At 38.2% G+C, this 144,179-nt stretch overlaps 1 protein-coding gene across 2 annotated transcripts; it reads right to left on the bottom strand.

Moving 5' to 3' along the window:
• Positions 1-47,213: 47,213 nt before the first annotated feature.
• On the bottom strand, positions 47,214-105,367 carry ANKRD50 (ankyrin repeat domain containing 50). Of its 2 annotated transcripts, XM_064285359.1 has the most exons (5): positions 105,110-105,367; positions 102,689-103,945; positions 62,504-62,733; positions 50,338-53,888; positions 47,214-48,779 (listed from the first exon to the last, which is right to left on the bottom strand). In XM_064285359.1, the coding sequence occupies exons 2-4, from the start codon at positions 103,198-103,200 to the stop codon at positions 50,341-50,343; spliced, it is 4,290 nt and encodes a 1,429-aa protein (XP_064141429.1). In that variant the 5' UTR covers positions 103,201-103,945; positions 105,110-105,367; the 3' UTR covers positions 47,214-48,779; positions 50,338-50,340. The 2 variants fall into 2 exon arrangements, with proteins under 2 accessions (XP_064141429.1, XP_003410480.1); XM_003410432.4 differs by lacking the exon at positions 105,110-105,367 and having other exon boundaries at positions 102,689-105,098.
• Positions 105,368-144,179: the final 38,812 nt, after the last annotated feature.

Below are 144,179 nucleotides of genomic sequence, written 5' to 3'. Positions count from 1 at the left end.
TTTTTTCCAGATAGTTATATTTCTTCTGTGGAAATAAGATGTTTAAATTTTAAAAATCTTTTCGGGGTCAATCACGCAAATTATATATTCCTAGGAAATAATCTATTTCATTCAGGTTTTCAAATTTATTTGAATAAATAGCTCGGAGGTGTGCGTCAGGTACAGGTTGGCCATTTCCAAGTTGAGCCCCTTAACTTTAGGGAGTGCATTTTTGGCTCTATTTTTTTGTTATTTGGTATCCACTGCCATTGGGTCATCTTGCTATTCACTTCCTGAAAGAACGTTAGCTGCTCTTCACCCCAAGACGTTCCAGAGGCACTCTTACCTGCTTACTGCAGACCTTGCCCTTTTTTTGAGTCGGCAAATCAGATCTGCCTTCTAATTTCACTGAAAATGAAGTGTGCACGTTTTGCTAGTGTTCATCTCGATACTTTTGTTGCATATTCAGGAGAGAAAAGCGAAATCGTTGTTCTAAACTCCCACATTTATATAAGAAACACGAACTATTCAACACAAGCTAACAGTTTAGTTATTTAACATATATGTTTAGCTCAATAAAATTAAGTTATTAAAGTTAAATTATTTGTAGATTCTTTCATCATTGTGGCTGCCAGGGGCTTAGTGTGTGGAAAAAGTTTGATTATAAGGGTTAACAAAAGGGGTTTCTTTGGGACTATAGAGCAGTTCCGAATCCTGGTTGTGCTGGTGGTGATAGACAAGCAGAAACAAGGTAAAGAAGTATAAACAAAATAAGAGGGCATGTGAAAGCTGGTGAAATACAAATAAACTCTATAGCTTAGCTATAATATTGTGCAAATGTCAATCTCCTAGCTTTAGTAAGCACACTATGGTTACATTATGGAGACCCGGTGGCGTAGTGGGTAAGTGCTATGGCTGCTAACCAAGAGGTGGGCAGTTCGAATCTGCCAGGCGCTCTTTGGAAACTCTGTGGTGCAGTTCTACTCTGTCCTGTAGGGCTGCTATGAGTTGCAATCCGCTGGACGGCAGTGGGTTTGGTTACATTATATATCACCATTGGGAGAGTGGGTAAAGAATACAATGGGACCCTTCACACTATTTTTGCAAGTAAAAATAAAGTTTGCTGTCACTTGAGCAGATTTTTGTTCTATTTCTAAGATTGTTTTCTTCATATAGAAACTTAGGCTTTTTTAGGTATGTAGAGATGCTTATAGATATTAAAACACTAGGAAGCTCAATAATATTGTTTAGTCTATGTATATTGAAGGTTCATGGTGTTTCATATGCGTGTGGTTGTATTTTCACATATCACGGTTCTCTTCACTTGAAAAAAAAATGGATAAAACATTACTTATAACTAGCATATACGCTGTTGGTCTCTAATGGGACAACAGAAGCAACTCTGTTCAGTAATGTGACAGGTTGAAGAAGAAACATGATTCATTCTCTTTTGAAATAATAAAACTTCACTGTGGATTCCCACGTGGGGAAAGAAGAATGTCAGAATAATCAACAAGGAAAGTAGAAACATAAACTCTTAGGGGCTGAGGCCGGATAGGAAATCACTCGGCTTGGATTTAGAAGATTTGGCATAAGATCGAGGCTAGGTTTTCTGAGTCATTCTGTTAAAGAAGGAAGTTGAACTGGGTGACCTGAGGTAATGCTTCACAAGTGTGGCTGAATTTCCAAAACTCTGGGAAGCTACTAAAGTGAACCTAATGGCCAGCTGGGTTTGGAAATCCATTGATCCAAGATAAATTTTATTATATCACAAATTATTGTTTTAAGCAAGACAACACTCATTCCAGAAATAAATGATGTTCTCAACAACTACATAATTTAAAAAGTGAGAAAGAGCATTCTTAAACTAACCCATCCATGTATTTTCAGACCTTAGAGGAATAATTATTTTGGTTTAAAAATTGCTTTTATCCGTGGAAATTTCAGATCCCCATCAAGGCTTCATTCTTAAGATTGTATTCTTAAGCGCTCGCCTTGACTGAATATAACCCAAATAATATCTGTAAGTGTAATGAAGCTGAATTTTCCTTTAGCTATTATGGAGTACCACGAGTAATTTTTATTCAAGATTTAAACAGGAGCACAGCAAAAGAAAAAAAAAAAAAAACAGAAGAAATACTTTGGATAAAGCTTCTATATGACTTTATAAGTGATAGTACATTTCTTGCTTAATAGAAATTTTATTTTCCCACAAGGTCTTTTTGCTTGAATTTCAAAATAAAGGGTTTTTTTTTGTTTTTTCCTCTCTCTTAAAAATATGTATTTTTACATTGTTTAGGTAGAATAATCTGCCTACACAGGGCTAACTGCTTTACATCTTGACTCTTACTTCCACCTGTATTACCTTATGCCTCAGCTAAAAAAAAAAAAAAAAAAAAAACCTTCAGACTTCTTTATATTTAAAACTAATGGTTACCCTTAAGCCATTGATACATTTTGAAAACAGAAACCAAGAACTGTTCCTTCAAACCTTCCTGAGAGGCACATTACATGTGAGATAGATATAGGCAGAATAGCTAGGAATCTTGCCCAGGCTTATCCACCTTCTCCCATTACAGTTCTAGGGTGTCACTCTTGGCTCAAGTCCCACATTGCATTCTCATCCCTGCCCTGTGGGAAGGGCTGGCGCCTACTGACAGAGCTTGGTTTCAGCTTTCCCAGGAAGAACCTGTGAGGTTGGGCAGAAAAGACACCCATATTATACATAGTAAGGCTCAATGGGGAAACCTTTTAAAGCATCATGGCCATAGTCTTCCGCCCTCTTACGCAGCTGCTAATCTGGGAATTAAGTATAAAGGACAGTCCATGGAGTGCCACAGACTTAGGTAACTACTCCATCACCAAGGCATGGAGTGAAGCTAATGTCCTGGTTGAATCCCAAACCGAGCTCTGCCTGGTACCCACATGCTCCTGCATCTTCTTCCTATGTATATTTATATAATGACTCAAGTTCTACCAAACACATGGAGGCACAAACTGGCAAAATGACCTCCTTCTGCTTGGTACTATAGGCTAGTCTGACCAGTACCAGCAACAAACGGCCATCAGGGTTTGAGGACACCTCTACCACCAGTGCCAGCACCACCACAACCAGCTTGCTCTCTCTGAACCTACAGAACCCCAATCTCTCAGCTAGGCAACCCTATTCTTACATCTATCCTCTGTTGTTGTTGTTAGCTGCAGTGGAGTCACCCCCATGCACAACGGAACAAAATGTTCCTGGTCCTGCACCATCCCCATGATCAGTTATGGCTGGGACTGTTATCATCACAGGGTTTTCAATGGCTGATTTTCATAAGTAGACCCCCAAGCCTTTCTTCCTAGTCCATCTTAGTCTAGAAGTTCTGCTGAAGTCTGTTCAGCAACAAAGCAATGCAAGCTTCCACTGACAGATGGATAGTGCTGCTCTTGAGGCAAGAATTCAACCACAGGACCACTACTGCCCATACTCTATCCTCTAGGCCCTTCAAATTTTAGCTCTAATGTTCTGACGTTCGTTTACTCTTCCAACATTAATTTGAATCAGACATTCATCGATCATTAATCTATTATTGTTCCTTTACTCTTCTCAACTCAACCTCTCACCTTGTTGGGAGAAAATTCTCCCTTGGGTCTCTCACATTACTGCCCATCTTGGGACAAGTTTTTTTTCTGGACTATTTTTTCAAGGATGTCTGTGTAAAAAAATAGTCTTGGAGGCAAGAGTGTTTCTAGCACAGAAGGAAGATATGTTTGCTGCTCAAAACAACAAAGACAACAGCTCTCTACAGGGTAAAGCCTGAGCAAGTTTGCTAGCAGCCCCTTTAAAAGACCGGGAATTTCCTAAGCTCAGATTCCTCACCTGTGGCAAAAAAACACAGGGTACATAGCATCTACTTGGGCCTGCCTCCATGTGATGGTTATGGTTGTGTGTCAACTTGGCTGGGCCATGATTCTCAGTGGTTTGGCAGGTATGATGTAGTTTGGCAGTCATATAATGATATGATCACTTCCTCGATGAGATTTGACAAAATATGATCACCTCCATGATGGAATCTGCTGTGAGTAGCCAATCAGTTGAAAGTGAATTTCCCTGGGGGTGTGGCCTACATCAAATATGTAAGTGGACTTTCTGGCAAGACTCATGGGCTTTTGCTTACTCTAGATCCTGCAGCTGGCTCCTGTTAATCTGACCTCCAGTTCTTGGGACTTGAGCTAGCAGCTTACCTTCGGTCTTGCCTGCCAATCTTCAGATTCATCAGTCTTCATAGCCTGTGAGCAAGAACCCTGTTCTCCAACCTGCTGATCTTGGGTTCACCAGACCCTGCTGCCATGTGAGTCAAGAGAAGACTCTATACTGGTCCACGTTCTTGGGACGTTTCAGCCTCTACAACCACGTGAGCCATTTCCTTGATATAAATCTCTCTCTCTATATATATATTTATGTGCTTTATTGGCTTTTCTTCTCTAGGGAACCTAGCCTAAGACATTTCACATTAATTACCCCATTAGAGTGTGGGAGGCAAGAGGAATCAATGGAAATATGAAGCTCCTGCTGCTTACTATGGTGTGAGTAATAAAGTCATTTGTCTCTGTTCCGGGGTGCCTCACTGCTAACTGAAAGGTTGGAGGTTCAAGTCCACCCAGAGGCCTTTCAGAAGAAAGGCCTAGTGATCTACTTCCAAAAAATCAATGATTGAATGCACTACGGAGCACATTCTACTCTAACACACGTGGGGTTGCCATGAATCATGGAGTCAACTCGACAGCAACTGGTTTCAACTGGTCTCTGATCCAGCAGATTATCATATTTTTTTTGCTGGTATCTGTAAAACTGTGACAGGCTAACCAGTGAGCTTACGTTTGGGCTTTTCCTAGCTTTTATTTTTCTTTCTTAATGGTTCCCTGATTCCCTCTAGAGAATTATGTGTTTCCCACTGGATATAATCTGCGAGAATGTAATTAGATGTTCAGTCTTCTCCTAGCTAAGGGACAGGGCATGACCCAAACTAACCTCAGTGGAATGTAAGCAGAGTGGCAAGAACAATGAAAACAATTGATACTGACTCTCATCCCAGCAGTGACTCCCTAAACAAACATTTCCTGCTACTTCTGTACACCCTCTTTCTAGAATCTATAGATACCTTGGACCCTGCCTGTGACCAGGTCTGGTCCTCACATTTCCCATGAATTGTATGAGTTTCTGATATCCCAAAAATACATTTATTTTTGCTTAAGTTCATTTCTGTTTCCTGCAACGAATGAATTCTAACATAATCAGACAGCATTCTGGGAAACCTGGTCTAGTTCCCCACAAGATTATAGTGAGTGTTGTGTGTGTGATGACTGTCTTTTTATATAGCATGGTTATCTCTCTCCACAATTTGGGGATTAGAATCAAGATACTACTAAAGATATGAATAAAAAAAGCTGAATTTCTAGATTTTGTAGATCTCCTCTCTTGTTAAAAATCTATTTCAAAGTATTCATTCTCTTAATAAATCTTTCCTGAGCACCTCTTTATACCAAGAACTGCTAAGACTATCACATTGAACAAAGAGAAAATGCCCCTGTTCTCGTGGAGCTTTGTTGTTGTTAGGTGTCATTGAGTCATTTCCAACTCATAGGAGCCATATGTACAACAGAATGAAACACTGCCAGTCATGCACCATCCTCGCACTTGTTTCTATGTTTCAGCCCATTGTTGCAGCCACTGTGCACAATAGCAGAACAGGCACAGGTTAGACATTTCCATTACAAATGGCAGAAACTGGAGGAAAAGAAGGGATATCAGGCACCAAGCAAGGCAGCAGAACACAGTACATTAGCTCTCAAAGCATGAAAATAATCCTCTGTTCCCTGAAACGATTTACACAATGGCCTTGCCCTCCAAACTCTAGGTATTGGCTATACTCTCCGGATTCTGAGTGGAGGCCCCTTGGCCCTGGGCTTCAGCTCCACTTTCCAGGCCCACTGGGACAGCAAACTTCTCCCTCGGCTTTAGGCACGCCATTCTCCTAGACCATCTGAGTGGCTACTCCACCCTTAGAAACACCAGAAGTCATGGATCCACATTTGAAAGCCCAGAGGTCACGGCCATACCTTTTGGGACTGAGGCAGCTTGGCTTCTTTTGTTCCTTGTCACTTCAGCTTCTGCTTCCTGTGTCCTCTAGGACCTCGGGCTTCATGCCTACATCTGCCCTGCTGGGACAAGTGTTCTAAAGCTCTGTAGCACCACCGATAAGTGCCTGGAGGCACCCCACTCCACCAGGAAGACTCCTGCACACAAGTACTCATCTCTTTCACTCCAGAGGTCAGCTCTAGCACCGTCTGGCGCTGGTCTCCTGGTTCTGCTTCTGCCGCTTCTCTGCTACTGCTGCTTCTCTGCTACTGCCACTTCTCTATCCATTCACAGTTTCAAAACTGCTTCCACATTTTAGTTATCTGTTAGAGCAGCACCCCACTCTCTCAGTACCAAATTCTGTGTTAGTCAACTAGTGCTGCTATAACAGAAATACCACAACTGGATGGCTTTAACAAAGAGAAGTTTATTCTCTCACAGTCTAGTAGGCCATAAGTCCAAATTCAGGCCAGCAGCTCCAGGAGAAGGCTTTCTCTGTTGACTCTTTTGGAAGGTCCTTGTCATTAATCTTCCCCCATTTAGAGGAGTTTCTCAGGCACAGGGATCCCAGGTCCAAAGGACACATTCTGCTCCCACTGCTGCTTTCTTGGTGGTATGAGATCCCCCACTTTCTGCTTGCTTCCCTTTCCTTTTATCTCTTGTAAGATAAAGAGTGGTGCAGGTCCATCAACGGATGAATGGTTAAAAAAATTATGGTATATTCACACAATGAAATACTATGCTTCGATAAAGAACAGTGACGAATCTGTGAAACATTTCATAACATGGAGGAACCTGGAAGGCATTATGCTGAATGAAATTAGTAAAATGCAAAAGGACAAATATTGTATAAGACCACTATTATAAGATCTTGAGAAATAGTATAAACTGAGAAGAACACATTCATTTGTGGTTACGAGAGGGGGGAGGGAGGGAGGGTGGAAGAGGGTTATTTACTGATTAGTTAGTAGATAAGAACTACTTTAGGTGAAGGGAAGGACAGTACTTAATACAGGGAAGCTCAGCTGAACTGGACTGGACCAAGAGCAAAGAAGTTTCCAGGATAAACTGAATGCTTCGAAGTTCAGTGGAGCAAGAGCGGGGGTTTGGGGACTATGGCTTAAGGGGACTTCTAAGTCAATTGGCAAAATAAATTCTATATGAAAACATTCTGCATCCCACTTTGAAGTGTGGCATCTGGGGTCTTAAATGCTAACAAGGTGCCATCTAAGATGCATCAATTCATCTCAACCCACCTGGATCAAAGGAGAATGAAGAACACCAAGGTCACATAACTATGAGCCCAAGAGACAGAAAGGGCCACATGAACCAGAGACTTACATCATCCTGAGACCAGAAGAACTAGATGGTGCCTGGCCACAACTGGTGACTGCCCTGACAAGGAACACAACAGAGAACCCCTGAGGGAGCAGGAGATCAGTGGGATGCAGACTCCAAATTCTCATAAAAAGACCAGACTTAATTGTCTGACTGAGACTAGAAGAATCCTGGCAGTCATGGTCCCCAAACCTTCTGTTGGCCCAAGACAGGAACCATTCCCAAAGACAACTCATCAGACATGGAAGGGACTGGACAATAGGTTGGAGAGAGATACTGAAGAAGAGTGAGCTACTTGTATCAGGTGGACACTTGAGACTGTGTTGGCATCTCCTGTCTGGAGGGGAGATGGGAGGGTACAGAGGGTTAGAAACTGGCAAACTGTCACGAAAGGAGAGACTGGAGGGAGGGAGCAGACTGACTCATTAGGGGGAGAGTAAATGGGAGTATGTAGTAAGGTATATATAGGCTTATGTGTGACTTGATTTGTAAACTTTCACCTAAAGCACAATAAAAATTATTAAAAAAAAAAAAAAGTGGTGCAGGCCACACCCCAGGGAAACTCCCTTTACATTGGATGAAGTCTGTGACTTTAGCGAGGATGTTACAGTCCCACTCTAATCCTTTTTATATAAAATTACAATCACAGAGTGGAGGACAACCACACAATATTGGGAATCATTGCCCAGACAAATCGATACACATAGTTTTGGGCACACAGTGAAATCCATAACAAATACTATTTACGATAGCCCCCCAAAGGATAAAATACTTAGGAGTAGATCTAACTAGGGATGTAAAAGACTTACACAAAGAAAACTACAAAACACTACTGCAAGAAGCCAAAAGAGACCTACCTAAGTAGAAAAACATACCATGCTCCTGGATAGGAAGACTTAACATTGTGAAAATATCAATACTACCCAAAGTGATCTATAGATATAATCCAATCCTGATTCAAATCCCAACAACATTCTTTAATGAAATGGAACAACCAATCTCCAACATTATATGGAAAAGGAAGAGGTCTTGGATAGCTAAAGCATTTTGAAGAAGAACAAAGTAGAAGGCTCACACTTCCCAGTCTCAGAACCTACTATACAGCTACGGTAGTCAGAACAGCCTGATACTGGTACAACAACAGTCACATAGACTAATGGAACAGAATTCAGAACCTAGAAGTAAATACATCCAACTACTGACAACTGATCTTCAACAAAGTGTTGAAGCCCATTAAATGGGGAAGAGATAGTCTCTTTAACAAATGATGCTGGCAAAACAGATATCCATTTGCAGAAAAATGAAACCAGATCCATGCTTCACACCATAAGCAAAAACCTACCCAAAATGAATCAAAGACTTAAAGTTAAATTTAAAAATATAAAGTTCAAAAAAAAAAATATATATATATACACATATATAAAGTTCATGGTAGAAAACATAGATACAAAGCTAAGGGCCCTAACTTATGGCACAAATAGACTATCAAGTGTAACACAAAATGCGCAAAGAGCAGAAAATAAACTGGATAACTAGAATCTCCTAAAAATTAAATACCTGTGCTCATCAAAAGAGTAAAGACAGAACCTACCAACTGGTGAAGTAAAAGGCAACACAATACAGAGGAAGTCAGCACAACATGACCAAGACAAAGGAAGACACTGAGACATTTCCAAGAATAAAGGACAACTATGATAAATGCTAGAGACCTGGTGGCACAGTGGTTAAGAGCTATGGCTGTCAACAAAAAGGTCAGCATTTTGATTTCACCAGCTGCCCTTGGAAACCTTACAGGCCAGTTTTGCTCTGTCTTATAAATCTGAATTGACTCGACAGCAATTTTTTTTTAAGGTAAATTCTATAACATACACAATTCTATGACAACAGTAATAACAAACAATAATTTATGAGCGAATACATAGGTAGATAAAACCCACTGCTGTTGAGTCAATTCCGACTCATAGAGACCCTATAGGACAGAGTAGAACTGCCCCATAGAGTTTCCAAGGAGCGCCTGGCAGATAGGTAGATAAGTATCCTAAAAAGGCACGGAAGGTCGTATAGGAGTACAGCAGCATGCATATACAGGTGTGGTTGTGGATATTTCTACATATATATTTGTATGTGTTGCAGTTATATTCACATGTATAACAGAGCACAGGCATGGAAACTCCTTGGACATATCCAAACACCTCACAAGACTGAACTACTGGGCTTGAAGGCTAAGGACCCTAGTTTTGGTGGACATTTGTGTCAATTGTTCACATAGTTTGTATAATGTTCCGCATCCTAGGATGATGAGTAGCTTCTGGAGTCTTAAAAGCTTTCGAGGGTCCATCTAAGATACAACTATTGGTATCTTCCCACGTGGAGCAAAGGACAGTGAAGAAAACCAAAAACTCAAGGAATCAATTAGTCCAAAGGACTAATGGCCCACATGAACCACAGCCTCCTCTAGCTTGAGACCAGAAGAACTAGATGGTGCCTGGCTACCACTACCAAAGGCTCTGACCAGGAACACAGTATAAGATCCTGGTTAGAATGGGTGAAAAATGTAGAAAAAAATTAAAATTCATTAAAAAAACAAAAAAATACCAACTTACTGGTTAGATAGAGACTGGAGGAACCCCTGAGACTATTGCCCTGAGATACCCTTCACACTTGGAACTGAAGCCACTCCTGGAGGCCACCTTTCAGCCAAATGATACACTGGCCTATAAAATAAACAATAACACCATGAGGAATGTGCTCCATAAAACAATCAACTACAGGAGACCAAAAGGGCAACATTTCCCCAAAAGCAAAGATGAGAAGGCAGGGAGGTGCAGGGAAACCAGATAAATGGAAACGGGGAACCCAGGGTAGACATGGGGAGAGTGCCGGCACATTGCAGGAGCTGCAACCAATGTCATGGAACAATTTGTGTAAGAATTATTGAATGGAAAACTAATTTGCTGTGTAAATTTTCACCTAAAGCACATTAAAATCCTCAAAAAAAAAAAAAAAAAAAGAATGAGAGGAGAAAAATTGGAGTCAGTGAGTACAGATAAGTCTTTTGAAGAATTTTCCGAGGGTCTTATCCAATATTGGAGTCCCTGAGTAGTGCAAACAGTTAATGAGCTCAGCTGCTAAGCCAAAGGTTTGAATTTTGTGTCCACCCAGAGGCCTGGCAATCTACTTCTGAAAAATCAGTCATTGAGAATCCTGTGGAGCACAGTTCTCCTGTCGCCGTGAGTGGTAATTGACTTGACCACAACTGGTAACTGGTAATCAAAAGTTCAGCTGAATGTCAAAGTTTTAAAAAAATAACCATTGTGGTAGAGAAAGACAGACTTGGTCCTATGGTCACTTCGGATCAGTCTTCAAAACTGGTTAGTTAATATTGCTCACACTCCCCTCTCTTCATCTCCAACACATTCTCCGCTGTTTGTTTTGTCCTGATTTGTATAGTACTTCTCACTGTTTTACAATTACCTTATTTGTTATCTAAAAAAAAAAAAAAAAATCTAGCCACTGCTTAATTATTTGTCTTCCAAATATAATGTCATTTCTTCAAGGGTAGGAGCCTGGTCTGTTCGCTCATGACCTCAGGTGCTGAGTTCATATTTTTTTTTAATAAATAAACAACTTTTAAAGTTGTGAGAATCAATTATAAAGGGTGAGCATGCATTAAGAGAAAATTTGGTTATAATTAAATTATCCAAGTAATTATGACATGAATGGTATTTTCAATCACCTCGCATGCGTATGAAAGCTGGGCAATGAATAAGGAAGACTGAAGAAGAGGTGATGCCTATGAATTTTGGTGTCGGTGGCAAATATTGAATATACCATGGGCTGCTAGAAGGATGAACAAATCTTTCTTGGAAAGAGTACAGTCAGATGTTTTTTAGAAAGTAGGACGGTGAGACTTTGTCTCAAGTACTTTGGACATGTTATCAGGAGGGGCCAGTCCCCGGAGAAGGACATCATGCTTGTAAAGTACCCATTGCCGACGAGTCGATTCTGAAAGCAGAGGTCAGCAAAAAAGAGGAAGCCCCTCAACGAGATGAACTGACACAGAGACTGCTCAAACTATAGGCTCAAACACAGGAACGATTGTGAGGAAAGCATGATGCAGGACTGGGCAGTGTTTATTCCTGTGGTACATAGGGTCGCTATGAGTTGGGACTGATTGGACCACACTTTACAACAACAACAACATGCGTGTCTTTAACCTACAATTTTTAGTTAATTCATACTACCTCAGTGGAATTCTAGAATAGATCACTCAACACAGAAATGTAGGATTTAATGTTCAGTTCCTGCCTCCAGGATATTTCTTTTTTATTCTTCAAAGTAGAGTGTTATCAAGCAGATAGCGTCTTACAATTGGTGGCAGTTTAAAATTAAGAAAATGTCTGAGTGAGGGGCTTAATGAATGGGATTATTACTTTAAAACTAATTACGAAATAGAGAACATGGATTTAAAGTTGTTATCTGAGCCCTTACGTCTGGCACATGCTACCCATCGGCGCTGAGTCAATTTTGACTCATAGTAACCCTGTATGTCTGGCCCATATGTAAGTGTATCTATGTATTTATGTGAATTTATAGGTTTATATATGTATCCCCTATTGTCATGAGTGTGTCTCTAAAGTAACAAATTTTGACAGTCACATTGTTACCATGACAAATTATACACTTTTAAGATGAATATCACAGTCTTCCTGTAAGGTAATGGCATATGAAGCCTAACTGGTGTCAATGGATAAAAATAGATAAAATTGATTTAAAACAATGAAGTAGAGCCTTTTACTTCTTTAGCTTTTAGATATTTTATGAAATAGTAAATATATGTAAGGCACTGTATGATATTAAAATTTTTCAGAAGCATTTATAAATTTGAACGTATCAGTTATAAAGTAATAATTTTACCCTCAGATGTTGCATTTGAACGATCTCCCCATTTTAAGACTTAGTAGATTCCAAAGATACATAGTAAATTCAGTTATTTTTATGTTTTTAAAACTTTTGTTCTTTACCTTGTCTAAAATAAGAGTGCCCATTGCCATCAAGTGATTCTGACTTCTAGTGACCCCACAGGACAGAGTAGAACTGCCCCATAGAGTTTCCAAGGAGCACCTGGTGGCTTCAAATTGCTGACCCTTTGGTTAGCAGATGTAGCTCTCAACCACTATGCCACCAAGGTTTCCAAACTAAGAGCAGAGGATGTAAATACTTAAGTGTGTAGGAACCTTTCATTCTATGTGTCAAGCATGTAGTAAGGACTGACAGATCAAATGTGGGTTGTGTGAATCAACCTTTGCCACTGTGCCTTCCTATTTTATGAGTCCATGACTCATGCCTTAAAGACAAATTGCTCACCTTCTTGCTCTTTACTATTAAACCTCTCTCTGTATTTGGTATAAAAGATGAGGATAATAAGAAAATTGATTTCCTAAGTCAAATTGCTATAGAAATTTTAAAGATTTTCATATATTTCTGAATATGAAAACCTAACCAGAGAGGAAGGGGATTAGACAATGGGTAAAGGGCTTTGGGAGAAAAGATCAAATATAAAAGTTATAAAATCTGCTTGCTAAGATGGTTAATTAAAAAAAATGTTTTCACCTGCTTGGGCTATAAATGTACTTTATACAGTAAATCTGTAAATGACATTTAAGCAAGTAGTAGGTAACTAAATTTTCCCTATGTCGAATTCACTTTAAAAATGATGGTGCAATGTTTAAAATATACAAAAGGTATAATTAACTAAACATTTAATACACTTGTACTAACAAAACAGTTTAAGAAATAAAATATTACCAACAGGTTGAAGCCTTCAGTGTACACATCCTGATTACAAACCTTACACCTCAACATCAATAAAGCTTACATTGTATCACTTAGAAATGCATTAAGCTGCAAATTTCAGGAACACCTATAGTATTTAAAACATTAGGGAGTTATTTATCTCACTGAATAAGAAATCTACTGGAGAGGGGGCAACTGGGCTTTTGGATGCTTCGGTCTTTTCTATCCTTTTGCTCTTGTCCATCCTTAGCATGTAAGGATGCTCACAGTCCTTGTTCACAGATGGCAGCTTTGACTCCAGGCATCTGCTACACATTCCAAGAAGGAAGAGAGTAGGAAAATAATGATCATATTTTTTTACTTTTAGAAAAGCTTTTGGTCCTTTTACAAATACTATAGCCTTTTTTATGGTCTCTTGTTCCTTGTGTTTTCAATTTCTCTATTTAAATATTTTAAACATAATTATTTTTTAACCATGTCTGATTATTCTAATTTCTTAAGCCCTTAGTAGTCTATTTCTGCTCATCATTATTTGTCTGCCTTTCGTATGTGATGGCTGTTTACTCATGTGTTTTTCAATTTTAGATTGTGATCTCATATCTGTAGGAACTTAATCATTGGGCATCCTGAGAGATGGTTTAAGATGCATTCCTACAGAAAGGATGTGTGTTTGCTTCTGTCTTACAAAATCATAGCTTGATGTTCTTCAAATTATGCAGAGAGTAGAAATTTAAATTCAAATCCAGATAAGGACACATTATATTCTTAACCAACCAGTTGCTATCCTCTGGGAGCAGTTGGAATATGACCTGGAGAACTGTTTTTCTGAGAGTCTAGCCATATTCAGGCACCTCAGTTACAACTCCCCAACTTGGGTCAGTTCCAGGTTTTGTCTCTTCATTCTCACTCCAAAGGTCTAGTATCAATTATTAGCACAATCCCCAAGAGCAACTTAGGTTTCAGGGTTTTTGTTTGTTTGTATGTTTTTGTCTTATTGATTGTTTCCACCTCTGGTTTCATATCACTACATATCTTTGTTCTTTTTTTCTTGAGTGCTCAGAGCACATAGGATTTTTCGATGGAAGTAGAAGTCTTCTTTATTAAATCTTTAAATATGTAATTTCCTTTGTCTAATAGTCTACACTGGAGAAAAAATTAAAGTTGTCAATGATTTCATTCTACTTGGATCAATTTGCAACAGCCATGCAAGTAGCAGTCAAGAAACCAAACAACATGTTGTATTGGGAAAACATGTTGCAAAAAATCTCTTCAAAGTTTTTAAAAGCAAAGATGTCACTTTGATGACTAAGGTGCTTCTGACTCAATCCATGATGCTCTTTTCAACTGCCTCATATGCATGTGAAAATTAGATAGGAAAAAAGAAGAACTGATTTATTTGAACTGTGTGTTGGCAAAGAATACTGACTATACCATGGAAAGCCAAAATAGTGAACAAATCAGTTTTAAAAGAAAAACAACTAGAATGCTCCTCAGAAGCAAGGATGGCAAGACTTTGTCTTGCTTACTTTGGACATGTCATCAGGAAAGACCAATCTCTAGAAAATCATACCACGTTTTACAAAGGAGAGGATCAGCAAAAACAATTGAAACGTTCCATTAGATGGATTGATACCATAGCCACAAACACACTAATGATCATGAAGATGACAAAGGACCAAGAAACATTTCCTTCTATTATACACAAGGTTGTTAAAAGTTGGAGCCGACTAGACAGAAGCTAAAAACAACAATAAAAATCTCTACAATTCTGTCTCCTCTCTACTCTTTGAAGGTGCCCTCACTGTAACTAACATGATTTCCAACCCACAAGGAGACAGCTAAAATGTAATAACCTCTCTTGGGAGGCTCTTCTTAATCTTCTCAACCAGATGTTAGCATACTGCTTCTCAATCTCTCCATTGTACTTTATTTGTACTCTATCAAGGCATACCTTATTCTCTCTGGTGTTATACTTATTTTTGAGTCTGCCTTTCTTCCTAGCAAATTATACACTCCTTTGGGCCAAAGACTGAGTTTTATCTAACTTTGCACTGCCTACATCTAAGAATCTAAAATGTCAATACTTAGATTTATATGTTTCATGATTCCCGGGGGATTCTGATCCAGGAGATCCGGGGTGGAGTCCAGAAACGTGTGTTTTTAACAAGCTTCTCAAGTCTACCTTCTATACGTTTGTCCAAATAATTGACTCCTTCATACAGCACAGTGGCACCAAACCACTTATATTTGCATCTGGTTCTACCATTCTGCCACTTATCTACTGTATCATCTTGAGCAAGTTAGTTAACATCTCTGTATCTCAAGTTATCCATTAAATAGAGGAATAAAAGTACTTACTTCCTTTATGTAGTTACTATGAGAATTAAATGGGTTAATGCATGAATTTTCCATAACACCTGGGATATTTGTGCAATAAATACTAGTAACTTAGCAAATAACATGTATGTCTGATACCTGGTAAGTGTTAATTTAATATTAATAAAATAGAAAACTATAAACCTTTGAGAGATATAAATAAAAACTTACAATGCTTCAAACAGAGCAACTTGAGAAAGAATGAATTTCTTTCCAGAACATATCTTTTAACGTATTAGTTTATTTCTACTCATACTATAAGTGGGTAGACCAAGGCTACTCAAACTATCGTGATATATAAATCACATCTTGTTATAATGAAATGTCTAATTCATTTGGTCTAGGGTGACTCCTGTGAGTGCATTTCTAACAAGCTCTTAGGTAATGTTAATGCTGCTGTTTAGAGGTCCATAGCTTGAGTGGCAAGGGAGTAGACAATAATTTACATGAATGTAATGACAATTTTTGGGGGGAGGGAATGACAATTACATTAATTATCAAAACCTGTGTTCATAAGATCACTTGGAGAACTTCTTAAAAGATTCTGATTTCATGGCAAGAACACTATTCATAAGTGTAATTTTGTTTTTCTAACACCCCTTCCTCCAAATTTCCTTCTTAAGTTCATCTTCTTATTTGCTCAGATTCTCACTGTCAAATAGGGAAGTATTCAGATTTAGTACTCTGAGATGCGGTCTAGGAATTTGCACTATGAATAGTCACTCCAGGAGAATCTGATACAAGTCGTCCATGAACCACTTCTAGAAAATCTCTGATTAAGAACACAAATTTATGATTAATAACATGATCTATGATTAAGAAAACAAACTGAGCTAGCCTCAGCCCAGAACCTACACACTACTGATGAGATCTTGGAAAAATTGATTAACTTCTCCAAACCTCAATTTCCTGCTGTAAAGTTGGCATAATAACTATATACACCTTTAGATTGTTGTGAGCATTCCATGCGATGATCCCGGTAAGCACAACAAATACGATGAGAAAAAAATTTTTTGCAATGATGATGTTGATCATTTTGATATACAAAGGTTCTAGAAGATTCTCCTCCCACAAATATCTCCTTCCATACTTTTTAAAAAAACTTTCAAATTTTTTTTTCAAATAGACTGCAAGTTTGAAATCCAGCCCATTGGAATCCATTTTTGTCAATAAATAGTTTTATATACCATCTTATATAAACAGTTTGGATCAAAAATTGAGCCTTATTTTCCTTTGCATCCTCTTCTCAAATGTCAATGCTTCAACAGAATTCTTGACTTTCCGGAGGTTTATTTCTCCCAATTCTCTTCCATCTGACACTTGCCCTCAGGCATTAAAGTGAAAAGGTTAATCATTCACACCTTAGTTTAAATAGATTTGATATATTCACTATAACAATGAGGAAAAGGAGAGTTTGTTTTATCTAGAGGTTAAAAAAAAAAGTTATTTTGAAGAAAGGCAGACCACACTTCAGAGATGTCCAAGGGGACGTAAAAAGATGTTGGATGCCTGAAGTTATGAGAGAAGTCCTGGTAGCACAGTGGTTAAAGAGTTCGGCTGCTAATTGAAAGGTTGGCAGTTCAAACCCACCAGCAACTCCATGGGAGAAAGATGTGGCAGCCTGCTTCTGTAAAGATTTACAGCCTTGGAAACCTGTCTTACAGGTTTGCTATGTGACAGAATCAACTCGACCGCAACGGGTTTGGTTTTCAGTTTGAAGGTATCAGAAAAAGGGAAGTTAAAAAAAAAAACAAAAAAAAAACCCATTACTGTCGAGTCGATTCTGACTCATACCAACTCTTCAGAACAGAGGAGAACTGCTCCCATGAGAGTTTCCAAGGAGCACCTGGTAGATTCGAACTGCTGGCCTTTTGGTTAGCATCTGTAACTCTTAACTACTACACTACCAGGGACATGCAGAAATTTTAAAAAGCCTGCCTCATAGATATAAAAGAAAAATCCCACTTACTGCTAAATTTGACCTATGATTCGCCTGCTCACCCTGTGTTAACTTCTTGCTGCTCTCTGAGTTCTTTGGCCAATGCTGTAAAGATGGCACAGAAAGTCAGATATTAATTCCATCCTGAAGCTCAGTTTTATTTTCCCAACTCCCACAGGGTAGCTGCTATTCATTCCACAAATATTTTTGAGTGCCCACTAATGCTGCCAATACCCATCTGTCAGTGTGTTGTACTGTGACGCTGGACGCTATGCTACCAGTATTTTAAATACCAGCAGGATCATCCATGGTGGACAAGTTTCAGTGGAATTTCCAGACTAAGATAGACTAGGAAGAAAGGTCTAATGATCTACAGCAGAACTTTGTCTGATATACCGAAAATAAACCTGTTGCCGTCGACTCATAGCGACCCTGTAGGGTAGAGTAGAATTGTCCCATAGGGTTTCCAGGGAGCAGCTGGTAGATTCCAACTGCTGACCTTCTGGTTATTTCAAGCTCTTAACCGCTGTGCTGGAAAATGAGCCCCCTAGCTTGGGAGAAACTGAAAATACAGTGGCTGCAACTATGGATTCAAGCATACCAGCGATGGTGAAGGTGGCACAGGACCAGGCAACATTTCATTCTGCTGTATATATGGTTGCCATGCAACTAACAACAACCATGTACTAGGCACTGATCTAGATCTGGGGGGCCTGGAGTTCCATTAACACTTGTGATTCCTGAGAGTCTGTGACCATCAAACAGTGGGTTATGAGCTGGCAGCCTATCACACTTGTGCAGTTTGCAGGATACATTTCCTGTCTCCTGTCAAATGTTTATATTTGATCCAATTAATCATCATAAACCCCCCAAACAGGGACTTGGATAAGTAGATAAGTTTCTGAAGATTTAACATGACTGAGGTATTTTAAGAGGTGCCTTTAAAATAAAGTTCTATAGAAAACAAAATGTTTAAAGTGAGAGAAACTTGAAGGGGATGAATAAGGTTTCATACAGTAAGGTTTAAGATAACAGAATGTATGAGATCTTGAAGAACTTTCCCCTTCAGAGACTTTCCAAGTGCTTAAAGTATCTGCGTTTAATCACTATAAGAATTTGGCTATGTTGTCATATTGAGTAAATAAGCAAAATCAGAAACTTCATAAAAAGATAAAGTCTCCAAATTTTATGAAAAAAAAAATTAGAAATAGTCTATGTCAAGTCTCATTCTTTTTAGACATGCTGGGTCTAAAATTATTTTAAGGATACTGCATTTTTGAAATTTATTTTTTAAATACCTTGGTAATATAATTTTGTTTCGGTGACTTGCCCTGGGGAATATTTACATTTTGTCCATATATTAACTCTCATAATCAAAAATTTCACTATATATTGCATCTCAGAGAAGTAGGCATGGAGCTAGTTCTACACCGATGGTCTGTTTAGTGGATATGTTGCCTGCAGAGCTACCACCCATTTGTCCTCTCATCATACCGTGGTGATTTGCATGTTGCTGGAAGCTGTGTATTTCAAGTACCACCAGGGTTACCCATAGAGGACAGACTTCAGCAGAGCTTCCAGACTGTGACAGACTAGGAAGAAGGGCCAGGGTGATCTACTTCTTAAAATTAGCCAACGAAACCCTATGGGTCATAACAGAATATTGTCATATGTAGCACTGGAAGATGAGCACCCTTGAGTGGAAGGCACTCAAAACACACAGTGGCTGCAACAATGGACTCGAGCATGCCAACGGTCTTGAAGATGATGCAATGTTTCATTCTGTTGTGTGTAGAGTCACCATAAGCTGGAGACAACTCAGTGGCAACTAACAACTATAGCAAGCCCACAGAGCACCTGCCTTTCAGTCAGAAGACCTGAGTATGAATTTTATCTCTATGTCTTACAGGTTATTCAGCCTCTGAGTTTCAGTTTTCTGTTTTTAAAAAAGTAGAGATAAAGATATCTGTTCTACCTATTTCATAAGATTGTCCTCAGGATTAAGTGAGATGGTGTATATGAAAACACTCTGAACTCTAAAAGTGCTTGGTCTTCCTTTACTCAGTTCCCAGGCCTTATCTTCCCTCTCTTCAGACTGGCCTCCTTCAGTTACCTTCTCTGGGTGAACATCATTTAACACCTTTGAATTGTTCTCAGATTAAACCAAGGAAGAAGGAAGATGTTAAGAAACACCAAGTGCCTACAACTGTTGACCACATTCAAAGGTTATGTTCCACATTGAATTCTCAAACAACCTCTATGTTTATAAGAATTCTCTCTATTTTCAGGTGAAGAAACTGAGATTCAGAAAAGTTAAATCCTTGCCTTTGGCCACATAACTAATGGTTTAGGTCCAGGTTAGTCTCCAAAACTCACATGTGTTCTTTTATTTGATCATGATTCACAAAAGTATAAACTGCATTTATGAGCAAGAAAAAAAAAAAAAAAAAGACCTAAGAAACTAATTGTATCTTAATACAAATTCTTTTTCATTTATGTATATAAATATCTTCTTATTCCTCATGGCAACTCTGTGTTGAGTTGGTATATTTCTCTTTTCTTTTTTAGTGGTGAATACCATTTCACAGTGACTCTGCATTATTTGATTAGCTGAGATCATTATGAGGGTGGTGAAGGACTAGGCAATGTTTCGTTCTGTGGTACAAGGTACATAGGGCTGCTATGAGTCAGAATGGACCTGATGGCACCTAAAAATAACAACAGATCATTAATCCATTTCTCATTTAGTTTTCATAATTTCTCCTTATATCCATTCATTTGACTAATATTCATTGAGCAATTCTATGTGCCTGGCTCTGTGCTAAGCCACAAGATGCCACAGTGATGAAAGACACTTTGTTTTTGCTCTCATGAGGCTTGTAGTCAGGATGACCACATGCCCCACTATTCTCAGGAGGCTTCCAGTTTAGACCTGTGGTCTCCACATTTATTAAAAGAACTCTCTTTTATTGTGTGATCGTTCTACTTACCATAAAATGAGCAGGTAAGCATATGTTAATATGTACATAATTATAATTTTAGTAAGTGCTATGGAAGAGATTAACATAGGACTTTCTTTAGATGGGTACAGTAGGGCATGTAATAATACCTGAAATAAAGAAGAGAACTTTGAACAAATAGTATAGCAATTAGCTGTAGAAAAAGGTCACCATTTTAAAATATGCACACAAAAAAGTTTTGTATTCAGAAATGTTAATCCTCTGAAGACGGAAAAAAGAGGACTATTTCAATCTGCAATTAATAAATCAACCAGCAGGTATGTAAATAACCTGTATTATTTAATTCCTTTTTTTACTTAATCAGAAACTGATTGACTGGTCATTTGTCTCTGCTTTTCTTCTTTCTTACAGTTGTTTAGAGCACACTGATGATGAAATATGCCCATGGTTTCTGTTCAAGTAAGTATCATATTTCTACTCTCTCTTTAAAAAGGGGCAGTTAGAATATAAATCCCTTGTGGGTAGAAGTGGTACCTCTCTTGTTTATCATTTTCTAACATAGTGACTAGTAGATAGAAAATATTCAGTAAATATTTATTGACTAAATAAATGGATTGCGCTTCTAATGGAAAATGCTGGCACTGAAATATCTGCGTTATTTCACAAAACACAATCATCCAAGATAGAGAGTAAAAGCTTTAGAATTCTAGATGAGAAAATAAATAAAATTCTCTTCATATTTAAGTAAGGACAATCTAATTATTTTCACAGTAAGTATCTGTCTTAATCTGGGTTATTTAGAGGAGTAAAAACAGTGAGGCATATATAGATGTATATAAAGAGAAATATATACTTCAAGGAAATGGCTCATGCAATTGTAGGGGCTGCCAAGTCCCAAATTCATGGGTCAGGCAACCAGCTGAAGACCTCTGCTGTGTCACGTGGTTGTAGGGGCTGAAGAACCCAAAACCTGCAGGTCAGGTAGAAGACTGGCTCATAGGTTTGTGGGGGTTGGAGAATCCAAAATCTGCAGGTCAGGCAGCAGGCCAGACACTGTTTAGGCTTTCATCCCAAGAACTGGAGGTCAGGTGACAAGAAGAGTGCAGGGTAGGGAAAGAGAGCTTTGCCAGAACATCCATTTACATACTGGAGGTAGGCCACATGCCCAAGGAAACTCCCCTTTCAACTAACTGGCTACTCACGTCAGATCACAAAATGCATGGTGATTACATAGTGTCTGCCAGACCACTGAGAATCACAGCCTATCCCAGCTGACACAGAACATTAACCATTGCAATATCCACATGATAAATTCTCGGTGTAAACTGGACACTGAAAATCATTTTTTTTTTAATTGTGCTGAAAATCATTCTTTAATTAAAAGTTTAACTGGAAAGTGAACATGATTACAATTTAATAGAATAAAGTAATAAATGTGAAACCAAACCAAATCCAGTGCCATCAAGTCAATTCCGACTCATAGAGGCCCTATAGGATGGAGTAGAACTGCCACACAGAGTTTCCAAGGAGTGCCTGGTGGATTCGAACTGCCAATCCTTTGGTTGGCAGCCGTAACACTTAGCCACTACGCCACCAGGGTTTCCAATAAATGTGAAAAGTACAAATAAATTTAAATAAAACTATATTAATAAAGAAGCCCTGGTGGCATAGTGGTTAAGAGCTCCGGCTGCTAACTAAAAGGTTGGCAGTTCAAATCCACCAACCGCTCCTTGGAAACCCTATGGGGCAGTTTTATTCTGCCCTACAGGGTGGCTATGAATCAGAACTGACTCAACGGCACCTAGCAACAACAACAATGTTAATAAAATATGATCCACAGTTTAAACAAAAAATTTTTTGGCACAAATAAAATGAGATATCAAACTCATTGCTGTTAAGTTGATTCCTACTCATAAGGCAAAATCATATTCTTCTTTGATTGGGTTTAGTTATCCTGTTTTCTTTGTTGTTAGCTGCCATCAAGTAGACTCTGGCTCATGGCAACCTCATGTACAACAAAGCAAAATGTTGTCCGGTCCTGGACCATCTGCACAATCACCATCAGGTTCCAGTCCATTACTGCTACTATAATATAGGACTGGAACATGGTGGTGATTCAGTGAGGGTGCCAATCCCTTTCACAGAGGGTTTCCCACACATTCACTGCCTCTGTACTTCACCAAACATGATATCCTCCTCTAGCGATTGATCCTTCCTGATGACATGTCCAAAGCAAGTGAGTCAGACAGTGTTCTGTTGTAATCCACAAGGTTTTCACTGGCAAATTTTTGGAAGTAAATCTCCAGGCCTTAACATATTTACGGTCTGTATTTCTCTTCTAAGATCACACTTTTTTTTTTCTTTTGATCCTTGTACATTTTTCTTTTATTCCCACTGAACCAACTGTTTCCACTTCATTTCGGCTACTACTAAAATTTACATCACATGAATTATTACCAGGTTCCGAATCAAGTGTCCATTATTACTGCACCAGTAGAACTTATGATGGATGCTCACAGAAGGGATTGGTCGGCCAGGGAAGTGATATATCTGTGATATAGAGTGGGGATGAGAGCTCACGCTTATTCTTTTTGTATCCCTGAAAAGTGCTCATTCTCCATGCTTCCTAGATTATTAAAGGACAAATGATATGTTTTCTTGACTTTAGTAGTAGATACGAAATTCTTTTTACAAGAATCAATTGAATTCAACTTAATTGTCTCCAGTACAAAGAAGTCAGGGTGGGGTATCTGCTAAAATCAATCAATCAATCACATATGTTCAAACAAATAAGTGATGAATATCTGGTTTGTTTTCCTGTTATATTGCATGCAAACTGAGGGAGTAGAACAGATGGGAAAGGAGGAATAAGAAAATACACAATTTTTTGCACTAAGAATTGGGTCCCTCTTTGAGCTTGGTTAAGCCAAGAGTATTTTTTGACAACTAGTCTAAGATGCAGATTTTAAATGTTTCTCACTACCATGCAGCTGTTTCTGAATGAAAAGAAAGTGTATTTCAAAGAAAGGTAATTGAATCTTTACTATGTACAAGTCAATTCAAAAGATTCAAAGATGAATAAGACTCAATTTCTATCTAAAAGAAGTTTTACTGTGGGAGAAAAGAGACAATCTGCTTAACATAAAGTAGTATGAGAATAAGAAAAAAACAAAAATAAAATATAGCAGTAATTTTTTTTTTAAAGTGATCTCATCTGGTTGGGAGATTGGGACAAAAATCAATGTGGTCAGAGAAATACAGCTGTGAAGGAGCACAAAGTGTTTTAGTAATTGCAAATATGCCCTTGAAGTTAAAGCAGAGTGCTTGGTGCATGTCCTTAGGGGGTGTGGTGGTAGAGGAAATGGAGGAAGAAGCAACTGTAAAAGTATGTGAAGTATCCTTTGAAGGGCTTTGTGTGTCATGCATTAACCATGGCATTATGTAAAAGAATGGAAGATCTTGAAGGTTTAGAGATAGGAATAAGCAACAATCACAGTGATGTTCTAAAAAGATAACTGATGGTCACATGAAGAAAAGACGGCTGAGGAGAAAGACTGAAGACCAGCTAAAGGACCTGTGATAAGATCAGAGTCATGCTTTAAGATAACGTATTAGCCTTCAGTTTGTAGGGTTGGAGAAGGCACAGCACAGAGGAGAGGAGTGCTGCAAGAGATGGTTTTGGGAGATCGGGTGAGGCCCTAAACTGGGATGGCGGAAATGAGCAGGGAGAACAGAATATGAAAGTAAAAATGTGGTAGTTAATGTTTATTGGTAAGAGCAATGTAAATGTGAAGATGGAGGAGAGAAAACGTGACTTCAGGATGTATTTTCTAGCCCACGTTTTAACAGAAATTATTTTAAAAAAAGATTGACTCTGAGGAGGCAGCTCTTCCCCAGTCATATTTTTGAGTGCACTCCAACCTGAGGGGCTCATCTTCCTGCACAATATCAGACAATATTCTACTGCTATTCATAAGGTTTTCAATGATCATTTTTTTTTTTTTTTTAACAAGTAGAACGTCAGGTTCTTCTTCCTAGTCTGCCTTAGTCTGGAAGCTTCACTGAAACATATCCACCATGGGTGACCCTGCTGGTATTTGAAATACTGGTGACATAATTTCCAGCATCACAGCAACATGCAAGCCACCACAATATGACAAACTCAGAGTTGACCTTAATGACATGGATTGAGTCAAGATTTCCAGACCTTCATCTGAGCAAGCTACAAACATCCATTAATAATCTGAACATGGAATGTATGAAGTATGAATCCAGGAAAATTGAAAGTTGTCAAAGATGAAATGGAATGCATAAACATTGATATCCTAAGCATTAGTGAGCTGAAATGGACTGGTATTGACCATTTTGAATCAGACAATCATATGATCTATTCTGCTGGGAATGACAAATTGAAGAGGAGTAGGTTAGCATTCATTGTCAAAAAGAACATTTCAAGATTTATCCTGAAGTACAAAGCTATCAGTTAAAGGATAATATCCATAGGTATACAAAGAAGACCAGCTAATATGACAATTATTCACTAACATCAAAGATGAAGAAATTAAAGATTTTTAATAACTTCTGCTGTCTGAAAATGATCAAACTTGCAATCAAGATGCATTGATAATTACTAGTGATTGGAGTGTGGAAGTTGGAAAATGTGGCATTGGTGATAGAAACGACACCAGAGATCCATGATAGAATTTTGGGAGACCAAAGACTTATTCATTAGAAATCCTTTTTTTCAACAACATAGATGGTGACTATACACATGGACCTTGCTGGATGGGATACACAAGAATCAAGTTGACTACATCTGTGGGAAGAGACAATGGAGAAACTCAATATCATCCATCAGAAAAGGCCAGGGGATGACTGCAGAACAGATCATCAGTTGTTCATATGTAGAAGAAAATTAGAACAAGTCCAGGAGAGCCAAAGTATGACCTTGAATATATCCCACTTGAATTCAGAAACCATCTCAAGAATAGATTTGACACTTTGAAAACTAATGATCGAAGACCAGACAAGTTGTGGTATGACCTAAAGGACATGACACAAGAAGAAAGCAAAAGGGCACTAAAAAGACAGAAAAGAAAGAAAAGACTAGAACGAATGTCAGTAGAGACTCTGAAACTTGCTTTTGAATGTAGAGTATACGTAAAGCGAAAGGAAGCAATTATCATGTTAAAGAGCTGAACAGAAGATTTCAAAGGATGGCTCCAAAAGACAAAGTAAGTATTATAATGAAATGTGCAAAGACCTGGATTTAGAAAATCAAAAGGGAAGAACATGATTAGCATTTCTCAAGCAGAAAGAACCAAAGAGAAAATTCAAGGCTTGATCCAATATTGAAGATTTCTACGGGCAAAATATTGAACTACACAGGAAGCTTCAAAAGAAGATGGAAGGAATACACAGAGACACTATTGGTCAACATTCAACCATTCCAGGAGGTAGCATATGATCAAGAACCAATGGTACTGAAAGAAGAAGTCTAAGATGCACTGAAGGCACGGACGAAAATCAAGTCTCCAGGAATTGACAGAATACCAATTGAGATGCTTCAACAAACAGATGCAGTGCTGCAGGTGCTCACCCATCTATGCCAAGAAATTTGAAAGACAGCTCCCTGGCCCACCAACTAGAAGAGGTCCATATTTCTGCCTATTCCAAAGAAAGGTGATCCAACAGAATAAGGAAATTACCGAACAATATCGTTAATACTACACACATGTAAAATTTTGCTGAAGATCATTCAAGAGCAGTTGCAGCAGTACGTTGACAGGGAACTGCCAGACATTTAAGCTGGTATTCGAGAAGTCCTGGAAGGAGGGATATCATTACTGATGTCAGAAAGATCTCGGCTGAAAGTAGAGAATATCAGAAAGATGTTTACTTGTGTTTTCTTGAATGTGCAAAGGCATTCAAGTGTGTGGATCATAACAAATTATGGATAACATTGTAAAGAACGGGAATTACAGAACACTTAATTGTGCTCATGAGGAACCTGTGCATATAGACCAAGAGGCAGTTGTTTGAAGAGAACACAAGGATACTGCATGGTTTAAAATCAGGAAAGGTGTACATCAGGGTGTTATCCTTTCACCATACTTGTTTAATGTATATGCTGAACAAATAATTCAAGAAGCTGGACTGTCTGAAGAACTTGGCATTAGGATTGAAGGAAGACTCATAAACAACCCACATTATGCAGATGACACAACCTTGCCTGTTGAAAGTGAAGAGGACTTGAAGCACTTACTGATGTAGATTAAAGACCACAGCTTTTAGAATGAATTACACCTCAATATAAAGAAAACAAAAATCTTCAAAATGGACCAATAAGCAACATCATGATAAATGGAGACAGGAATGAAGTTGTAAAGAATATCATTTTAGTTGGATCCACAATCAGTTCCCATGGAAGCAGCAGTCAAGAAATTAAATGAAGTATTGCATTGGGCAAATGTGCTCCAAAAGAACTCTTTAAAGTATCCAAAAGCAAAGATTTCACTTTGAGGACTAAGGTGAGCTGGACACAAACCACGGTATTCTTAATTGACTCATATGCCTGTGTTATGGATTGAATTTTTTCCCCCAAAAGTGAAGTGTGTGTCGACTTGGCTAGACCATGATTTCCTATATTATGTGATTGTCCATCATTTTGTGATCTAATGTGATTATCCTATGTGTTATAAATCCTAACTTCTCTGATGTTAATGAGGCAAGTTTAGAGGTAGTTATGTTAATGAGGCAGCACACAATTTACAGGATTAGGTTATATCTTGAGTCAGTCTCTTCTGAGATATAAAAGAGAGAAGGGAGCAGGGAGGAGAAGGATCTCATACCACCAAGAAAGAAGTGACAGGAGCAGAGGGTGTACTTTGGACCCAGGATCCCTGTGTTGAGAAGCTCCTGGAGCAGGGGAAGATTTATGACAAGGATGTTCCCCCAGAGCCAACATAGAGAGAAAGCCTTCCTCTGGAGCTGGCACCCTATATTTGTACTTCTATCCTCCTGAACTGTGAGAGAATAAATTTCTGTTTGTTAACGTCATCCACTGGTGGTATTTCTTTATAGCAGTAATAGATAAAAAGAAAAAAAAAAAACTTTGGTACTGGGAGTGGCGTGCTGCTATACCAGTTACCTAAAATGTGGAAGCAATTTTGAAACTGAGAATGGGTAGATGCCCCAAAATTTTAAAGTGCCTGATAGTAAAGGCCCAGATTGCTTTGAAGAGACTGTACAATTGCTGACATCAAAAACAATCCTGGTGAAGACTCAAAGGAAGTGAGGAGAGCTATAACACTGGAGACAGCACAGATGGTAAGAAGCAACAGCAGATAAATGACAGCAGCAGAACCAGGAGATCAACACGAGACAGAACAGGAGCCAACCCACGGAGCGAGAGAGCTGAGTGCCTTTGCACAGGAGGCTTCCTGGTGGAGTGGGGTGCCTCTGGGCACTTACTGGTGGAACTAGGCTTGCTGACCCATGAAGCAAGAGAGCTGAGTGCCTTCCAACTGAGGTTTACTGGCAGAGTGGGGTACTTCCCAGGCACTTATGGCTAGAGCTAAAGAGTTTTGGAACACTTGCGCAAGCAGGGTAGATGCCGGGTCAGATCAAGAGGCATGAGGTGCCAAGAGGCCAAGGAACCAGGAAGCAGAAGCTGAAGAGACAAGGATCACAGGAAGCAGAGCTGCCTCAGTCTCAAAGGGTAAGGCCACTGCCTCTGGGGTCTAAAAGAGTAGAACTATGGCCTCTGGGGTTTCGAATGGTGGGGCCACGACCTCCTAGGTTTCAAAGAGTCAGATCTTCAACAACTCGGTTCCAGAGTGTCAAGTTGCTTTTTACGAGTACCAAATGGATGGGGCCAGATATGGTGAGAAGTTGAGAAGGCAGGGCTGCCATGCCCAAGGGGCAGAAGACAGGACCTGCCAGGGTCAAAGGGGTGGGGTTGCCATTCAGATGGACCAGGAGAATGTGGCTGCCCAAAGCCAAAGGAGCAGAGTTGCCATTCCAGTAGGCCTGGAAGGTGAAGCTGAAGCCCAGGGCCAAGGGACCTCCACCAAGAATTCAGAGTGTGGTGAACATCCAAAGTAGAGCACAGGGCAACTGTCTAAATGGTCTCAGAGAAACCAGGATTATTTCAAGGCTTGAGAGCTGATGTTATGTGTTCTGCTGACTTGCTTGGTGCCTGTTATCCCTTCTTTACCTCCAATTTCTCCCATTTGTAATGGAAACATCTAGCCTGTGCCTGTTCCATCATTGTACTTTGGAAGCAGATAATTCGTATTCTAGATTTCACAGATGAAGAGGAATTTCGTCCCTGGATATTTTGGACTTGGAGTTGATTTAAGACTTTTGCTATGATATGATGGGGTGAAAGTGTTTTACATGTCACAAGGACTTGAATTTTGGGGAGCCAAAGGTGAAACGTTATGGATTGAATCGTGTCTCCCCAAAAAGTGTCAACTTGGCTAGGATATGATTTCCAGTATTGTGTTGTTGTCTTCCATTTTGTGATCTGATGTATTTATCCTATGTGTTATAAATGCTAACTTCTATAATGTCAATGAGGCAGGATTAGAGGAAGTTATGTTAATTAGGCAGGACTCAATGTACAGGATTAGGTTATATCTTGAGTCAATCTCTTTTGAGATATAAAAAAGAGTCAAGAGCATAGAGGAAAGGGAATTCATACCACCAAGAATGAAGTACCAACAGCACAGAGTGACCTTTAGATCGGGATTCCTGTGTTGAGAAGCTCCTAGGCCACGGGAAGATTGATGATAAGGATGTTCCCCCAGAGCTGACAGTGAGAGAAAGCCTTCTCCTGAAGTTGGCACCCTGTATTTGGACTTCTAGCCTTCTAAATCCTGAAAAAACAAATTTCTATTTGTTAAAGTCATCCACTTGTGTTATTTCTGTTATACTAGCCCTAGATAATTAAGATAGCTTGGAAAAGCTGGGCAATGAATAAAGAAGACACCTTTGAATTATGGTGTTGGCAGAGAATATTGAATATACCATGGACTGCGAGAAGAACAAACAAATCTGTCTTGGAAAAAGCACAGTCAGAATGCTCCTTAGAAGCTAAACGGTGAGAGTTCATCTCATGTAATTTGGACATGTTACAGGAGGGACCCATTCCTAGAGAGGGACATCATCCTTAGTAAAGTAGAAGGTCAGTGAAAAAGAGGAAGACCCTCATTGAGATGGACTGGGACAGTGGCTGCTCACATAATGGTTCAAACATAGCAAAGATTTTGAGGTGGCACAGGACCAGGCAGTGTTTCATTCTGTTTACATAGGGTTGCTGTGAGTCAGAATTGACTCAATAGGACCTAACAATAACAATAGTAGGCATTGGTTGTTTAGTGGTAGAATTTTTATCTTCCATGAGGGAGGCCTGTTCATTTCCCAGCCAGTGCACTTTATGTTCAGCCAGTGCCTGTAAGTGAAGGCTTGCATGTTGCTGTGATACTAAACAGATTTTGGCAGATCTTTGAGACTAAGATGGACTAGGAAGAAAGACCTAGAAATCTGTTTCTGTTAATCAGCCAGTGAAAGACCTATGGCCACACAATTAGATCCTCAACTGATCATGGGGGATTGCACAGGACCTGGCAGCATTTTGGTCCATTGTGCATGGGGTCAGCATAGGTTGGGAGTCTACTCCATAGCAGCTAACAACAACGATATTTGGAAAAAAGGTAAGTAAATGTTCCTTGTTAAGCCTCAGAGCCTGAGAACTTGAATTTTACGGTAGATGATCTCTTCTTGGTCTCATTTAGGATGGATACTTGTTTTTTTAATCAAAATGTTTGATTAATTATTTAAAACTGTAGTCACAAAACATTTGAGATTAAATTAAAGATCAAAGCTTTTTTTTTGTAAGTAAGAAATGGGAGTTTGGGATCTCCTGTCCTCTTTTTGTTTGTTTATTTTCTGTACCCACTCCTTGTCCACCATCACCACTAGAATGTAAGCTTCATAAAGGTAGGGACATTATCTTATCAACTGCTGTTTCTTCAGCTTGTAGCACAAAATAAGAGCTCAATAATTACTTATTACCTTCACAGAATAGTGATTGACTAGTCCTTTAAGAATGAATTGTATTTTGGGAGAAGAGAGGAGGGAAATGAAGGAAGTAAGGATGGTATTCCAAGAAGCAAGAAACAGCATATACAAAGGCTTGGAAGGATAAAAATGTTTGTGTGGAATCTATTTCCTAGAAGAGCTGAAATCTGATTTTTTCTTGACCATGGTTGGATGCACAGATGGTTAAGCACTTGGCTACTAGCTGAAAGATTGGCAGCCCAGAGGCAACTCTGAAAAAGGCCTGGAGATCTGCTTCTGAAAGGTCACAGCCTCGAAATCCCTACGGAGCAGTTCTACTCTGCACATGTGGGGTTGCCATGAGTCAGAATCGACCTGACAGCAACTAACAACAATATGGCCTTTGAAGTTTCGAAGACTGTTCTGAAGTGACTATAGGACCGTGTCTGTTCTTTTCTATCACAATGGCTGTTTTTTAAAACTTTGACATTAAACTAAACTTTCATTACATAATCTTAAACCAATTTAAGAAATTATACCTTTAAACATTTAATGGAGTTACAGGTTATATATTTTATTTGACATATTATTAATTATTACATGAAAGATCAAATTCAATTACTACATGAAAAATGAAGTTCAATGAATATTTCCTCCCAGATATAATATCAGAGCTAGGCTAGTTTTGAAATGGAAACTATTTTGAATCTATCCAAAATATCTCTAAATTTAAATATATTACACCATCTTAAGAAGCAACATAATATAGCATCTAAGAGTACAGGTTCTAGAATCAGACTGATTAGATTCTATCTTCACTTCACCACTTGCCTTATTTTTTTTTTTAATAACACTTTATTGAGTTTTTGGTGAAAGTTTACACAGCAAGTTAGGCTCCCATTTGACAATTTCCACACAAATTGTTCAGTGATGTTAGTTACATTTATCACGATGTGTCAACATTCTCTTTTAATTGTGTTCAGTTTGTTCCCTTTTCAGTACTCTAGTTTCCCTGTTTCCTTATCTTCTCGTCTTTGCTTTTGAGTAATTGTTGACGTTTAGTGTTATATTGATGGTTTTTAAGTAAGGCACTGATCTTACAGGTAATATCCTTTATGTTGTGTGACACTTCGTTATTTAGCTAAAAGGCGATCTCAGGACATAGGCTCGGTTCTAGGTTTAGGGAGTGTCTCAGGATGATAGTCTCAGGAAGCCCTCTGTTCTCTACTGTTTCAATTTGTTTGGATTTTTTTTTTTTTTAAATAAGAATTTGAATTCTGCTCCACATTATTCCCCCATTCTAACTGGGACCGACTATTCTGGCCCCCATTAGAATGGTCAGTGGTGGTGGCCAGGCACCATCTAGTTCTTCTGGTTAGATGAGGTTGTGCCTCACGTAGACTTATTTCTTCTCTGTGCTTTTGGTTACCTTCTTACTGTCTTGCTCCTGGTGAGTAGAGACCTGTTGTTGCATCTTAGATGGCCATTGACAAGAGCTTCTAAGACCCTAGATGCTGTGTGCTTCACTAGGATGCAGATCATGATTTTTGAGAACTAAGTTATGCCAATTGACTGAGTTGTCCCATGAGACTATGTTCCTGAGCCTTCAAATCCAGAAAACCCATGTTGGAAGATGTTTGTAACCTTGGACTAGTTAGCTCATCTCTTTATGTCCATGTCTATAAAATAGAAGTAATATAGGATTGTTCAAGAATTAAAACAGATAATCCATATGAGACACTTTCCGCTACACATTTCACAGTAATTAATCAAAACACGTTACCTATGATCTCAAACTGAACAAAAACTTTTAAAATTTTCCTTCAAAATATCCTGTGTGGTACTTCCGGAACACTGAAGATACTACCACTGCCAAAGCACAGAAACTTGGAATTTTTTCCTGATTACTCATTTTGCTTTTCTCACATTGTCAAATGGTGTAGTAGGCATTTCTAAGGAATTTCAAAGATTCTTTCATACTTAGTCAAATAAATTATCCAGTTTTTAGCTTTAAACCATTATAATTGTTTTCTCAGAATCTCCGTTTCCCTCTTGTTGCACGGTCCTGTCCTGAATTGTTCCATTTTAGTCAATGATTCCCATATCTCCTATATCCTATTCTATATATACCTTATTGTAGGTAATTGAAACTTCTCAATGCTTTTGATAATTAATATTTGACTTGCACCTTCACATCCTATTCTAAGTCTCTATGATATAGTCCTTCCTTATATGCAAAAAATATTTTCTTTTCTTCTTGATGGATTAATTTGTAATCTGCGAATGTTCTTGTCTAAAAGGCTGAGAGGCAGAGAAACCAGCAGAGCTTTCAGGAATCTAGTAAGGCTAGAAAAACAAAACTTGGAGTTGAAAACTCTACGGAGCATAGTTCCACTTTAGCACAGTGGGGTTGCCATGAGTTAGAGTCAACCTGACAACTGTTTCTTTTTTTAAAAAAAAATATTTATGCAGAAAACTTTATCCTTAATGGAAAAATATTGAAAGCTTTCATACTAAGATCGTGAATGAGGAAAAAAAAATTGCTGTTACCACTTATTTTGAACATTGTATTGGAGATCCTACTTTGTTCAGTAACACAAAAAAAAGTGTAGGAATTGAAAAGAAAGAAAACTGCCCTTATTTGTAGGTGATATAATTTTGCAGAAAATCTTGATAAACTTCTAGAGTTAAGAGTAAATTTAGAGTTTTGCTTCTGTTAACAACATTGAAAACCATCACATGTACCTAACAATGAGAACAACAACAACAAAAAAAGGTAAACTATAAAACTGTAGCTATTTTAGGAGGCCATCAGAGAGCCAAAGTCACAATGCAACCTACCTTGGTAAACTGAAACCAAAGAGTGCAAGCCCATCTGCAGAAAGATTGGGCACAGGAACTATTCTGTCTTTGGTAGAGAAAAGGAGAGGAGTGGCAGAAAAAAAGACAAAAACAGAAATTTTAACAAATATTTAAAGGCTGAGTTCGTGCTGATATGACACTTTAAAATCCCTGTGATCACCAGACAAAATATGAGTCCACATGTATGTACCATCTTTTATCCATAGGCCTCCACAGGATTTTCATGAGAAATATTGGGGTAGGAAACCCAAAGGAGCTCCCTCAGTGGTGGAGGCTTCAGGCAGTATTTTGCTGCCACTGAGGGAAAGACAGGAGCCCTGGTGGTACAGTGGTTAAGGACTCAGCTGCTAACCAAAAAGTCAGTAGTTCAAATCTACCAGCCCCTCTGTACAGGAAAGATGTGGCAGTCCGCTTTCATAAAGATTATAGCATTGGAAAACCTGTGGGACAGTTCTACTTTGTCCTTTAGGGTCTCTGTAAGTTGGAATCAACTCAACGGCAATGGGTGGTGGTGTGTGGTGGGAGAAAGACACAATATCTGAATCTTTCTCTCATACAAACAAAAGTTGTCCTCTCTGGAGGACAGAAAATCTCCCATCTCCAGGTCCCAGGCAAAGGTTTAGGATAGGAACAAAAGCCATCTGGTACTTACAAAGAAGGATGAAACCCACTTGTGCCCAGGGTTCTAAACTTAAACCAGATGCTAACATTGAGACAGGAGACAGGAATTCTATTATTGCCCAATAACCCCCATCATTCCAATGCAGAAATTGACTGCCCTGAGCGGTTAAGGCAGGAAAGCTGAGACATTTCCACTCCTGAAGTTTGGGAGCATAGGACCTGCCCGAGACTGAGGCTGGAGCATGAGGACTGATGGTGAGAGTATGTCTCACATACTTTGGACATGTTATCAGGAGAAGGACATCGTGCTTGATAAATTAAAGGGTCAGCAAAAAAGAGGAAGACCCTCGAGAAGATAGACTGACACAGTGGCTGCAACTGTTATGCTCAAGCATAACAATGATTGTGAGGATGGCACAGGATCAGGCGTTGTTTCATTCTGTTGTATGTAGGGTCACTATGAGTCAGAACCAACTGCACAGCATCTAACAACAACAACATGTGGAAACTGATATTTAAAACACAATTTGCAATTGCTACAAAAAACAAAATATTTAGGTATGCACTTAACAAAGCAACTAGAAGATCTATATACTGAAGATTACAAAATGCTAATGAAACAAATCAAAGACCTAAATAAATAAATAAATCACATTCAAGGTTTAGAAGCTGCAACATTAAAGATATCAGTTCTCCCAAATTGATCTATAGGTTTTTTGCAATTTCTATTAAAATCCCAGCAGGATTTTTTGTAAGCATAGAAAAGTTTATTCTAAAATTTCACTGGAAAGGTACAGGCCCTAGAATAGATAAAATAATCTTGAAAAAAAAAAATAAGGTGGGAGGAATCACTCTACCCAATATTAAGGATTAATAAGGCCTCAATAAGGCTCACTACAGGAGACCTGGTGGCACAGTGGTTAAGAGCTACTGTGAGCTACAGCTGCTAACCAAAAGGTTAGCAGTTTGAATCCACCAGCCACTCCTTGGAAACCCCATGGGGCAGTTCTACTCTGTCCTATAGGGTCACTATGAATTGGAATCGACTCGGTGGCAACAGGTTTGCTGTATACATACATACATACATACGTACATTATTTTATATATATATATATAGTTACTGGAGCCGTGGTGGTACATTGGTTAAGCACTGGGCTGCTAACCAAAAGGCTGGCAGTTCGAACCCATCAGCCACTCCACGGGAGAAATAAGTGGCAATATCTGCTGCCATAAATGTTTACAGCCTCAGAAACCATATGGGGCAGTTCTACTCTGTCATATAGGATCACTATGAGTAGGTATGGACCTGGTGGGTTTGATTTTGGTTATATAGCTACTATAATCAAGACAGTGTCATATTGTTGGAGGGATGGACACAAAGATTGATGGAACAGAATAGAGAACCCAGAAATAGGCACACACAAATATGCCCAACTGATTTTTGACAAAGGTGCAGAAGCAATTCAATGGAGGAAGAACATTCTTGCAGCAAATAATACTAGAACAATTGGACATTCAGAGGCAAAAGAATGAATCTTGACCTGTGGGGCAGTGAATTTCTACAATATGGCCCTTTCAGCCATGGTCTTTGTGATTTCCACAAAATGGTTGAGTGGAACTACACAAATGAGGTGCTTGTGGCCCACCAAGGGGATTGGACAGCCTGCTAATTATGCAAATAAGGTACATGGAACCTTTGTGAAAGTGGGACCATGCAAATAAGGTATTTGGAACCCTAACAAGGAGATTGTCAATTTTGCCATCCCACTAAGGTTTAAGGTAGCCAATCCTACAGGTGGGAAGGGGACTTCATCACCATCAAGATGAAGAGCCAGGAATGGAGCTCATCATTTGGACTCAGGGTCCCTGTGCTGAGAACCTCCAAGATCCAGGAAAGACAGAAAGCAGTAACACTGTAGGCAGCAGTGGTGTGAGATGGCAGGAACCAGGAGACCGTGGCGTGGTGGATTTCCAGGCCAATAAAAGAGAGAGTTCAGAGCCTTCCAGCTTCCTGGTGGAGTGGGGTGCCTCCAGGCACTTATCCGTGGAGCTAAAGAGCTGAAGGTGGGATGAGGTGGAGGTGTGGGGGGAGTGGATTGAGGCCAGAGGGCAAAGAAAGGAGACCTGTCCTGAAGGTGCTGAGAGGAACACTGCCAGGCCGAGAGGAGCTGAGAGAGCTGTCCTACACTGAAAAAGGAGGGATGTACTCTCCACTTTGGGGGAGTCTTCTAGGCTTCGCCTAAATCCTGATCCCAAGTTGAACCTGTTACTTCCCTAATAAACTCTGTAACTGTGGGTATTGTCTGTGAGTTCTGTGTGGCCACTGCAATGAATTATTGAACCCAGCAGAGATGTAGAGAGTACTGTGGGAGGGATGGCTGGTGTCAGAATTGGTACAAAAGGTCGGAGAGAGGAAGTATGTCTGACTCCTACCTCATAAAGATTCTCCTCACCCTCTGTTAGAAGAGGTCTGATGTCATACCATTTTTACATGACCTAAACCTCACAGTTTATACAAAAGTTAATTCAAAATGGATCACGAATTTACATGCAAAATGTAAAAACTATAAAACATTACGAAAAAAAGAGGAGAAAAATCTTCGAGATTTATGGCTAAGCAAAGATTTCTTACATTTGACACAAAAGACATAATTGGAAATAGAAAAAATTGATAAACTGGACCAAATCAAAATTAAAAGTGTTTCCCTGCCAAAGACTACGTGAAGGTGAAAAGACAATCTACACACCGTGAGAAAATATTTACAAACCACGTATCTGAGAAAGGAGGACTATTGTTGTTAGGTGCCCTCAGTCAGCTCTGACTCAGAGCAACCTTATGCATAACAGAAGGAAATGCTGCCCCACCCTGCGCCATTCTCACAATCGTTGCTCTGTTGGAGCTCCAGTGGCAGCCACTGTATCGTTTCATCTCTTCGAAGGTCTCCCTCTTTTTCACTGACCCTCTACTTTACCAAGCACAATGTCTTTCTCCAGTGACTGGGCTCTCCTGATGACATGTCCAAAGTAAGCGAGAAGTCTCACCATCCTGGCTTCCAAGGAGCATTCCGGTTGTACTTCCTCCAAGACACGTTTTTCATTCTTCTGTCAGCCCGTGGTATATTCAATATCTTCACCAACATAATCGGAATGAGTCAAATTTTTTTCTGTTTTCTTTTTCATCATCCAGCTTTCGAATGCATATGAGGATATTGTAAGGCCATGGCTTGAGTCAGGTGCATGTTAGTCATCAAAGTGACATTTTTGCTTTTTAATACTTTAAAGAGGTCTTTTGAAGCAGATTTGCCTAATACAATAGGTTGTTTGATTTTTTTGACTGTTGCTTCTGTGGGCAATGATTATTGATTCCAAAAGAATAAAATTCTTGGGAACATCAATTTCTTTGCCATTTACCATGATGTTGCTTATTGGTCTGGCTATAAGGACTTTTGTTTTCTTCATTTTCAGGCATAATCCATACTGAAGGCTATAGCCTTTGACCTTCATCAGTAAGTGCTTCAAATAGTCTTCACTTTCTTCAAGGAAGGTTGTGTCATTTGCATATCGCAGGTAGTTATTGAGCCTTCCTCCAATCCTGATGCTGCATTTTTCTTCATATAGCCCAGCTTCTAAGATTATCCGTTCAGCATATAGACTAAGTATGGTGAGAGAACACAACCCTGCTGCATATCTTTTCCAATTTTAAACCACGAAGTATCTTTTTGCTTTGTTTGAACGACTGCCTCTTGATCCACGTACAAATTCCTCATGAGCACAAGTATTATGAAAGGAGGATTTGTATCTAGAATATTTAAAGACCTATCAAAACTCAGCAATAAAAACAAAACAATCTATTTAAAAATGTGCAAAAGACACAGGCACTTTACAAAGAGTATATACAGGTGATAAACAGGCACATGACAAGATGTTCAACATCATTAAAAAAACCTACAGGCATCAAGTCATTTCTAACTCATAGTGACCCTGTAAGACAGAGCAGAGATGCCCCACAGGGTTTCCAAAGAGGGGCTGGTAGATTTGTACTGCTGGCCTTTTGGTTAGCAACCATAACTCTTAACCAGTGCACCACCGGGGCTCTTCAACTTCATCAAATCCATTACCGTCGAGTCGATTCTGACTCATAGCGACCCTACAGGACAGAGTAGAACTGCCCCGTATAGTTTCCAAGGAGCGCCTGGTGGATTTGAACTGCTGACCTTTTGGTCAGCACCACTATGCCACCAGGGTTTCCTCTCAACATCATTAGAGAAATATAAATTAAAACCATAATGAGGCATTAGTGCACATTTATCAGACTGGCTCAAATAAAAATAGTGACACCACCAAATGCTGGCAAGTATGTGGAGTAATCGGTGTACTCATACACCGCTGAGGAGAATGTAAAAAGGTACTACCACTCCTGAAAACAGTTTGGAAGTTTCTTATGAAACGAACCATGCAATTACCCGATGATCCAACAATTGCACTCTTGGACACTTATCCCAGGGAAATGAAACCTTATAAGTATTATGAGTAAAGCTAAGAACATTTGTGTACAAAAGAAACTGTACACAAATGTTCTTAGCTTTACTCATAATAGCCTGAAACTGGAAACTGCTCAGATGTCCGTCAATGCGTGAATGTTTACACAAACTGTGGTACATACATGCCATGGAATACTATCCAGGGACAGAAAGAAAAGCAACTATTGATACATGCAAGAACTTGGATAAATCTCAAGGGAAATCTGCTGAGTGGAAAAAAGCCAGTTCCAAAATATGTATTTTATGATTCCATTTATATAACATTCTTGAAATGACAAAATTATAGAAATAGAGACAAGATCAGTGGTTGCCAGGAATTAGGAATGGAAGGGCTGGGCAGGAACGAGGTAAGTGTGGTTATAAATAGGCAACACTAGGGATCCTTATGGTCGTGTAACTGTTCTGTATGTTGACTATCGTGGTAGATACAGGGACCTATGCATATGATGAAATTGTAAAGAACTAAATACGCACACACATACACACAAGAGCAAAAGTAAAACTGGGGAAATCTGAATAAGATCGGTGTATTATACATTTTTTATTATATCAATGTTAATATTCTGATTGTGATAGTGTTCTATAGTTTTGCAAGATGTTACCATGAAGGAAAACTGGATAAAGCATAGATGGGATCTCTCTGTATTATTTTTACAACTGCATGTGAGTCTACAATTATCTCAATAAAATTTTCAATGAAAAAGACTAACAATTCCAAGTATGGGTGAAAACCTGGAACAAGTGGAAATCTCATTCATTGCTGGTGAAAATTCAAAATGATACAGTAGTTTGGAAAAGGTTTTGTCAGTTTCTTATAAATTTAAGCATACATTTACCTTGCCACCCATCAATCCCACTCCAAGAAAATGAAATAATGTGTCAACACAAATAACCTAAACACAAATGCTCATAGAATACTTATTCATAATAGCAAACAACTGAAGGCAACTCAAATATTTATCAACTTGTGAATGGATAAACTATCATACAACCCTACAAGGCAATACTACTCAGCGTTAAGAAGCCACACTATCCATACATGTTACAACATGGGTCAATCTCACTAGCATATGCTACATGAAATAAGGCAGGCACAAAAGCTTACTGTATAATTCCACGCGCTGCTTATTGTATGATTCCATTTATAGGACAATCTAGAAAAAGCAAAACTATTAAGACAGAGTTCCTAGGTGGCACAAATGGCTTGTGCTCGACTTTTAACTGTTCCACCTTTTAACGTAACCTTGTGCTTGACGTGTGAACCTAGCCAGTGGCACCTTGGAAGACAGGTCCGGTGATTTGCTTCCAAGATTATGGCCCCCCCCTCCAAAAAAAAAAACCCTATGGACCAGTTCTACTTATACACATTACACTTATTACACATAGGGTAATCATGAGTCAGAATTGACTTGATCACAACAGATTTGAGGGTTTTTTTTTTGTGGGGGGAGGGGTGTTTATTAAGACAGAAATCAGATCTCAGTTGTTGCCAAAGCCTGACAATGGGGTAGGGGGTAGAGGTGTTGGTTTCCAATGAGCAAAAAGGAATTTTTTTAAATAATTTTTATTGTGCTTTAAGGGAAAGTTTACAAATCAAGTCAGTCTGTCACATATAAGCTTATATACGACTTACTCCATACTCCCACTTACTCTCCCCCTAATGAGTCAGCCCGCTCCCTCCTTCCCGTCTCTTCTTTCTTGACAATTTTGCCAGTTTCTAACCCTCTCTACCCTCCCATCTCCCCTCCAGACAGGAGATGCCAACACAGTCTCAAGTGTCTACCTGATACAAGTAGCTCACTCTTTGTCAGCATCTCTCTCCAACCCATTGTCCAGTCCCTTCCATGTCTGATGAGTTGTCTTCGGGAATGGTTCCTGTCCTGGGCCAACAGAAGGTTTGGGGACCATGACCACCGGGATTCCTCTAGTCTCAGTTAGACCATTAGGTCTGGGCTTTTTATGAGAATTTGGGGTCTGCACCCCACTGATCTCCTGCTCCCTCAGGGGTTCTCTGTTGTGCTCCCTGTCAGGGCAGTCATCGATTGTGACCGGGCACCATCTAGTTCTTCTGGTCTCAGGATGATGTAAGTCTCTGGTTCATGTGGCCCTTTCTGTCTCTTGGGCTCATAGTTATCGTGTGACCTTGGTGTTCTTCATTCTCACAAAGCAATTTTTTGTGGTGATGAAAATATTCTGTATCTTGATTGTGGCAGTGGTTACATGCTTGTTGAAACTTATCAAACTGTATGCTTAAAAAGGGTGAATTTTATTGTATGTAAATTATAAACCAAACCTACTGCTGTCAAGGCAATTCTGACTCATGGCAACCCCATGTGTTACCCAGTAGAGCTGCTTCATAGAGTTTTCTTGGCTCTTTATGGAAGCTGATCACCAGGCTTTTCTTCCATGGTAGCATTGAGTGGTTTTGAATCACCAAACTTCAGGTTGGTTACACTTCACTTTAAAAAATACTTAGCAGGACTTCTGAATGCGTGACCACTATACTGGAATACATTGTATTTCTGTATATTAGCAACAAATAGAAAATGAAATTTACATCTACACCATTTACAACAGCATCGGTAAACATCAAATTGTCCAGGACTACACCGAATAAGAGGAGCACAACATCTCTACACAAAATAACTAAAAAAATTACTAAAACTACAGAATATCTAAATAAATGAAAGATATAACAAGTTCATTGTTTGGAAGGCTCGAATTTATAAATAAGTCAATTCATCCAACCCAAACTGATCTGTAGATTTTAATGTAATCTCAATCAAAACGTCCACAAGTTTTTTGTTTTAAGTGAAAATTGAGAAACCAAATTTAAAATTTCTTTGGAAAAGCAGAGAGCTAGGAAGAGCGAAGGCAAACTTGAAGAATGGCCCAGACAGCAAATTTTTTATTTTAAAGCTAGAGTAATTAAATGGGTATGATATCGGCTCAAGGAATTTACAAAAAGACCCAGCCATGTAAAGGTACCTGGTTTATGACAAAGCCCATTGCCATTGAGTCAATTCCAATCCACAGTGACCCTACAGGACAGAGTAGAACTGGCCCATAGGGTTTCCAAAGAGCAGCTGGTGGATTCGAACTGCCGACTTCTTTGGTTAGCAGACAAATGCTTAACTTCCGTGCCACTGGGGCTCCATTTATGACAAAGACTCCACTAAAACGCAGTGGGGAGTTTATAACAGTATAAGAAATAATGCTGGATCATTTTGATATTTATATGGAAAAAACTCCTACCTCATACTCTATATGAAAATTAATCCTAGATGGACTACAGACCTAAATGTGAAAGGTAAAACAATAAAGTTATTAGAATATAATAACATAATATCATTATGACCTTGGGATAGGCAAAGATTTATGCAACAGGACACAAAAAGGTTAACTACTAAAAAAGAACGTTGTATGTGGTTTCATTAAAATCAGTAACCTCAGTTTATTATCAAAATAAACCATTCTGACAGCAAAAAGGTAATGCACAGAGTCTGAAAAGAAATGTGTGTTTTGTATTTTGTACCTTATAAAAAGGACTTATATCCAGGCTAAAATATAATTTCTACAAACTAAGAATCCCAAGGGGAAATAAAAGGCAAATTTCGTTGCAAAACAGCATATACAAATAAACTCTAATCATATGTAAAAGTGCTCAGATTAATTAGTCATCTGGGAAATTCAAACCCCAGTACACCCACTCCTGACTTATCCTGACAAAGACCAGGTCCTTATGGTCTTTGTAACAATCTGTGTTATGCCAAGCAGGATTTCCTGCCCTAGACTCCCTGGCCCCAGCCCTCCCAGCTGGGTGGTTGTGGCCTTTCTGTACCTGTGGTGGTCATGGGGTCAGAGTCTACCTGCTGGAATCTGAGTCCACGCTCTCGGCTGCTGAATGAGTGTCCTCAGCTGCCAGGCATCCCAGCTCGGGCTCCGTGGTGCGTTCCACGCGGGAAATGGGGCTACTTGCACCAGGCAGTGTGTGGTGAGTTCAGCCAGCAGGCAGCTTCTTAGAAGCAAGCATTGCCTGCCACCTGCACCCTGCTCCCAGTGCTCACTCCTCCCCCACCCATGATAGGGGAGGGGAGTAGGGCTGCCACGAGGTAGCCAGGGAGAGAAGGCACAAGCTGGAAGGAGGTGGAGCTTTGGCCGCCCCAAGGGGCTCCAGACAGGGGTTAAATACTCAGCTGTAGGCCATGATTCCCAGTATTGTGTGACTGTCCACCATTATGTCATCTGCTGTGATTTTCCATGTGTTGTAAATCCTACCTCTATGATGTTAATGAGCTAGGTTTAGAGGCAGTTATGTTAATGAGGCAGGACTCCATCTATAAGATTAGGTTCTGTCTTAAATCAACCTCTTTTGAGATATAAAATAGAGAAGCCAGCAGAGAGACTTGGGGAACCTTATACCACTAAAAAAGCAGTGTCAGGAGAAGAGCACATCCTTTGGACCTGGGGTCCTGGCACTGAGAAGCTCCTAGCCCAGTGGAAGATTGATGACAAGGACCTTTCTCTAGAGCTGACAGAGAAAGAAAGCCTTCCTCTGGAGCTGACATCCTGAATTTTGGACTTCTAGCCTACTAAACGGTGAGAGAATAAATTTGTTTGTTGAAGCCATCCATTTGTGCTATTTTGGTTACAGCAGCACTAGGTAACTAAGACAGATCTTTTACTATTGTCGTAAATGTGAAAAGTCAGATAATGAGACAGTCGATAAGTGAGGAGTATATCTACTAGTACACAGAGGAACAAAAAAAAAATAATTATACCAATTGTTGGCAAGGATGTAGAGCAATAGAAATGCTTGTTTACTGTTGGTATACAAACACGTAGGAAAACTGTTTGGCACCATCAAAGTCGACCACACACATACCGTAAGACCAAGTAATTTTACTCATATTGCTATATTAAAAATAAATGTATGCATATAGACACCAAAAGATATGTACAAAAATGTTACTGCCTGCAGTATTCTGAGAGCCCCAAACCGTACACAACTCAAATGTCCATTAGAAGTAAAAAATGGATTGAAAAAGAAAGTATGGTGTATTCACACAATGGAATATTATACAGCAACTTAAAAAACACCCAGTACTATACAGCAATGAAAAAGAGCAAACCACTGCTACGTAGCGTAGAGGCATTCCATGAACGCAAAGTTGAGAGAGGTCCTCGGTGGTACAGTTTGCCTCGACTACTAACCTAATGGTTGGCGGTTCAAACTCACCCGGTGGGGCTGTGGAGAAAGGCTTGGCACTCTGTTTCCATAAAGCTAACAGCCAAGAAAACCCTATGAAGTAGTTCTACTCTGTAACACACAGGGTCGCAATGAGTTGGAATCAACTTGACAGCCATGAGTTTTTTTGGTTTAATGTTAAGGGAAAGGAACCAGCACAAAAAGGACATACTGATTGCATTTATATGAAGTTCAAAACAGCCTATACTGATATACAATGATTAAAGTCAGAACGGTGGTTTTGTTTGTTGAGAGTAATGTCTGGAAGTGGCAAAAGAGGTTTCTGAGATGATGATGGACTACATCTTGATTAGGGTGGTGGTAAAACGGGTATGTTCAATTTGTAAAAATCTATAGAATGGTAATTTAGGATTTGTGTTTTTCCCTGTACATATATTTCAACACAAGTTTACAAGCAAAATGGGAGAGAGCAGCAGACATAGCCATTAAAAACACAGCATGAATTCTCCTGGAACACACCATTATATCAACTTCCGCGTATCTTAGACTAAAAGCTCTAAGTACACAGGGGTCTTCTAAACGCTACAAATATATTCTTCTAAGAACACAATCTCAGAATTTAGCCGGATTTTGCCAATGTGGTAATGACAGGGTGCATTTAAGAGTGTAAATCTATAGCAAGGTGTATATAAATTTTTGTATGCGAGACTGACTTGATTTGTAAACTTTCACTTAAAGCACAGTAAAAATTAAAAAAAAAAAGTGTAAATCTAAACATGCAGTGAATCTCAAATGATCCCATTTTAATATTGGATAATTTAAATTTTACCATAATAGCAACACTGGCATGCAGAAGCTATATCTTAAAAATAAGATTGGTGCATGTATTTGCTTGATGAAACTTTCCCAGAAACTCCACAAGCTAATGCTTCAGTATGTATCTCATTACTAGTAGTTGGAATTTTTCCAACTGCTAGGGCAAAAGGGTGAAAACATTTAGTCATTGCCAAATTCTCACAGTGTATTTCTTTGGACCACCAAGTAGAAAAATCCACACGTTTATTTAGCCAACCAGACTACTTAAAAATTCTTCCGTGTACACCATCTCTTTTTGCTTAAACATTTTGTTATTATGCTATTAATTTTTTTAGAATAATATTTTTATTACCCCAACAAATACATAGAGAAAATGAATAAGCAAACGGCTGAGGAACAATGCTGTAATTATAAGATTAACAGAAAATACCGGTGCCTTTTTAGAAACCTTGTTAGAGCATATATTATGCTGTTGTGTTTTGGAGAGGGAAGCAGGTCAGAAAGACGTGATTCAGGTTTACTGAGTGAATAACACACATTTTATTTAGAAAACGATCATGTTTGTAATAACCAAAAAAAAAAAAAAAAAAACAACCCCAGTGCCGTCAAGTTGATTCTGACTCATAGCAACCCTATAGGACAGAGTAGAACTGCCCCATAGAGCTTCCAAGGAGCACCTGGAGGATTCCAACTACTGACCTTTTGGTTAGCAGCCACAGATAGCTCTGAACCACTATGCCACCACAGTTTCCCATGTTTGCAATAAAACCGAAAATGTCGAATGCAAAGTGGCCATAATATTCTGACATCAAAGGAGCATATATGCACACAATTATTGAATTATTCCAATTCTCAGTTACGTAACTTGACATGTGAGATAAATTATCAATCAGGAAAAGAAAAAAAATTAAATCTGTACTGCAGCTTTAAGAAGACAGAAAGACTGATCTTTTTAACATCTTCCTTTGGACATTTTATACCTAAAGTTTTTCTTTGTAAACTGTTTCCAAATCATTTGCTTACTAATTATTTAAAATAACTTAATAACTTAAAAAAACAAACTAACATGTCATGCATGTACTACAGGTCCAAGCATAAAATTAAAACAAGATATCCTCTGTAAAGCAAATATATTTATTATGCATTTTCATATACATAGGGACTTTTGCATAATATAATACAAGGAATAAAATAAAACTTTTACAATGTGAAATTCAATGTACAGTTTAGGCTATTTACAGACCTCAAACCAAAAAAGAAAGCTTTCGTCTGCAACTACATTTGCTGAAAAGTGTAAATGGAGGACATTAAGCAAAACAAACATTTGCATAGCCAAAATAATATTGAGAAAAGTACTTACTCCTGTTTCTTAAGTAGTGAACTATTTTTAGTGAGGATTCTGGTGAGGGTAGAGACAGGGCGAGGGACAAAAGACAGGGCTATACGCTGCAGCACACACTAATGAGTTCTGGTCAATTTTCCTTCCAAGATCTTTCCTACAAACATTCAGATTTTTAATGACTATATTTTATCACTTCCCTTATTATCAACTCATGACTTTTAGGCAATGGGAAAAGATGCAAAGTTATAAAAATGTTATAAGCACATGGCATCATAGTTGTATAGAGGCAAGAGCTGATTTATAAAATTTAAACATTTTCATTTCAATAATAGCTATCTAGGAGTTTTATACCTGGGGGACTATACTTGTTCTTCTTAATGGAACAGAAGGCATTTTCAGTCACGACATTAAGTCCCCCGCAGAAACAAATAAGCAAAGCAGGGCACCTCCAGCACCCTCATCATACTTATCCCAACTGAAAGCCATTTATGACCTATTCTAAAAAATAATTTATATAAAAACATCCAGAGGAATAATTACTTTTGAAAATCACGTTTTCCCAACAGGTTCTCTTCCTACCAACTGTTTCAAGTGTATATAGTATGGATATGAAAACATTCAGCTCTTTGAAAAACACAAATCCCTTATGTAATGAGTACTATCTCTGCCCTTTGGCCACAAGGTGCATTTTTGTAACAAACAATAAAATTAAATAAATACAATTCCAATAATTCAAGGTTAATAGAAAAACTATTGGGGTTTTCAGGGTTCTCTTTCTGAAGAAAAATACACCTAACAAGAAATTAGAATTCATCTTCTACAGTGTTGTAAATGTGCTGTGTTTGAGACATGAGTAAAATTGGTTTAATAGGATGTGTTCATATTTATTAAAAGAATCACTGACACTCTTAAGGCTACTTTGCAAGAGTCTTATTAAGTGTATCTAGTAAATGTCCCATAGGGACAAGAATTCAATACTTGAAACATTCACATTCGAGTTATCAGTATTGCCATGTCACCTTAATATTGACTGAACTTATCTTCTATTCCTGATTACTACTTATATCAATGATGTAAACAAAATGGGTTTTGCTGACTTTAAAGAACAAAAACAAAAAAGCTGTACACTGAGATTCAAGCGGAATATTTGCCACAGGTACACATACCTATTTCTTTGTATAATGTTTCATATACGACATGTCCTTCATATACTAAGATGACATTACTGACCTCTGTTACTATGTCATATTATAAAGATTTTTCTGGTAGTAGCAATGGCTTTGTGCTGAATCTCCAAATTCTCTTTCTTCATTCCTCCACATCGACGGCAATGGAAAGAATAGAATTTTTTGTTTGTTTTCTAAGATTAACAGCGCTCATTCAAAGATCAAACCCACAACCTTGGTTTCTAAACAACTGTGCTAATCTTTCCAGACATACACACACCACCCACCTAACGTTAGCACCACTGGTTTAAGTGCATCCAGGAGGCCAAGGCTGCGGGTCACATGCTCAGTTGAACCAGTCAACTTTGCTTTTTTGGTCAGAGACTTCCCCCTTAACCCTGGCATTGAGCCACCCTGCACGCAACTGTCAAAAGACTAGGAAAGAGTATGTAAATAGAACAGTGCAAATCCATCACTATTATTTATCAAATCACAATAAAAAAAACACATGTGTGCTACGACGGATGGGTTAGTGGTATAATCTGTGAAGGACAGTACATATCTCATCAAGAATATTCATCCAACTAAACTATCAAAATTGATCCAACTGACTTTGAGTGGGGGCTCTTTTGGTCATGCAGTGATTTACAAAATAAAAGCCGCTGAGAGAGAAACTAGCATTAACAGTTATAATGGTCAATTACACGTTCTTTAACTGGAAGGAAGAGGGACATAGGGTCAATGAATTGTTCAGGGATCCAAAATCTACCCTCAGGTGCATCGCCTTCTGTACACACATGCAACTGAGGCATGGATTTTTCCCTGAGAATTTTCACGCCTCAGGAATGATAGTCTGTCTTCTTGGAGGTGGAGTGACAAGTGAGTGGAAGGTGAAATAGCAACCCAGTGAATGAAACAGAACTTTGTTCTGCCTGCAATCTGGCGTTTGTTTCCATTTTGGACACTTTTAGCAAAGATGAGGATTCTACTTGGAAAATCCAGATTTAAACTACTTACAGCAGCTCCCTAAAATACTAGAATTAAAAAAATTCAATAAACCATTTTTTACCTCAATATGGCATCTATATAGAAACTTATTTTTATCCAATGCAGCTGTAGTGAACATAAAACAGTTGCAAAATTTACTTTATTGAGCAACATTATTTTTAAAGATACAAGAAAACAGTCCATACACTACAACAATGCAAACGTGACTGAAACAATATGCCTAAGTTTCTTTTGCCACAAAAAGAAAAAAAAATAAATACAAAGAACACTGCCTTTTCATATAGACTTGACCATGGCACATGCACATTTATCAAATCTTAACTTAAAATACTTTACTCAAAAATTTTTTTCAGCTTTTATCAGGGAACTGTAGTATACATCTGCATTAAAAAAAAAAAGTGCTTATTCTTGTGTAGTGAATACAAAGCACACGAAATGAAATTTCTTAAGCACAGAGGGTTACGCTGAGAAGGCAGCCTTACTATTTAGGCACATGACAGTAAGTAAGGTAACTGTACTGCAGATACCAAATTCTTCATTTTTTTTTTTTTCCAGCAAATCAACAGGCATTTTATGTTTTCATCCAGTAGCTTTAAGGACCACTCCAATCATAACGTCTTCTGTTTCACAGAATAGGAAACTAATAATGCAAAAGGTAAAAAAAAAAAACAAAAAAAACACTAAATTAGTATCCATGTTATACCTCCTACATAACTACAAATAGTTTTAAGACCTTATATAATACATATGTATGTACTCATACATGTGTGTATATATACACACATGCACACACACACATGAGTATGTGTGTATACGTATATATATTTTTAGCTACATAAAGCACAAAGTAATCTTGCCTATTAGCGATTCACTATTTACCTTATGAGTCACTTTTAAAGTTTCCACAAAATGTTTAAATTCATGTTTTACTGTTTAATACATACATTTATGCTTTGCCTTTACAAAAAGTACAATCAGAATAAAATAACTTTAAAATAAATCACACTGGACAATTAACTACTTTATATGAATTATTTTTGAATTAGATTTGCCCAGTCTTCCCTAGATTCACATGAAGGGTGTTTATTATTAGAAGATACAGGGAGTTTATTTATAATAATGTTTTACCTAAAGTATATCCCCAAAGAAAAAAGCAGTACCTGTGAGAAATTTCAGTTTGCTAAAAGAAAGAGTGCAATGTTGTTAGAGGCAGAAAAATGCTTAAGTGAAATAAATATATTTGTAATATAACCTTGCAAAGATTGCTAATGGAATTTTCAGACTTATTTCGAATACAGGGAATGTGCATCTGAAAAAGGATCCATAACATAAAAACTATGTATCTAATTTTCTCATAAACTTCCTCAATATAATTAGTGATGCATTGTGTGGTGGGGAGGAGGAAAAAAAAAGTTTCCATTTAATAAGTATGAATATTTTAGGGTTTTACACTTAATTCTTTAATCTAAATATAAAAAAAAATAACAGGCTCTAAATTCCCATCTTCCGATACATCCATTTATCATTTTTCCACACCTATTCCTGGTGTGTGGAAACACTACCTGGAGGATTCTTAAAAAAGATCTGTCATAATAAAAATTACCATCTGCAGGTTAAGTCTTTGACTTCTAGGGTGGAAAGAGAGAGATTAATATTTACCAACTATCTACGAAAGTGCTGCATAATTTTATTCAAACCAAGAAGAAGAATATTACACAAATAACCCCTCCCTTTGTCACCATCAAAGACCTTTTAAGAGGGAAACGACTGAATAGGAAGTAATTCTTCATCTGAGATGATTCACGCATCCCTCACTCACTGAGAAATTTTTACCGAGAAACAGCCATAGGTCCAAACACTATTCCAAGTACAGGGTATACCAGTAAATAAAACAGATAAAATTCCCTACCCTCAGAAAGCTTACATTTTAGTTGGGGGAAGACAAATAATAAACATAATAAATAAGAAAAACATGTAAAGTACGTAAAACAAAAAGTGTTTTGTATAAAACAGAGTAGGGAAGGAGAAAAAGGAGTGCTGAGGATGAGAGAATTCAAATTTTAAGAGTGTAAGATGACACCTTGATAGCGATTAGTAGGTGAGAGATGTGGCCATGTGACTAATAGGCAAGAAAGTATTCTAAGTAGAGGGAACTAAAAAACAGAGTTTTGGTATTCTTTATGTTGATGAAGTTTTACCTTTTATAATGGCGTTTCCTTTTTGTAGTTGAAGCTAGGGTCAGAGCCCTCAATCTGAAGCTTCAGGGCTTGTTTAAGGCTTAATTCTGTCTCTGAGGAAGGATACCCTTCTAACACCTCCTGATGCCCTCTATCTTGTATCGTTCGTGGGACTGAAACTCTACCAAGAAAAACCTGGTTGCTTTGAAGATGGTAATTTGGATTTGTCATTATTCCATTTCTCTTCTTCTGTTCCCCACTTTGCTGGTGAATAAGAAACTGCTGTTGAGAGCGACCAATTTCCTGCTGATTCGCAGGTATCATAATCTTGCACTGAGAGTCCGCTGGCATTTGTTTAGATGGTACACTAGTCCCAGAGTTGGCTATGGGGCCTCTCTTATCAAACTGTGTCATTTCATATTCTAAAACCTTTGGCTGTGAAGAATTGCTCTGTTTAGCTTTTTTCCCACCAGACCCAGATTTGTTAGAATTTTCAGATTTCCCTCCTTTATTTGCTTTCGTTGACTTCAAACTGGGTTTTACTTGACTCCACTCAAACTCACTACTTGGTGAATTATGACTCTGTCCTAAGGACTGCGTTGTGGACGATGGGGAAACAACTGACTGTCGACTTCTACTACGTGGCAATGAATGCTGCTGAATTTGTTCTGTGAATGACAAGTTATGAAAGCTGTCGATTGGCACTGTTTGAGCTGTTGCTGTAGATGAAGTAGTTCTCAAAGATGAGTTTTTTGAGCTTTTCAGGGAGTTGTTCGACAATGATGACTTCTGACGATCAACTGTAGAATCTGGAGATTCTGAAGGAGAACTGAATGCATGGCCTGGCCCATTAGGTAAACCACGCAATGAAGGCTGCATATCCCCTCCACCAGTACTACCAGAGCTGTTTGATTTAATTGTTAAGGACTGCATTTTTGAAGACACCGATTGGAGAGGTTTTTGCTCCATTGTGTGAACAGGAGATGGAGAACAACCATTTAAACTAGCTGCACCATATTTTTCTAATAATTTAATTATTTGGGAATGTCCATTTTTGGCTGCAACACGCATAGCAGTGCGTCCAAATTGATCAGCATGGTTTGGATCAGCACTGTGTTCTAATAAAACCTGCACAACATCAATGTGCCCTTCCTGGGCCGCAATACAGAGCGCAGTTGCACCTTGATTACATGTATGGTCAACTATGGCACCATGCTCAATCAGAAGCTGAACCACTTTCACATGGCCTTGCCAGGCAGCAGACTGCAAAGCAGATCGCTTTTCGTTGTCTGAAGCATTGACGTCAGCATGATAGGTTATCAGAACCTGCACCATTTCCAAATGGCCTTGCCAGCAGGAAACATGAAGTGCTGTCCTTCCTTCAGCATCACTTGCTTCTACATTTGCACCATTTTCTAAAAAATACTCAGCCATTGTAAGTTGGTTTTCTAAAGCCAAAATATAAAGTGTGGGTCTACCATCAGCATCTTTGTAGTTAACATCAGCTCCATGGCTAAAAAGTAATTCAACAATGTCCCTGTGTCCTTCTAAGGCAGCTACCCGCAGTGCGTTTCTTCCATCATAACCTCTTTGATCAATGTTAGATTTACTTTCTAATAATATTTGAACACAATCATAATGACCTTCTTGTGAAGCTAATATGAAAGGTATTCTGCCATCATTATCAATCTCATTTGTTCTAGCACCTTGCTCAATAAGTGCTTCACATATTAATCTGTGACCTTCAAAAGCTGCCATGTGCAAAGGTGTCCATCCAGCATCATCTCTGTGATTTTCATCTAACCCCCTATCCAGTAGGGTACGTACCACCTCAACATTTCCTTGTGCTGAAGCTATGCTGAGGACTGTCCTACCTTCACTATCAATACTATCCACAGCTGCGCCCCAAAACAAAAGCGTGTTTACAACTGAAGCATGACCCATAGATGCTGCTGCTAAAAGGGGTGTACGGCCATTGTTGTCTGTGTGATCTACATCAGCTCCACCCTCTAGAAGCAAGTCAACCACATCAACATGTCCTTCATAGGCAGCTACCAGCAGTGGAGTCATGCCATCTTTATCACAATGATCTACTTCAGCACCTCGATCGATGAGAAGGCTAACAACTGACGCATGCCCTTTACTTGCAGGCACACAAAGTGCAGCCACAGAGAGCGCAGTCCGGCCATCGACATCCTCGTGATTTACTTCTGCTCCATGGTCCAGTAGGTGTTCCACAATCTCTCTATGTCCCATGTATGCTGCTGCTATCAAAGCAGTTCTGCCTTCATTATCAGCTTTGTTGACTTCAGCACCATGTTGCAGCAAATTCAGGACAATATCCTCATGTCCTCCCCACGCGGCTGCTCTTAAAGCTGTTCGGCTATCAGCATCTGCACAATCCACTTTTACGCCAGCATAAAGTAGGGCCGAAACGACTTCAGTATGGCCACCCCAGGCAGCAGATCTTAATGCTGTCCAACCATCTTGATCAGTATGATTAATATTTGCTCCACACCCAATCAAACAATTAACCACCTTGGTATGTCCTTGTCTAGCAGCTAGGGTGAGTGGTGTATGTCCATGAGCATCTTCTATCTCTAAGTCTGCTCCCCTAGAGACAAGTAAATTCACTACATCGAGATTGCCACTGTATGCAGCATTAGCCAGTAATGTTCTTCCATTTGAATCGCACTGATTTACTGAAGCTCCATTATCTAATAATGTCCGAATGGAATCTTCCCTTTCTAAGGCTTGTCTGACTATGCACGATGTGCGATCGTCTTCACTGTTGACGTGAGCCCCAGCTTTAACCAACAGCTGTAGAACTTCTTGTTCCTTGGGTATTAAAGTAGACAGAGAGTCTCGGACAGGTGTACCATTCCATATCATCCACAGAGCTAATTCAGCTGTTTCTAACTGTAAGTTTGAATTAATTAAGTGCAACGCAAATTCTTGTGCTTCCAGTGGTGTTAAATCCTTGGCTTGACAGGTATAACTCATAGCCAACATTCTGTGTCCTTCTGCTGCATTACATAAATATTTCTGAGTACAGTGTTTCACATCCAGAAGCCACTCTGCAAAACTATAGTGAAACAGTATTTTAGTGTTTCCTAGTCCATCAACAAGAAGTTTGGAGAGGACATCTAATTTGCGTTGAAAGTCTTCCAAGGTTAATGACATATTTTTGGTCCATACTGCATGATATAATTCCGTTATGGTCAAAGGTCGGCAGGCTGCAAGAATAACATTTAAAATAGGCTGAACCTTTGCAAATTGTTTTCTTACAAAAAGTCTTTGACACAGCCAGAGATACAGACCATTTAGAGTTCCTGGAATATCACGGATCTCTCTTAACATAATAAAATTTTCTACAACTCCATCTAGAACACGTTCTAGATAAAGAAAGCATCCACTGCTTTTAATGTGTAGTTGATTTAACATCTCTGCAGTTTCTTTTGTGAGGTGTTGTCGCAAAGCTTCTTCTTGGTCTAAACGATGAAGAATGTACTGCTGAACATCCTTGACAATATATGCCTTTCGAAGGTCATCTAAACTTATTTTTCGAAAACCTAGAGAAGAAACAAAAAAAGTAGGTGTCATCAGTTAAAAATTATTATAGAAGTTGCCAAATATTGAAAAAGAATGTCTTCAGTGTCCTGATTTTCAGGAAAAAAAATTACCAGCAAACTAATCAATTAATAATATCCATTAGTATTAAATCGAGGGAGCCCTGGTGGCACAGTGGTTAAGCTGCTAACTGAAAGGTTGATGGTTCAGTGCTAACTGAAAGGTTGGCGGTTTGAACCCACCAGCCATTCCAAAGGAGAAGGATGTGGCGGTCTACTTCCGTAAAGATCTGCAGCCTTGGAAACCCTATAGGGCAGCTCTACTTTATCCTATAGAGTCATTATGAGTTGATATTGACTCAATGGCAGTGGGTTTAGTATGTAAGTCAAACGGTTTTTCCCACCTCTGAAAAAAAAAAACATTGATAGCAGATGAACTACTTTATTTTCCTATCTACAAATGGAACTATTTCTTTTTTTTTTTTAGTGGCTCGGTGCTCCTCTCAACTGCAGTAGTAAGAGATACTAAGCATTAGACAATCTTACATATCTACGAAAGCACCTTGCTAAGATTTTCTGAACTCCCCAACGATTAGTGAAAAAAGTTGTAAGAGCTGTAACAAAATTTTTTTGTTTTTAAAGGCTGATTTTTCCATGAGTAATTTATATATTTACACTCCTACATTTGAATATACGCTAGGCTTAATTATGGGATTGAGTATTTTCATACAATTAGATCATCACCTATCACTGGGTTTAAATTATATTATTTACATACTATTAAATACTATCTCAGATTGTCAGTAAATAGCATGAACTATCTGAGATGCAACTAGGTCAAATATTATTAACGATTCTTCATTGTTATCAAAGCAACTTAATAAAATTCAAATCACTTTAAAAATATACTAGTTACAGCTATTTGAAACTCACTTTAAGTTCTTTAGAGGGAACCGTAATTTCATTTTCTGAAAGGAAGTGGTATCATGATTTTATTAGAAAATTATGCATTCATCTTACTGAAGAAAAAAACTGCTCAGTGAGTGAATTCACGTAAGAGATATAAATCTAGAAATTCAGCGCAGATTAGTTGTTTTATACTGAGCAATAATGCTTTATTCCATTAAAGAAAGCAAATATGTATCACCTACTATATGTCAGGCCCTGCATGAGAAGATCAGACTTCTAATTTTGTGATGAGAAGTTGGTGATGTATTTTGACCAAGGCAGTAAGATTGACCATATTTGCATTTTGAAAGACCATTCTAATATCACTAAAGGGAGATAAAGAAGGGCTGGAGTTAAACAAAATTAGATAGAGGCAAGACCTTTTAGAGAGATTCTGTAAAATCTAGATAAGAATAACTAAGGCCCTGAACAACTGTGGCAGTAGCAGCAGCAAGGATAAAAATAAAGTAAGGATTTGAAAGTGGTTAAGAGCTCTGCTGCTAACCAAAAGGTCATCAGTTCGAATCCACCAGCCACTCCTTGGAAACCCTAAGGGGCAGTTTTAATCTGTCCTATAGGGTCACTATGAGTTGGAATTGACTCTATGGCAACAGGTTTGGTTTTGGCTTATAATATGAGCTAGATGGAACAGGGTTGGTAATACGAGGATGGAAAGAGAAAAGCAGTCAAAGTTGATGTTAATATCTGAGTTGGCCAACAGAATGGAAAAATAGATAAATGAAAGATAAATAATAAATCTGGAGAGAAACTGATAAATTCAGTTTTGTAATACTAACTTTGAGGTGCTTAAGTGGACAAGGTGCCTCCTGGGTGGATTCAAACTGCCAACTTTCTGGTCAGTAGTTGAGTGCTTAACCATGTATGCTATGCTAATACATGCTAAAAGAGGCCTGGTGGCACAGTGATTAAAGTACTCAGCTGCTAATCAAAAGGTTGTTGGTTCAAACCCACCAACCATTCCTTGGAAGAAAGGTGTGGCAATCTGCTTCCGTAAAGATTACAACCTTGGAAACCCTATGGCGGCAGTTATGCTTTGTCCAATATGGCGGCAATGAGGTGGACAGGACTCAGCAGTGGATTTGGAGCATATGTCAGGCCTTTGGGTAGCACATACAGTTTTAAACACACATACATTCACATATATTTAAAGAAAGAGAGAGCCTCTCATAGTCTATCCTCATCAAGTCTAGGCAGAACTAAGTGGGATACTAAAATTAGAAGGAGCATAAAACTATTATGATTTTGGTATTTCGTTTGCTCTTGCATTTTTAAAAGCTAAGCAGAGAGATTATAATTTCTGGACAGAAAATCATTTTGTAAAACTAGACAATTATCCTTCAAACAACTCTGTAATTAGCAAATACCTTAAGTCTCATTTATTAAGCATTCACAAATGGAAACCCTGGTGGCGTAGTAGTTAAGTGCTATGGCTACTAACCAAAGGTTCAGCAGTTTGAATCCGCCAGACGCTCCTTGGAAACTGTATGGGGCAGTTCTACTCTGTCCTATAGGGTCGCTATGAGTTGGAATCGACTCAACGGCAGTGGGTTTGGTTTTACTTTTGATTGGATCAAATAATCTAAAATGATATATACCCTTCAGTTTTGCATAGAATAAAAAAGCTACAGATCATTTCAGTTCCTCTCCATATTTATACACTCTGTAAGTTTTTTCAATGGTATTTCACTTTATATCTAACAGGAGCTCAAATAGATCTGCCTCTGATGTATTAAATCCTCTCATGTATCTTAATGAATCAGTCCCAACTGTTGTTCCTGACATCCCAGTGAGTCAAAATCATGTGGAAAATGTTTCTGATCACACATCAAGTTAAAAAGAACATTATTTTTTTTCTATCTTGATACATTCTATTCGCCTACTTTTTATTTTCTACTTTGTTTTGGTCATACTAAAAATCTCAGTTTATCACAGATAATTTTTAATTTACCTTAAATACTCTATGTGTACACAGTTCATTATGAAATCCTTAACAGAAATATTTTCAAAAGAAAAATTTCAATTTTGAAAAAAGACACTCCTGAACTAAAAAAAAAAAAAAATTTTTTTTTTGACCTAAAAAGGGTTTAAACATGCCTAGAAACCTGTAACAATCTACATTTACCAGTGATATAAATGACTTGCCTCCAAATCTTTGTGTGTTTATATATTTATTAAAACAATTTAATTTGGAAGAGGAAAAATACTTGGCATGTTGTTAATTACAAGGTTATTCTGAAAAATAATACTATTCTACATTTATATAGCATTTTACAGTTCCTGAATTGATCTTGTACATATTTACTGATTTATATGAAAGATCATATAAGCTATCATAAAAATATCTATAATTTAAACCTAATTAACCAAGATACCATGATGGAAAACTTGAGATAATTAAGATAGAAGCTAGATTAAATCTCCACAGAAACAGGTTCAGTTTCTGAGAAGGGAATGAAAATATTCAACATTCACTGAGATCCAACCATTTTTTAAGGCAGCATTCTAAACACCTATCATACTAACTTCATTTAATGTCAAATCCATGTAAGTCTGTCTCCCTATTTAAAAAATGAGGAAGTTAAAGATCAGAAAGTTTACACAAATTGCACAGTCACATAGCTAGTAAAGGATAGGGCCAGAATTCTGATTGTTTTGTTTGACTTTGAACTTTGTTCTTTTCATTAAGATGAGAAAGGGAATAGAAAGCAATGAAGGAGAACATGTGAATTTGGTAGGGGAGAGGTAGAGACATAGGATTAATTCTAAAAGAAAATAAGTAGAGAATTTCACACACAGGAGGTACAAAATGCAAATTAAACAGTAAGCCTTCCCCAAATCTAGATACTTAATAATATGAATTTTAATAGAGGAAATTATTATGTTCACCCCAAACAGTTGTTATCTCTTTATTAAAACAGAACTAAAAATATCTATTAATCAACAATTTGAATATCTTGCATTAAAGTTATTGAAAATAATTATATTTAAAAAATTGCAACTTTTGACCAATATCCATATAATTCCCTTTCCATGAACATGCACATTTTAAATTATTGCTAACAAAGCACATTTTCATTTTTTTACTTTAGTATGAAAAGGCTAAAATGTGCAAAATTTCTAGAGAAATAAAAACATGATTTACTAAAACGTTGCCATCACTTCTCTGTTGGAGCACTTCTCCATTTTTTCAAGTATTTCTCAGCGTATGAGACTGCTTAGTGCTGGTGAGATACAATGATAGAAATGACAGGACGTGTGCCAGTGTTTACACGCTGATGCCCACTGCAATTATTTACCAACCTGGAGGGATGAGGGATATGAAAATAAAACCTACAGTATCACGAAAAGAAGAAAGCTCAGGGAATTCTGGCATGTTAGTATAATAATAAATCATGTAGTCATTAAAATAATCATTAAAAAGATAATAAATGGGCACTAAAAAGGCTTATGCAATGTTAAATTTAAAAAGCAAGAAATCAAACTGTCAGATATTATGATCTTAACTAGGTAGAACAACATACCCAGAATTTAACATGCAGTGTGAAGAATGCTTAGTTCCTACTTTATCTCTGAATGTTGCAGTATTTGTGAATGTTATTTTAAAAATCTTCCATACGAAACGTTATCTTTTATAATCAGATAAACACATACAAAAATCTTCTAAAATCTTTGAGGGTTAATGTTTTGCACAAAATGTTTTCAAACGGGCTGCTGTATTTTTCAGTCCTACAACAAGGCCCAATAGCTATTAGCCTATAATATAGCCTCATATGTAGTCAGAAGTTTGTTTGGTGCCAGTCCAAGTAATTTTCATTAAATCAACTCTAAGCTGAAGTAATGAAATGCTACTGGTCATTACAGTAAATACATAAGAAAAGGGAGAAAATCTCTTTCAAAAATATTAAGTCCTTAGATATAACTTGGTGAAACTGGTTTAGGCAATAAAAATCTTCATGTTACCACCTATGGTGATATACCCGCCAAGTCTAATTTTGAATGTAAACATCTCAATTAAACACACATACATCTTAAATAAAATATAAGCAAAAAGTAAAAAGAAATATATAGGACCCAAAATATAGGACACATACAAGAAAAACTGAGAAATCTAAGAAAAGTGAGACTAAATGAAGAAATACACCATGTTCATGGATGGAAAGAAAGCATATTTTAAATATATCAAAATTTTCCTGATTTAAAATAAAAGTTTAAACTAAACCTTAATGAGTTTTTGTTTATACCATTAAAATTAAAAAAAAAAAAATGCTATTAATCTGAAGGAATAAAGGTAAAAACATAAAATTTAGAATAATAATATGGCTAAGAAAGAGAGCTTGGAAGTAACTATATAAGAAAATTAGAAAAATTAAAGTGACACGGCATTTGCACAATAATCTACACAGCAGGCGGTTTAGAAATATATCAATAGCACACAGAAATATATCAATAGCATACATATGCACACGTCTTTAAACTTTACGCATGATAAAAACTTCACATCAGTCAGTAGAATACATTCTATATGCATAAAATAGTTAAAAGTAAAAGTAAGACTAAACAACTGTAAAGGACAATACATTAGATTACATACAACAGACTTCAAAAGAATTATTATAATTAAAAGAAGTTTAAGAAAATAGTTGCAAAGAATGATAGAATATGAAATAACCTTAATATATAATAGTGTCTTAAAACTTGATAAGAAAATCACTAGACTGGATAAAAACAAAAGCAGAGGTAATAATTCACAGAGGGAAAAAAAGACAAAATAAGCTTAAGAGGGAATGCATTCAACTGTAAACAAGAGGCGTAAATAAAATGAGATGCCATTTTTCATATATAAAATTGGCAAGGATTAAAAAAACATAATTCAGTGCTGGTGGAAATACAGAGAAACCAATATTCTCAGAAAGGAATACATCTTTCTGGAAAGCAATGTGACAATACAGACTAATAGCTGTAGAAATACTATTAAATTTTTGCCCACAGTTCCAAATCTAGAAGTCTACAGAAATCTTTTCAAAGGAGACATAGACAAATGCTTAGACACAGTCCAGCATATTTTTATGACTAACAATGTTTGAGGAAGAGGAGTAGGGTAAAGGAATCTGACCGTAATCCAGTCCTTCCTGGTTCCAAGTTTAATGTTGTCTTCACCAAGACATAGTTCAAGGAAAATGACAATTCATTTATTCATTCTCTAGCAAATAACTGAATGACAGCTTTGCTTGAAGCTCTGGTCTAGATTCTGGGCAGACATAGCAAAGGACAAGACAGGCAAAATGCCTATTCCCATGGAGGCTATATTATAATGGAGGAGACAGACAAGTAAGTAAACAAATATGAACACATTTTAAATAATAATAAGATATGAAGAAAATAAAATATGATAAAGAGAGAGTGTACAATTAGGCAGCTGGTGGTGTTTTCATTAGCTGCTTTCCAGTTGGTTCTGACTCATAGAGACCCTATGTACAATAGAACAAAACATTGCCTGGTCCTGCACCATTCTCGCAATCGTTGCCATGTTTGAGCCCAATGTTGCAGCCACTATATCCATCCATCTTGTTGAGAGTCTTCCCCTTTTTTGCTGACCCTCCACTTAAATGAGCATGACGTCCTTCTCTGTGGACTGATCCCTCCTGATCTCATGTCCACAGTAAGTGAGACAAAGTCTCACCATCCTCAGTTCGAAAAAGCATTCTGGCTACTTCTTCCAAGACAGATTTGTTCTTTCTTATGGCAGACCATGGTATATTCAATATTCTTCGCCAACACCATAATTTAAAAGTGTCAATTCTTCTTTGGTCTTCCTTGTAACACTGCAGTTCCGAGTCTAGGTTTATACAGTAAACCTTCAACATGTGTACAAGAACATGTACAAGCATGTTCACGAAGCATTTTTTGAATCAGTAAAAAACTGAAGGCAATCTAAATTCCAAGAATAAGATAATGGAAAAATAGAGATTTACTCATGGAAAGGAATACTACACAGAAGTTAAAACCAGTGAACTGAATTTAGAAGAATCCGTTGCCGTCAAGTTGATTCCAACTCATAGCGACCCTATAGGACAGAGCAGAACTGCCCCATAGAATTTCCAAGGAGAGCCTGGTGGATTTGAACTACTGACCTCTTGGTTAGCAGCCACAGCTTTAACCACTGTGCTACCAGCGTTTCCTTATAAGAACAGGGCTTAAAATAAGATTGACTAAAGAAAAGAGTATAACGATAATGGTAAGAATAATAACAGCAGCAATGTATTTACAAAGCACTTGATATGTGTTAGGCATTGCTCTAAGTGCTTCACACGTAATTTGTCATTTAATAGAGAAATCTTATGAGAAAAGTGACATTATAATCTCCATTTCATAGATGAGGAAACTGAGAAACAGAAAGTTTAAGTAAGATGCCTAAGATCACACAGCCAGTGAGTGGCTGAACTAATGGTATATGCAGTGTTTCATGTACGTTATCTATAAAAATACAGAGTATGTAAATATGAGTTGAAAGGATATAGAATTAACTAATGACACTGGTTGCCTCTAATGAGGAAGAGAAAGAAATGGGAGGACACAGAAAACCAAAAGGGGCTTCAATTTTATCTGTCCCTGGCACATTAAGTGCTACACAAGTATTTGCCATTATCATTTTAAGGAGTCCCTGGGTGGCAAAAACAGCTAACCACTGAGCAACTAACCAAGAGTCTGATGGTCTGAACCCACTCAGCTGCCTTAGAAGAAAGCTCTGACGACGTGCTTCCAAAAGGCCACACCCTTGGAAGCCCTATGGAGCGCAGTTCTACTCTGCAACACACAGAGTTCCCACGGGTTGGAATCAACTTGACCGCAACTGATTTGTGTTTTTGTTTTTTTTGGTATTATCATTTTAACCCCCACATCTTTTATCAACTACATTTTTATCAATAACAACAAAAAAGAATACTATATATGGAAACCAAAAGTGCTACCTTGATCAGCAAAGAGTCGACTGATAGAGAAAGCTGGTTACAGGAAATCATTTTAACAAATTAGTAAGTTTTCAATATTGTAAAATGCATAGAACTATTTAAAAGTGATGCAGTTAATTAACTATTATCATCCAATTGTACTATAAACTCTGTGACTCCTTTTATTTCTGATCATGTACTTTTATCCATTATATAGGCTGTTCTCTCATATTGGACGAGGGTATATTTCCAGAGATGTCCTACAGGACTGTTGACAGTCGACAGTCTCTCTTCTGCCACCGAGAAAAATGCATTAGAGTAATTATCATTGATTACCAAAAAAACATTTGTTACTCTGAAGATGTGCAGTCTAGCTGAAGGAAATCTCATAAACTGATCATGATACAGCATAACTGAAGACCCATAAATATGTAGCAGCTAACAGGGCGTGAAACACCCTTTTACTAAAGAAATTTTAGCAAAGAATCCTGAAAAAAAGTAACGTTTAGACCATCTTACAATATTCTGCGGCCTTTTTTACATGTAATTATTAAATGCAAAAGGTAAAGCTGGGAAAAGCTGGTAGAAGAAGCAGAGGCAACAATCAGACTTTGAATTGTGTACTTTCCTCTAAGAAAGACACACAAATACTAGTTAATCAATGAAAAACACTTGAGGGTGGCAGTAAGAAATGATGCTTACCGGTAAACATTTTAGTAACAGCCTTACTCTGTTTTCGGGCAGAACAGAGAAGCAATAGCCACGGTGGAAAGAATTCATGGTGACCAGCTAAAAGCTCTGCAACAGTGCCAGACAAGCTGGTAGACGTGTGTTCACCTTCAGTAACGTTACACCCTTCATCGACAGAATCAACAAGCAGATAGAGGCTTTGCTGGGGAGGCTTCATTCCCAAAAGAGGGAGCAGAACACACCTGTAAAACACACCCATAGGAACATTTTCAATGTCAATGGCTATGATGTTATGATTTATTATTCAAACATTAACCCAGTGCCGTCGAGTCAATTCCGACTCTAGGATTACTAATTACAAATACATTCTAAGAAAAAAATCCAGGTTTTAGATTTAAAATATTGTACAAGTTTCAATTCCTCACTTTAAACATTTAAATAGTTCACATTTCCAGAGAACATTTTCTACAATAAAATGTGTATATTAATAATTTAGTATAATTAAAGAGGACAATAGGAACTCAAAGGAAACTAGATTTCAATATTGTATCTCCTTCCTAGTTTTGTGAACTAACGATATAAATCTTGAATTATTTGCAAAATACACACGTCATTATGAGTAAGGCTAAAGTGTGTTGAAGAGAAGGAAAAAAAAAAAAAAAAACCCTAGGGATCAACTTTAATGAAAACAAGTTTTCTGAAACTGTATCAGGGGCTGCAGAACCTACCCCGCGGCTCCATGGGAGAAGACATGATGATGTGTTTCTAGAAAGAGTACAGCCAATAAAACCGTATGGGAGAGTTCTACTCTGTCACATGGGGTCACTATGAGTTCAAATCGACTCAACAGCACCCAACAACAACAACATAGAATTTATAAACTGTTTTATCAATTCTCTTACAAAACAATTGCACATTATACTAACTTACCACACACAAATTTTGAAAGACTGTAAAAGGATAAAACTACAGTCCTGGTCCCATTTGATACAGCTTCAAATTTCAAAGTAAAGAATAAATTATTAGGTTTATCCCATTGATTAATGCATTTCCTACATATGTAATTTATATTGCAGCTGAATATAACTTTCTCCAAATTCAAACAATGCTCATTCATTCTCAACAAATATTTACCTGATATGTGCCATGTATAGAATAAAGCACTGAACAAAATATAGTGAAGAAGACCTAATTTATCCAGTTATGAAAACCAGAAATCTACAATCCTTTCTACATGCCTCTTCTTAACTTCAATCCCATAGCCACTAGGATGCAATTCATCATTATATCCTATCGATTTCCTCTTAAAACTCCCTCAAACCCACCTCAGTCTCTAACATCCTCACCCTAGTCCAAACGACCCCCATCTCTTTCACCTGGACTACCATAACAACGTACATGCCTTCAACTGTTCCCCTCCGATGAGTTCATACTGCAGCCAGAGTAACTTCTGTCAAACGGTACTCCAGCTACACTAGTCTTCTTGCAGTGACTTTTATTAGTATGATTACACAAGGACCTTTTCATTTGTAGTTCCAAAGTCAAATCTCTTTTACATGCTTTCAAAACATCAAATATTTCTCCTTCACAGCATTATCAAATTTACAATTTTTTATTTACTTATATCTATTTCTCCTTTTAGACTGTAGCCATCATGAGAACAGAGGCTATGCCTATCAGTGTACCCTGAGAACCTAGCATAGTTCCTTGCTCACAGTACTTACTAACTACTTGTCAGTGTTGTAACCTAGAATGGAAAACAAATAACTGCAAAGCAGTGTCCTCAGCACTATGATAAAAAGTTGTAGAGTTACCAACATGGCAAATAAATGGTCACTTAATCAAGGGAAGTGGGTAAGAGAGGCAGAAGACGTCAGAAAAATATTGAAATATTAGGTGACCATGGTGAACTAGCTTTTGAAGAACCATTAAAATTCTCTAGGGAGATAAAAGGAAAGCAGGGCAATTCTGCAGAAGGAATATGCTAAGTTTGGGGAAAAGAAAATCCTCACAACTGGACCTATAAGCAACATCATGATAAACGAAGAAAACATTGAAGTTGTCAAGGATTTCATTTTACTTGGATCCACAACCAACGTTCATGGAAGCAGCAGTCAAGAAATCAAACAACATATTGCATTGGGCAAATCTGCTGCAAAAGACCTCTTTTAAGGGTTCAAAAGCAAAGATATCACTTTGAGGACTAAGGTGCACCTGACTCAAGCCACGGTAAGTTTATCTGCCTCATAGCGAAAGCTGGACAATGAATAAGGAAGACCAAAGAGAAACTGATGCATTTTAATTACGGTGTTGGAGAAGGGTACTGAATACACCATAAACTGCCAGAAGGAACAAATCTGTCTTGGAGGAAGTACAGCCATGATACTCCTTAGAAGCGAGGATGGTGAGACTTAACCTCATGTATTTTCGACATGTTATCAGGAGGGACCACCAGTCCCTGGAGGACATCATGCTTTGAAAGTAGAGGGTCAGTGAAAAAAGGAAGACCCTCAGTGAGATGGACTGACACAGTGGCTGCAACAGTGGGCTCAAACACAGTAAAGATTGTGAGAATGGCACAGGACCAGGTAGCGCTTCATTCTGTTGTACATAAGGTTGCTATCAGTTCGAACTGATTCGATGGCACCTAACAAGAAGGTTCGGAAAAATCTACCTTATTGCACATTACACATGTATTTCATCTGCTATGAACAGAAAGAAGGTTGGTGAAAAACCAGTAATAGCTTTATAGTATAATCAGTGCCACTTCAAAGATAATCACACAGTGCTATGGGAGTATACAGGACGCCAACCTAATTTTGATAGTGATGGGGTGGGAGGAAGAAGGCAGGGAAGGTAGGGACTAACGCTTTGTAAGGTAATAAGCCAGGAGAAGGAGCTAAGCCAGGAAAAAGAGCCAGAAGTAGGAAAGGACACAGTAAACAATACAAAAATCTAGTAGAGGTAATATCACATGCAAAGGCTTGGAGAAGAGAAAGACCAGTGAATCAAATGTGGAAGAAAAGAATTACACAAATAACTAAACGCTGAGCTTTGTAAGCTTTGCTACAAAATTTGGACCTTGCCCTAAGAAGGCAAAAAAACAAGAAAAGAAAATTATACACACACACATGTTTGTTGTTGTTGTGTGCCATCGAGTTGATTCTGGCTCATGGCGACCCTATTGGACAGAGTAGAACTGCCCCATAATGTTTCCTAGGCTGAAATCTTTACAGGAACAGATTGCCAGGTCTTTTTTCCTACACAGTTGCCAGTAGGTTCAAACTGCCAACCTTTCAGTTAGCAGCTGAGCACATAACCATTGTGCTACCAGGGCTCCTTATATACACATAGATAAAAAAAACCAAATCAAGCCCTTTGCTGTGGAGTTGATCCTGACTCAAAGTGACCCTATATAGGACAGAGTAGAATTGCCCCATAGAGTTTCCAGGGAGCGGCTGGTAGATTCGAACTGCCAGCCTGTTGGTTAGCAGCCAAGCTCTTAACCACTGCACCACCAGGGCTCCATATATACACATTATAACCCAAACCCACTGCTGCTGAGTTGATCCTGACTCAAAGCGACCCTATAAAATAGAGTAAAATTGCCTCATAGTGTTTCCAAGGCTGTAATCTTTAGAGAGGCAAACTGCCACATCTTTTTCCTATGGAGTGGCTGGTAGGTTTGAACCACCAACTTCTGGCTAGCAGCCCAGTGCTTAACCACTGCTTCAGCAGGGCTCCTTACATACACATAAATATTCACAGAAGGCCCTCGGTGGTACAAACAAACCTAAAGGATGGTGGTTCAAGGCCATCCAGAGGCACCTCGGAGAAAGGCCTGGTGATCTACTGAAAAACTAGCCATTAAAAACCCTATAAAGCACAGTTCTACTCTGAAATACATGGAGTCACCCTTGAGTCAGAACCAACTCAACAGCAACTGGCAGGTAGTAAATAATACATACACACCCACACACCAAATATATATATACACACACATATACACACACACAAATATAAAATATCATACACAAATATAACGTATACATATACTACACAGTTGAGCCTCAGTATTCATGGATTTCATATTGGCGAATTCACCTATTCACTAAAAATGCAGGGCTTTCGTGGTCATTTGTAGACATACACATGTACAGGGCAATAAAATACTCCCAGTTGAGCTCAAACAAGGCTGGTTCTGCCTCAGTATTACTTATAAGTAATACAGATATATATGGAGCCCTGGTGGCACAGTGGTTAAGTGTTCGGCCGCTAACCAAAAGGCCTGCAGTTTGAATTCACCAGCCGCTCCTTGGAAACCCTATGGGGCAATTCTACTCTGTCCTAGAGGGTTGCTAGGAGTCAGAATCGACTTGATGACAACAGGTTTATATATATATATATATATACACACACACACACACACACACGTACATATATATATATATATGGAAACCCTGGTGGCGTAGTGGTTGAGTGCTACGGCTGTTAACCAAAGGGTCGGCAGTTCAAATCCAACAGGCACTCCTTGGAAACTCTATGGGGCAGTTCTACTCTGTCCTATAGGGTTACTATGAGTCGGAATTGACTCGAAGGCACTGGGTTTGTTTGTTTGTTTGTTTTTTGGTTATATATATATATATATATATATATGTGTATATATATATATAACATGCACAATTTTTTTTTTTTTTTGCACACATAAGGAGTCCTTGTGTGGTGCAAGCAGTTTACATGCTCAGCTGCTAACTGAAAGACTGGAAGTTTGAGTTCACCCAGAGGCACCTTGGAAGAGAAGCCTGTCAATCTACTCCAAAAAATCAGCCATTGAAAACCCTACGGAGAAGCAGCGAGTGTTTATGATGATGGGAAATCTGGCAATGATTATGTGTGGTGGTTGCACATCACGATTAATGTAATTAATATCACTAAACCATACGCCTGAAAAATGCTGAACGGCAAATGTTGTGTTACATGTATTTTTACAATTAAAAAAAAAAAAAAGAAAACCCTGTGGAGCACGGCTCTCCTTTAACACACGTGGGGTTATTATGACTTAGAATCAACTCGATGGCAACTGTTTTCTTTATATACACTTATGTATGTACACCATTCTTGAACACTATCCCCAGAGCCACCACTGATAATTTCAATTCAGTGCCTTACATGGTTAAAGCACTTTACATGTCCGTAACTCATTCAACTGTCACACTAACTCTTTAAGGTGTGTACTATTATAACACCCACTTCCAGACGAGGAAATCAAGGCATAAGAACCTAAAGAAAAGCCAAACCCACTGCTGCCTAGTTGATTCCGACTCATACTGACCCTATATGTAATTTGCCCAATGTTACCTGTAAGTGATAAGGGATTCAAGTACAAGGTCTGGCTCCAGAACCTACATTAGGGTTATCATTCATCCTGGGTTGCCTGGGACTTTTCCAGTTTTAAGCACTGAAAATCTGAATTCTAGGAAAACCCCCACTCCCAACCCCAAAACCAAAACCCAACCAGTTGCCATACAGTCTATTCTGACTCTCCCCATACGCTGCAGAGTAGAATGTAGTCCGTAGGGTTTTCAGGGTTGTGACCTTTTAGAAGGTTGCCAGGCCTTTCTTCGAACATGCCTATGGGTGGATTCAAATCATCAATCTTTTGTTAGTAGTCAAGTACGTAGTACTTTGCACCACCCAGGTACTCTATCTCCCAATCTTAGTACTGGGCAAACTTGGGTGGCTGGTCACCCTAGTCCACTCTCATCCACTATGATCCACTGCTTATAAAGTGGTGGCAGTAAGGATAGCATAAACAGATTTGAAAGAAATTTGATGGGTGAAATTGATAGGTTTTGGTGACTAATTAATCCATCACTTTAATGTACTCTCAATTATATATCAACATGGAAAGGAAGCAGATAGAAAATTCATTATTACTTGTAAGTCATAACTACTTAAAATATATCATTTTTCAAACAGAGCATTTTAAAGTTTTAATATAGTTCTAACTGGTCTGGATATCCGCTTTTTTAGGCCAACCAAGATTAAAGAAACAAACTGGATATGGCAGTAACAGAGAAAATATTATTAGACAATAGTGATATTGTTAAAGAAAACACAAAACAGAAGAGAAACTAAAAAGCAATACACAAAAGACGCGTTCAGGAAATACACTGGAGTTTGAGAAGCATGAGAAAATACGTGGATAAGAGTCACTAATATTTCAGCACAGAGAGACACTTAAGAACATAATATGAACCAAAATCAGGAAGTGAAGGCTGTGCATTTTGGAAGTTTTTACTTAGCGAGTGTCTTAGGCTGGGTTTTCTAGAGAAGCAAAGCAGTAAAGCATATAAATATATAGAGAGATTGATTTATATCAAGGAAATGGCTCAAGTGATTGTAGAGTCTGGAATGTCCCAAGTCTGTGGATCAGGATAGAGGCTTCTTTTGATTCACGTAGCTGCAGGGGCTGGCGAACCCAAGATCGGCAAGTCAGAGAGCAAGACTCTTGCTCATAGGCTGTGAAGATCAACGAATCCCAACACTGGCATATAAGCTGATAGCTCCAGTCCCAAGAATCGGAGGCTAGATGAACAGGAGACAGCCGCAGGATCCAGAGTGAGTAAAAACGCCAGAACCTCTGCTTATATTTGGATGCAGGTTTCCCCAAGGAAACTCCCTTTCAACTGATTGGCTACTCATGGCATATTTGATCATGGGAGTGATCAAATAGAAATAGAGAATCATGGCCCAGCCAAGATGACACACAATCTTAACCATCACAGCAAGTTTTAACTGTGTTCAAACAATTTTTCAATTTAGCTTTACCTTGGGCTAGAGACACACACACAGAAAAAGCGAAAACTTCAGAAACAATAATTGCAGGTTCACAGACAGGAATTCAGAAAAACAAAATAATTCTACTCTTTGGAAACATCTTATGCTATTAACAAATGACATGATCCTATATAACAAAAATTCCAAAGAATCCACAAGAAAGGTACCGGAGCTAATAAATGAATTAAGCAAAGTTGCTGAGTACAACAGTAACATAAAAATCAGTTCGGTTCTACATACCAGTAATAAAAAATCCCCCCAATTTTTTTTTTTAAAATTCCATTTACAATAACATCTAAATAATAAAATACCTAAGAATAAATTTAACACTTCCCAACTTCAAAACTTACTACTCAAAGCTATAGTAATCAAACGTGTGGTATTAGCATAAGGATAGGCATGTAGCCCTATGTAACAGAACTGAGAAATGCAGAATTAAACCCACGCATTTATGGCCAATTGGTTTTTGACAGGGAGCCATGTCGCTTCAATGGGGAAAGAAAGGAGTTCTCAACAGCTGGTACTGAGACAACTGGACTTTCACATGTGAAATAATGAAGTTAAACCCCTACCTCTCATCACATACAAAAATTAACTCGAAATGGACCAATAATCTAACTATAAGCCAAAATCATACAATTCTCAGAAAACTTAAGTGTAAATCTTCATGATCTTGGAGTATGCAAACATTTCTTAGATGACACCAAATATACAAATAACAAGAAAACAATAAATCAGTCTTCACCAAAATTTAAAGCTTTTGTGTGTCAAAGGGCACTACCAAAAAATTCAAGGCAACCCACAGAACAGGAAAAAAAATATTTGCCAATCATATGCCTGAGAAGAGACTAGTATCCAGAATATATTAACTCTTACAACACAACACTAAAAAGACATATAACCCAATTCAAAATGGCAAAGGATGTGAACACCAAACAAGATACATAAATGGTCAATAAGCACGTGAAAAGATGTTCAACATCATTTGTCATTAGAGAAATGCAAATCAAAACCACAGTAAGATAACACTTCAAAACCCACTAGGATGGGTATTATCAGTAAAAAGGAAAATAACAAGTTGGAGAGAGTGTGAAGAAACCAGAAACCTCCTTCACTACTTGTGGGAATGCAAACTGGTGCAGTCACTAATGGAAAGCAGTTCGGCAGTTTTTCAAAAAATTAAACATAGAATTACCATTGCTGTTGGTAGGTGCCACTGAGTCAGTTCCAACTCATAGCAACCCTATGTACCACAGAACGAAACACTGCCCAGTCCTTCACCACACTTACCATAGCTTTTATGGAAACTCAGCTGAAACCTGTCCACCATGGGTGACCCTGTTGGTATTTGAATACCGGTGGCATAGCTTCCAGATCACAGCAACACGCAAGCTCCCACAGTATGACAAACTAACAGACACGTGGGGGAGAACTACCATACAACCCAGCAACTCCACACCTACCCAAAAGACTTAAAAGTGGGGACTTGTACACCAGTGTTCATTGTGGCATTATTCACAATAGCCAAAATGTAGAAACAACCCAAGAGTCCATCAACAGATGAATGCTGTTGTTGTTAGGAGCTGTCGAGTCAGTTCTGACTCATAATGACCCCACGTGCAACAGAACAAAACACTGCCAGGTCATACGCCACCCTCACAATTGTTGCCATGCTTGAGCCCACTGGTATGGCCACTGCGTCAATCCATTTCGTTGAGGGTCTTCCTCTTTTTCACTGATCGTCTACTTTATCAAGCAGGATGTCCTTCTCCAGGGACTGATCCCTCCTGATAACATGTCCAAAGTAAAGGAGACATAGTCTCACCATTCTTGCATCTAAGGAGCATTCTGGTTGTGCTTCTTCCAAGACAGACTTGTTCATTCTTTTGGCAGTCCATCGTACGTTCAATATTCTTCACCAACACAATTCAAAGGCATCAACAGATGAATGGATAAACAAAATGTGGTATACACATACAATGGAATATTACTCAGTCATAAGCAGAAATAAGATTTTAATATATGCTCAAACACGGATGGAAACCCTGGTGGCATACTGGCTAAGTGCTACCGCTGCTAACCAAATGGTCCGCAGTTTGAATCCACCGGGTGTTCCCTGGAAACTCTTAAGGGGTCACTTCTACCCTGCCCTGAAAACTTTATGCTTAGTGAAATAAGCCAGTCAAAAAAAGGGTAAATATATGATTTCAGTTATATGAAATATCTAGAATAGGCAAATTCATAGGGACAGAAAGTAGGTTAGAGGTTACCAGGGGCTGGGGTGGGAAGAGTACTTCATAATGAAAATGGAACTTGCCACTTTGGAGCAATAAAAGAAAGTTCTGGAAATAGATAAAGGTGATCGTTGCACAACATTGTGAATATAATTAATGCCATTGAATTGCATACTTAAAAATGGTTAAAATGGAAAATTCTGTGTTATATATATTTTACCAAAACAAAATAAATTTTCTTTAAAAAAAAATGTTCTCAGCCATTTTAAAACCAGAAGCCTATGTCCTGGCTTCAAATTTTTGGAGCAATTTTTGAGTCCTGACCTTACCCAGAAACTTAAAACTGAAATTCCTCAAAGCTGTCCATCTGCTATCTCCTTGTGGAAGGATGTTAAAGGCATTTCAAATTCAATGTTTAAAGCAGCATTTTCAATTTACCCCTAAAATAAATTCCTCCCTACCTATCTTTCCCATCTCAGTAAATGGCATTCCATCACCCTTTAGTTTCTTAAGCTAAAATTCTAAGATTCCTTCATGAGTTCTCCCTTTTATTCCAGCCACACTGCTCTCCTTTCAGTTCTAACACCAAGGTCTTTTCATTGAGGGTCTATGCACATGCTACTCCCTCTGCTTAGAAAGCTCCCTCAGGCAGAACTTCCTATCCTTCAGGTTTCAATGTAATTTTACTCCTGAAAGAGGCCTTCCCTGACCACTGTATCTAAAGTAGCTCTCATCATCACTATTGTTACTCATCCCAATTTTGTGTGTATGTGTGTTTATCACATTCTTAAATCAACTTACTGCTTTGTTTACTGTTTTTGCTATAAGGCTGGTAGTGAAGCTCCCCCACCTTTACACATCCCCATAATGGAGGCTACAAAAGAACAGGGAGTCTGTTCTCAGCACTCAAAGCCTTTTTAGTTAGCAGCCGAGCTCTTAACCACTGTGCCACCAAGGCTCCCCTATAATATAGGAAGCTGATTTTTGCAAAATTAGTTACAAACGTAATTCAACTGATAAAGGAAAGGTATTTTTTTTTCCCAACAAATGATGATGAATATTATAAATAATAGACAATTGGATGTCTATATGCAAAAAAGACAGGCCTTAAAACATATCTCACACCTTACACAAAAATTTACGCAAAATGATCCTAGACCTAAATACAAAATTATAAAACTCCTAGGACAACATCTTTCTGATTTTGAGTTAGATAAAAAGTTTTTATCCAACTACACCATAGGCAGGATCCATAAAAGAAGAAAAAAAAAATGGTAAATTGATTTTACCAAAATTAACTTTACAGTGTCTGCAAAAGACATTGTTAGAAAAATGAAGAAACAAGCTGTAGACTGACAGAAAATATCTGCAAAGCAAATTTTTGACAAAAGACTTGTATCCAGAATACATAAAGAACTCTCAAAATTCAACAACAAGAACACAAACAATAATTAAAATAAGAAAAAACAGAAGAAGAAGAAGAAAGGACAGAAGATCTGAATGGACACTTTAGAAGAGACAGAGGTGGCAACTAAGATGGAAATATGCTCAACATCGTTATTTAATACAGAATCACAACGTAAAACCCCAGTAAGACACCGCACATGGAGTCGTCATGAGTCAGAAATGACTGGATGGCAATTAGTTTGCTTTCTGACTTAAAGGCCTATTAGAACTGCTGAAATAAACAAAACCCTGAAAATTTCAAATGCTGGCAATGATGCAGAATAATGATGCAGCCATTTCCAAATGGTATAGCCACCTTAAGCTGGCCTGGTGGTACAATGGTTAAACACTCGGATGCTAACCAAAAGGCTGGCATTTTGAGCCCACCAGGCAGATCCACAGGACAAAGACCTGGCGACCTGCTCCTGTAAAAATTACAACCTAGGTTTCTGAAAGAGTTAAAACATACACATACCGTATGACCCAGCAATCCCATTGTTAGGTATTTACCTAAGTGAACAGAAAACTTATAAAAAAACAACCAAACCTGTTGCTGTCGAGTTGATTCTGGCTCACAATGATCCCACAGGACAGATTAGAACTGCTCCATAGGGTTTCCAAGGAGTGGCTGGTAGATTTGAACTGCTGACCTTTTGGTTAGCAGTCAAGCTCTTAATCATACAGCAGCACTAAATCTGTACATGAATATTTATAGCAGCTTTAGTCATAATCGCCCCTAAGTGGAAACAATCCCATGTCCTTCAGCTGTTGAATGGATAAACTGTGGTACATCCATACAAAAGACTACTACTCAGCCATAAAAAGAGAGGGGAAAAACAAACTATTGATTCATATAACAATATGACTGAATCTTAAACGCATTTTTTCTGAGTAAAAGATGCCAGATACAAAAGGCTATATACTGTAGGATTCCACTATGACATGCTGCAAGAAACAAAACTACAGAGGCAGAATTGAGATCAGCGGTTGCCAAGGGTTGAGGGGAGCAGGGCTTAACTACAAAAGGACAGCAAGCGGGAATTTTGGGGGTAATGGAACTGTTCTCTATCATGACCATGGTAAATGCATGGTTCCAAACACTAGTCAAAATTATAGAACTGTACTCCATGAACAGTCAGTTTTATTGTATGTAAGCTAATTTCTTTTTTTTAAATATTACTGTTAAGATGACTCTGAAAAACCAAAGACATAGCTTAGTACACACCAGGGAGTCAGAATATTCAGAATTCAGGAGACTAACTCTGTCCTTCCATATGGAACACTGAGCAAGTCATTAAACAAAGAAAGTCTTTGTTAATGAGTTATCTTCCAGTTTTCCAGTTGGTACTCTGACACTCATCCGAATAAAACAATGCTCTTAGACCATATTATTACCACTGCACTCACAGAAGCCTAGCCGGACTTAAGAGCAAAAAGCAAGCAGAGTTAAAACATGGATTTCAGTTTTGCTAGACCTGCTCAACAACTGGCACCTTACCTACTTCTCTAACCTCATCAGCCCTGCTCTTGGTTGTTTAAAGAGACCACCTCCTGTCAACCTCAGTACCTCCATATGCTGTTCCCTCTTCTGCTATTATTTTCACTCCTCTTCATGTCATAGTTCTTATTCATCCTTTATACCTCAGTTTAAATATCACTAACTCAGAGAGATCTTCCCTAACTACACTTTCCACCTTATAACCCTAACCAGGTAATACCAAACCAAAACCAAACCTGTTGCCATAGTTTATTGCAACTCATAGAGACCCTATAGGACAGGGCAGAACTGCCCCACAGGGTTTCCAAGGAGCGACTGGTGGATTTAAATTGCCAACCTTTTGGTTAGCAGGAAAACTCTTAACCACTGTGCCAGCTGGGCTCCTGCAGAAGGGCAACTATTAAAGAAAGGAGATAAGAGCCTGATCTCACCTTGGTCAGGTGAAAAATGATGTAGTGTGGCCCCAACCACAGTGAGGGTAGTGGAGATGGACAGAAATGGCTATAATTGAAATTTGATTGTTTGGCAGAACTGAAATAATCTGCTGATGGATTAAAAAAGATAGTCCTAAATCAATGTTTTCAGCAATTGCATGTATACTGCTACCATTTTGGAGAGAGTAAAAACTTTGAGAAGAGTAGATTTTAGTTTACATAAACTTACACTCCCAGAGTAGCCTTGAATGCACTCATAGCAATTTTAATCAAGCAAGTAAGAAATTCAAAAACTCCGTAAGGGAAGGAACCACCTTACATGTTATTCTCTGTCACATTTCTAGCACTTAGCACAAAGTGGATGATCTATAAATATTTATTGAATGAAGTTTTTTATTCTTGATAAACAGAAAAGTGCTTATTCATTCCAGTGTTAGAACTTTAAAATTAAACAAATGAAAGTTCACTGTTGACTTGTATTTAGTTCTTAGGGGCTTATTATAAATTCCTGCCCCGCACACACGTTACTTTCTTAAATTCATCCCTACACAACTTGGGTTTTTTATTGTTATTTTATCATACATTTGTACCTATAAAACTTACTTGTTTATACCTTCCTATCTGTCCTTTTTGAATTATATTATCTATCTTTTTTGAATTATTATCATATTCCAAAGTACTGGATGGAAGTCTGCTTGTGCAATTTTTAGGTTTGAGCTCTGGAAAGAAACAAATTTAACTACTACCAATGGACACAATACATTTACACAAAAACAAGTACCTCGTGTATAATTAGGAGAGGGGTATTTCTTGACTTAAAGGATGTTTGCAATATGTCAAAATATGGCAAGAGCTATTAGTCTCTCAAAAGAGTAATAGGTAGGGCTCAAAAAATTTCTTAGATTTTAAGATTTTAGAAAAATATCTTTGTGTAATTTCTGAAATCCCAGTTTCAAGGAAAAAGGTGACACACAGTTACCTTATTTCCTATATGCCTGATAACTGAATAAATAATATTATCTTCTGTTAAGACTAAGCTGTAATACATAAAGCCAAATTACCTCAACATTATTAGCTTTAGCCTACCTTAATGTTGAAGTTTCCACCACCTGTCTGTCAGTTTGTTGGACTGTGCTGCTTGCATTTTGCGATGATACTGGAAGCTATGCCACTAGCATTTTCAAATACCCATGGTAAACAGGTTTCAGCAGAGCTTCCAGACTAAACAGACTATGAAGAAAGGCCTGGTGATCTACTTCCAAAAATTAGTCAATGAACACCCCACGGGTCTAGCAGAATATTGTTTGAGATAGTGCTGAAAGCTAAGCGCCCTAGGTTGGAAGGCACTCAAAATACACAGTAGCCACAACAATGGACTTAAGCATACCAATGATGGTGAAGATGGTACAAGGCTGGATAACGTTTCCCTCTGTTGTACATGGGGTTGCCCAGAGTCAGAGCTAACTCAATGGCATCTCACAACAACAAAGTTAAACATAACCTTTGAGAAGGCGGGAACATTTTATGAGAATAAGTCAGTTTTTATTATTCGTAACATTATTTTCACATCAGAAGTGGAGCCCTGGTGGTGTAGTGGTTAAGTGGTATGGCTGCTAACCAAAAGGCTGGCAGTTCAAATCCACCAGTTGTTCCTTGGAAACCCTATGGGACAGTTCTATTCTGACCTATAAGGCCGTTATTAGAATTGACTCTAAGACAACGGGTTTGGTATTGGTTTGGTTTATGTGCATTTCCAGAGAGCACAAAATTTCAACTAAGCAACTAAAAGCAACAGACACCGGTGACTTTAAACATTAGACAACACCAAAATACACATATATATACACACACACATATATATATAATAAAACATCACAGCCACATAAAAATAAAGAGCATTATTTCTAGAAATAATTAAAAGAAAGAGAAAGGTCATGGTTTACTACAAATAACTGTTACAGACTTTTGCATCTTTCCACTCCTGGTATGCTGTTACATTACTCCTACTATTTCTAATCAAACAGTAATACTAGAACACTCTACTATAAATTGGGGATGGACAGTTTTAAACTTCCTTCGGGATCAAAGACCTGTATTGGAGAGAGTGAAAGGGAGGAGAAGAGGAACAGAGAGAGCGAGAGAGAGAAAACAAGTACAGAAAAACAGAGAAAAAAGAATCAATTGCGGTCCATGTACACAAAACAAATTCATTTAATTTCAGTATTTTTTAAGTGATAAATTGTTCAATCCACTTGGAATTTCTATTAAATGGCATAAACATAAATTTGATAAATATAACATAACTCTCTGTTATGGCCTTAAGAGTAAGCATGCTGCCGGAATATCAGAAGGAACAATCCAATAGAGGGAAGAGAGGACTAGTATGAAAGAAGTAGGTTCTATGGTTTGAACTGTAAAGGGAGGCAACAACAGCCCCCTACTCTAATCACTTATGCTTCAGAATACTCTCATGTTATTCAGCACTCATTTTGTTATCGTTATGCTTTGCTTTTAAAATTAAGAGTATTTAAATCTTTATCCCTTAGAGGACACCAAAGTCAACCACCAAGAAATTATTCCTCTGCACTATAGTTATAAAGACCAGTGCTGTATCGCTGAAACACAGTTTTTAGCAGGGGTTTCCCATTTCTACTCTAAATAGTATAATTCAAGACTGATTTATCATGTAATTTTTTTTCTCCTTTCTTGTGTCTCCTAAAGAAAGAGCCCAATACGAATAAAAAATTCTCTAGGAAAAACTGCATGCCTCTGGTGAAATATCTTAAAATGAGGGCAGTATGGAAACCTTTAATGTAAAAAAAAAAAATTTTTTTTTTTTTTTTAATGTAGCCGCAATCAAAATGACTGATTCCTAGCTGCTTGAAAGCAGTGTATGAATTCAAACCACTCTACTTCTAGGGGTTGGTGACAAATCAAAATTCTCAAGTACTAAACACTCAACATCAATACAGATTCCCTCATCTCATCTAACGCAATGCTACACAGACACTGAGAGAGAGGTCTGGAAAGCGATTTAGCTGGCAAATATTTTAAAGTAGTTTGGCTTCTTTAGGGGAAAATGAGATGGTTAGTGGAATACAACACATTTGCTTTCAATATCAAATATATATGCAATATGTGCTAATTTATTTCCTTCTACAGGAAACAAAAAAAATGTAGGATATAAAAATGGGAAATAAACACAGTGATCCTAATATTTACTGAGTGTTCACTATGTATGAAGCACTATGATAAGTAATCTTTATACACTTACACATTTATCCCTCACAACAATCCTATAAAGTAGTATTTCAATACTATTATTCCCATTTTGCAGATGAAGAAACAAAGGTTTAGAGGATAAGTAGCTTGAAAAAATGAGACAGTAAGTGGCAAAAGTGGGAACAGAATTTGATCTTCCTTGTTTCAAGTTCCTTTTCTTGACTATTACAAGCTGCTTTCTGCAATATGAAAAAATTATATATGACACTGATGTACAATTTTAAATGCGAAAGTTCATAGAACAATCTGCATAAATAGGGCAAGTTAAAAAAAATCTAGTCCATGGTCTCGGGGAACATTTAGCTCAATTGGCGTAACATAGTTCATAGAAAATATGTTCCACGTTCTACTTTGGTGAGTAGTGTCTGGAGTCTTAAAAACCTTCGGGAGCAAGGGATAACAAAAAAAAAACTAAAGACACAAGGGAAAGGTTAGTTCAAAGGACTAATGGACCACAACTATCACAGCCTCTGCCAGACTGAGTCCAGGACAACTAGATGGCGTGTGCTGCCACCACTGACTGCTCTGACCGGATCACAAAAGAAGGCCCCAGACAGAGCTGGAGAAAAACTACAACAAAATTCTGACTCACAAAAAAGGACCAGACTTATTGGCCTGACAGAGACTGGAGAAATGCCAAGAGTATGGCCCCTGGATACCCTTTAAGTCAGTAATGAACTCACTCCTGAGGTTCACCCTTCAGCCAAAGATTAGACAGGCCCATAAAACAAAACAAGACTAAAGATGCACACCAGCCCAAGGGCAAGGACTAGAAGGCAGGAAGGGACAGGAAAGCTGGTAATGGGGAGCTCAAGGCTGAGAAAGGAGAGTGTTGACACGTCAAGGGGTTGTTAACCAATGTCATAAAACAATTACGTATACTGTTTAATGAGAAGCTAGTTTGTTCTGTACACTAAAAAAACTAAAAAAAAAAAAGTCTAGTAAGTAAAATTGACACGATCAAGTCAGGAGTTTGGTTAAAATGCAGGGTAAAATTCCTCTCTGGACTCATAACTAAGGTGTTTAGTAACGTCAAGCTTTAATGATGTGCCTACTCTTTGCTAAAACACATAGCAAGAAAATTTGGACTATGAAAACAAAAACCCAAAGAAGTAAGCCAGAGTCAAAATTAAGATAAACATTTCAAAGTACCAGGAACAGAAAAAAGCATAATGCTGTGAGTGAGCCTAAGGCTATATAGCTTGTCAAAAGTATGCAATCACAGCCTGAAGTTTTGCTGCTGGAAATAAAAGGACTACAAGTTTTTCTAGGAGCTTCAAACTTCAATCATTTAGTCCCCACTCTAGAACACGCTGCGGGTGGGGAGTGGTAGAGGCAATCAATAACAATTAGAGAGGGCAGGGAGAGCAGAGAGGTAGAAATGGTAATGAAAAGGAGATTCAAAAATGACAGTGAAAACAAAAATTATGAAATGTATAATGCAAAAGACCTTAAAATTTTAAAAAGCAAAAATGTCACTCTGATGACAAAAGTGTGCCCGACCTGTGCCATGGTCTTTTCAACTGTCTCATATGCATGTGAAAGCTGGACAAAGATAAAGAGAAAAGAACTGATACATTCGAATTGTGGTGTTGGCAAAGAATAATGAATACACAGTGGACTGCCAGAAGAATGAACAAATCAGCCTCATAAAAAATACAACCAGAATGATCTTTGGAAGAAAAAACGGTGAGACTTCGGTTCCCTTACTTTAGACACATGATCAGGAAAGACCGATTGCCAGAAAAAGACATCATGATTGGTAGAGGGCCCGCAAAAACGAGGAAAATCCTCAATGATATGGAATGACACATCGGCCAAAGCAACGGACTCAAACGTACCAACATTCCTGAAGATGGTGCAAGCTAGGCAACATTTTGTTCTCTTGTACATTAAGTTACAACAAATTGGAGGAAATGTGACGGCAACTAACAATAACAATGCTCAAAAAGAAAGCAGCAAATCTGACAATCAGAATACGCATTCATATCCAAATGCAAATAATTTTATAAAACCACCAAATTAATTAAGATACACATATTTGAAATGCTCAGAAAAAAAGGAATAAAATTCACTTAATTTATCTAACAAGCAAAGGCAAAAATTAAATAAAATAGCAAAGAGACAGACAAATCCTGTTCCCAGGGACTTCCACTGCCAGATAAAATGTAGTAAGTGGCAGCAGCCCCAAACTCCCCCTGCAACAACTAGAAAAAATACATAAATTTTTAAAAAATTATATTTTTAAAGATATAAGAGGGCTGTTAAAGCAAAAGGACAAGAGGAATTAGAACTTTAGTGGATTAGAGGTCTTTCAAGGTGAGCAAAATAGTCACCTGCTGATTTCTTCTCTGGGGTCATTTGCTGATTTGGGTGGCATCTGCTGATCTTCCACGAGGAGGGGGATCAGGCTTTGTCCACTGTGAGGGACTCTACCAGGGGAATAAAACCTGTAAGGCTTTTAGAGGTCAGTCACGTCTCTTTTAGAGAGCAGAGTGCAAATCTGAGGTACGCCAAACATGAGGTTGGTTTTTCCCAAGATAAGTTTGCTGAGTTCTAGGCTGTGTTTAAAAAGCTGGGGAACGAAGGCCAAGTACTTCTAAAAATCAGGGTGAAATCTCCCATAACTGATACACTGAAAACAAAATTCTGTTAAAAAGAGGGTGTTTGCTTTGAACACAAAATTTGTCCTACCTCAAGAGACTTTCAACAATTTGAAGCTACAGGGAATGGAGGCTAAAGACTTAAACATATTTCTTATGGACGAACTAAATTACTAACAGTCTTTCAGAGCTAAAGAAACATCTCCAGGCTCTCAAGCAAAAGCTTCGGAAAAGCACACCCCCTCCAACCCCCCCCAAAAAAGACAGAAGTCAGAGGTTTTACTATAAAAGTATAAAAGATTATAAGCATGCTCAGCCTAGCTTGATATGTGATTTTACATACCTCACCCTATCTGCTCAAGGGCAGAAAGGGAAAATCTCCTCTATTTAAAGTATTATCTAGGACTCCACAATCATCTAACACACTGTCTGACATACAATCAAAAATTATTAGACAGGCAAAAAGTTAAGAATATTAGATTGATAACCAAGAGAAAAAAGTAACAATAGAAGCAGACACGCAGGTAATTCAGATATTATGGCTAGCATAGGCTAATATCCGCAACAGCAATCAAATGCAACAGCTAAAATAATCACAGGCTAAAATAATTGGAACAATGAACTCGGTTGGCCTTTTGTCTCTTGTTTCTGAAAATAGCCTTTGGAATTCCCCAGCAATCCAAGGTGTTTTGTTCTTTCTGAAACAGCCAGGCAACACTTAAGCATGTAAAAATAAGTCAGGAATCTTCAACTCATTACCTTTGCAAAAGGTCCAAGAAGGAAGGCGGACATGATGAGGCCTCAGAACAAACCACTGCCTCCCACCCCAAGGGCCTGATGTTTGTCAGCGGGGTTAAAAGATACCTCTATGGGTAAGCAGGAGCCCTGGTGGCACAGTGTTTAAAAGCTTGGCTGCTAACCAAAAACTCAGCAGTTCGAATCCACCAGCAGCAACCTGGAAACCCTATGGAGCAGTCCTTCTCTGTCCTATAGGTTGCTATGAGTTGGAACCGACTCTACGGCAACAGGTTATGGATAGGCACCAAGGTATTTGACTTCCCTCATCCTAGAGTGGTCAAGAGGGAAAAATCTATATTGTACTCCATGTAGTGGATCATGTATGCTTTGGGGTATAAAATATCTGGGAGAGGGTGCCCCAGCTATGGTGCTAGGTGGAACCACGTATAGCAAAAGTATTCAGCCCACCTAACTAAGCCTACTCGGCCAGGGGGCATCAGCAAACGGTAAGGTCCCCTTTTTAAGTCCCTCGTCTATGGTACAAAGCGGGGTACATGTACAAGAGTCATCATTTCCACCCAGGTAGCCTTTTCCAGTCAGTGCAAATGCTCAAAAATGGATCCAAATTGTTCTAGTGTGCTGTCTGCTTCTTTTTGTAAGTAATAAAAGATACTTTCCATCTGCTAATGTTCTGGGAGCATCTAGTGTGTTCAGGCTCTGGTCAAAAGGATGTGATATTCCTGGCGGAATCACTTATGATTTGTCCCCTTTTTCTAATGGTCTCATGGCTATTTAGAAATCTGGGACAACCTGTGAGTGTACTGCAGTAACCACGATTAATATATTAAATAAAAGAGTAGAGGCATAAAAATGGATAAAAGATGGAGAATTTCAACAACAAAAAAATGGAATCTATAGAAATCATCAAAATTCCACTCTAGAACTAAAAAATATATCTGAAGTTAGGAACTCACTGGATGTATTCAAAAGCATACCGATTACAGCAGAAGACAGGATAAGTAAATTCAAAACAACACATCAAGAGAGAATATCCAAACTGAAGCACAGACGAAAGAGGCATAAAAAAACCCAGAAGTCAGTGAAAAAGATATGTGAGACACAGTTAAACCGTATAGCACACATGAAATTGTGGTACCAAAAGAAAAAGACAGAATGGGGTAGAAGCAATACCTGAAGAGATAATGGGCAACACTTTTCCAAGGTGTATGAGAAACATCAATCCACAGACTAAAGAAAACCAGTAAACCCAAAACTGAGTAAGTACCAAGAAAACCACACAAAGGCACATCATTAATCACACTGCCAAAAGCCTGAGAACAGAAAATCTTAAAAGCAACCATTATCACCAAAAGAGCAAAAACAAGAGCTCAGAAAGTATTTAAACAGTAACTACAAACTCATAAAACAACTGAAAGATACCTTTAAAGTGCTCAGGGAAACACACACACACACATACAAATCTTGTAAACCTGTAACTCTACACCAAATGGAAATACTCTTCAATACGTTAAGGATATCAATTTTATTAGAGAATAATAGAATCAATGAATGAATTTAGGAAGGTTGCTTGTTACAAGGTCAACACACATAAATTATTTGCATCCCTACACACAAGAATAAAAAATTTAGATAACACCATTTATACACATCATCATTTACAATAGCTCCGAAGTGCATCAAATAACTGGGAATAAATCTAATCAAAGATGTGTTAGACTCACACATTGGAAACTATAAAGCATTGCTAAGGGGGAAAAAATCTTAATAAATGGAGGAATATACCACGTTCATGAATCAGAGAATTTACTATTTTAAACAAGTCAATTCCCCCAAATTAATCTACAGGTTCAATGTAATCCTAATCAAAATCCCAGCCAGAATGTGCCTGCAGTTCTCTCTCAAAATATTTTACATCATGCAACCTCTGGAAAACTCCACTGTACCCTCAGAAGAAAATGAGAGTGAAAAAAACAAATAAAATCTTAGTCATTATTATCAGTAAGTATTCAGCTGCTAACCAAAAGGTCAGCGGTTCAAACCCACCAGCTACTCTGCGGAAGAAAGATGTGGCAGTCTGCTTCCATAAAGATTTACAGCCTTGGAAAGCCTATGGGGCAGTCTGTCCTACAGGACTGCTATGAGTGAAACTGACTCGACAGCAATGCGTTTTGTTTTTGGTTTATTATTATGAAAATAACTTTGGCCTCACATTCCCACTGAAAAGGTCTCAGGGAACCCTAAGATCTCGAAACCACATGTTGACAAATACAAAACCATTCATTTCCCCACTTGCCTAGATGACCATTTCACATTGCTCTCTTTTCTAACTTCCAAATCTCCCTGTCCTCATCCTCACTATGAGCTATCGGCTTTGCATCCTATATAATATATATTTAGCCAAATATATATAAAATAATACAGTATATGAATATATGTACGTATACACACACACATAGAATCAGGAGATTCTATACATTCACTGGAATATCTACCAACCCACCTGCATTTACATCCACATACTAGGACTTCCCTCCTCTAACTATGGATGAACTATCTGTGCTCCTATCTCATTCTCTTATTTATCAGATCTCACTTCATCTCACCTACTGTTTTTTTTACTCAGTGATGTAACTGCCAACAATTTACCCTTTCTCCCATGAATCTCTCGTCTCTTCTTTATCACTCCCCTCATCATATAAATACCCTGTAACATCTACCTTCTTAAGTCATCTCCCAACTCCACATTCCTTTGCCAGCTACTATTCAACTTCTCTGTTCTTCTTAAGAGTAAAATGCCTCAGAAACTTTGCCTATATTTACTATTTACTCCTCCTGTTCACTCATGGTCCTATTAAAATCAAGCTTTAATCCTCATTCCACCAATATCCAATACCTCCATGTTAGCTAAATCCAATACTCAATTCTAAACCCAGGAGAAATATTCAACATAGCTTATCGCTAACCCTGGTGGCATAATGGTTAAGTGCTACGGCTGCTAACCAAAGGGTTGGCAGTGCGAATCCACCAGGCGCTCCTTGGAACCTCTATGGGGCAGTTGTACTCTGTCCTATGGGTTCGCTATGAGTTGGAATTGACCCAACGGCACTGGGTTTGGTATTGCTCTCACCTTCTAGAGACACTTCCTTCCCTTTCACATTTGTTTCTCTTCTCCTAGCTACTCTTTATTTTCATCTCCCAAACTCTAAATTTTGAAAGACACCAAGGTTCAGATTTTGGATCTTCTCTTCTCTATATTCATTCCTTAATTAGCTCATTCATTGCCTTAAGTACCACCTAAATGCCGATGAGATACTGAGTCACTAAATGGCAACTCCACCCTGCTAGCTTCTCAGGCCAAAATTCATAGACAGCCTTTACTCCTCTACTTTTTTTTTCTCACATCTCACATAAAACACGCTATCAGGTCAACCTTAAAAATAAATCAGAATACACTTCTCTCGAGTTTCACTACTTCACTCAAGTCTAAGCACTATCATACCTCACCTTGATTACTACACCAACTACCTGCTGGCTTCCTTGCTTCCCTCTCACTAGACAGACTGATTGTTTAAAGTTTTGAGTCAGATGATACTACCACTGTTTAAAATACTCCAAAAGCTTCCAAACTACTCAAAGTAAAAATGAATGTCCTTACAACAGCCTTGAGGTCCATACACTGGCACCTGACTGTCTACTTCTCTCTGTCTCTTGCTACTTGCCCCCCTTGCTCACTTTGTTCCAGCCATTGAGGTTCCCTTGTTTTTCTTGGATATTAAGCTAACTCCCACCTCAGGACTTTGCACTTGAAATTTCCTCAATCTGGGCTATTCATGTTCAGAGACTTCCTTCCGAACATCCTAACCTCCCTGTAACAGTATTCCTGCCCCATTTATCTAGCACTCCACTCCTACTTTCCTTACTCTGCTTTGATTTTCTACATAGCACTTATTGCCAACTGACGTATCATATAATGTATTCTTAACTTTTCATTTTTCTGCTCAACCACTGTGATGATTAACATTATGTGTCAACATGGCTAGGCTATGACCTATGACTCTCTGTGGTTTGGCAGACCCTAAAGTAATCACCTTCTATTTTGTGATCTGATGTGAGCAGCCAATCAGTTGAAAAGGGAGTTTCCTTAGGTGTGTGGCCTGTCTCCAGTATATAAATGGATGTCCTGGCAAAGCTTGCTCTCATTCTCGACCCTGCACTCTTCTCGTCGCCTGACTTCCGGTTCTTAGGATGTAAACCTGTAGAAGTCTCTGGCCTGCCACCTGACCTGCAGATTTAGATACGCCAACTCCCACAGCCCCATGAGCTAGCCTGCTGCCTGACCTGCAGATCTGGGTTCGTCGGCCCCTGCAACGACATGAGCCAGAAGTCGTCAGCCTACTGTCTGACCCAGACTTGAGACTTGTCAGCCCTCACAACTGCATGTGCCATGTCCTTGAAGTAAATTTTTCTCTCTATATATTCATACACACTTCACTGGTTTTGCTCCTCTAAGAGCCCAGACTAAGACAATCACCTACTCCAACTCTCAAAATACAAGGTCCATAAAAGCAGATGACATACTTCATCATTTTAATTTACTACTATATCTCCTTATCTAAAATAGCACCTGGTGCATTCCTGATGTCTTATATATTTGATAAATGAATGAATGAATGAACCAAAGTAGACTAGAAATCTCAGAAAAAAGATAATACTTACACATACACGTGTGTGTGTATATAATATATACATATACACACAGGACTTCTTGGTAGCACAAACAGTTAAGTGCTCAACTGTTAGCCAAAAAGTTGGTGGTTAAAACACAACCAGAGGTACCTTGGCAGACAAGCCTAGCAATCTGCTTCCAAAATCTCACAGGCTTGAAAACTCTATTAAGCAGTTCTACTCTGCACACACGGGGTCGCCATGAGTTGGAATCAACTCGACAATAACCAACAACAACGAATATATATATATATATATATATATATAAAGCATACAGTTGATCTGCACTATTCACAGATTCCATATTTGCAAATTCACCTATTCACTAAAATTTATTTGGAACTCCCAAACCAACACTCACGGTGCTCTTGCCGTCATTCACAGATATGCGCAGAGCGGCAAAAACATGTCCAACATGCATGTTCCCAGCTGAGGTCAAATATGTCAAAGCTCTATCTTTCCGTTTAAGATTTTATACTATAAAATAGTATTCTTTTTGTGGTCTATTTAGTGCCACTTTCTTTTTTTTTTTCATTTTTGCACTTTTTGTTGGTGATTTTACTGCTTAAAATGGTCCCCAAGCATGGCGCTAAACTGCTGCCTAGTAGTCCTAAGCATAAGAAAGCTGTGATGCGGAGAATATACATGTGTTTGATAAGCTTCATTTGGGCATGAGTTACAGTACTGTTGACAGTGAGTTCAATGGTAATGGATCAACAATACATATTAAACAAAATCTGTTTAAACAGAAGGTACATAAAACAAGGTTATGTAGTGGTCGATCAGTGAAAATGTTGTGACCAAAGAGGCTCACAGAAAGCTAAACTTGTAGTTTCTTAGGAGCAATGGTTCAGTATTCACTAATTCAGCATTCGTGGCAATTGTGTAGAACATAACTACTGCGAATAACAAGAATCGGCTCTGTGTGTGTTTGTGCATGACAAGAGTTGGTACCTAGAAGAATAATGGGAACCCAAACAGGCACAACTCTAAGAATATAAGCTGATACAATTCTGAAGAGCAGTTTGGTACTCTCATAGAATTGAAGATGAGTATGCATACTATGTTATTCAATAATTTCACTTCCAGGTATGTACTTCTAGTTATACAACTTAGAATTATCCTTTCCTACATTACTTCTAGTATATGCACACAAGGGTATACAAGCATGTTCTCAACAGCACTGTTTCATTAAAAAAGAAAAAGTGTTGTTTGTTGCCTTCAAGTTGGCTCTGAATCATGACAACCTCATGTATATGGTCTTAATTAAGTAAGTTTCAACATGAAGTTTCAAATGAACCACAGTACAGTTAAAGAAGCATCAAAAGAAGATGGAGAGAATACAGAGTCAGTATACCAAAAAGAACTGGTAGACATTTAACCATTTCAGAAGGTAGCGAATGATCAAGAACCGCTGGTACTAAGGAAAGAAGTTAAAGCTGCTGCACTGAAGACATTCTCTGAAAAAAACAAGGCTCTGGAAATTGACACTATCAATCGAGATGCTTCGACAAACAGACACAGCAAACAGACTGAAGCATTTATTTGTCTATATCAAAAAATCTGAAGGACAGCTACCTGGCCAACTCATCTGAAGAGATGCATGTTAGCGCCCATTTGAAGGAAAGGTGATCAAATGGAATGTGGAAACTATGAAATAATATCATTAATATCACGTGGTAGCAAAATTTTGCTGAAGATAATTAAAAATGACTGCAGCCATACACTGACAGGGATCTGCTAGAAGTTCAAGCTGGATCCAGAAGAGGACGTGGAACAAGGGGTATCATTGCTGACGTCAGATGAATCTTAAACACAAGGAGAGACTATCAAAAGTTTGTTTACCTGTGTTTTATGAACTATGCAAAGGCATTTGACTGTGGGGATCTTAACAAATTATGAATAACGTTATAAAGAATGGGAATTCCAGTACACTTAATTGTGGTCATGTAGAACCCGTATATGGATTAAAAGGCAGTGGTTCAAACCGAACAAAGGGATATTGCATGGTTTAAAAATGGAAAAGATGTGTAACAAGTTGTATCCTTTCACCTTACTCATTCAATCTGTATGCTAACCAAGTACCTGTGAAACTGAACTATATAAAGAAGAATTCAGCATCAGGATTAGAAGAAGATTCATTAACAACCTGTGACATACAGATAACACAATCTTGTTGAAAATGAAGACAACTTGAAGCACTTATTAATAAAAATAAATGATTACAGCCTTCAGTATATATTACGCCTGAACGTGAAGAAAACAAAAATTTTCAAAACTGGACCAATAAAAACATCATCACGATAAATGAAAAAAGAACTTGAAGCTGTCAGCAATTTCATTCTGTTAGGATCAACAATCAACGTCCATGGAAGCACCAGTCAACAAATCAAAAGACGTATTGCACTGGGCAAATTTGCTTCAAAAGACCTCTTTTAAAGTGTTAAAAAGCAAAATGTCACTTTGAGGACTAAGGTGCCTCATATGCATGCGAAAGCTGGACAATGTAAAAGGAAAACTGAAGAAGAACTGACACATTGGAACTGTGATGTTATGGAAAATATTGAATATACCATGGACTGCAGAAGAATGAACAAATGAGTCTTAGAAGTATTACAACCAGAATGCTCCTTAGAAGCAAAGATGGCAAGACTTTGGTTTTTTTACTTTGGACATGTCAACAGGAAAGACCGATCACTAGAAAAGGACATCATGTTTGTTAGGTAGAGGGTCAACAAAAACGAGGGAACTCTTAACGTGATGGACTGATATGATATCCACAACGATGGACTCAAAAATACAACAATCATGATAATGACACAGGTGGACCGGGCAACATTTCCTTATGTTATACGTGAGGCCATGAGTCTAAGACAACTTGATGGCACTAACAACAATAGTTAAAGAATGAAATAATACACTGTATTTTGGATAGTAAAGTGAATCACGTAGATCCACACATAACAACATGTTATTTTTAGGTGCCATCAAATTGGTTCCAACTCATAGCAACCACAAGCACAGCAGAACAAAACACTGCCCAGTCCTGTGCCCTCCTCACAGTCGTTGTACTTGAGTCCATTGTTGCAGCCACTGTGTCAATCTACCTCTTTGAGGGTCTTCCTCTTTTTCGATAACCCTCTACTTTACCAAGCATGAGGTCCATCTCCAGGGACTGATCCCTCCTGACATGTCCAAAGTATGTGAGATGTAGTCTCGCCATCATTGCTTCCAAGGAACGTTCTGGTTATACTTCCTCCAAGACAGATTTGTTCACTCTTTTGGAAGTCCATGGTATATTCAATATTCTTTTCCCAACACCGCAATTTAAAGGTGTCAATTATTCTTCTTCAGTCTTCCTTATTCATCATCCAGCTTTAACATACATATGAGGCAACTGAAAACACCATGGCTTGGGTCAGGCGCACCTTTGTCTCCAAGGAGACGTCTTTGTTTTTCAACACTTTCAAGAGGTCTTTTGCAGCAGATTTGCCCAAGGAAATGCATCTTTTGATTTTTTGACTGCTGCTTCCATGGCTGTTGATCGTGGATCCAAGTAAAATGAAATCCTTGACAACTTCAATCTTTTCTCTGTTTATCATGCTGTTGCTTATCGGTTTTGTGAGGATTTTTGTTTTATGTTGAGGTGTAACCCATACTGAAGGATGTGGTCTTTGATCTTTATCAGTAAGTCCTTCCAGTCCTCTTCACTTTCAGCAAGCAAGGTTGTGTCATCTGCATAACACAGGCTGTTAATGAATCTTCCTCTAAACCTGATGCCCCATTCTTCTTCATATACTCCAGCTTCTCGAATTATTTGCTCAGCATATTGCACAGGTATGGTGAAAAGATACAATCCTGATGCACCCCTTTCCTGACTCTAAACCAGTCAGTATACCCTTGCTCTGGAAACCCTGGTGGCGTAGTGGTTAAGCACTACAGCTGCTAACCAAAAGGTTAGCAGTTCAAATCCACCAGGTGCTCCTTGGAAACTCTATGGGGCAGTTCACCTCTGTCCTTTAGGGTCAGTATGAGTCGGAATCGACTTGACGACAATGGGTGGGTATACCCTTGTTCTACTGGAATGAACGACTGCCTCTTGATCTATGTAACAGATTTCTCATGAGCACAATTAAGTGTTCTGGAATTCCCATTCTTCACAATGTCATCCATAATTTGTTAGGGTCCACTCACTGGAATGCTTTGTAACAACATGGATAAACCTAAAAAAAAAAAAAAAAGTTCCACAGAAAATGTTGCAAAGTGATGTCTGGAGCACAAAACCATCTACATAGAACCGCATATACAGAACAGTGGTTGTCAAAGCGTGGTCTGAGAACTCCTGAGGTCTCCTAGACCCTAGATAGATTTCAGAGTTATTAATAACGCTAAGATATTCTCTTTTTTACTCTCTTTCTCTCCCAAGAATACAGTGGGAGTTTTTCAGAGGCTACATGCAGAAGCAGATATGATAATTCAGCTGTCTTTTATTAGTTAAATATTAAAGAGATTTGCAAAAAATGTAAAAAATATTACTCTTTCAAGTTTTTTTCTCTTGGACAATATAGTTTGTTTTTGCATTAAAATGTCATTTATGTTAACATGTAGGTTTATTATTACTTTAATATATTCATAGATAAATATTTAAAAAAATTTATCACTTTAAATTTCAAACACAGAAAATAGTGATAGTGACCCTGCTGGTATTTTAATTACCAGTGGCATAGCTTCCAGCATCACAGCAAGCTATTAGAGTCAAACAAACTGACAGATAAATGAAGAATGTAGAAACGGTTTCAAAGGAAAACATGGAATATTTCAAAGAGGAATATGGTTAGGGCAATGCAAATTATCAATGTGAACAAAATTGTATTTATTCATTAATTCAGGAAATATGAATCCCTACATTCTCCTAAGCCCTGAGGCTACAGAGGGAACAAGACAGACAAGGTCCGTGCTCATGTCAATAAATGGGCAAAAAATCAAAGTAAATGCACAAAATAATTTCGGATCATGACAGATGCTGCAAATTAAGACATAAGAAAGTAGGATGATGCAATTTAAAAAAATCACTGGGTGAGGAGAGTTCTAACCACTCAGTGGACAGAAAAAGTTCTCTTGAGGAGGTAACATTAGCACTGGTATCTCAGTGATAGCAGAGGCAAGTAACCATACAAAAATCTGCTAGCCACAGCCTGACCTATTTCAGAAAATAATAAGGGCGATGTGGATAAAGAGCAATGAGTAAAGATAAGAGCGGCATAAAATAAGGTCAAAGGCTAGACCAGGGATAGGTCATGTATGCACAGCTTACATTTTATCCTAAAGTCAATGAGAAGTCACTGGTGGGTTTTAAGCAGGCAGGTGGCATGATCTGACACTCTAACTGCTTTCTGAAGAGGAACACCAGTAGCAATGGGAAAACCAGTAGGGAGGATACTGCAGTAGTCGAGGCAAGAAATAATGGAAGCAGCAGCAATGGAGATGGAGAGAAGTGGAGGTATTTGTTTTATCTTGGAGATAAACCAAACTAGTTGATGGATTGAGTGTAGGTGATGAGTGAACCTGAGGAATCAATAAAGACTCCCAGAATTTTGGTGAAATTAATGACTTCCATTTGAAATATTTTCTTAGTTTTTGTATTGTTAACTATTACCACAAATAAACCAAGCCAAACCTGAGTGGTTTAAAATAACAATCATTTATATTTGCTCCCATGTCTATTTGCTGATCTGCTCTAGACTTGGAATCATGCTGCAGGTTGGGTCTGGTATTTTCCACATCTCTCTCATTTTGCTTGGACCAGCAGGCTAGCTAGCCAGATCATGTGTTTTTCATGGTGATGTAAGAAGCACAAGATGACAAGCCCAACCATCCAAGCACACTTTAAGGCCCTGTTTGTATCATATCTACTGATACCCCACTGACCGAAGTAAATCACATGGCTGAGCTAAAATCAAAGAGCAGAGAAGTATACTTCTCTAGTGGAAGGATCTGCAATATCATATGGTAAACACTATGAATACATGGAGGGATGTCATGGACTGATTTGTGTCCTCCCAAAATACTTTCAACTTGGCTAGGCCATGATTCTAAGTACTGTGCAATTGTCCACCATTTTGTCATCTGACGTGATTTTCCTGTGTGTTGTAAATCCTACCTCTTTGTTGTTGATGAGACGGGATTAGCGGCAGTTGTGTTATGAGGCAGGATTCAATTTACAAGATTAAGATGTATCTTAAACCAATCTCTTTTGAGAGATAAAAGACAGAAGTGAGCAGAGAGACATGGGGACCTCATATCATCAAGAAATGAGAGCCAGGAGAATAGCATGTCCTCTGGACCTGGGGTCCCTGTGCTGAGAAGCTCCTCGACTGGGCAAAATTTATGACAGGACCTTCCCCCAGAACTGACAGAGAAAGCCTTCTCCTAGAGCTGGCACCCTGAATTCCAACTTCTAACCTCCTAAACCATGAGAGAATAAATTTCTCTTTGTTAAAGCTATCTACTTGTGGTATTTCTGTTACAGTGGCACTAGATAACTAAGACAAAAGGTAAAGAATAGAAGCAAATATTCAATCTACCACGGTGTCTATGTATTCAATTAATGAGGTATAATTTTTTAATTTTAAAAGGATACCAGTTTCCAGAAAACTCCAAGTCATTCTTTGAGATAATCATAAGTAAGATATAATTAGTCCTCTTAATTAACACTAGTTTCCCTTAAGCAATTACATGAACATTTTCAAACTCTATTTTATTACCAAGACTATATTCAACTACACACGTATACAATAAAAAGGAAATGACATTAGAAATATTTCTGAGATTAGAATAACATTAAAGAAAAATCAGTTTGAAATTTAAGACTGATTTAAGCATGATGTATGTGGGTGAAGACAAACTGTTAGAACTAGAGGGCAAGGACAAGCCCAATCAGAACACACTTCAAGGACATTTGTAAGGGAATTTCATATATGAAAAAGGTACATTTCAAATCACTGGAAACATTAAATGATGTCTAATCTTAACACAAAATAAACTCCCAGTGGATAATCATTTTAAGCAGCAAATGAAGACCATAAAATTTAACCAAAACAAACAGACGACTGTTTTACAATCTTGGGATGAGGAAGACATTCCCACCTCTGACATCAAAGCTAGCAAACATTTTAGTTCATAAAATTAAAAAAATAAAAAAAGCAAAATCACTAAAAATAATATGAAAGGCTAAAAAACAAAGCTCTAAAAAAACTTCTGCAATGTACAACAAATATATAACTGACACAGCACATGTCATTACTGTATATATGAAGCTCTTATGAAACAGTAAGAAAATATGAATATTCTTACTTGTGCATATCTCCTATAAGCATTAACACTATCCTATACTTAATATGAGTCTGGATACCCTGATGGCGTAGTGGGTAAGTGCTACAGCTGCTAACCACGAGGTCGGCAGTTTAAATCCGCCAGGTGCTCCTTGGAACTCTATGGGGCAGTTCTACTGTGTTCTATAGGGTCACTATGAGTCAGAATTGACTGGAAGGCAATGGGTTTGCTTGGTTTTTTAATACTTAATATGCCTAAAAATATTTCTAAAAAGAATGAATTAGCTTAATCTACTCTGATGAGATTATGGAAAACATGACACATAATTTGATGGGGCACATGTGAATTATCAAGAGCTTTTAAAGCTAAGCAGAAAATTTTGAAATTGTCGTATGGGTTATCAGAGGCTTAGAGGAATGACCTAATGAAAGCTGTTTTCCTTTGGTTAATTGGACAACTATGAACCAAATGGATCAGAATACAGCAAGGGAAAAATTAAATAGCTCAATTAAGAGTGGAGGAATAGTCTAGATTAGAGTAAAAGAATTCAAGAAATATCCTGAGAAAAAGATTATTACCTTAAAATAAAAAAATATAATAAAAGAAAACTAAATTCTGGCCTGGGGCACTGCTTCTCACATTTCAATGTGCACAAGATTCACTTAGGGATCTTGTTCAAATGCAGATTCTGATTCAGTATACCTGAGAGTTGCGGTGCTAACATCCTCTCAGGTGATGCTAATGTAGCCTTAGGCTCACACTCCCGAGCAGAAAGGGTCTAAGAGACAAGAATTATGGAAAAACTTAGATAAAGAGAGGCTTTCATGCTATCCCATACCCTTCCTCCTTAGCACTTATCAAAGCTGCATTTTCATGCTTATCTTTGTGTTTGTCTAATGTATTTTCCTCCACCTTAACTCAGTGTTCTGTTTGCCTCAGCATTTTAGTCCTAAAACAGCCTAACCTGGCACTCAGAGTTTAAGAAATGAATGAAGAAGTCACTGAACAGAAATGCTGTAAGGGAAGATGGTTTGGTCACAGGAAGGTAAGGGAGGGACACACAAGTGAAAAGATACACGTGGGCTAGAATAAAGATAAAGGCTGTTGATACAGATTTGGTGGCTATCATACTTGACTGCACCCATGTAAGTAAATAAAACAACTGAAGTATGTACAAAGAGAGAAGTTTGTACGTATAAAGAGAGAAGCTTTGTTGGGCAAACACCCAGAGAGAGCCTAGAGGAAGGGTGAACAAAGACTGGAGTCAGACAACGGATTAGAAAGGCAAGAAAATATAAATAATAATAAAAAGGTTCTGAAATACAGATCTGGCAATGAATTCAGAGGCAAGGATGGATAAACATCTTTCTGTGAATATGCAGAAATGGAAGTCAGATTGCAGTAAGAAGAAATAAGGTGACAGGGGAGAGGAAGCAGCAGTTGCAGACACAAATTCGTGGTAATGTGAGAGTAACCGAGGTAAAGATTTAAAAAAAAAAATGCTGTATCTTTTTTCAGATGAATAGGAAACATACCTGCATTGGAACATGCCTGTGGGAGCCAGGATGGCATGTATAAACCAATGAAGTGGTCTCTGTACTAGATAATAGAGAGAGGTGGGGAGTGAATCAAATGAGTCCAGACTGCATACAAATAGAGCAGTTGACCCTCAGCGCCACAGGACTATTGTTTTACAGGAATAAGAATCTAGTGTTGACAACACTTCATTTTTTTCCCCAAGAAATGCCAAAAATCTGGACATGTACATAAATGTTTCCGATTCCAGTTAAAAAAAAAAAAAAACAGATTGACCTACAGGCACCACTTTAGTCCCTCTAGTCTAAAAAGAATCTCTGAGTTAATCAAGAAGCAAATAAAAGGTTTGTTGAACAGTTCTAAGAATGTGGTTAAACAGCATAAATATGCAAAATGGAGCAATGTGCTATTCCATTATAGCAGAAGTGATGAAAGTGAGGATTGGGTCAGCAAATGCTAAAGATTATAGAACCAAAGGAAGCATTAAATGTAAAGTATAAAAGAGGAAGCCAATCTAGGTACAGAAAAAGAAATTCAGGAAGGGTAAAGTGGGAAGGTTTAAATGGATGAAGGTCCATATTAAAATAAAAACAGTATCATTAAAAGAAAGCTGGAAACAACAATTCAGTGAAATGTGATTATCTTAAATGAAAATACGAACATAGATAAAATTTTGCTTATGAAAATTATATAGATTCATTTATAGTACTCAAAAATTGAACATTAAAGACACAAAAATGTTTTAATCTGACAATATTTTAAAATGGATAATAATCTTAAATATTATTATTATATATATATATAACACATATAATGAAAGGGGAATATTTTGCCTTGAAAACAAACGCAGCTAAGGATAAGAAGGGGGCACACTTTCCAGTCGAATTCTGTTTTTAGCCCCTTTGTTGAGTTTGCCAAAAATACTTGGAGCCAGTTGAGACAGGAGATAGACATCTGGCCACTTACAACTATCTGGATCAATGCCATGTTCATACATGCTAAAGAGGAGACAACGGATTAATAAATTAATAATCACTATACCAGTCTGGTCTGCATTTAAAACTGACCTAAGTGACGTAACATTTCAATTTCCTTTCTTACTCAAGAGCTTCAGACATCCTTCAGTTGTTGTTCTTATGTGCCTCTGAGTTGATTCCAACTCATACGCTCAAACATATTCTAGATAGGCAAGTAGTATCATTCAGTCAGTCACTCAAAAGATAATCACTTAGTACTTACTATACGCCAAGTGCTACACAAAGCAGTACTAAATATAAAAAATTAATCAGTCATGAATAACGTCACGAAGGAACGTATGCATAATAGAGGAGATAACAAAAAAACATGCATAACTATAAAATAAAACTCTAAAGAAATATAAGTAAAAAACTTACAACCAGGAGAGAAAATTAAAAAAAAAAAAAAGAACTAAGATAACTTCTCTGTTTGAAGTAAAAAACAAATGTCAGAGTTCAGACTCTCAATTTCCAACCGTTTCTAACAAGCCGCGTAACACAATTTTTCTGCTAAACTTTCAAAGCTTAGACTCATTCATCCTTAATTCTTCACCACAATTTTATCATTTACACTTATTCCATGGTACCCCTGAAGATGTTTAATTTTCCTATCAACATTACACAGAATAAAATCTTTTTACTCAATACAGAAAAACTGACATTACAGAAAACTCACACCTGAACCTGTTGATTGTTAACCAGAAAAGGCAGAGAAAGATACTGCCAGCAACAAAGATTTGTATTTACCAGTTCCATATCTATCTATATCTCTGCAAAAACGCTGCTGTTTCAAAGGACCATGACAGTAAGGTTCAGATAGGAGTTTCTGTTTGAATGAAATAACCTTTTAAAGTTCTGCTTCTAAACCAGTCTCAAGACCTAAAGCTACTTACCCCCATTCTCATTCCCTAACTTGATACTTCTGTCAAAAGTAACTGATACTTATTTTAAAATTATAGGGCTGCTGGGAAACCCTACTTCTAACATTGACTCTAGAAAAACCACCTTCAACATATATATTTTTTGATACTATTTATTTATTTATAAATTTGCAATAAAAGCTTGAAGGGGGAAGCAGAATGAAAGAAGTTAGTCCTTAGTTATTGCTGTAAACTTCAGTAACAGTGCTACTAACAGAAGTGAGGGGGGAAATATTCTAAGCATACTAACAATAGCTTTGCACTTTAAATGGTTAAGGAAAAAAAAAGAAATTAATATCTCTTCATTTATCATTTCTGTTAGCAGATCACATAATTCTGTTAACATCAAAAATATCTATGTGTTACATGAACACTACTATAAGTATTGTTTTTGTTTATAGAAATAAAATAAATATTAGTGAAAAAATTTAAGCTCTATAAGGGCAGGGAATTTTGTTTGTTCTATTCACTGATTTAAGGAGCTATTTTTAACGAAAAGGGACTGTCTTAAAACCCTTCCTCTATCCTAGTATATTTCTTGGTATGTAATAGCCAATTTGGGAAAAAAAGCAAGACAGCTATTGCATGAATGAATGAGTAAATAATTTTCTGAGCTCTGTTATTCACTTTAACGAGCCCTGGTGCTACAACGGTTAAGTGTTTGCCTGCTAACCGAAAGGCTGGTGGTTGGCGTGTGCAAATCAACCCAGGGTCTCTGTGGGAGAAAGACCTGCCTATCTATTCCCATAAAGATTACACCCTAGAAAACCCTAAAGGGAAGTTCTACTCTGTCACATGGGGTTGCTGAGTCAAAATTGACTCGAGAACACCTAACTACAACCTAACAGGTTGCGCAGTGGGCCAAGGTGGCGCAGTGGTTAAAGTACTTGGCAACTAACTGGCGGTTCAAGCCCACCAGTCGTTTCGCAGGAGAAGGATGTAGCAGTCTGCCTCCGTAAAGATTTATAGCCTTGGAAACCCTATGGAGCAGCTCTACTGTCTTATAAGGTCGCTATGGGTCGCAACTGACTTGACAGCAGAGGGTTGGTGGTGCAGCAGTTAAAGCACTTGGCTGCTACAAAAGGTCAGAGGTTCAAATCCACCAGCCGCTCTGATGGAGAAAGATGTGGCAGTCTGTTTCCTTAAAATTTGTTGTTGTAGTTAGGTGCCGTGGAGTCAGTTCCGACTCATAGTGACTGTATGTACAACAGAATGAAATACTGCCCAGTCCTGTGCCATCTTCATAATCATTTTTATACTTGAGCCCATTGTTGTACCCACTAAGTCAATCCATCTCATTGAGGGTCTTCATTTTTTTTTTTTTTGCTGACCCTCTACTAAGATTTATAGCCTTGGAAACCCTATGGGGTAGTGCAGTTCTACTCTGTCCTATAGGGTCACTATGAGTTGGAATCAACTTGACGTCAGTGGGTTTGGTTTTCTGGTATTCGCTGATACATCTTCAGTTAAACTCTAACACACAGAAGGTTCTCAATAAATGGCAGAACTTTATTTATTCTAGCTGAACTGTGCCTAAAACACAGAAATCTCTCAATAAATATTTGGTATAAGAATTAATCAGGAAAAACGTCTGGACAACAATTAAACCTCAGAATCAATAAAGTATAACACTATACTAGGTCAGAAGGAAAAGAAATTGGCAATATTTAACTAGACTACATCAAGTTCCTTCCACTCTTTTTCAGTTATCATTACGAAAAAGTCATTTTGATAAACTGGTAATTAATGTTACCATTTAGCCATATGATCTCAAGTAAGAAGTTAGCTTTCAGTACTACATATTCATATCTAGTATTATTGAGGGTAAAAATTGAAAAAAATTAGGAGGTAAAAGTGAAGAAAAGGTTAAGCGGATAAAAAAGTATTCATTACTGGATTACTTCTAACTTCCCCACCTTTGCGGATCTGAGAGTAACTAAGATTTCCTTTATCAATTTTCTCTCACTATTGTTTTACACATGAATATACAAAACCATCAATATTATCAAATTTTAAATACTAAGTAAGTAACAATACAAATCTGGCTTTAGATTTTGTTTCTGTCAAAGATGAAAAAAAGATTTCACTTCTCTTTGCTTATAGATTTATGCTTCATCTCCTGTCATGCTGTAATTAGCTACTTCCATCTGTCTCCCTCACTATAGTGTAACTGCTTGAAAACAATGATCATCTGCCCCATTGTCTCCCTGTTGAATTAGATCTACCCCTGCCTAAATAAAATACATTCCTGTTAAAATTCTCTGAAGGCCTGATCTAACATGTTAATCACTAATAAAATCTATAATAAAATCTTGACTGTTTGCCCAAAAGTAGAGCCTGAGGTCATCTAATGCCACAGACTATGAAAAAATATTTGTTTTTTAACTTTGAACTAGATTCTCATGTTTGTATTTGAACATAGTTGTATTACAGATGCAGTCTTACAGGAAATGTATCCCTACAAACCATCAGAAACCAATACCAAGGTTACTATAATTTATTTAATGATTAATTACTTTGATGAAAAAAGTAATCCATGTTTTCATAAGAGACTCAGTAGGAGATTAAGTAAAAACCAGTTGCCACTGAGAAGACTCTGACATATGGCAACCCCACATGTTTCAGAGTAGAACTGTGTTCCACAGGGTTTCGATGGCTGATATTTTGCAAGTAGATCACCAGGCCTTTCTTCCAAGGAGCCTCTACCCGCCCCCCAAAAAAAAACCAAACCCAGTGTCGTTGATTCCGACTCATAGCAACCCTACAGGGCAGAGGAGAACTTCCCCATAGAGTTTCCAAGGAGCACCTGGTGGATCTGAACTGCCGACCTCTTGGTTAGCAGCCGTAGCACTTAACCACTATGCCACCAGGGTCTCCAAGGTGCCTCTAGGTGCACTAAAACTGCCAACTTTTGGGTTAGCAGCCTAGCACATCAGCCATTTGGACCACCCAGGGACTCCAGGAGATTAAGTAAGAGCATCAGAATGGTCTAACGAAGTATTGATTGAGAATACAGAACGATTAGCTCCTTCTGACAATAAGAAAAGGAGTGCTGGTGTGGTTTTTATACACAGCTCTAATCATTCCTTATTTCTTTTCAATCAGATAATAACTATAAAGCACACAGAGAAAAATTAATGAGTAATATTTGAGTAGGAGGATCTTTCCCAGGAAAATCTATGATAACGTAGAGAAAGATATGCTCAGGATAAGAATATATTAAATACATGATTGTCAGACTTGATTTAAAATATTTAAAGGTATTAGAAAGTTACATCTGAATTCCAATAAAATAAATTAGAGTTATAATTTCACAGACTAAGTTCTTTGAAACTGATTTTCTGAGGTGTCTATAAATCCAAATAGCTTATAAAATCACTTATAACAAAGAAATGAAAATTCAGCTCTTCAACTAGTGATGTCTTTAGAAAAAGTAGGAAGCCAAGGGGAAAAAAGTTGTTTATATACCGACACAGAGACCGTAAGTCTCTTAAAAAATACTATATTAAAGACCTGCATTATTGTATCCTGTTATTACTACTGGGAACCCTGGTGGCGTAGTGGCTAAGTGCTACGGCTGCTAACCAAAAGGTCGGCAGTTCCAAATCCACCAGGCACTCCTTGGAAACTCTACAGGACAGTTCTACTCTGTCCTATAAGGTCGGTATGAGTTGGAATTGACTCAACAGCAATGCGTTTTTTACTATTACTATTAAATTATAGATTCTATATTGAACACTGTCCATCAAAACTTGCCGCCTCATATTTCTGCTGCAGGCATCACCTAACAGATTTCCTCGCTCATTTAAGAATGAAATAATAAAGTTAGAACCCTGATTTAGATGGCTAACCGCAACATACAATAGACTTGCTCTGAGTTTTACTGAATTGTACTTACACATTAAAAAGCCCATAACCGTATCACACCTCCCAGAAACACCTCCTCCTCACAGGCTTTAATAAACTCCTCCCATGTTTGAACTGCATACCACTAACTATAACTCTCATTCTAGAATACCACTCTATCACTTAATCTGAAAAAAATTTCTGAAAACTGCACTCAAACCAAGACTATGACACACCCCGTCGTCCAACTTCACATATACAAACTTCTATTAAACTACTCCTCTTTCAAGTCCTCCCAAAAAATTTCTACGATTACAAACACATATATACATATATAGACACACATATGTATAGGCAGATATACACATATGTATTTCAAATCCCAGCTCTGCCACGTTTGCTAGCCTATATCCTTGAACAAGTTTCTTAGACTCTTTGTGTCTCAGTTTCCTCATCTATAAAATGGAGGTATTAACAGTACCTACCTCACAGGATTATATGAAATTAAATGATTTAATACCTGTAAAGCACTAGAAGAGTGACTGGCACACAGTACTTGCTTTCATTGTTATTTTTATTAAAAATGTTCACTATCACTTAAAATGTATAGGATTTCATACCATTATACCTGAGGACATCGTAAGAACAAATACATCACTCTTTCCATAACAATTCAAATCCTGTTCAAATCCCTTCTCGAGTTCACACTCACTCACAGGTACACCACAGACACACACTGACCTCCAGCATATGCTACAACAGAATCCTTAGGGAATAAACTTTTGCCCGCTTAGAACTGCTTAGGGAAGAAAAAGTGTATGGCAAAATGAGTACTAAAGCAAAGGTGATGTAATACCACGTACAAAATAACAACTTCTCTGCTTCTTTTACTATAGATAGAGGAATGATAGACAAAGAATTACCTTCAAGGGTATTTTCTTGAACACATTTAGAACCCGGAACCACTCTGAAAAGCAACTTACTCACTTCTCAGTCCAATCCATTTACCTTGAAAAAATGTTTAACTGACTTTAGGTAGAAAATGTTCTTTGCACCACTCACTAAAAGTACTTAAATGATTCCAAATTGTCACTATGTTATAAATGTCACATACTTCGAAACATCACATACCTCAAAATATCATTTACTTGATAGGGAAAACTCCCAAAACACATTAGCAGAGTTCCTTCAAATTCTCAATGGCCAATGAGCTCTTTTAAAGAGAACCTTTCTTACATAAAGAAATGTGAATATTATAAACAAAAACATTGTAGATTCGATCTGAGTTCCCCTCAATTCAGCTCTGCAAGTTCACCTTCCCTGAAAATGTAGCCTAGCTTCCACAAAGCTAGGTGTTCTTCTCTACCATAGGAACAAATTCCCCTTACGAACTGTAAGTAATGTTAGAAAAGCAAAAAAAAATTTTCATAAATTTAATTTTTTTAAGTTTCTACAGTGCTTCATATTCTGCCAATAAACAAGTTAAATTAAAACGCATATTTTATAAGCAATATAATACCGTTCAACAAAAAGCTTAAGTTTTGTTCCCTTCAATATTCAAAGTACTTTTATGAAACAGGTGTATTCATAATCAATGATTATTTCCAATTCATAATCAATGATTATTCCCAATATACAGCATTAGTAAAGGTACCCCACAAAATAAGAAAAAAAACACTTTAACTTTGTCATATGAAGCTGAAAACCATGACATTCTTACTGTTACCTTTTAAATGCTTCAGCTGGGTTCCTCTCACATTCTCCAGGTTGTAGGAGACTTTGGACTGCTGGATCCCTTAGCTTGTCCTCGTATCCTTGGAGTAGTCCACTGCGGCAGATCTGGGCAACAAGACCTCTAATAAACCCTCCGACACACAAAGTATCAGAGTCCTGGGCTTTGCAGAAATGAAAGGCCAAAGCTTGGCGATGTAAACCTCTCTGCACGCTTGTAGGTGAACTTGGCCACAAAAGCTCAGTACACAGGGCCGTCTTGCCACTGCCAGGCCCTCCTACCAACAACACACCCCAGGCAGCCCCTTTTCCAGAGACAACACTAGCATTATTCCCAGAATTCATTACAAGGGATGGTGTGTTGACAGCACTATTGCAGCAGTTAGTTTTCTCCTGAAGGCAATGCTGAAGCTTGTGGAAAACCCACTCCCTACAGTAAAACTGCTTCCCCTGCAGTAAACTGGTTTGAGCCATTTTGCAGACTTTCTCTTCCCACGGATTAGTCATAATAGGTTTCTTATCTTCGACATTGGCTAGAATCTGGATACTTCAACACAGGTCCTTACATCCATTGAGGCATAACTTGCATATTAAGTTGACTTTGAATGACAGAAAACTCAACAGCCACAGAGTCCACTTGCCAATAGAATATGCATGGCTTTATCTGGCTCCTTATTCTTGATTAGCAGAGAATATATCAGTTTAATTGTTTAACTGACAGAAAAAATGCCTAGTTCCAAAACTCTGTAACACTCTTCCTATGTCTTGATGGATCACATAACTCCATGGCTACATCTGGAGTTTATGTGATTGTGGATGTTTCAAGTGTACAGATGAGACAACACATCTGGATAACTGAAGAGAAAGTCCAATCTTTCAGTCTGTACAAAATGTCCCTCCAGATTCCAACTGTGAACTGTGTATCTGAAAATTAGATTCAGAAAAGGCGCCCACTACGGTAAATGTCATCAAAGAGACTACACTTACACAGTACTTAGGTAGCTCTACAATTCTTGTTGAAGAACAGTCATTCAAAATACTAGACCTTGACAGTTCCAGGCATCTGGGCAACAGCCAGGGAACTGTTTCGGATTATGGTCTTTTATGTGGCAGAAATGACAGACTACTGTTAACACCTTTTTAATTCAAACCATTAATAAAATGTGTTTTCAAGACAGTAGATTCTTAATGAACCTGTTCACAGGTTTCTTGGTTTTAAGACGTCCGGATAATGAACAATTTCCACAAGCAACTACAATAAAACAAACAGAAACATCTTAGTGCAAAACACCATAAATTAAAAGCTTACTTACCAAGGATACAAGTTACCAGTTTAATTGATCTCAAAAGTCCATATACTTCACCTTCGGCACTTTCAAAAAGTTGGACAATTTACCCATCAAGTCATAATTACATTTTTCTGTCTCTATTTTTATTCCTCTATGATTATGCTCCACACATTTCAGTCAAGATACCCGAGATTTTTAAAACCTCACTGCAGAGAGAGGGGGAAATGCTTATGTGCCTATAGTAACATCCTTAACTCTGGCCAAAAAGGTCTTTCGTACTAGATTGGTAGAACAGCTCCAGTTAAGGAAGAACTATTCACTTGCAAGTCAGCCAGTTCAAGGACTGTTCCTACAGTAGCCACATCTCTTTGTGGATAGTTTGGGAAATCTAGAAGATTACCAGGGTTGCGGCCGGATGGGAAGTAGTTTTTCAAAAAGTGAGGGAGGGGAATATTCTTATCTGAATGATAAACCCCAACACAAACAGAACGTGAATCGTTCCTTCTCTGCGCCAAGGATGAAGGTCTGGGCATGACGGTCGGGAATGGAATCCACTACAGTGGCCGGAGAAAAGGCTGCTGGGGAGAATGCCTTCTGAGGCAGCAAAGGGATAAGGACCGGAGTGCTTCAGTGCTGGTGGGTGTTTGCCTACAGTTCTGGCCCCTAGTTTCAGCTGATAGAGACAAAAGGAACCCCGGGGTTCCCGGAGACGGGAACTACCCTCGGTGTGAGCCGCCCAAAGAGCCACAGGAGGGCCACCTCGGAGAGGCCACGGGTGGAGGTGCAGCCTGGATACCGAGGTCTTGCCATCCAGAGGCTGGGAGCGCCTCCGCACCCCGCCCCGCCCTGAGACTGGGGTGTGTCTTTTGAAGGGGGAGGGGGTGCCTGAGGTGCTTGCCTTCCCTGACTAGGGGTCGCCTCCCGGTCGGGGTCCAGCTCTGCGCTCCCAGCCTGCACCCCGGTCCCGCCCCCGCCCGGCCTTCGGCGGCGCGAGGAAAGAGGTCGGGGCTGGGGCTGGCGCTGGAGACTGGAGAGGGTGGGTCAGGTCCGAGCCCCAGCCTCAGCCCCGGAGCTTCCGATCTGAGGGAGGGGCCTCGCTTCCACCGCCGCCGCCGCCCCTCGGTTACCTCGGCCCCAGCCGCCGCCGTGCCCGCCGCTGCACCGCCGCCGCTGCGACTCTCAGCCTCAGACACTTGCTCCGCTGAGAAGCCGCCGCCGCCACCGCTCCCTGGACTCCAGCAGCAGTCGCCTCCTCCGCCCGGCCTTGGGCACGCTCCCACCTCCGGATCCTCCACTTGGTATCTGGCGACTGCCAGTTCCAGCTGCCCCAGCAGCCTCGGTCGCGCTCCTCCCAACCCCCACCGGCGAGCCGCCGCCGCCGCTGCCGCCGCCGTCAGGGCAGTGACTGTCTCAGGCAGCCCCGGACCGGGTCGGCTCCGCCCCGCCCCACTCCGCGGCCCCGCCCGCCCGGGCCCAGGCCCCGCCCCCGCCCCGCCGCTCGGCCTTTCTTTGCCCGCCGGCTCCGCCCCTTTTCTCTCCCCTCCCCCACCGCACCGGCCCGCGCCGCCCGTGCTGGGGCGTGTGCGGCCGCCTGGGACCCGCTGCCGGCACAGCGGGGAGACCTTTTCGGGGGCGGCCTTGGGGCCCCGCCTTTCCCGGGGCGGGCGGAGAACGGGGCGGGGGCTGCGTTCTCACGTCCCCGAGCTCACGCGAGTCGCTGCCCCCACCCACCCCGTCACCACTCGGCCCTGAGCCTTCCTTTGTCTTCAGGCCGGAGGGACTTGCTGGCTTTTGGGGCTGTATCTGCTCCTGTGAAGGGCAGTTGGGCAAGGGGAGTTTGCATCCCCGAGCCTCCGTCTTGCTCCTCAGCCGTCTGAGTCTCCCTTCAATCCCGAGGACGCTTTATACTTTTTCAGTCTGGGACCGGGAGAAGAACGGAGAAGATTGTTTTAAAAATAAAAACAGTAGGGTACACGGCGACGTTTGTCAACCGCCTGATGAAAAAGATGCGGTCTCCACTAGATGGAGGGCAAAAGCGGGGGTGACTGAGCCTCAGGCCTGTGTCCTTCTGGACGGCTAGATAACCCTCAGGGGCCACTACTGGGGAAAAGTCCATGGTCGAGGTCAGAATGTAGAGCCAGATGAAACGCCCAAGCGGACCTGCCCATGAGCCAGTTACTTTTAAACCAGACAGCCCAGTTGTTTGCACACGTGGACCTGGGTTATTTAGATTCCAAATTTCTGCTGGGAAAAGGTACTGTTAACTGGTCGAGTAGGAAATGTGTTATCTTTATTATTTTTGTTTTTTGTTCTCAATATAACAGAGCAGTCCGTCCATCTTTGAATGTGTTTATTTCCCCCAAATATTATGCCAGTCTCCCATGTTAGGAATTTCAGAGTATGGTTATCACACTTAACTAGAAAAACTAAGGAGATCGTGCTTGTGCTAACTATTCCGTATTGTTTATTCCCAGCCTATGAGGCTTGTTGATCTTACTAATTCAGCTAAGAACTGTAATTCATGTACCCTGAATTTTGGAGGTCTTTTCCAAAACACCAGCTTAGGCAGAACAGCATAAATTGTCCAGAATTAGAGAGATGAAAATTGACTTTTAAAAAAATGTACAATTTTAAATTGTGTTTGCTTAAGCAATTTTAATTACCACTTAGCTTGTTTGCCATGAAACTTTATAGTCATTGAATATGTTGAGTCAGTTTCGTGGTTGTAAAGATGTTTAGGGAAAATTTTCAATGAGAAATATGTGCTTCATACTGTCATTCCCATTGAGCTATTTATTAATACAAAAATTAAAATATTTTCCCAATGGAGAGTGAAGTTACAGAAATTTTTGATCAGTGTGCTTATCTTTTTAAATAACTAACCACCATCATGGAATGCTGTTTTTAATCACATCACAATAACTAAGCTGTAATTACTCTTCAGATCTACTTAGAAGTATATACTTGAATATAGTTTTATTTTATTTTTTGCTTTAAAATGTATTGCACGTTATATTTTATAGCTTTTTGCTTTCCCTGATAGAAGAGCATCTGGAGGGCAGGCAGTGTCCTACACATCTTGTATTCCCACCTAGCAAGAGCCCCAGCATGTAAACCGTGTCTGCACTTTCATTCCACAGTCTCTTAATTAGAGACTTCCTACGCACAGGGCATTATTTAGAGCACTGTGGCATGTTTCAAAGATGGATGCGCTACGATTTCTTAAGGTCTGGGAGGCTTTCTTTAGGAATGTCCATTTAACTTCCCAGGTTTCGATATGAATGAATGATCTTAAAAACACTTTCCATCTTCTCCCAACGAAACTGCTGCCTTTACGCCTTTCACCAAAAGTCTGGAATCTCCGCAGTTGGAAAGGGAGTCTTGTATATAGAAATGAGATGACCTTACAATTTATTGCCCAAACCAGGATTTTTTGAGAAAAAAAAGACAAGAATAATTAAAATTGTGTAATTCTTATATATATATTTTTTAATTCTTATATATACTTATTTATTGAATGACAACTTGGTATTATAATATTAGATACAGCTATTAAATAGTTCTTTTCAAAAACTATTTAAAAAAATAACATGTAAAAGTATATTAAAACCAAATTCTACAATTTTTTAAATTAATTATCTGAATGTTAAAAATGGCATAAGCAGAGTACTCAATCTTGGTACATATTCATACACTTCAGTTTCTTAGCTATATTCTCTCCAGTACCTACATACACCACCTGAAACCAAACTAAACCTGTTGCCATTGAATTGATTCCAACTCACAGCAACCCTATAGGACAGAGTAGAACTGCCCCATAGGATTTCCAAGGAGCAGCTCGTGGACTCGAACTGATGAACTTTTGGTTAGCCTCTGAGTGCTTAAATCACTGCACCACCAGGGCTCCAATACCTATACCGGGTACTGATACTTTTTCCAAAGAGTGCATTTTTTTTCAGTATGGTTTCCTATTTCCTTCTTTTTAATTTGTTCATAAAATTGACTGCAAGCTTCTTCACAGTTCCATAAATTTGAAATTGCAGCCACCTTCAACTAATGTGACTCTGTAGACCGTAATATCTTAATTGAGGAAATTTCTCTCTAAGTGTTGAGGTAGCTAGTAATTTCAAATCAATCTCTGCTAAGTAAAATACATTCTCAAGTCTAATTTATTTGTATTGAAATGAAATCTTTCAGCCCAAGTATTTTTACAGGTGCTGTCCTTTTTTAAAACCCCCATTCAGAGTACCTTCCATCAAACTTCCAACAAACCTCATCAGACATTTTCTTTATGATTATTTTCATGGTTTCATTCAAATTTAGATACTGCAAATTATAGGTCTTCTTAATTTTAATCCATTTGGATACAAAATGTAATTTTATCCTATTAAAAACAATAGGTCCATCAAAAGATTCTCACTACAACTTGAGATAGTCCAGAGCATTATTTTATAATGTTGGTGCTTTCATCATATGGTATTTTCAGTTCTTCTCTTCTTTGGTACGGTTTCATTTCAGTATCTTCCTATTTGCAAGCTTTATTTTCAACCATTGCGATACCTAAAAGCTGCAAACGTTGAATACTTTGATTTTAGAGTTCCAGTAATGCTGAACAAAATGTTATCAAAATTTTGAGGATTCATTTTCAAGAAAGCTTAACTAGTGTAAGTCACTCAGACCTATTTATAAGTAATTCTTCAAAGAGTTGTCACTGGCAGTCTTTCAGATTTTACCACAAATTTAAAGAAATCTGTTCACTGTACAAAAGCATTGGCCCAGTTTCTATATTCTCTACTGCAGGGAAACACAGCCTGTATTTCTAGATATCTCGTATATACCTTAGAGTCCCTGGATGGTACAAACTGCTAAAGGTTTCGGCTGCTAGCAGAAACGGTGGAAGTTTCAGTTCATATAGAGGTTCCTCAGAAGAAAGGCCTGGCAATCTATGTCTGAATAATTATCCATTTGAAAACCCTGTATAGTACAGTTCTACTCTGACACCCATGGAGTCACCTGGTAAGACATATATATAAAAAAAAAACCAAACCCGTTCCCGTCGAGTCGATTCCAACTCATAGCTTCCCTATAGGACAGAGTAGAACTTCCCCATAGAGTTTCTAAGGAGCGCCTGGCGGATTCGAACTGCCGACCCTTTGGTTAGCAGCCATAGCTCTTAACCACTATGCTACCAGGGTTTCCAAAACATGTACAACTTACCTTTAATTTTTCACCTTTACCACTGATTCTCACTACTGGCAGCCTCACGGGTTCATGCGTGTGAAAGGCAGCAGAATTAGGCCGTGGCACACCTGTCTGGTACTCCAAACAGCAGGCAGAATCAGTAATATTGAATATTTCTCTACCACCAAGACCACGATTTGGTTGTACTTAACCAGTTATACCAGACTATGTTTTGTTTTATTAGCTAGTACCCTGCATGCTGGCCTTGAAAGGAAAGGGTTGTTACTTTTCATCTGGAAAGAATGGAGAAAAGAGTTATGACTGGTAGTATTTCGGATTTGCCACACATTTAAAAAAAAGAACTGTGTTCACTGCTAATGCATTGCACACCCTATTAAATAAGACCATGGCAGAAGCTGGAAACAAAACCATGAAGGCCTACCAAACCCATTCCACATTATTTTAATGCTATTATGAATAACAGTGCTTTCTTTACCCATACACACACACACACACACACACACCCCGTTAGTTTATGTTAATCAGGCTTGACTTAGACCTAGACTATAGAAAGGCTTTGATTGACATGGTAAGAATAATGTAGAAACATCCAACTTTAAATAATCTCTTAAAAAGAAATTTTATTTAAATTTCAGTCTTTTATCTTAAAATGCCAGGTGTCTTTGCTTCTGTTCTTGAAAACAATCCTAAAACTATTCACTGTACAAAAGCTTTAGCCCACTTTCTATATTCTTTACAGCAGGGAAACTCAGCCTGTATTTCCAGATATTTCATGTATACCTTGGAGTCCCTGGGTGGTGAAAACTGTTAAAAAAAGAACAGAGTTCTTTTTTAAATCTGTGGGCAAATCTGAATTTTAGGGTTTTTTTTTTTTTTTTTGCTAATAAAATTTGTTAGGTATGGGCCTTGCTTTCTAGTAATTAAAAAAAGACCCAAAAGGAGATTTATTTTACAAAATCACCAGGCAAGAGTAATGAAGACTCACTAGCTGTGGTTATTGAGTAGCTGGCTACAACACTCTACCTTTGTCCTACCAGCTCCTAAATAATAAATACAGTGAAAACTCTCAATACACCCCAAAATTATACCTACAGTACACATGATAGCGTGAATCTGAAATTCATATCCTTGTCCTGCCTCTCATATGCCAAAAGGAATTTAAAGAAGGAAGTTAAGATCCTCTGAAATGTATCTATTCGTTGAACTCTCCTAACTACTTTTTCCTGCCTTTTCTTCTGTAGGTTTATATATAGTTTAACTGACTTTCCAAAGCCCAGCCACAAAGTCATCATCCACTCTTTCATCAGTTCTCTCATCCTGATAGTTGACGTTCATGAAATATTCTCTGAACTACATTTATAAAAACCTGAGAACAGGTGAAACTGACTTACTAATAAGTGACATTACCGACTCCTCTGTCGTATGGTAGTACGTAATAAAAGCAATAATTACATGTAATTATAGTAATTTGAAACTAAGGCTAAATGTCATATGTCGAGGTGAACTTTCAGAACTTTATTATGTCCCCCCTTGAATTCTTTGAATAGATTTCAGTGAAACATTAGGTAAATTAATCATTTGCTTCGCTGCACGTAATTTACTACCTTGATGGGTTCACAAGTAAATGAGAGATACGTTATTTATTGTCTTCAAACTCTCTGCTTGTCTAGAACCTCACCTTTTATAGTTTTTTTTTCCCCCCCAAGTCTCTATTACTTGCTAAGCCAACATACCTTGGCATTGGCAACCTCAGGAAGGTAGGTTGTATTAATTTGGGAGATTAACATTATATTAAAAATATATATATTATTTTTTTTTAGAAATCATGAAAATAATCTGCACAAATAGTCTGTGGGAATAATGTATTTTCGAGGACATATCCCTAAGGTCACAGAGCCTCCTGTGTATCCCATGCTTCCCATCCTACACATGTTGCCGGGCAACTCATTTATATTACACGGTACAGGCAGGGACAGTTCTACAGCATAGCAGTGCCAAGGGGCCTATGACAGGGTGGTCAGATTCTCAGAAGCTGTTTCTTAGTTTTTTCTAAATTGGATTGCATGTTAAATGGCCTCAGGGAGGTGATTCATAATTCCCTTATTAGTCAATTATGTCTACCAAACCCAAAAAACCCGTTGCTATCGAGTCGATCCTGACTCATAGCAACCCTATAGGATAGAGTAGAACTGCCCTGTAGAGTTTCCAAGGAGCACCTGGTCAATTTGAACTGCTGACCTTTTGGTAAGCAGCTGTAGCACTTAGCCACTATGCCACCAGGGTGCCTATAGGTGCCTTTATTTCTTATTAGCACTCTTCAGGAGCCTAATATATTTTTCTTATTATAATATTCCCTTGGAGTGTTTAAATTATTTTTATTTTCACTGAACTTCAACGAAGCGCTTTCTGTTTTTGAAAAATTTATGACGATAAAAATGTAAAAAAATCCCCACGTCTAGAACTGAATGGGTTGAGGAGCACCATATGCCAAGAATTTTACCTGAAATTAACACATTATCTGAGATGATTGTTATATTTGAAACATACTGTCTTAGTTATCTAGTGCTGCTATAACAGGAATACCACAGATGGATGGCTTTAACAAAGAGAAATTTATTCTCTCACAGTCTAGGAGGCTAGAAGTCCAAATTCAGGGTGCCAGCTCCAGGGGAAGGCTTTCTTTCTCTACCAGCTCTGGGCAAAGGTCCTTGTCATCAATCTTCCCCAGTGGAGAAGCTTCTCAGAGCAGGGACCTCGGGTCCAAAGGACGAAAGCTCCTAACTCTATTTTCTTGGTCGTCTGAGGTTCCCCTATCTCTCTGCTCACTTCTCTCTTTTATATCTCTAAAGAGATTGGCTTACATTGTAGATTAACCTTGTAGATTGAGCCTACATAACTGCCAATAATCCCATCTCATTAACATCATAGAGATAGGATTTACAACACATAGGAAAATCACATCAGATGACAAAATGGTGGACTGTCACACAACACTGGGAATCATGACCTAGCGAAGTTGACAGGTATTTTTGGAGGGCACAATTCAATCCATGACACATAACATCTACAATTACTTTCTGAAAGCTCATATATAGATTACCACTCTCTTGAAAAATGAAATAATTGTTTTCATGCCTTTTTTTCCAACTAGTAATACTACCTGTTATAAGTAGACTCCAAAGATGGCCCCAAATGAACTATACCTTCTGGAATTTATGCCCTTAAGTAGTCTTTTTTGAGCCCTGGTGGTGCAGGATTAAGAGCTCAGCTGCTAACCAAAAGGTCAGCAGTTAGAATCTACGAGCCTCTCCTTGGGAACACTATGAGTCAGTTCTACTTTGTCCTGTAGGGTCGCTATGAGTTGGAACTACTCGATGGCAATGGGTTTGGTTTTAGTTTGGGAAGCAGTCTTTTCACCCTGTATCTGATATCATCTGTAACTTGCATTAACCAGTAGAATGGGGTAGAAGTGATCCTATACTAGCTCCAGGGCTAGATTTACAGAGGACTGGCAGCTTCTGTGTCCTACCTTTGGGAAGCTCTAAGATGCCATCAAAGAAGTCTGGCACCCTGTTGAAAAGACCATATGGAGAAACCACATGAGGAAGCTGCAGGGGAGGCTCTGAGATTATATGGAGAGATACAGACCCAGTCACCCCACATCCCAGTTGGGTTTTCTGATGACTCCAGTCTCAGCCGCCATTTGCTGCAACCTCATGAGGAATCCCACATGAGAGGAGTGTAAGAATTGTCCTGCTGAGACCAATCAAACCACAAACCAGAAGATATATCAAAATGATTGCTATGTTAAGCCTCTAAGTTGTGATGGGGTAGGGTGGGGGCATATAATATAAGAAAAAACAACTAAAAAGACTACCTGATGAAAATAAGAAATCTCCTAGTGTTCTGCAAATACCAAATATAACTTCTTACATCCTTCTCTTCATCCTGTCTCTTGGGCAATTGAAATATCTGTGGAGAAGTAAAAAGACATCTTTTATTTGTACCGTCCTACTTTTCTATGAAGAAGCCCTGGTGGTTCAACAATTAAGTGCTCGGCTGCTAACTGAAAAGTTAACAATTTGAACCCACCCAGAGGCTCTGTGGGAGAAAGACCTGGTGATCTGCCTCTGTAAAGATTACAGTCAAGAAAACTCTATGGAGTAGCTCTGTTCTGCACACATGGGGTCTCCATGAGTTGTAATCAATTTGACAGCAGCTGGGTTTTGTTTGTTTTCCTATGATACATACACTAACCATTTGAGAAATAATTGGAGAAATGAAATGGAAGTCAAGTAACCTAGATGAGAATTTATATTTATTTCCGGTTTCTTTTCCCTCCACTGCTGTTGTTAGGTGCTGTCGAGTCGGCTCTGACTCATAGAGACCCTACGTACAACAGAATGAAACACTGCCCAGTCCTACGCCATCCTCATGATCGCTATTATGCTGGAGCTGATTCTTACAGCCGGTGTGTCAATCCATCACTTTGAGGATCTTCTCTTTCTTTGTGGACCCTCTACCAAGCATGATGTCCTTCTTCTCGGACTGGTCCCTCTTGATAACATGCCCAAAGTATGTGTGACAAAGTCTTGCCATTCTTCCATCAAAGGAGCATTCTGATTATACTTCGTCCAAGACAGATTTGTCTGTTGGGAACAAATCCTGAGGCCCCATTTTTCTTCATATAATCGAGCTTCTCAGATTATTTGCTCAGCACACAGATTGAATAGGTATGGTTGAAGGATACAAACCCGGCGCATGCTTTTTCTGACTTTGAGCTACGCGGTATCCCCTTGTTCTGTTCGAATGACTGCCTCTTGGTCTATGTACAGGTTCCTCATGAGCACAGTTAAGTGTTCTGGAATTCCCATTCTTCACAATGTCGTGCATAATTTGTTATGATCCACACAGTCGAATGCCTTTGCATAGTCAATAAAACACAGGTAAACATCTTTCTGGTATTCTCTGCTTTCAGCCAGGATCCATCTGACATCAGCACTGATATCCCTGGTTCCATGTCCTCTTCTGAATCTGGCCTGAATTTCTGGCGGTTCCTTCGGATATACTATGCTGCAGCAGCTTTCAGCCAGGATCCATCTGACATCCGCACTGATATCCCCACTCCACGTCCTCTTCTGAATCAGCCTGAATTTCTGGTAGTTCCTTGTCGATGTACTGCTGCAACTGCTTTTGAATCATCTCCAGCAAAATGTTACTTGTGTGTGGTATTAATGATATTGTTCAATAATTCCTGCATTCTGTTGGATCACCTTTCTTTGGAATAAGCATAAATATGGATCTCTTCCAGTCAGTTGGCCAAGTAGCTGTCTTCCAGATCTCTTGGCATAGACAAGTGGGCACTTTCAGCTCTGCATTCATTTTTTGAAAACATCTCAATCGGTATTCTGTTAATTCCTGGAGCGTTGTTGTTTGCCAGTGCCTTCAGTGCAGCTTGGACTTCTCATCCAGTACCACCAGTTCTTGATCATAAGCTACCTCCTGAAATGATTAAATGTTGACCAATTCTTTTTGGTACAATGACTCTGTATTCCTTCCATCTTCTTTTGATGCTTCCTGAGTCATTCGATATTTTGTCCATAGAATCCTTCAATATTGCAACTTGAGGCTTGATTTTCTCTTCAGCTGTTTCAGCTTGAGAAATGCCAAAGGTGTTCTTCCCTTTTGGTTTTCAAACTCCATCTTTGCACATATCATTATAATACTTTACTTTTTCTTCTCGAGCCACACTTTGAAATCTTCCGTTCAGCTATTTTATTTCATCATTTCTTCCATTTGCTTAGCTACTTGACATTCAAGACCAAGTTTCAGAGTCTTTTCTGACATCCATTTTGGTTTTTCTTTTCTTTCCTGTCTTTTCGATGACCTCTTTCTTCATGTATGATGTCTTTGATGTCATTCCAAAACTCATCTGGTCTTCGGTCATTAGTGTTCAATCTATTTTTGAGATGGTGTCTTAGTCATCTGGTGCTGCTATAACAGAAATACCACAAGTGGATGACTTTACAAGATAAGTTTATTCTCTCACAGTTCAGTAGGCTAGAAGTTTGAATTCAGGGCACTGGCTCCAGGAGAAGGATTTCTCTCTCTGTTGCTCTGGAGGAGGGTCCTTGTCATCAGTCCTCCCTTGGTCTGGGAGCATCCCAGTGGAGGAACCTCAGGACCAAAGGACGCGCTCTGCTTCCAGTGCTGCTTTCTTGGTGGTACGAGGCGCCCGTGTCTCTCAGCTCTCTTCTGTCTTTTATATCTCAAAAGAAATTAGCTTAAAACACTACCTAATCTTGTAGACCTCAATATAATTGCTGCTTATCCATTTTATTACATCATAGTGATAGGACTTAAAACATATTGGAAAATCACATAAAATAGTGGACAGTCACATAAAATGTTGGACAATCACACAATACTGAGAATCATGGCCCAGCTAAGTTGACAGATATTTTCTGGGGACACAATTCAATCCATGAACAGATGGTCTCTAAATTCAGGTGGGATATACCTCAAGGTCGTACTTTGGCTCACGTGGACTTGTTCTAATTTTCTTCAGCTTCAACTTGAACTTAATATGAGCAGTTCTTGGTCTGTTCCGTAGTCAGCCCCTGGCCTTCTTGTAACTGATGATATTGAGCTTTTCAATTGCTTCTTTCCACTACATATTCCTTATCACATTAGAAACCTTTATTCAGCAAGGAAGCTTCTGGCTCCAGCCTATCCCACAGCAATAACATAAAACAACATCTGGTTCCAGCACATAGCCTCATAATAAAAAAGAATCAAAAGTTCCTTTCTCAATTTACCTAAAGTTTTACGTACAACTGAGCCGGTATGTTGAGGAGAGTAGGGTGGGGGAATCTAAATCAGAAGCAACTTATCTCTATAACATTTATTTATATTCTGAGTGCCTAGGATTTGTAACTGCTTCAAAATTTAAAAAGAAGAAAACCCTACTGTTTTTGTTTAGCATTAGTCTTAGTTAAAACCATTTGTTTACCTTATTTTGCTTTTTTATAGAGAATTCTACATGTGTTGGGTGGTGCAAATGGTTAAGCACTCAACTACTAGCCAAAAGGCTGGTGGTTCAAACACACCCAAAGCTGCCTTGGAAGACAGGCCTAGCGATCTGCTTTCAAAAGGCCACAGCCTCGAAAACCCTAAGAAACAGTTCTGCCCTGCACACATGGGGTCACCATCAGTCTGAGTCAACTCAACGGCAGCTAACAACGACAACATATTCATTCAAGAATACATTCTTAAAGAACTTATGTGAATAAAAGATAGATGTAAATTTAGAATGAGTCAGGTGAATAAACAGTAACATTTCATTTCTAAGTGTATTTTAAAATACTAGAATATTTAACATGCAGGTAAATGAACTTACTAGAATCCAAGGTCATACTTTTACTTGATAGTCCCTCTGAATTTATTGATAAAATCTCAAAATGAGAATACTAAAACCAAATATATTTCAATCAAATCAAGGGGACTAAGAGCCCAGAGAAGGCAGGAAGGAAAGCGATCACCTTCACACTTGTAGCAGCATGCTTTCTCAAAGAGAAAGAAACTTTTTCTAAGAGATGACGTGGAAGAAAGAAAGAAAAAAAAAAAAAAATATATATATATATATATATATGGTTTGAATAGAAGGATTACATCCGAGAAACTCAGCATTCTCGGTAAGGTGGTATCATTTTTCGAATGTTAAAAGATTCCCACTTCTCAGGAAAGTATAGTTTCAGTCACCTCATGGTAGGTTTGCCTGGGCTGGTTCTGCTTTTAAAGTGAAAGCCTCATGTTAAGGGACCCCAATCAGCTGATCACTCTATGTCGTATCAAGATGGTTGTCTATCTCTAGCTTCTCTTATCCATTCGAGACAGGAAGAAGATGAGGAAGAAGCAGTAAACAAGTGGGGGGGGGGGGGTGACACCTGTGTTAGGAATTTCAGCACACTTCTACTTATATCTAATCTATCAGAATAAGGCAAGGTAGGCCAGGAAATAGACTTTATTAGCTAGACAGATTGCTTGCCCTGAAAAATCAGGGTTCTATCAGTAAGAAGTAGTGGACAAAATTTATTAGGTAGACAATTAGCTGTCTCTCCCTAATTTTGTGACTTTCTCTAGGAATATTCAACATCTCCGGAGCAGGAAAGGAGAAAACAGACAATGAAGGTGTTGTGCATTGAATTGTGCCCCCCAAAAATGTTTGTCAACCTGAGTAGACCATGATTCCCAGTATCGTGTGATTGTCCACCATTTTATCCTCTGATGTGGTTTTCCTATGTGTTGTAAATCCTACCTGTGTGATGTTAATGAGGCAGGTTTAGAGGCAGCTATGATAATGAGGCAGTTACTCAATCTATACGATTAGTTTGTGTCTTAAATCGATCTCTTCTGAGATACAAAAGAGTAAAAAAGCCAGCAGAGACTTGGGGACCTCATATCACCAAGAAAGCAGTGTCAGGAGAAGAGCTCTTCCTTTGGACCTGGTGTCCCTGTGCTGAGAAGCTACTAGTCCAGTGGAAGATTGATGACAAGGACCTTCCTCTAGAGCCAACAGACAGAGAAAGCCTTCTCCTGGAGCTGAGGTCTTGAATTTGGACTTCCAGCCTCCTAGGCTGTGAAAGAATAAATGTCTTTATGTTAAAGCCGTCCACTTATGGTATTTCTGTTATAGCATCACTAGATAACTAAGACAGAAAGTAAACCAGACTAGGGATTGTCAAAGAAATAAAATCAGAAGATAGAGGGAACAAATTATTTTGGTGTATGAATATCATTATTGAAATGGCTCATCATGTAATGAATACTGGAGAGGAAGTTCAGTAAAGCCAGAAAGGGTGTGATCTACCGAGAAAATGATAGAAGGAAGAGGAATTTAGAATAAAATATCAAGATTCCTGTTAGATCATAGGAGAAAACATTTATATGAGAAAGCCACTGGTTTCTTTCACTTTGTTGGTATCAGGTATTTTTGGTTTCCATGGAGTAGTCACTGAGTAGTCCTCTGTTGTTCATTTTAATGTTCTGAAATATAAGCAGGACGTTTTAAATAAAATTTGTATTAAAATCATAATGGTTCTATTACATTGATAATAAATCAGTGAAGACATTAGCAATGAAAATGGAAATTGAATAGATAAGAAAACAAGCAGCGTGTAAAGCTAAGCTAAGCGTTTTAATGTCATATGACGATTTGAACAGACCATGGATTGAAAAGAAAAACAATGGAATTGAGAACATGACCTTCTATTTAAGTTAGACCACATTTAAATTCATATTAAAAACCCACAAAAAAACATTATATGCATTTATTCAGACTAAAAATCTCTGTGTTAAGAGAGGTAGTTATATGTGAACCTAATCCCAAACCAGTGGTATTAAAATAAATACATTAAAGGATTAGTAAGACATAACGGGTCTGGAATTTTCCAAACATCCCATTGCTTCCATATTCTTTTGCAGGATAAAATGTAAGAACAAATGAGAGCGAATGTGTTACTTAACAGACTAAAACTGTAACCTAGATGATAGCAGAAATTTACCCACGTCATGGTGAGATATGAAACAATTCTTTGAGAACACATAATATAAATTTGCTTTTCCAACTTTGGAGCTAATTTTGATTAAATATTAAGTACGTTTTTGGTTCTAAGGTTTCCTCCATCATTATTACACTCAGCGTCTGACAGAGGGCAAAGAAGATACAGACAGCATAGGTATATAAATATAAATCTATAATTATTTTTGAATCAAGAAATTGTTGTTTTTCAGTGCCGTCGAGTCAATCCTAACTCATAGCAACCCCACACACAACAGAATGAAACACCGCCCCGTCCTGCGCAATGCCCACAATTGTTATGCTTGAGTCCATTGTTGCAGCCACTGTGTCAATCCATCTTGTTGAGGGTCTTCCTCTTTTTTGTTGACCCTGTACTTTACCAAGCATGTTGTCCTTCTCAGGGACTGATCTTTCCTGACAACATGTCCAAAATATGTAAGTCACAGTCTCACCATTCTTGCTTCTAAGAAGCAGCCTAGTTGTACTTCTTCCAAGAGAGATTTGTTCATTCTTTTCATGGTATATTCAGTATTCTCCACCAACACCACAATTCGAGGCATCAGTTCTTCTCCTGTATTCCTTATTCATTGTCCAGCTTTCCCATGCATATGACGCCATTGAAAATACCATGGCTTAGGTCAGGTGTACCTTAGTTTTCAAGGTGACATCTTTGCTTTTCAAAACTTTAAAGACGTCTTTTGCAGTAGATTTGCCCAACGCAATGTCTTTTGATATCTTGACTGCTGCTTCCATGAGTGTTGATTGTGGATCCAAGTAAAATGAAATCCTTGACAACTTCAATCTTTTCTCCATTTATAATGATGTTGCTTATTGGTCCAGTTGTGAGGACTTTTGTTTTCTTTATGTTGAGCTGCAATCCATACCGAAGGCTGTGGTCTTTGATCTTCATCAATAAGTGCTTCAAGACCTCATCACTTTCAGCAAGCAAGGTTGTGTCATCTACATAATGCAGGTTGTTAATGAGCCTTCCTCCAATCCTGATGCCCCATTCTTCTTCATATAGTCCAGCTTCTTGGATTATTTGCTCAGCATACAGATTGAATAGGTATGGTGAAAGAATACAACCCAGATGCACACCTTTCCTGGCTTTAAAACAATCAGTATTTCCTTGTTCTGTCCAAACAACTGCCTCTTGATCTATGTAAAGGTTCCTCATGAGCACAATTAAGTGTTCTGGAATTCCCGTTCTTTGCAATGTTATCCATAATTTATTATGATCCACACAGTCGAATGCCTTTGCATAGTCAATAAAACACAGGCAAACATCTTTCTGGAATTCTCTGCTTTCAGCCAGGATACATCTGACATCAGCAGTGATATCCCTGGTTTCATGTCCTCTTCTGAATCAGCCTGAATTTCTGGCAGTGGCTTGCTGATATACTATGCTGCAGCTGCTTTTGAATCATATTCAGCAAAATTTTACTTGCATGTGATATTAATGATATTGTTCAATCATTTCCACATTTGGTTAGATCACCTTTCTCAGGAATAGGCATAAATATGGATCTCTTCCAGTTGGTTGGTTAGGTAGCCGTCTTCCAAATTTCTTGGTGTAGACGAACGAGCACTTCCAATGCTGCATCTGTCTGTTGAAACATCTCAACTGATAATCCATCAATTCCTGGTGCCTTGTTTTTTGCCATTACCTTCAGTGCAGCTTGGACTTCTTCCTTCAGTACCATCAGTTCCTAATCATATGCTACCGCAAGAAATGGTTGAACATCGACCATTCTTTTTGGTATAATGACTCTGTATTCCTCCTGTCTTCTTTTGATGCTTCCTGTGTCATTTAATATTTTTGTCACAGAATTCTTCAGTATTGCAACTCAAGGCTTGAATTTTTTCTTCAGTTCTTTCAGCTTGAGAAATGCCAAGCGTGTTCTTCCCTTTTGGTTTTCTATCTCTAGATCTTTGCACATGTCATTATAATACTTTATTTTGTCATCTCAAGCTGCCCTTTGAAATCTTCTGTTCAGTTCTTTCACTTCATCATTTCTTAGAGAATGTAAAATGGCCAATTTTTCAGAGAAAGAACCCTTTCCTATGAAAACTTTTAAAAGTCAACATTGGACCCTATGTATTTGCATAAGGAAAGTCAGGAAATTTCACCAAAAATGTTGTAGGAGTTTAAGATGAAGAAAAATAAAAAGATAAGGTTACTAGGCAGTGAAGAAAGCCATTGCCTGTCAATGTGCAATAGCTGCCTCCTGGTTTGTGGCCCTCTGAGACAGGTAACACTTCTGCTTCTCAGTCTAGGGTAAAAGCATTCCCAGCATTCAGCTGTTCCTATGTTTAAAACAAAAAACAGAAAACAAACAAAAAAACTTGTTGCCCTTTGCCCCATTAGGGTTACCAAGGAGCAGCTGGTGGATTCAGACTGGTGACCTTTTGGGTAACAGTCAAGCTCTTAACCACTGCACTACCAGGGCTCCATTTCTACATTAGCATAGGTCAATTTTACCACCAAAGGAGTTCTTCCTTCTCTAAGCCTAGGATTAAAAAAAGATCTAAGACAGAGCAGATATTACCTGCAAAAGTGATTGTCTAACCCTGAGAAATTGAATCTGGATTCAAGCCTGTTAGCTCTTACATCGGTGAAATGATCCAGGAAATTTTGACTTCTTCAAAGACAGAACAACCTATGTGTAATTATAAACAAATACATATTTCTAAAAATTAATATTACCTCCTTTTGACTCAGAGGGTAGAAAAATATCATCCAAATGTCAATAGTCTTATTACTTTTTTAAGGAAAAAGTATTTGAAGGTAAACTTGCTTTTTGCCTCTAAACCAGCTTTTTGTGCAGTATTAGATTTTTGGTTTATCAGTTATGTAATGTATCATACCTACATATACATAACACACCACCTTAAACTTAGTGTTATAAAACAACAATAATGTATTATTTTTCACATTTCAGTGGGTTGACTGGGTGGTTCTTCTGCTGGGCTCACCTGGACTCACTTATGCAGTTGTAGTCAGCTGGCCTTGTTAACATATTTGGGTCATCCACTGGGATGGCGGCAGAGAATGGAGTGGTTGGACTTCTCTCCTGTGGCTTCTTCACAGCATGATAGTCTCCAGCGTTCCAGATGAACTAAGGTAGTGCCTGTCAAGCCTCTTGAGGTCTGAACTCTGGAACTCACCCAGTATCACTTCTGCCACATTTTATTGGTCAAAGCAAGTCACAGTGACAGCCCAGATTCAAGAAGAGGGGGAATAGATTCCATTTCTTGTGGGATAAGTGCAAAATATTATTATCTTGTCTTTCAAAGTACCACAAATGGATACCTTTTAGAATGTGATCAATGATATAAACTCTCCACCAGAGAAAAATGCACATGTACACAAAATTCTGTATTAATTTTTAAGGAATAATGGCCTTCTATATAGAGCCCTGGTGGTACGGTAGTTAAGACCTCAGCTGCTAACCAAAAGGTCAGCAGCTGGAATTCACCTGCCACTCCTTGGAAACCCTATGGGGGCAATTCTACTCTGTCCTTAGGGTCTCTATAAGTCAAAATCGACTTGATGGCCCCATTTTTTTTGTTGTTGTTAATATCACGACACTCCAGGTTAAGAACCCCTGATTTAAACAAATTCCACTTTCATGGATTAAATTCAATGTGCCACTTAACACAGGTAAAGAGAAGTACAATTGAAAGACAAAACAATTTATGTCCTTATGCACTGACATTTTTCTCCATGCTAGATTCTGATTTGTAAAAAATTAAGTTTTCACTAAACATAACAAGACTTTAAAGAAGTTAAAGCCTAGAAACTCCAACTATCATAGTTGAACAGAGGCTAACCATTTTTTATTACATCTCTTGTCCAAACTTGATTAGAATATTACTTGTGAAAATTAATATATAACAAAATGAAAATATTCATCTTCAAAGTTCTGATTTTAATCAGCTGATTAAATTCTTAAAGTCTAAGGAGGTTGAAAAATTTAATTTTATCTTCTTTAGTCATTGTTGGTTGAAGTGGCTTCCTCAAACAAGAAAGAAATATTTCTGCTTAACCTACATTATTAAAAAATTAACTACTGTGTATTGAAACATATATCACCATGAGCATTTTTTTGAAATTTATTTTCATACTTACCAAATAATTGACATAAGCAAAACTTCGCAAAATGTATTTATTTAATATAATATTTGCAATGTGAACAATTCTTATAAATACATGTAGCTTAAATAGGCTAAATTCCAAGTAGGATATATGAAGACTATTTTATTTTATTCCTTGTATTTGTTTATATACATTCATTTTTTGCTTCTGGAAGAATTTAGAGGTCACATAAATAAGAACCTGGCATTTCAGTGGATAATCTGTAATTGACAAGGTAAAAGCAACATTTTCAGGTATATATACACATTATGTAAGGGCAAACCTCACACAGGTCCTGAATTTTGAGAAGCATAAGGAGCTGTCATTTGGTAACACTAGTTAGTGGCTGTAGAAGGGAAAATATGCTAAATCAAAGTATGTTCTGAGGCCAAGGAAGAGACAATTGTTGAAAAGTTCATTTCTGGCAAGTTACATCAGAAGCAAAGTCCAAAATTACACCTGAAATAGAAATGAAAAATCCCAGTGCAAGTCTCAAAATAAGGTTAAGTCTAATTGTGAACGGTGGTTTTCAGATAGAGTTTTTTTTTTTTTTTCTTTTCTTTTCTTTTTGCATAATTATGAAGAGATTTGAGCAAGAGAAGAATCTGATGCACCACTGCTGGATTTGAAGATGGAGAGGACCACGCTCAAGGATGCGCGAACCATGCAAGAAGCTGAGAGTGAACCCTGGCCAACAGCTAACCATGAAACAGGGACCTCAGTCCTACAACTGCAAGCAGCTGAATCCTGCCAATAATGAGTGTGGAAGAGGAACTCGAGTTCTAAATGAAAACACAATCAGTTGACACCCTATTTCAGCTTTGTGACACCTTGAGCATAGGACACAGTTGAGCCCACACAGACTTCTGGCATACAGAAACTATGTGATAACAAATGGGTGTTGTTTTAAGCCACTAAGTTTGTGATCACTTGTTTTGTAGCAATAGAAAACTAGTACAGATGTTGGTATCGGGAGTGGAGTGCTACCATAGCAAGTACCTAAATATGTGAAAGTCGCTTCGGAATTGGGCAACGGACTGAGGCTTTAATAATTTTTGTGGAGAATAATATGAAAAGCCTTGATTACTTTGAAAAGGCTGTTAGTAGAAATTTAGATGCTAAAAATGTTACTGGTGAAGGCTAAGAAGGAAGTGAGAAAGACATTATTGGAAACTGACATATGGAAGGGAAATCTTTATTACATAGTAGCAGAAAGCTTAGGGAAATTAAGTCTTATATAAAAGTAGAACTTGCAAACAATGAACTTGGATATTGAGCTGAAGTGATTTCTAACCAAAGTGTTGAAGGTGAGACCTATTTTTCCTTCCTACTTACAATAAAATGTGACAGGAAAGAGAGAAATTGAGGGAAGAAATGTTATACAAAAGAAAGCAGGACTTGATTTGGGAAATTCTCAGCCTATCCAGGTGGCAAAAGATGCTAAAATTAAGAGATTGTTTCTGAAAGCACAGCACTGAGAAGAAGCCGAGAATGTGGCTATACAATCTTTTCCTGCAACTTCTCAAAGATCAAAAGATCAGAGTATGCAATCACAGGAGTTTAAACACACGCCTCATATATCTCAATCAAACCAGAGGACCTCTAGCAAGCTAATTAGCATTGTTCCTCAACAATCTCAAAAAAAGTCAACAATAGAGAAGGGATCATCTTAGAGGGATCTGTTGACAAACCTTTTGTGTAATGGAATGAATCCTCATGAAATCTGCACAAAACCCACAAAGTACTTGGGAATAGTTTATCAGTGGCAATATTGGCAGCTGGGACTAAAAGGGACAGAGAGAATATGAGACAAAAGGGTACTTGGAACCCTAAAATTCTCCTGGCAGAAATCAGAATGACAAAACCACTCAGTTACAAACATGTGCTTTCATTAAAAAAGGAAGGATGATTCAGAGGCAGGGCTGAGACCTCAGATCATGAAGCTGAGAACCCAGAAGGCAGAGATGATAGCCACAGAGCATTGTTTCCAGGCCTCGAAACCTAATAAATTTTCCCAGCAGGATTTTAAAACGGCTTTGGACCGGTAAGTGACCTTTTGTTTTCCTCTACTTTGAACTGGAATATCTATAATGGTATTAGTTTTCTATTGCCACCATAACAAATTCCCACAAAAATAGCAACTTAATACAATACAAATTTATTTTATCAGTTCTGTAGACCAGACATCCAATATTGCTCATTTGGGTTCTCCTCTGAGGATCTCACAAAGACAAAATCAAGATGTCAGCCAGGCTGGGCTTTTATCTGGAAGCCCCGAGGAAGAATCTGCTTCCATGTTCATTCAGGTTGTTGGCCAAATTCAGTTCCTTGTAGTTATAGGACTAAGGTCACCAATTTCTTTCCTGTTAGCTGGGGGCTGGTCTCATCTCCTAAAGACTACTCACATTCTTTTGCATCCCCCTCCTCCCATTTCTTCAAAGCCAGCAACAGCACATCAAATCCTCATGCGTCGAAGCTCTCTGACTTCCTCTTCTTGATTTCAAATTTTGTCCTGGTATTTGAGCTTATAAGCCATTTTAACTATGAACAAATAGAAGCACTTCAATACCTCAGTGATAATACATGAAATCTATCTCCTCAGTTGAAGTCAGGAGGACAAGTCCATATCTCTGTGCTAGAACCGCCCCCCGCCCCAACTTTATGGCTGTCCATTCCTATAGAGACTACCGCTTTTATATTGTTGATACTGAATATTATCTGAGGAGTATTAAGGAAATAAAACAAGGTGCATTTAACAGTGCTCTATTTTAATGACCCTTGGGACAAAACTGTTGGATTCACCGAGAGAATGAGGCCTATCAGAAAAGTGGATTAGAAACCTAGATATTAGTTTTCTAATTCTAACCTTGGGCAAATCAATGAAGTTATCTGATTCATTTTTTTATCATGGGATACTTTTCTTTCCATAATGAAAGCACTTAGAAAAATTATTACTAATTAAATGCAAAACAATGTATTGTTGTTAGGTGCCGTCGAGTCGGTTCTGACTCATAGCAACCCTACGCGCAACAGAACGAATCACTAGGCTGGTCCTGCGCCATTCTCACAATTGTTGCTATGCTTGAGCCCATTGTTGCAGCCTCTGTGTCAGTCCGTCTGGTTGAGACTCTTCTTTTCCATTGACCTGGTATTTTACCAAGCATGATGTCCATCTCCAGGGACTGATCCCTCCTGATAACATGTCCAAAGTATGTGAGACGTAGTCTCATCATCCTTACTTCTAAGGAGCATTCTGGTTGTACTTCTTCCAAGACAGCTTTGTTTGTTCTTTTGGCAGTCCTTGGTATATTCAATATTCTTTGCCAACACCACAATTCAAAGGTGTCAACTCTTCTTTAGTCTTCCTTACTCATTGCCCAGCTTTTGTATGCATATGAGGAAACTGAAAACACTATAGCTTGGGTCAGGCGCATCTTAGTCCTTAAGGTGACGATGTTTTAGTAATTATAATTTCTGTAATGCTGCTGCTGCTGTAGCTGTTCCTGATGTGATAATAGTTTCCACATTTTTTAGAGCGATCTGGCTCCTGAATCTCTCTTTCATAATTACCCCACTTGAATTCTTGCCCTAGCCAGACCAAAAAACCAAACCCAAACTCGTCACCGTCGAGTTGATTCTGACTCATAGCGACCCTATAGAACAGAATGGAACTGCCCATAGAGTTACCAAGGAGTAACTGGTAGATTCGAATTGCCGACCTTTTGGTTAGCAGCCAAGCTCTTAACCACTGTGAAACCAGGGCTTCCGTAATCATACAACTACCTTCAGTTCCCTGAACCTGGTATGTGCTCCCTTATGACTCCTAACCTTTTTATTGCTTCTTTGACCTAAACAGCAATTTTCCTCTGTCAGGTCTTTCCATCTGCAACTTTCATCCTTTAAATCGGATTACTAGACTTCTGACATTCCACTGAATATTAGGTGCCTTTCTATGTCCTTCTTGAGTACAGAGTTTATTAGTTTTTTGTTTGTTTTGTTTTTTTTTTTCAAGAATAAACTATCCACTTATAAGCACAACTGAATGTTGTGAAAATGGAGTTGCTGTTTTGTTAACTTTAAACTTCTGGAAATATTAGGCCAAGTTTGATGTTTCCAATTTTTCACCTTCTATTTTCTCTGAAGCTTCTTGTCATCTAGCTTCTACCTCCACAACTCTTTTGAAATTATTATCAGTTATGTCATTAGAGAATTCTAATGAGCTGATCTTCAATTATCAGGTAATCAAACTCATTGTGCCAAATAACATCACTGAACATCCCTTTATTTCCAAGTCACAGTTCTATTAATTTTTCTTGTCAATTTTTGAAGATCTCTGCTAGTTTTCTTTTGTTGGTTCATTTTCATTCATGTTACCCTTAAATGTGAATGTTCTCCAAAGTTCTATTCTTTGTCCTATTCTTTGTTTACATACTCTTATTCAAACTGTCAACTTCAGCTATAACTTATTTTGAAGAAATGCCAAAAGGATATGCCTGCCCCAACTCTCTTTTCTGTACCATACTCTCTACTGGATAGTTTCACTGGTATTTCACACAGTATTTCAAACTCAATATAATAAAAAATAAATGCCAACAAGAATTTTGAAATACAGAAAATAGAGTACCGCGATAATAGAAGTGAGATAATGTAGATTTTAGAGTTGGAGTGAACATATATATTTTTAGTTTTATCATGCTTTAGGTGAAAATTTACAGTGCAAATTAGTTTCTCATTCACAAACTTATACACAAATAGTTTTTTGTGATGTTAGTTGCAGTCACTGAAATGTGTCAGCACTCTACTCCTTTTCACCCTGGGTTTCCTGTGACCATTCATCCGGTTTTCCTGTCCCTCGTCCATTCTTGTCATTGCTTTTGGGTAGGTGTTGCCCATTTGGTCTCACATACTTGATTGAAATAAGAAGCACATTCCATACGTGTGTTATTGTGTTATAGGCCTGCCCAATCTTTGGCTGAAAGATGGACTTCAGGAATGGCTTCAGTGCTGAGTGACTAGGGTGTCCAGAAGTCATAATCTAGGGGCTTCCTCCAGCTTCTGTCAGGCCAGCAAGGCTAGTCTTTTTTGTGAAGTGGCATTTTGTCCTACACTTTTCTCCCATTCTATCTGGGACCATCTATTGTGATCCCTGTCAGAGTGGTCAGTGGTGGTAGCTGCAGATCATCTCGTTCTTCTGGGCTCAGGCTGGTGGAGGCCATGTTTCATGTGATCCACTAGCCCTCTGGACTAATATTTTCCTTGTGACTCTGGTTTTCTTCATTCTCCTTTGCTCCAGATGGGATGAGGCTGGTAGATGTATTTTAAATGACCTTTCACAAGGTTTAAGACCCCTGACGCTATGCTCCGAAGTAGAATGTAGAATATTTTCTTTATGAAATATGTTATGCAAATTGACCTAGATGTACCCCGAGGTCATGATTCTCAGCCTTCAGCCACTGTAACTCAGTCGCTCAAGATGTTTGGATGTGTCTAGGAAGATTCTATGACTTTGGCTCGGTCAGTTGTGCTGACTTCCCCATCGCCGAAGGTAACACTCGTCTACTCTCTAGTTAGTGACTTCCCCTCCCCACCATTCCCCTTCCTTGTAACCATCAAAGATTGTTTTATTCTGAGTGCAAAACTTTTCTTGAGTTTTTATAATAGTGGTCTCATATAGGGAACCCTGGTGGTGTAGTGGTTAAGTGCTATGACTGCTAACCAAAAGGTCAGCAGTTGGAATCCACCAAGCACTCCTTGGAAACCCTGCGGGGAGTTTACTCTGGCCTATGGTCACTATGAGTTGGAATTGACTTGATGGCGATGGTTTTTTTTTTTTGGTTTTTGGCCTCAGACAAATATTTGTCCTTTCGTGATTGACTTATTTCACTCAACATAATGCCCTCCAGATTCACCCATGTTGTAAGATGTTTTTCAGGTTCATAATTTATCATTGTGTAGTATTCCATTGTGTATATGTAACATGATTTGTTTATCCATTCATTTGTTTATGGTCATTTAGGTTGTTTCCACCTTTTTGCTATTGTGAATAATGCTGCAATAAACATGAGTGTGCATAGGTCTATTCATGTGACTTCTCTTCTTTCTCTAAGATATATTCTCCTGGGTGGGATTGCTGGGTCATACTGTATTTCTATTTCTAGCTTTTTAGGGAGGTGCCATAACATTTTCTATAGTGGTTGTACCATTTTGCCTTCTCACTAGAAGTGCGTAAGAGTTCCAAGCTCCTTACAACTGCTTCAACATTTCTTATTTTCTGTTTTTCTGATTAGTATCAGTAATATTGGAGTGAGATGGTCACTCATTGTAGTTTTGATTTGCATTTTTGTAATGACTAGTGATTGAGCAGTTCTCATGCATCTGTTAGCTGCCTAAATGTCTTCTTTGGCAAAGTGTCTGTTTGTATTCTTTGCCCATTTTTTAATTGGATTATTTGTCTTTTTTATTGTTGAAGTGTTGAAATATTTTATAGATTTTATAGATTAGACCCTTGTTGGATATGTTGTGGTCAAAATATTTTCCAAGTCTGTAGGTTCTCTTTTTACCCTTTTAGTGAGGTCTTTAGATGAACATAGTTGTTTAATTTTTAGAAGCTCTCAGTTTTCTAGTTTATCTTCTGGTGTTTGTGCATTGTTAGTTATAATTTGTATTCTATTTATGGCCCTAGCATTGTCTCTCTTTTCTTTTCCATGATCTTTATTGTTTTATATTTTAAGTTTATATTTAGGTCTTTGATTCATTTTGAGTTAGTTTTTGTGTATGGTCTAAGATATGGGTCCTGTTTCATGTTTTTACAGATGGACATCCAGCTTTTTTTTTTTTTTTAATCCAGCTTTGCCAGCCCTGTTTTTTAAAAAGACTGTCTTTTCCGTATTTAATGGGCTTTGGTTCTTTGTCAAAGATCAGCTGACTTTAGATGGATGGCTTTACATCCGGGTTCTCCATTCTGTTCCATTGTTCTGTTTGTCTTTGTACTGATACCAGGCTGTTTTGAATACTATTGCTGCATAGCAGGTAGTATGAGGCCTCCTACTTTGTTATTTTTCTTCAGTAAAACTTTGCTTATCTGAGGTCTCTGTCCTTTCCGTATAAAGTTAGTGATTAGCAAAAAATGCTGTTGGTATTTGGATTGGGATTGCATTGCATCAGTAGATTGCTTTGGGTAAAATTACCATTTTCACATTGTCAAGTCTTCCGATCCATGAGCATTGTATGTTTTTCCTTTTATGTAGGTCTCTTTTGTAGATTTTTGTATAGGTCTTTTATGTCCCTGGGTAGTTTTATTCCTAAGTATTTTATCTTTTTAGGGGCTATTGTAAATAGCATTGTTTTCCTGATTTCTACTTCAAAGTTCTCTCTGTTGGTGTAGAGGAATCCAACTGATTTATGTATGTTGATCTTGTATCCTGCTACTCTGGTAAATCTTTCCATTAGTTCCAGTAGTTTTCTTGTGGAATCTTTGGGGTTCTCTAGGTACAGTACCATATCAACTGTGAATAAAAAATTTTTTTTGATAGGGATAGTTTTATTTCCTTCACTCCAATTCAGATGTGCTTTGTTTCTTTTTCTTGTCTTATTTGCTCTAGCTACGACTTCCAGCACAATGTTAAATAGGAGTGGTGATAAAGGGCATCTTTGTCTTGTTCCCATTGTCGGAGGGAATGCTTTTATACTCACTCCATTGAGAATGATGTTGGCTAATGATAACCAGGGATATCATTGCTGATGTGAGATGGATCTTGGCTAAAAGCAGAGAATATCAGAATGACCTTTAGTTGTGTTTTATTGACTATGCAAACACATTTGACTGTGTGGATCATAACAAATTATGGATAACATTGCAAAGAATGGGAATTACAGAACACTTAATTGTGCTAGTGAGGAACCTGTACATGGAACAAGAGGCAGTCGTTAGAACAGAACAAGGGGATACTGCATAGTTTATTAACTTTATTTGTGGTTACCTTGAAATTTACCCTTATCTTCCTAACTTTGGATCAGTCTTTTATTACTTGATAACGCCTTGAGTTCTTTTTTATTTGAAAGTTCTATATCTACACCATTTATTCCCCCTTTTATTGTTTTGACCTTGTTGTCATTTATAGATTGATTTCTCTTTTTCCCTATTTTAAGTCTTTTAGGTTTGTTTTATTATTGAGAGCTCTTTACCTACTGATACTGTCCTGTGACCTATATTCAGGTTGTTGTCTGATGTTGTTGGTTCTCTAAACAAAGGACTTCCTTTAATATTTCTTGTAAATTTGGCTTGTTTTTACAAATTCCCTTAGTTTCTATTTATCTGGAAATGTCCTAATTTCATCATTATATTTGACAGAGAATTTTGCAAGACATATTATTCTTTGTTGGCAGTGCTTTTTTTTTTTTTTTTTTCCTTTAAAGGATTTGTAAATGTCATCCCATTGCTTTCTTGCCTGCATAGTTTCCACCAAGCAATCAGAGTTTAGTCTTATTTTTTCCCTTTGTAAGTAAATTTTCATTTTTCTTGAGCTGCAGTCATGATTTTTTCTTTGTCTTTTGTTTTGGCAAGTGTGACCATGATATATGTCTTGGTGACTTTCTTTTGGGTTCTATCCTATATGGGGTTCGTTGAGGCTCTTGCATGGTCAGCTTTTCATCTTTCATATTTGAGAAGTTTTTTCCAGCAAATCTTCAACAATCTTCTATGTGTTTTCCATTTTCTTTCCCTGTTTTGGAACTCCAATCATACACAAATTTTTGCCCTTTGTTGTGTCCAAACATAATCCTTAGGCTTTCTTCATTCTTTTCTCTGATTTTTCCTCAAACAAAGTGATGTCCATGGATTTGTCCTCAATCTCTCTGATTCTGTCTTCCATTGTTTCAAATTAGCTCCTAAACCTTCTATTGAGTTGCCTATTTCTGAAATTTTGTTGTTTATCTTTTTTTTATTTCTAGTCACTGTTTTTACATGATTTCTATTGTTTATTTATTTATTTTTGTATTATTTTCCTGAATTCTTTATTGCTTTATCTTTGGTTTCCTTGATTTTGGCTATGTTTTCATTGGTTTTGTCTGTGTTTTCCGTGACTTTGTCTATTTTTTCCTTTGGTTTTGTCTGTGTTTTTCTTAATCTCTTTCATGATCTCTTGAAGAGCCCTAAATATTGGTCTTTTGAATTCCACATCATGTTGTTCCACTGCCTTTTCTTCTACCAGAAGGTTATCTAATTATTTTGGTTACTTGCTGGAGCCATCTTGTCCTACTTTTTTCTATGTTTTGATATTACCCCCTATTTTTGAGACATTAAAGTGTATATTTTTTAATTGATTGATTGTGCGATAGCTTGTTTCATCCTGCTTTTTTGTTTTTCGGCACTGGGTTTTGTTTTTTTGATATGTCAGTACACAAGGGCTAGGTGTGCTTTGCTGCTTGTTCATCTAGTGGCATGAAAGCTCTCACCACCTTATCCAGGTAGGCAAGGCAGGGCGAGTCCTCTTCACTGTACACTTGTTTGGTGAGGTGGCTAAGGGTGGACTGGGTGAACTCTTTCTGCCTCTTTATGTTTGTCCAGCAGTGTGGGAACATTCACAGCCCATCACTAGATGGTCAGGAGTGTTGGATGCATAGTGATATGGGCTCACTTCCTCCTGTTCAGCAGCTGGTTGAATTGTGGGAGGGGAGCAGAAGTGCAAGCCCAGTGAAGCAGCGGACCTGAGCACTGGGGGCACTCTAGCCTCAGTGGCACAGGAGGGTCTATCAGAAAGGGGAGGAGACAGGATACATGGTTAGGTAGAAGGGAGAAAGAAAAGAAAAGAGAGAAAGAAAAAAAAAAAGGTAGTGTGGTGGAAGCCAGGAGGTGGGTGTGGACTAGCATGCTTGTGGGAAGTGGGGAGGTGGTGTACAGGGGTAAGTGGGAGAGACAGAGAAAAGAAAGAAAGAAAAAGGTAAAAGAAAAAAAATGGCAGTGCAGTGAGGGCTGGCAGGTGGGTTTGGGGTGAACCTGGGGTAACAGCAGGCCAGCATGCTTGTAGCACTCTATCCATGGCAGAAATGTATAGAGATCAAAGTTTAATAGTGGTTACCAGGGGTTAGAGGGAGGTGAAGAGGTGCAATCTCTGCTTAGAAAACGTTGAGTTTCTGCATATGGTGATGGAAAATTTGGCAATGGATATTGGTGATGGTTACAAAACATGATTGATGTAACTGGTGTTACTGAATTGTACACATGAAAGATTTTGAATTGCCAAATGTGTTATCTATAGTTTTACAACAGTAGTAATTAAAAAAAAATCTTTGGAGAAGTTCTCTGACACACATGGCATTCCTATGAGTTGTAATTGACTCAACTGCAACTGGTTTTTTTAGGGATGGAGAAACTGCCACTTGCATGGGCCCAAAACCAAAGAACCAACGAGAATATCGCCATTTTAGCCAGAACGAATAGATGATGACAACCACTATCTCCTTTTTATTCCCCATTACCTCTTCGTCCACAGTTTCTGGGCACTGAGAAATCTCTTGGTACATAGATCTAATTCCAAGAATCAGTAGGAAGGAGGACTCTGAATTGACCAAGGAAGTCCTGAATTGACTGAGGAAATCAAATTCACTGAGATCACCCTAAACTGACTGAGACTCTAAGATTAAGTTTCTGTCATCCAACAGAACAGTAGTCGAAATACGAATAGGTTGAATTACAAAAAAAAATTAAAATCAAATTCCATGCACATTGAGTTTCAGGATTAAAATTTTCTACATGCTGAATTTCTAATATGGTCCTCATAGCACTTTATTTCATTTCTTTACAGTTCCGTTTACCCACCTAGATTGTAAACTTTTAAAAAGCAGGGTATCAGTCTTACTCATTTTAAAATTATCAGTGCCTGTGCAGTACTTGCCCACAAAGGTTCTTAAATGTGTGTGAAGTTAAGATGCAATCTTTGATTGTTTCATGAATAAAAGGAGGTATTTCAGAGAGGCCATTATAATGGTTTAAAAAATATGAATGTTTAACTCCTTTATTGATTCATTTCTCTTTCAAGTATACTACTAACATGGAGAAAAAAAGTGAAATAATAAGTAGAAAAAGCAATCATATGTTTTAAGGACTGAAAAATTGGCTTCTAATCTTCAGTACCCATTTACACATATTGAAAGTAGACAGTAAATCTCTCTCTCTTCATGAGTGTGCTATTAGCCTTTGGAAGTTAATTAATAGAGGCATAAATTAACTCTTCATAAATGAAAAAGAAAAGAAGGTAATGACAAATAGTTATACACTTTCATGCTATAAGAATGAGCCAACAGAAAAGTCCAAAACATCTTTTTCTAACTTCCCTCATGTATAGCTTTACATTTAAAAGAGTATTAAAAAAAAAAAAAAAAAGTCAAATGTCAAAATAGTAAAAACTAAGGAAGAGAGATTACATATATGCACTTGCGTATGAAATTGCCTTAGAGCAATTTCTTTATTATTTATGTGGACTTGGTGGCAAGACACATTACTTATAATGTACAGTTATTTAATAATGTGCGTGTGTCTGTGTAGGCATGAATGTGTACCAATGTGCATACATATAAATATTAATTCAATTAAAGTTTAAGTTGAGAAATATGAATTTATAAAACATGAAATCAGCCAGTCATCCAACAGCATTCCTTTAATTTTCTATAATCAATTCTCTTAAACTCTGTGGGAGAAAGCAATATTAATTGAAAACATACTCTCTGACTTAAAGTAATTTATCCTGTATTTGGAAAAAGAAAACATATGCTGATAAAATAACTAAGATTATCTATAGGTCCTAAAATGAGGTCACCTCTACCTTTAAGACTCTGTCCTTTGATTTGCAAGTTTAAATCAAGCAAAATATCTTACAACAAGTTGCATCATATTTAACTTTATAAATTCAACATGATCACAGTAGATATTCTATTAAAAAATAGTTGATTATATTAGTTTTCATTGAATGAATAAAGGAGTTAAACATTCATATTTTTAAACCTTTATAGTGACAACTCTGAAATAGCTTCTTTTATTCATTAAACAAAGATTGTACATTAATTTCACACACATTTAAGAACCTTTGCTGGCAAGTAATATTAAAATGAATAAGACTGATTTCCTGCTTTTCAAACGTTGAGGGTCTAGGTGGGGTAGACAGATCTGTAAAGAAATAAATGAAATAAAGTGCTGTAAAAAGCATATTAGAAGTTTAGCATGAAAAAATCTTCGTACTGACATATATAGTAGTTTTTAAGAGTTCCAAGTATATACAGTAAAGAACTTTCAAAATTTTTATATGTTAATTTGTTTTTCATAGCATTTAAGAGAATTATGGTTCTATGTTTCTACATTGATTTTAGGGGAAAAATACCTAAATAATAAGTCATTTTGAATTAAATATCTGCACCATTAACAAATTCTCTCTAATGAGAAAAAATAGTGTTTATGTAAGACTCTTTAATGGAACTCACAGAGATTGTAGTGGAAGGATAGCACTAGGTGGCTATAGTTTCTATCATGAAAACCCCATCCATATGGCTTAAGCTAACTGGAACAGAGAATTCATAGACTGGTCAGGAAGGCTACAAGGTGAATTGGCCTGAAGAACTCTGCGAAAATTGGGACGGGTTGGATCAATAATTCTCTGCATCCAGGAGCAGATAGTAAGATCTACAGAGAGAATAAGGCATGTAATAGCAGGAGCCAGAAATGAAAGGATGCGAAAAGCCCATGAATTCAACTAAGGATTATGATGGGTCATGATAAAGCAGAAGTTATGAGAATGCAGAAGTTATCAATAAGAATTAGGCATAAGAGAGAGAAAAGAGAATTGTAAACTCAATTTGTATAGAAACAAAAGGGAAAAGACTCAAAAGGCTGCACAGGGAAGAGAGTAGTTCAATTATGTTCATTTGCTGGTTCTAAAGGGAAGAATCATGAATTCATGCTTCTGAGGTCTCTAGTGCTGCCTAGGATCTAGTTCTAATCCCTCTACAGCCTGATTTGACTCTGGTTCTTACTTGTGTAAATCCCATCTCTCTTATTGAGCCTTGTATTGAACTTCCACTACTTGAGCTAGTTTGAATGACTGTTTCTTGCAAGCAAAAGACCCTGACCAAAACAGTGTGCCATCTAATAATTAAACGATTCAACAAACATTTATTGAGTGCGTATTATGTTCTGGGTGCTTGGGATGCAAAGATACCTCTGTACCTATGAGTTCACAATCACCAGAGATAGAACAAACATTATAAACATGTGACTCACAATATACCAGATAGACTGAATTGTGATTTTTGCAATGGATATCACACCTAACTGATTTTCATCATTCCTCAAACCTATTAATTCAGGCCCAAATTCTTTTTTTTTATTTTTTATTGTACTTTAGATGAAGGTTTACAGAACAAACTAGCTTCTCATAAAACAATTAGTACACTAATTGTTTTGTGACATTGGTTGCCAACCCCACGACATGGCAACACTCTCCCCTTCTCTACCTTGGTTCCCTATTACCAGCTTTCCTGTCTCTTCCTGCCTTCTCGTCCTTCCAACTGGGCTGGTGTGCCCATTTAGTCTCCTTTTGTTTTATGAGCCTGTCTAATATTTGGCTGAAGGGTGAACCTTAGTAGTACTTCATTACTGAGCTAAAAGGATGTTCAGGGGCCATACTCTATGGGTTTCTCCAGTCTCTGAGGCCCAAACTCTTTCTTGACTTTTAGTTTCTTTGTTTGCAAAAGCCTACTACACAACAGCATTTGAATACCCAGTGATAGTAGCATATTTCATTATTGTTCTCTTAAAAAAATATTTCTTTCTTCACAATTATAGTTAATGCCACTATGATACACCCAGTAATATTGGTTTGACATCTTAGTATCATCACTTATTGCATTTCCATCAACTGCAACAACAAGACAAGTTCTGTGAATTGATCTTCTCCTTGTCCTATTATCCTCATACTAGCGGATTTTTTTTTTTTTTTTGGTAAGCCCTAGTAACCCCTTAACTGGTCTCCTTGCTAAACCGCTTCAAAATTAATTGCAAAACTAACCTTAGTAAGAACAACCCTAAGAGGCCATTCATTCCTTTTTTCAGACACAGTAAAGTCCCATTGCTATCAAGTCAGGTTATGACTCCCTGGCCTTCTTCAAGGTCAAATTTAATTTTCCAGTGCTGATTCTTGGAAACCCTGGTGGCGTAGTGGTTAAGTGCTACAGCTGCTAACCAAAAAGTTGGCAGTCTGAATCCATCAGGCTCTCTTTGGAAGCTCTATGGGGCAGTTTTACTCTGTCCTATAAGGTCCCTATAAGTCGGAATAGACTCAACAGCAATGGGTTTGGTTTGGTTTGTTTATTGCTGCTTATCACTAACCTAATATAATTTCTACTTCAGTCAAATTGGGTTACCATTAAATGCTTCTATGTTTTTACTCTCCCTCCCTAGAACATAACTGTTTTGGACATCACTTACAATCACTTACAATACATACTGATTATTAGTATAATTTATTATCAATCTCCTACTCAGTTATAAGCTCCTTAAGGGTAGGGACAATGCATGTTCATTATTGTACTCCCCACCTCCATTACCCTGCCTTAGTATTGTTACTCCTTAGTTAATCTTGTTGAACAAATAAACATACCATGACTAATACAGAGAACCACAAGTCTGCTTTTATAGAAAGCAACCTAATTTAGTATACCCACAACATGATGTTTCCATCTTAATTCAAAAGAACATATCTTCCCATCCTACACAAATCTGTTTCTTCTGCTGGATTTCCTATTACTGTTTGGCTACATTTTCCACTGGTTTGTCCAAGTCAAAAACCTAGGACTCACTTTACACATCTATCTTTTCTTAGTCTTTCCACTGAAGTCTATTTTTTTTCCTCCTAAGTATTTTTTTTTATGTCTGTCTTACTTCTCCTGATCATTATTGTTTAGTTCAGATTCCTATCATCTCCCCACCTGGTCTTCCTACTTCCAGTCTCAGCTTTCTGCAATCCATCTTCTATATTATCGTAAATTCATCTTTTGAATAATAAAAAAAAAAACATGTTTTTTAGTTAAAAAAAGAAGTTTACTCTTCATCTACATGAAAGCTAAATCCCTTTGTTTCATGACATGGCACGTAACTAATGGTTCAAAGATCTCTTGATTTTTCCCCATGTATATTATGTGAATACTAAAACACTTGTATGCTTTATCCTTCCATAACTTTGGAAGCATTTTATGTAAGATGCTTCCTCCTCACAGCTTCCATGAACCAGGAAAATGCCTACATATTCTTCAGGTCACTTTGAGCTTCTCTGGGAAGCCTTTCTTGATTTCCTCCAGCAGTCTTGGTTATTCCTTCTGTGTGTTCACATTATAAGTGGTATGCTTTATTCGTTAAAGCAGTTATGTTGTGTTTGCTTGTCTATGTCACCATTTGAGTCAATAAGGACATAGTTTTTAAAAAATATTTACACCCTTTGGATGCATTTCACACAATCATTCAACAGACACATGATAAATTATTGTGAAAAAATTGACAAATAAATGAATATGAATTTAGGAATTTTTTAGTCATACTGCATTCCACTGCCATCGTCTTAGGCTGGGATCTCTACAGAAGTGAAACCAGTAAAGCATATAAACATATGTATATATAGAGAGAGTTATATCAAGAATTTGGCTCATGCAGCTGTAGGGGCTGGAACATCCCAAGTCTGTGGGTCAGGATAGAGGCTTCTTCTGATTCATGTAGCCACAGGGGCTGGCGAACCCAAGATCAGTAGGCAAAACCTCAGGTAAGCTGCCAGCTCAAATCCCAAGAACTGGAGGTCAGACGAACTGGAGCCACTAGCAGGATCCTGAGTGAGCAAAAGCCCACGAGCCTTGCCAGGATGTCCGCTTATATTCAATGCAGACCACAGGCCCAAGGAAACTCCCTTTCAACTAATTGGCTACACATAGCAGATCCCATCACGGAGGTGATCACATTATATCAAATCTCATCATGGAAGTGATCACAACATCATACAACTGCCAAACCACTGAGAATCCTGGCCCAGTCAAGGTGACACACAACCTTAACCATTACAATTGTCAAACAATCTTTTAGAATGTTAAACGGATATTAAGCATTATCATTGTTCTGTGCAAAGGAATAGCCAAACATAAATATTATGACCTATGAGCCAACAAAAATAGATAGAATTTTTATTTCCTTCAGTAATAAAAAGTAAACAGAGTAGCCAACACTGTGCATAGAACACAAGATTATGCCTAAATTTGCTGCTTCACAAAATAAAAACAAATGAAAGCACAACATTTTGTACTTCCAAAATGTGTCAACTTAAAACATGTTTATAGCCTTTTTTAAAGATGAAGATAATTGAGTTATATTTTTTCAATAATGGCTATCACCATTTTTGTCATCCCAATGTCCTTAAAATCTACATATGTTAAAGACAAAAGATGAAGAAGTGTCTGTCCCTGGGATGATACACAAATGTTTATGACCCTAGCGAAAATATATCATGGTAGTAAAAAGTATTACACGTTCATAAAAAATGAATATATTTTATGCCACTGAAGTTGAATTAGGCAATATTCTATCTGTAGCTCCCACCTTATAGAACAGAAAGTCTCTTAAGTAATTTTAAAGAATTAATAGGCTCCATAAATCTTTTTTTTTATAAATCTTACTATCCTCAATTTATAAGCTTTATTTCTCCATTATAGACAAATTTATATTAATCTCATATTCTCTTTTGAAGGTGTAAGTCAGAATTTGAAATCCAATTAATACAGTTAACTTTTAAGGATATATCAGTTACTCAGAGGTAAGACTGGTTCTTTGGCACCCAAGTGTATAGCCTTTCTCTCATGGAGCTGCTGGTGGTTTCGAACCATCCACCTTTCAGTTAGTAGTCAATCACTTTAACTATTGTGCCACCAGGGATTCTTAGTGGTGGTTGTGTAGAGGAGATTAAACATTAGATTGAAAGTGTGATTAATCAAAGTTTAAGGGTGAGTCTATCTTTGTGATTCTATGAAATTAGAGGTATCTACTTTCATTGTCACCATCTTTTTACTCTCATTGTCACCATCTTAGAATTAATCACCATCATCTTTCAACTGGACAACCACTCTAATCGCTTCCCTGCTCTCCCTGATTTCACTCTGTGCTGCCTCCACCCTACTCACCACGTTCCAGTTAGAGTGATCTCTCCAAATCTGTGTAACCTCACAATTTAAAGTTATAAAATGGACGATGATCCTTAAAATGATTTATAATCCCAACAAAGGCTATCTTTTGTCTATATTAAACAGCCCATTGGATTACTAATATTCTTTTCAGCCATACTTGCAGGACTGTAGAAATTGCCCTTGAAAAGTAGTCAACGAGTAACTTCAAGACAATATTCATATCATTCACATAAAAAAAAAAAAAACTCACATAGTCTACAAAAACATTGTGCAAAGTGAGTACCATGACTCATCCTATCAAAGAGACTTTGCAAATGTTATTTCCTCTGCATAAATTGTGACCCTCTAAACTCCTGCCCATATGTTATATTTAGGTTAGTGTCAGTGAAGAATACTAAATATATCATGGACTTCCAGAAGAATGAACAAGTTTGTCTTGGAAGAAATACAGACAGAGTGCTCCTTGGAAGTGCAGATAACAGGGCTTTGTGGACATGTTATTAGGAGGGACCAGTCTCTGGAGAAGGACATCATGCTTGGTAAAGTAGAGGGCCAGCAAAAAAGAGGAAGACTCTCAGATGGATTGACACAGTGACTGCAACAATGCGCTCAAACATAATGATTGTGAGGACAGCACAGGGCTGGGAAGTGTTTCATTCTATTGTACATGGAGTTGCTATGATTCGGAACCAGCTCAACAGCACCTAACAACAACACAGCTCATCCCTCATATCTCTGTTCACTTGTTACCTTCTGATGTCAGCCTTCCCTAAGATAGGCTTTTAGGGCAAGTTCCTTTCCCCTAGTTGGTAATTGTAGAATTGCTAATGTAATTATTTGATTAATCATTCTTTTCCATATTGGTCTTGCCTTAGTCATCTAGTGTTGCTATAACAGAAATACCACAAGTGGATAGCTTTAACAAAGAGAGATTTATTTTTTCATAGTAAAGTAGGCTAAAAGTCCAAATTCAGAGCATCAGCTCCAGGGGAAAGCTTTCTTTCTCTGTCGGCCTCCTCATCAATCTTTCCCCAAACTAGGAACTTCTCCAGGCAGGACCCCAGGTCCAAAGGATACGCTCTACTCCTGGCAGTGCTTTCTTGGTGGTATGAGGTACCAGTTCTCTACTCACTTCCCTTTCCTTTTTATCTCTTGAGAGATAAAAGGTGGTACAGGCCACACCCCAGGGAAACTCCCTTTACATTGGATCAGGGAATGTGACCTTAGTAAAGGTGTTACAATCCCACCCTAATCCTCTTTAGCATAAAATTACAAACACAAAATGGATGACAACCACACAATACTGGGAATCATGGCCCCGCCAAATCGATACACACATTTTTTGGGGAACATAATATAATCCATGACAGATCTCATGAGAACATGTTAGCATTGGCCATCTTGTATCCTCTATGCCTAGAAGTGCATGGCACATAGTAGGTGCTCAATAGATATCTGCTGAATAAATGAAATATTACATAAATTTACCTCTCCTCCTCTACAAGTTATGGAAAACATATCACAGCATTCTTTGAAGAAGCATACAGCCAAAAAAAAAAAAAAAAAACCAATATGTACTTCATATCTCATGAGGGGACACCTGGGCCCACCTCTGGCCCTGTATTCTAGAAGCCACCCTGACCATTTTTTAAGTCCTTTTTGTCTGCCTGTCTAGGTGAATGAGTCAGGCTTGCATTAATTGCTCACAGCGCCAGTTTCTGGCCTAAGCTGTTAATTGGGTAAGTGATAGATTGGCTAGAATAATATGTATCTTGAATATGTAGTAACTTTTTTTCAAATGTGAATGAATTTTGTTAAAATATCTGTCAAGTTTATTTGTATCCAATACTCACCTTTATTTAAAATTAGTATTTCAAAGTTATAAAAAATAATGTTTTCAGAAGATTAGGAAAGAGAAGGCGATAATAGTGTTCGAAATCATTGAACTTTAACGTAGACATCATTGTGTAACAAATATGATACTTAATATTGGTGAGAATAATGAGATATTTCCAAGGAAAAGTAACATTTTTCTTCTCTGTTAGCTCCTTTCTTAAGCCCTCACCCAAAGAGAAAAATTTTAAAACATCTAGCAACCTATAAGATACAGGCATTGAACATTCAGGACAGATGCCTGCATACCCATTGTGGAGGACAACTGAGATCACTGCTTCAGATGTGCCCATGCATCTTTGCTGATTATCAGCCCAGCCAACATTTCATACCTCCTCAGTCAAAGCATGCCATTTTGAAGCCATTCTTTTGACATTATTGTGTACTTTAATTAATCACAGAATTAATTGTATAATTAAATTATAATTTAATTAAGAATCAGAATTCATTTCATCAGGCATTGTACTGGGTTCTAGGGTATGATGGCAAACAAAACCAAGCATAATTCTTGTCTTCCTGGAGATTGTCCACAGGTCCAGGCATAGAGGGTACATTTGTGCTTCATATGTCATGTGTGGACACCTGGGCCCACCTCTGGCCCTGTATTCTAGAAGCCACCCTGACCATGTTTGAAGTCCTTTCTCTCTGCCTGCCTAGGTGAATGAGTCAGGCTTGCACTAAGTGCTCATAGCTACAGTTTCTGGCCTAAGCTGTAAAGAGATTATGTTGGAGATCCAGGTGCTCACATGCTCTTGCCCTCTCTTTGTCTTGCTGGTTTTCACTTTCTCATGCTCTCTCACTCTTGTTACTCCTTATCTGGCCCATGCACTGATAAACATGCAAGTACTAAGATTCTAGGGGCGAGGATAGGAGGCCGCACTTCAGCCTGAGGCCAACTCATGTTTTCTAGTTGAGTTTTTACCAAACAGCTCCATATTGGTGATCATATTATGCCTGCGTGGATGAAGAAAATTAGTACTCTTTTTTACATTTGACTAATGATACTTAAGAGTACACTCCATTGTTCAGACCTTGGAAGGGAGGTAGGATGAGAGGCATGCCAAATCTGTAAAGATTTTAGGATATATTCCCAGAAATAGATTTTCTGTGTCAAACTGTTTACATATTTTTGTACCTGAATCAGTGTCTGTATGCCCATTTCTTCCATTCCATTGCTCCTCAGTCCATAACAATATGACTTTCCCTCTTACTGAAATGATTCTCATCAATGACTTTCTAATTACAATTCCAACAGTTAATTTTCAGCTCTCAAATGAAATGAGTGACTCACTCTCAGTTATAAAAATTCAGTCTGTATCCTGGTATTTATGACCTTTCACAATCAGGACTCAATATATTTTTAGTTTGTTTAACATTCTTTCCACTCTTCTGAAGACATTTTGTTACGTCATCTTTCTTCAATATCAACAGAATGAGCTGGGTTTATACTTCACAGATAAAGTAATCAGATGGATGCTACCTCAACTCTGTTATCTTTCCTTGTACAACCCCTTCCTCCACAAAGTCACCTGGCATTATACCAAGATTTACCTCTATCCTTTTTCTGTCTAAAGCTAGTTCTTTCACCACCTTTTTTAGGAACCTCACTACATCATTTATCAATTTTCACCCATGTAACTTCAACATTTCACTCTCTAGCACATTAAAACTTGCTGAAACTTATCAGAACAAGTAGTGGCTAGAGCCCACCTAAGCTTTCTAAAAGCCCTGGTAGGTACCAGGCATGGGGAAGGCATAAAGCAAGAAGACCTTTGGCTTACCAATATATTCAACATATATATATATATATATATATCAATCAACCTTCTCCTATGCTCAGGCATTGTTTTGGGGTTCTACTTGAGATTAACTACAGACACCAACCAAATCAAGGTTGGGAATTACCACCCTGCGAAAGGTATGGAGTCAAGTCCTTCCGTGTAGGACTCTAAGCTTAGACGACAGAGTTGCAGCAACAACCCTCTTCTTATATGCGAAAGCCTGTCAGTTGTTAGGTTACTTGTATTGGAAGCAGCTCCTCTGTGCTAAGGGGGGAGAGGGCTCAAGTAATTATCAAAAGTACCTTAATGTGGAAATTAATAATGGTGATGATTGCACAACGTGATGAATGTAATTAATGTCACGGGATTGTACACTGAATTGAAGTGGCAAAAAACAAACA

Source organism: Loxodonta africana, chromosome 5 (assembly GCF_030014295.1).
Source record: "Loxodonta africana isolate mLoxAfr1 chromosome 5, mLoxAfr1.hap2, whole genome shotgun sequence".
NCBI lineage: Eukaryota > Metazoa > Chordata > Mammalia > Proboscidea > Elephantidae > Loxodonta > Loxodonta africana.
The sequence above is the reverse complement of the archived record's forward strand: the minus strand, read 5'-3'. Positions and strand labels throughout refer to the sequence as shown.

Excerpts from the sequence above, each read along its gene's own strand:
- ANKRD50 (XM_064285359.1), bottom strand. The coding sequence starts at position 103,200 with ATGACTAATCCGTGGGAAGAGAAAGTCTGCAAAATGGCTCAAACCAGT. Across the intron at positions 62,734-102,688 it reads CCAGCTGAAGCATTTAAAAG|GTGTGTTCTGCTCCCTCTTT; the intron begins GTAACAGTAAGA and ends TGTGTTTTACAG. Across the intron at positions 53,889-62,503 it reads TGTTACTAAAATGTTTACCG|GTTTTCGAAAAATAAGTTTA; the intron begins GTAAGCATCATT and ends TTTCTTCTCTAG.